We start from the raw sequence: 144,179 nt of genomic DNA on the forward strand, positions 1-144,179 counted from the left end.
AAGAACTCACTACCCCGCAGACTTGGAATAGGATATGGCGAGCCCCTAAGGCAGGCCCAAGAGCTCCTTTGCTCAAACTCATTCAAGTTTGTGCATTGGGGGGATCGGGGGGCATACTTAACCAATGAGAGTAGGGCGAAGTTTATGAAGATTTCACTGGACTGCCCGGTAGATGCCCTCCAGGCTTAGTGCAGAATTGCCTCAATGCCTCCGGTATTGCCCGGATGTGGCAAAGCTTTATGGTGAGATCGCAATTTTTTTTAAATGACCTTTGTGGTACAGATTTGTCCCCATCAATAAAGGAGACCCTCATGGGGATTAAGACTTCCCATGGCCACAAGACACCAACACTCTCCTCCAAACCTTCAATATCATAGCCATGAAGGATATTTTGACTCACTGGAAGAACCAAGAACCACCCACCTGGAAAGAATGGTACAATAATACGCTTATGGGGCATTATGGAATGGAACAATCTGTGGCCATGAACTCAAGAGAAAAAAAGGAGGAATTTGAGAGCCAGATGGATCCCCCCCCCCCCCCATTATACAACATTTGAAATAAGTTAGTAGGCTGGAGGGTTGGGAGACAGGGGCCGTAGATAGAGGGGTATAATCACCACCGGTTAAACGGGAGCGGAGGGGCGGAAGGCAAAACATGTCTGTTCAGGTCGCCTCGTAAGTTTTTATTTTCTTTGTGTCAGGCGTGTTTCAGTTATATCCCTTTCTCTTTCCCTGTCATCCTCTCCCCCTTACTTAAAAAAAACAACTATGTTTACATCTTCGGGTGGGACCCCACCTGACCCCAGCGGGGTCCGTTCCCCATCCGTCTATCCCCTGCCTTGTATAACTGGCTTAGTTTATGCTGACGGGTGTGCGTACACGTGGCGTCACACAGCGCAATGTAACAGGTCAGCGCATTGCCTCAATAATAAAAAAAAAAAACTCTCAAATACCTCATTGTGAAAGACCCAACACAGGTCAAACCCCTGTTTCACAAAGCTCATGGTCTACCCTAAATCATATCCAATGCACAAACCCATGGGAGCAGATGCGGATACTCGATGCACAAATTGAAAGTTAAACACTCTCCAGTGCGCGACTGTGGTCATCCGGAACAGACGGCGATAACGTATAGCGACGCAAGGCCCCGATCCACAAATATACGAAGGAAACTTCACAGCGATGCACTCCGCTGCTCCCGTTGTCGATCGCAGGGTCCTGATGTGATACATACCACCTTTCAAATTATTTTGCAAGCTTTATTACCCAAGTGGATGAGGACACATTTTGGCCTCACACTGCATTTCCATTTGATTAATTGGGGGGGTTATGTTATGAGTGTAGATCTCTGTTCAGGCCTATCATGGTAGCTCTATAGATGTCATCCATTTCAATGAGTCCTTTTCATCCATCAGCATGGGGCACATAGAGCCTCTCACTCCACTTGTTTTTATATACGACATGGTGAGCATACGTCCATCTCTTCATGGCCAAACTATTATGGGTGCCACGGTGGCTAGATGTATACTACCTTGTCTGGTGTGCATGAGGTCGTGGGTTTTATCCCGACCCTGACTACACCTGCTGTATAATTGGAGTTTGCGTGTCTCTCTTCCCGTGGTCGCGTGGATTTTTCTCCGGGTCCTCCGGTTTTTCCATCCACATTTAGAATCAACATCATGCGTTTTGAGTATTTGGCTGCTATACATCTCCACGTGATGATAAGCCAATTCGTTGAGCTATTTGTGGCCAGCTCGCTTCTGAAGAAAATAATTATAGCTCAGTGGGACTTTACCGCGTAAAATAAAAATAGTCTAGTTTAAGTTTAGTTAATTATTTCAATGAAATAAGTAACTACTGTAGCAGAAAACTGGTTAGTTCCTTGCAATTCATTTCGAGCTGTCGAGAGAACTGATTCACTCCTTACAGACGTCTTTCTTGAAAATCTTTGGTTGATAACTGTGCTACCTCACCTGCGGCTACGCCTGCTGTGGGTCGCCATGTGAACCTTGAGGTTCGATGGATCAGAAAAGCCCTTCGTGCACACGGAGCACTCGTGCGGCCTCTCTCCCGTGTGGGTCATCATGTGGCTCTTCAGGGCTGTCGAGTGCCTGAAGTCCTTCTCGCACAGAGGACACTTGTGCGGCCTCTCCCCCGTGTGGACCCTCATGTGATACTTCAGCGACGTCAGGTACCCGAAGCCCCTCTTGCACACGGAGCACTTGTGCGGCTTCTCCTCGTCGTGAGTGGCCATATGATGCTTGAGGTACGACGGGAGTAAGAAACGCTTCCCGCACACGGTACACCGGTGGGGCATCTCCCCCCCCATGTGCGTCATCACGTGGTTCTTCAGTTCCGATGGGCGGACGAAACCCTTCCGGCACACGGAGCACCTGTGGAGCCACTCCCCGGTGTGACTCCTCACGTGGCCCTTGAGTTGCGTCGACTTTCTGAACTCCTTTCCACACGTCGGGCACCGGTGCGGCCTCTCGCCCGCGTGGATCATCATGTGGCCCTTGAGTGTCGACGGGCGGCTGAACCCCTTCCCGCACACCGGGCACCGGTGCGCCTTCTCTCCGGCGTGCGTGGCGGCGTGGTTTTGAAGGGTGGACAGGCGGCCGAAGCCCTTGCCGCACACGGAGCACAAGTGCGGCCTCTCTCCCGTGTGGATCATCGCGTGGGTCTTCAGCGAGAAAGGGCGGCTGAACCCCTTCCCGCACACGGAGCACACGTGGGGCCTCTCTCCCGTGTGGCTCATCGCGTGGTTCTTAAGATCCGACGGGCGAACGAAGCTCTTGCCGCACACGGAGCAGCCACGCGCTCTCTCTTCGGTGTGAGCTGTTGTCGTGGTCGTCCTGGCAGTTTTTGCATGGGAGGGCGTTTTCACGCCACCGTTCGCGACCTTTCCTGTGACACAAACATTCGGACGTTAACACATTTTTTTTTTCCCCCCCGATTGGCGTCACTTCGTGAGACAAATCATCAATTTGGATGCCCTCGCAGAGTACTGCACCACTTTAATGTTCGAGAAAGGCCCACAAAAGCAAGTTGCTTCGCACCACCGTACGTAGACAACCGACCACGGTAATCAGAGGTGCGAGTGGAAGGTCAACAAACTTAACACAACAGACAGTTCTCAAGAAATAAGTTTTCAATCTCGATGGTTTAAAAGTGCATAGCTCCAGTGGCTTCCTAATATCTTACAACCCCCTTTTAGCGCCGATTAGGTTAGCGCTCACCTCTGCAGGAATGCATCTTGAGCACTAAGCATTGTCTGCCTCTACCAGGCCTATCTACAGGGCATCGCTGGGTATAATAATCTCTAGGTTACCAGTGACATCGGTGAACGTTTTTTGCGGTTAACGTTTCACCTCCCATAGAACCCCATGGTTTCGACTTCACGTTACCAATGTTGACTGACGGTACGTTTACGCTATGCACGTGGTGGCGCCAATTTTCGCCAATCCGAGTACTCCTAAGTGGGGGCTGAGCCGTGCCCTCAGCCAATCAGCGACACTCATTTATGAGCGATTTAGACCTCGACTTGGCTTTGTTTAACATTTTACGTTTTCTGTTTTGTCAGTGGAAACAGTTCTCTTGCAGACTCTTATTTTTTAACTTATAAGTGAATTCGATTAAGAGTTATTTCTGTTAACAGCAATTTTTGTGGAACTGACTAAAAACGTTAACCGAGGGACTACTGCACTGAGAATAGATGGTACCAGCTGTAAAAGGGTTAACAGGCCTCACTCCTCATAATGACCCATACACATGGAGCTCCCCTCTACTCTATCGGTTAGATCCTCCAAAACCACCTCAATCTCCACCACGTCGACAGTTTGGAGAGGCTTCTGTACCAGACCTCACCCCTCGTAATGACCAAGACCCCACGGAGTTCCATTCCTCCCTTACCATCACCATCATCGTCGGCCACCTCCACTTCAATCTCCGCCACCCTTGATGATGCCGCACAGTCCCCCCGTGAGAATCGTGACTCTCCAGATGCCACAGATGAACCATCGCCAACCAGCGGACCTTTAAGGTCGACCTCCACAATGTGCAGGTCCCGTCGATCGACCTGCCGCGTCTCTCGTTTGAGCTGAAGGTCTCGGCCATCGACACTCGGTTTCTCTTCTTTGATTTCCAGGTTACTCTTATCAGCCTGAACTTCCTCCTCTTTTATACGAATGTCCGTTCCTTCAGCTGAGAGGTAAACAGTGAACAGATTCACAAGCACAAACGCATGCTACACATTAAAAAATATATATAATCTTGCACGTAAAACAATCATCTTCACTAACCTGCTTCCGTTCCTCCCTTAAAACAATCCCCATCTCTTCTCGCTAGCCCATCCTGCTACTCCCTGCCCTTGACCCCCAGCTACGACCACACCCCAACCCAATTCACTACCCCTATCACTACCCCAACGCATATCACTACCCTAACCCCTATCACTACTACTTCTTTAATTGTTTTCTGCCTTCTTAGGCTGTCTATCGCAAACAGCGATGACTGTGTGGAGAACAGCTCAGCAGCTAGCAGAAGCTAGAAGCAGTTCGCAACAGCGGCATCATTCTCCCTACGTGCCAGTGGGACAGGAGAGGCACCAAGCCCCTTGAGCGGGAAGCGTCAGCCTCGCACTGTGGGCAGAGAGTCGCTGCTCTCATGATCATGATCCTTCGATATCAGAAATCACCCGAGACCTACACCCTAGCCGATTGAAATCGCTCTTTCTCCACGGCGTAACGTGACCACTCTCCTTCCGTTCGCTGCCATTGTGACTTTAGTCTTGACCACAAGGCCGTCATCCTGTCTAGTAACACGTCTTGCCCAAAATCCTCTTGCTTTTCTTCAATTTATAAAACTGAACTGTTTTTATTTTGACCAGGGAAGGCCCATTGAGCTATATATCTCTTTTTTTAGAAACAACCTGCCCATCACAAACGATAGCTCAACCAAATTGGCTTATCATGGGGGAAATTTATAGCAGCCAAATACTCTAAGCGAATGATTCTAAATGTGGCGGGAAAAACCGGAGGACCCAGATAAAAAAAAAATCCACGTGACCACGGGGAGAGAGAGACGAGCAAACTAAAAAAATATACAGGAGTCAGTCGAGATCGAACCCACGGCCTCCTGTATACCAGGCGAGGTCGTTACTATTTCGCCACCATGGCAAAAATATGATGCTTCAAGCGTCATGTATGTTCTCGAAGAATGTACAAAGCAGTATGCAGAGATGCATGCTTGGAATTATATTGAAAGAGTCACATCAGTCACATGCACGAATCTTTCAAAATGTATTTCCAAATGTCCGAGGTGATTGCATCTCAGATTTGCACGGTTGGCTACGTAGGGTGTGAAAGAAGTTCAACACACATACATTCAAGCATCTGGATTGAAAACGAATTTCTTTAGAACTGCTTTTTGGGTTTTAGATTGTCCTTCCCCTCAGCACCACCGATTACACTACACAATACACTACACTGCATACTACACTACACTACACCGCACCTCCAATTGGGAAATGTGGCTAAGTAAGGTGCGAAAGAAGTTCAGACCATCGCCAGTCTCTATTGCAGGGGTGGGGAACCTTTTTTCTGCCAAGGGCCATTTGGATATTTATAACATCATTCGCGGGCCATACAAAATTCTCAACTTTAAAATTAGCCCGTTATATTTGGTCAAACATTTAATTAACTCACCCCTAATGCGATGGCTGGAACTGCTTCTCTTTGGCGAGGCGTGTGATGATGTTAGCTGGTATTGATGATGTTAGCTGGTATTGATGATGTTAGCTGGTATTGATGATGTTGCTACTCGCAACTGCTTTTCCAGGTTTGCTCCTACATTGATTGAATTTCGAGTCCCGCCTGCGGTTGCCTTGGCAGGGCCACACCAAATGATCCCGCGGGCCTCATACGGCCTGCGGGCCGGACGTTCCCCACCCCTGGTCTATTCGGGGAGAATACTCACAGCCATTGCAGTCTTGCGTCTCCACTTTCACTGGCAGCCAAATCTTACTGCCAGGTTTCTCTTCGTCTTCGTCTTCTTCGAGCTTAATGCACGGCTCCATGAGCACAGAAGGCGGCTCTCCACTTCCACCACCTCCTCCACCACCCCCACCACCACCACCACCACCTCCTCGTCGTCTGCCCCAAGGAAGACGCGGCAGCGTGAGAGACTCCGGCTCCTGCAGCTGCTCCTGCTGCTGCTCACCGAGAGACGTTGCATAGTGCGGGAAGCAACAGCAAATGGCATTACCGTGTCAACCCATACGGTTTACCTGCATTCTTGTACAGGGACATTGAGTGTTTCAGGTCCGTACGGCGTACAGACGTTTAAATACGGGCAAACATGTGTTCTATTTGTGTTTCTCCCTTGTGATGGTACTTTGTGGGATGAATGTTGAGATTTATAAAGGCACGCGGTGACCAATAAGGCATTGGTCTGTAATAAGGTAGGCACTGATAGGGGGGTTAACAGGTATGAAATCACATTTGTCGTGCACGCATAACAGAGCACGACATCTTTGCGTGCAGGATAATTACAAACTATTAACTTTTTTTTAAGCAGTTCCACTGCTGGATTGTTTTTTTTCCGCCTGAGGACGACCGCTTGTGTTGCGATCAAAACGTCGTGATTTTTTATTTATACTGGTAGGAAACGTAGTGGACTGGAAGCCCAACCGGGATTAATTCACAGGAGGCAGGGGATTAAATGTGTATGTCTGTGGATGTCTGTCCACGTGGGAGGGGTGGGGCTGGGTGGAGAGGGGAGGGTAGGGAGGGGCTGGGTGGGGGGTGGGAGGAGTGGGGCTGGGTGGGGTGGGGCTGGGTGGGGAGGGGCTGGGTGGGGAGGGGCTGGGTGGGGAGGGTGGGGCTGGGTGGGGGGTAGGAGGGGTGGGGCTGGGTGGGGAAGGGCTGGTCACCCCGTGGTGCCCTTATAAAACTCAACGTTTCACCTACTCACGCCGGCTTGTGCCCGCCCTCACAGTCGGGCATATTTGCGGAATACACCACGTGGTGCCGCCGTTGACCCTGGCCATTGACCGAGCAACCCAACGTTCCTACCAGCTCCCTCCACAGGAGAATGTGTTTTTACCAGTCAAGGCCTCCTTTGTCAGAAGCGACATGCACATGCAAATGACAGCCCAACAAAGTGGCTTGTGACGTGGAAATTAATCATAGCAAAGTTCATTCTACACTCGTACTCATGTAGAACCAGAGACCCATACTCATGTAGAACCATGGAGACCCATACTCATGCAGAACCATAGAGACCCATACTCATGTAGAACCATAGAGACCCATACTCATGTAGAACCAGAGACCCATACTCATGTAGAACCATAGAGACCCTTACTCATGTAGAACCATAGATACCCACTCATGCAGAACCATAGAGACCCATACTCATGTAGAACCATAGAGACCCATACTCATGTAGAACCATAGATACCCTTACTCATGTAGAACCATAGAGACCCATACTCATGTAGAACCATAGAGACCCTTACTCATGTAGAACCAGAGACCCATACTCATGTAGAACCACATAGACCCATACTCATGTAGAACCACAGAGACCCATACTCATGCAGAACCATGGAGAACCATACTCATGTAGAACCATAGAGACCCATACTCACATAGAAACAGAGACCCATACTCATGTAGAACCAGAGACCCATACTCATGTAGAACCATAGAGACCCATACTCATGTAGAACCATAGAGACCCATACTCGTGCAGAACCAGAGACCCTTACTCATGTAGAACCATAGAGACCCATACTCATGTAGAACCATAGAGACCCATACTCATGTAGAGCCATAGAGACCCATACTCATGTAGAACCATAGATACCCACTCATGTAGAACCAGAGACCCATACTCATGTAGAACCATAGATACCCACTCATGTAGAACCAGAGACCCATACTCATGTAGAACCATAGAGACCCTTACTCATACAGAACCATAGAGACCCATACTCATGTAGAACCAGATACCCATACTCATGTAGAACCATAGAGACCCATACTCATGTAGAACCATAGAGACCCATACTCATGTAGAACCATAGAGACCCATACTCATGTAGAACCATAGAGACCCATACTCATGTAGAACCATAGAGACCCATACTCATGCAGAACCATAGAGACCCATACTCATGTAGAACCATAGAGACCCATACTCATGTAGAACCAGAGACCCATACTCATGTAGAACCATAGAGACCCATACTCATGTAGAACCATAGAGACCCATACTCATGTAGAACCACATAGACCCATACTCATGTAGAACCACAGAGACCCATACTCATGCAGAACCATGGAGAACCATACTCATGTAGAACCAGATACCCATACTCATGTAGAACCATAGAGACCCATACTCATGTAGAACCATAGAGACCCATACTCATGTAGAACCATAGAGACCCATACTCATGTAGAACCATAGAGACCCATACTCATGCAGAACCATAGAGACCCTTACTCATACAGAACCATAGAGACCCATACTCATGTAGAACCAGAGACCCATACTCATGTAGAACCAGATACCCATATTCATGCAGAACCATAGAGACCCATACTCATGTAGAACCATAGAGACCCATACTCATGTAGAACCAGAGACCCATACTCATGTAGAACCATAGAGACCCATACTCATGTAGAACCAGAGACCCATACTCATGTAGAACCATAGAGACCCATACTCATGTAGAACCATAGAGACCCATACTCATGCAGAACCATAGAGACCCTTACTCATACAGAACCATAGAGACCCATACTCATGTAGAACCAGAGACCCATACTCATGTAGAACCATAGAGACCCATACTCATGCAGAACCATAGATACCCACTCATGTAGAACCAGAGACCCATACTCATGTAGAACCATAGAGACCCTTACTCATGTAGAACCAGAGACCCATACTCATGTAGAACCATAGAGACCCATACTCATGTAGAACCATAGAGACCCATACTCATGTAGAACCATAGAGACCCATACTCATGTAGAACCATAGAGACCCATACTCATGTAGAACCATAGAGACCCATACTCATGCAGAACCAGAGACCCTTACTCATATAGAACCATAGAGACCCATACTCATGTAGAACCACAGAGACCCATACTCATGCAGAACCAGAGACCCTTACTCATGTAGAACCATAGAGACCCTTACTCATGTAGAACCATAGAGACCCATACTCATGTAGAACCATAGAGACCCATACTCATGTAGAACCAGAGACCTACAGAGATTCGTCGAGACCCAAGCTAAAATATTTTTATTTATTTTCCAGGTGCCAATTGATCTGCGTGGCTCTTTTGACAGAAGCGACCGAGCCATCACAAACGATAGCAGCTCAACCATCACCATCATCATCACCACCATCACCACCATCATCACTATCATCATCACCATCACCACCACCATCATCACCATCACCACCACCATCATCACCATCACCACCATCATCACCATCATCACCACCACCATCACCACCATCACCACCATCACCACCACCATCATCACCACCACCACCATCACCACCATCATCACCATCACCACCATCACCACCACCACCATCATCACCACCACCACCACCATCATCACCATCATCACCACCATCACCACCATCACCATCGTCACGTGGACATTCATAGCAGCAGCCAAATCCTCGAGTTTAGTGGAGCAGCAACAAGGAGCAGGGGGAGGGCGCAGCAGGAGCAGCAGGACGAACAGGAACAGGAGGAGGAGGAACAGCAGGAGGAGCAGCAGCAGCAAGAGAAGCAGGAGGAGGAGGAGGCAGCAGCAGCAGGGGGAGGAGCAGCAGCAGGAGGAGGAGCAGCAGGAGGAGGAGGCAGCAGCAGGAGGAGCAGCAGGAGCAGCAGCAGCAGGAGGAGGCAGCAGCAGGAGGAGGAGGCAGCAGCAGGCGGCAGCAGCCAGCAGCAGGTGGAGGAGGCAGCAGCAGCAGGAGGAGGCAGCAGGAGGAGGAGGCGACAGCAGGAGGAGGAGGCGACAGCAGCCAGCAGCAGCAGCAGGCAGCAGCAGGAGGCAGCAGCAGCAGCCGGCAGCAGCAGCAGGGGAAGGAGGAGCAGCAGCAGGAGGCAGCAGCCAGCAGCAGCAGGGGAAGGAGGAGCAGCAGCAGCAGGAGGCAGCAGGGGGAGGAAGCAGCAGCAGGAGGCAGCAGCCAGCCGGCAGCAGCAGCAGAGGGAGGAAGCAGCAGCCAGCAGCAGGCCGATTGTTCCCGGCCTCGTGAGCTCCACAGCGAGAAGCCCCAACCTGGAGAGACGGAGCGGCTCGTGGACGAGCGGATGGCGCCCCGGAACCAGAATAGCGGGGGGAGGTTTGGCCCTGAAACCAGCATGGGCCGTAGTCGGGGTACCCATTCGTGAACCTTGGGGGCCGTACATAAATGACGTCACGCACCTAGGGGAGGGGTCAGACATTTGTGACGATGTGTGACGATGTGTGACGGGGGGGGGTGGTTGAGAAATGTGACGTCACATCAACATGCGCAACTTTAAATAAATATGGACAACACGTCCTATTTATATTCTTGGTTCTTTCGGTAAAGTCACCACGTAGAAGGGAAACAATAAAATAATAAAAATATGAAACAATTAAATTCTCACGACGTTTCGACTGCAACACAAGCAATCATCATCAGGTGTGAAAACCACAGCAAGGCCAATTTTGTTTCAAATTTTCTTGGTGTGGTTTTCACACGTGATGATGATTGCTTGTGTTGCAGTCGAAACGTCGTGATAATTTTATTGTTTTATATTTTTATTATTTTATTGTTTCCCTTCTACGCGGTGACTTTACCGAAAGAACCAAGAATATGAATCCCTGCAGTCACGAAAGCTTTAAATCAACACGTTCTACTTAATTAAATAGACTTGTTAATAAATGTTTCCTCCTACAACATCAGAGTGCAGCGCCACATTAAATACGCACTACAATGTGACAATAGTTTAAAGCGATGTGAAGCATGTTTTATATTTTTTTTGGGGGGGGGCAGAGCTTTGTGACGTCATATTTGAGGGGGGGGGTCTGACTTTGTGTCACGACGTGTGACGAAGGGGGGGGGTCAAAAATCTTCCAAAATCACGTGACGTCATTTATGGACGGCCCCTTATAGCGTGACCCCGGGGTCCCCCATAAGCCCCCGGCTCTCGCATATAAACTGCGTTTTGCGACGTCATTTTAAGTCAAACCACGTGAAAGAAATCTAACTAAACTTGCGTCGAAGGCCCCGGGGGGACAGGCGTCCTCAGTCCGCCCCTGTTCAGGACTTAGTGACGCACTACAATTCAACGGTTTACTTAGTACTTAATGAACTAGCCCCACTGAAATCGACAAGTAGTCTCTTTCAAATGCTCTGCACCATGGTACAATGCTACTGTGCGCTCATTGAAAGCAGCAGGCCGGTGTCTAGAACGGCCTTGGAGGAAAACTGGCCTCACTATTCATGTTTAGGCTGTGGCCAGCCATCATTGTGCATACAGACCTGCACTCACCACAGATAATCACACCTACTTCAGCATTGTCATTTAGAGAGGTCACAGTAACCCAAAATTCATCTTCTCAGTTGCCAACAATCTCATTCGTTTCTCTACCATCTCCACTATTGAGGATTGCAACACACATCTAAATTTCTGCCATCAGAAAATTAAGTACATCAACAACATTCTCCCTCCTCCCATTCTGAATCTTAGCTCCCTCCCTCTTTGCCACGCCATGCTAGCACATTTCACACGAATTCCACGGCCGTTTATGATCTGATTTCTGTAATGAAACCCATTAGCCGTCGACTGAACCCAATTCCTACGACACTACTCAAATCATGCCCGGCTGTTTTCAGCCCTGCTCTTGCAACAATTTTAACACATCCCTTGACATAGCTACTGTTCCTGTTTCTCTGAAGATACCTCAGTTACCCCTTCCCCTCAATAAAGCTGGTCTTGACCCTGAACGTCCTAATAATGTCAGACCAATCTCCAAACTGCCCTATCTGCCCAAAGTACTTGAGTGTTTTGTCTCCACCCAGCGCCAAAACGATCTGGTCACTAATGACATGCCTGAACCTTTTCAATCTGGGTTCAGAGCCCGCTATAGCTGTGAAACAGCCCTCGTCCGTGTCACTAATGACCTCATAGCTGCCGATTCTGAATTTATAAGTATTCTGATCCTGCCCGATCTAAGTGCTGCGTCTCACACTGTTAATCTCATAGGTCTTCTGTCTAGAATGGTTCAAGTCGTATCTCAGCGATGAGCTTGGCTTTCGCTAAGTTATCCCCACCTGAAGAAGGACGCTTGTGTTGCGCCCGACACGTCGTGATTGAATTTATTTTAATTTTTTACCTACGTGACTTTACCGAAAAAACCAAAGAGTATGAATCCTTGCAGTCACGAAAACTTCAAATCTAGAATTCAAGCTTGTCTGAGCTTATTTTAGTTGGGACGAAGGCCCTTCTACGGAAGGTCGTCTCATTTTCACTCACCCTAGGCGACGACATCATTACAATCTCACCCACTGTCAGAAATATTGGCATCATCTTCGATTCCTCCCTCAACTATGAGTCCCACATTAACCAGATAAAAGGTGTCATTATGCCACCTCCGCATCATCTCCCACATCCGATCACTTCTCTCCCTCTCTGATGCCGAGAAGCGTATCCACTCCTTCAGTACCTTGATGACTGTAACTCATCACTTGCCGTTGCTCCCGCCAATCTCCTCTCACAGCCTCAACTCATTCAAAATGCCGCAGCCAGAGTCCTCACCCGCATCGACAGCAAAGAACACATCACCTTCTGTTTGATGCACCCTACGCTGGCTCCGCGGAAAATCTAGGATTGACTACAGTCGACCCTTCTGCATCGCGACTTTCCCCATCGCGATTTCGATATATCGCGGGGTCGGCACAAGAAATAAAATGGGAATTTTTTGGGAGTTTTGGGGAGTTTTGCGCAAGCCACAGACAACACGCGAAGGCCAGCAGATGACACACACAAAGTTTCATAACTCATAAATGCAGAAAATATATGCACAAGACTGTATAATATTATTGTATTTTATCTTTCAATACCATAAATATACACCAATTTTTTTTAAGTTACATTTTGCAAAAAGTTAAAGTTTGCTAAAAGAACGCGAAAGCCAGCAGATGACACGCAAAGGCTGGAAATATAGAGATTAACTTAAAAAGTTTAGTAATTCATAAATGCAGAAAATATACGTATTTTATTGTTTAATACCATAAATATACGCAATTTTTTTCAAGTAAAATTTTTTATACTCTTTGGTTCTTCCCTGCATCAATGTTTTCCTGCGTCAGCAGTTCTCCTGCTGTGTTTGTCTCACCTGATGACGGTTGCTTGTGTTGCGATCGAAACGTCACGTGATCTATTCATTTTCTACCCACGTGACTTCACCGAAAGAACCAAAGACCGTGGATTCCTACAGTCACGAAAGCTTCAAATAAAGTAAAATTTTGTCAAACGTTAGTTTGCTAAAAGAACTGCGGTTTTACTCGCTCACAGAGCCCCCCCCCGCCCCCCACTCCAAACCCCCCGGCTGGAGGTGCTCGCTTCGCTTGCCAAGGGGACCAAGGCGACCAAACATTTTTACGCGTTTTTTCCGGATCACGGGGGGTCTGCACCCCTACTAACCCCCGCGATGTGGAAGGGTCGACTGTACATGGGTTTGCACCTGGCTACATCCTCCCAACTCCTTAACTGTTACACCCCGGCCAACGCCCTACGATCCTCTGACACCCATAAACTTAATAATATAATAATAGGGGTTTTCCCCCTTTTTTATGGCAACAAAACTGAAACCTTTTTTTACGAGGATTCATGTTTACTGCATTAACCACAATACCTGCAGTCAAAATGCAAACAAAAGACATACTATGATAATATGATGATGCATTGTCCTTGAAACTGATTGGTCCACACCAAGGGACGGCTTTCTTTTGAGCCTCGTCATCTGGTCGAGCACCAATTGGGTCATTTTGGTACTGGCAAAGGAGGTCTAATGACCCATAAACTTGTTGTGCCTCCCACCAACCTCCGCTCCATGGGTGATAGGGGGCCTTGTTTTCAGTTGCCGCTAGGCTATGGAACACACTGCCCATTGAGATCAGATCCGCTGAGTGAATCTCCGCCTTGAAATCTCAATTAGAAACGCATCTATTTAGGTCGTATAATCTTAAATTTTGATTTAAAGCTTTCGTGACTGCAGTAATTCATATTCTTAGTTATTTCGGTAAAGTCACGTTGAAGGGAAACAACAAAATAATAAAATATAGGGAAACAACAAAATAAAATATATATTTTATTATTTTGTTGTTTCCCTTCAACGTGACTTTACCGAAAGAAATAAGAATATGAATATCTTATAATCTTGTTTGAATTCCCTCCTCTATTCACCCACCTTGTATATCCCGTCCCTTCAATGCTCTCTGTGATGCTGCTCTTATGCTCTATACGTACGCCTTTTGCTTTTTTTCATACAATAGGTTTTTTTTAGCATGTGTAATATTGAATACGGGTTACTGTTCAGTGCTTTGAGCGTGGGAAAAGCGCTACGTAAATAAAGCAATGCATTATACACACATTTTCAATTTTGAAAAACGATTTAGTCATCATCCGGCGTATTTTGAACGTCCAGTGACCCTTCCCCCCCCCCCCCCCCCCCCGAAAGTCGCCGGATAATCGATTGGTCTACCGTAATTAAAGTTGTGAACCTGCTCAATAAGGTGCGCTTTGGGGCGGCCGATCACAGCGATGCCTCGGCCAACCACGAGCGTTTTACAACCGCGGCTTCGAGTAGCCACGCGTAATATTGCAATGGCGTACCCCGTTTGGCCAATCACCGTATCCCGTTTCGCGTAAACCGCGGTTTCAAATCTCCGGCCGTGTTCAAGAACCCACGCCACCAGCGGGCGCATAAAGCGCGTGTCGTGCAGCAGTGGAGAGACCCTGGATGATGATGTCGACGGTGCATTAGATGGGGGGTGGGTGGGGGAGGGCTAGGGTAGTGAGGCATTCATCCAGCAGTGGAGAGATCTTGGATGATGATGTCGACGGTGCATTAGATGGGGGGGGGGGGGGCTAGGGTAGTGAGGCATTCATCCAGCAGTGGAGAGACCCTGGATGATGATGTCGACGGTGCATTAGATGGGGGTGGGTGGGGGGGGCTAGGGTAGTGAGGCATTCATCCAGCAGTGGAGAGACCCTGGATGATGATGTCGACAGTACATTAGATGGGGGGAGGGGGGGGGCTAGGGTAGTGAGGCATTCATCCAGCAGTGGAGAGACTCTGGATGATGATGTCGACGGTGCATTAGATGGGGGTGGGTGGGGGGCTAGGGTAGTGAGGCATTCATCCAGCAGTGGAGAGACCCAGGATGATGATGTCGACGGTGCATTAGATGGAGGTGGGTGGGTGGGGGGGGCTAGGGTAGTGAGGCATTCATCCAGCAGTGGAGAGACTCTGGATGATGATGTCGACGGTGCATTAGATGGGGGGGGGGGCTAGGGTAGTGAGGCATTCATCCAGCAGTGGAGAGATCCTGGCTGATGATGTCGACGGTGCATTAGATGGGGGGGGGGGGGGGGGGGGGCTAGGGTAGTGAGGCATTCATCCAGCAGTGGAGAGACCCTGGCTGATGGGTTGACTTGCTACCCAACCGGAAGTTGTCTCGTTACTCCACCGGAAGGTGCCCCAACCTCACCGGAAGTTGCCTCGTAACTCCACCGGAAGTTGCATCGTTACCTCACCGGAAGTTGTCTCGTTACCCCCCAACCGGAAGTCGCTCCACCGGACGTTGCCTAGTTACCCCCCACACCGGAAGTTGTCTTCACAGTTGGGCGACAGCTGCGCTACCGCCTCTCGGTGCAGAAGCGGCGGAGTGGATTCGCTTTTCTCTCTCTGTGTGGCCCTCTCCTCGCTCTCTCTCCTCTCTCCCACACACTCTCTCTCTCCCACACATCCACTCTCTCTCCTCTCTCCCACACATCCACTCTCTCTCTCCTCTCTCCCCCACACTCTCTCCCCCACACATCCACCCTCTCTGTGTGGCCCTCTCCTCGCTCTCTCTCTCCCACACACCCACACACTCTCTCTCCTCTCCCCCACACATCCACTCTCTCATCTCTCTCCTCTCTCCCACACACTCTCTCTCCTCTCGCCCACACACCCACACTCTCTCATCTCTCTCCCACACACACACACACTCTCTCATCTCTCCCACACACCCACACTCTCTCTCTCTCCCACACACCCACACACTCTCTCTCCCCACCACACACCCACTCTCTCTCCCCCACACACCCACACACTCTCTCTCCCCCACACACCCACACACTCTCTCTCCCCCACACACCCACACACTCTCTCTCCCACACACCCACACTCTCTCTCTCCCACACACCCACACTCTCTCTCTCTCTCCCACACACCCACACTCTCTCTCTCTCTCTCCCACACACCCACACACTCTCTCCCACACCCACACACTCTCTCTCCCCCACACACCCACACACTCTCTCTCCCACACACCCACACTCTCTCTCTCCCACACACCCACACTCTCTCTCATCTCTCCCACACCCACACTCTCTCTCATCTCTCCCACACACCCACACTCTCTCTCCCACACACCCACACACTCTCTCTCTCCCCCACACACTCTCTCTCCCACACACCCACACTCTCTCTCCCACACACCCACACTCTCTCTCATCTCTCCCACACCCACACTCTCTCTCATCTCTCCCACACACCCACACTCTCTCTCCCACACACCCACACACTCTCTCTCTCCCCCACACACTCTCTCTCTCTCCCACACACCCACACTCTCTCTCCTCTCGCTTCTCACCCTCTCATCTCGCTATCTAAGCTCCCTCTCTCTCTCGCTCTCCCCTCACCCACACTCTCTCCCTCTCGTCGTCTCCTCTCGCTGGCTCGCAGTTCAAAGGTTTCCACAGTCGGGAAGTTTTCTAGCTTTCGAACCGAGCACAGCAGCAACAACCACCACAACAACAACCACAACAACAACAACCACCACAACAACAACCACAACAACAACCACCACCATCCACCTCTCCCAATGGACGCGAGAAAATCGGCGATTCCCGGCAGCGTCCTCAACGATTTGTGCAGGTGAGACGTGCACACAGCAGCCACTGTATACCACACTGCATACTGTACTACACACACACATGTACCACACTGGTGACACTACACATACTGTACACACGTGCACCACACTGTATACCACACTGCATACTGTACTACACACACACATGTACCACACTGGTGACACTACACATACTGTACACACGTGTACCATACTGTATACCACGCTGCACACTGTACTATATACACACACGTGTACCACACTGGTGACACTACACATACTGTACACACGTGTACCACACTATACCACACTGCATACTGTACTATACACACACATGTACCACACTGGTGACACTACACATACTGTACACACGTGCACCACACTGTATACCACACTGCGTACTGTACTATACAAATGTACCACACTGGTGACAATACACATACTGTACACACGTGTACCACACTGTATACCACACTGCATACTGTACTACACACACACATGTACCACACTAGTGACACTACACATACTGTACACACGTGCACCATACTGTATACCACACTGCATACTGTACTATACACACACATGTACCACACTGGTGACACTACACACACTGTACACACGTGCACCACACTGTATACCACACTGCGTACTGTACTACACACAAATGTACCACACTAGTGACACTACACATACTGTACACACGTGCACCACACTGTATACCACACTGCATACTGTACTACACACATGTACTGCACTGGTGACACTACACATACTGTACACACGTGTACCACACTGTATACCACACTGCATACTGTACTACACACACATGTACCACACTGGTGACACTACACATACTGTACACACGTGCACCACACTGTATACCACACTGCATACTGTACTACACACATGTACCACACTGGTGACACTACACATACTGTACACACGTGCACCACACTGTATACCACACTATAGCCACTGTATACCACTCTGCATACTGTACTATACACACATGTACCACACTGGTGACACTACACATACTGTACACACGTGCACCACACTGTATACCACACTACAGCCACTATACCACACTGCATACTGTACTACACACACACATGTACCACACTGGTGACACTACACACACTATACACACGTGTACCATACTGTATACCACGCTGCACACTGTACTATATACACACACGTGCACCACACTATACCACACTGCATACTGTACTATACACACACATGTACCACACTGGTGACACTACACATACTATACACACGTATACCACACTGCATATGCACACTGCATACCGTACACACACGTGTACCACACTGCATACTATACACACACACACGTGTCCCACACTGCATATACACTGAATACTTTACGCACGTCTACTACACTACTGCAAATACACACTGCATACCATACACACGTATACTATACTGCATATACACGCTGCCTACTATACACACACACGTGTGCCACACTGCAGATACACGCAGCATACTATACACACACGTGTACCACACCACATGTACACACTGCATACCATACACACACGTGTACTATACTGGATATACACACTGCCTACTACACACACGTGTACCACACTGCATATACTCACTGCAGACTATACACACGCGCACGTGTACCACACTGCATATACACACTGGAGACTATACACACACGTGTACTACTGAAGACTACACACACACACATGTACCACTGCAGACTACACGTGTACCACACTGCATATACACACTGGAGACTATACACACACACACACGTGTACTACTGAAGACTATACACACACACGTGTACTACTGAAGACTATACACACACACACGTGTACTACTGAAGACTGTACACACACACACACGTACCACTGCAGACTACACGTGTACCACACTGCAGATACACACTCTCCTGACTATTTGTAAAACCAGCTACCCTTTAACAATCCTGGTTCTACATCGCCTGCACCTTGTACACACGAGCACCTATCTGACCTCCGCTGCTGCGCGTGAGCTCGTCTCTAATGTCTCGTGTGGACGTGTGTGTGCGCGTGTTTGTATGTGTGTGTGTGCGCGTGTTTGTATGTGTGTGTGTATGTGTGTGTGCGCGTGTTTGTATGTGTGTGTGTGTGCGCGCGCCGCGTTTTTCCCTGCAGCCGCTTTATCCTGCACGTGCCGAGTGAGGAGCGAGAGGCCCCGGTGCGACTCTGCTTTCAGGTCAGTGTGAATCCCTTGTGGTCGAATCCCTACGGTCGAATCCCTACGGTCGAATTCCTACGGTTGAATCCCTACGGCTAGATCCCTATGGTGGAATCCCTATGGTGGAATCCCTACAGTTGAGTCCCTACGGCTAATCCCTACGGTCGAATCCCTACGGTTGAATCCCTACGGTCGAATCCCTACGGTTGAATCCCTACGGCTAAATCCCTACGGTCGAATCTTTATGGCTAAATCCCTACGGTCGAATCTCTACGGTTGAATCCCTACGGTTGAATCCCTACGGCTAAATCCCTACGGTCGAATCTCTACGGTTGAATCCCTACGGTCGAATCCCTACGGTCGAATCCCTACGGTTGAGTCCCTACGGCTAAATCCCTACGGCTAAATCCCTACGGCTAAATCCCTACAGTCGAATCCCTACGGTCGAAGCCCTACAGTCGAATCCCTACGGTCAATTCCCTACGGTCGAATCCCTACGGTCGAAGCCCTACGGTCGAAGCCCTACGGTCGAATCCCTACGGTCGATTCCCTACGGTTGCGTGCAACCGAATATCCCCCGGGTGGTGATATTTAAGCAGCACACGAGATACTCATTTGAGGCCGAGTCGACCTTGAGGAGGCCCACGACCCGGATCACTCTTTACCATGCGGATGGCTGGGGCCTCCCTCTCGCGTGAAGTCCAAGTAAAACCAGTGGGCCAGTTCGACCTCCACACGGCTGGGTCACAGGCCTCGTGCGTGGCGTGTGGACATCTCGGCAACCGATTGCGCGCGGTTGCGCAACCGGTTGCTCGTTAGTACGTGCGTGTGTGTCTGCGTTGAACCCCTGTCGCACCGTACGTAGCGAACCGCGCTAAGTGGAGGTGCGGGGGAAGGGCAACGGACTAAACACAGCAACAAGTAGTTGTAGATAAATGAGTTCTCAATGTAGTATCATGATGTAGTGTAGAGTACTGTCATGTATAGTAGTGTAGTGTATAGTAGTGTTGTGTATAGTGTAGTGTATAGTAGTGTTGTGTATAGTGTAGTGTATAGTAGTATAGTAGTGTGGTGTATAGGAGTGTGGTGTATTGTAGTGTATCGTAGTGTAGTGTATCGTATTGTAGGATATAGTATAGTGTATAGTGGTGTAGTGTATTATATATAGTGGTGTAGTGTATATTAGTGTAGTGTATTGTTGGATATATAGGTCTTTTCCAAAATTGATATCAATAAGAATATTTGCCGATATATATTTTTTTAATAGTAACCGAAATAATAAATGAAAACACAAACCAGACTCACATCAAACAACAGATGGAGATCGTAAAAAGGCCATTAAAAATATAAATAAATAATGAACTCCGGGGCAAAGGAAGGTTAACGGTTATCTGCGAAATCTCCAGATAAACTCCGGGGTCACCAAAAGGGGAGGGGAAATTCCAAGCCGTGAGTTCACCCCCCCTCCGTCAGCGCAGACCACCGACGCATACAAGCGATTTAAACAATTTTCCTCTTGCTACTATTAAAAATCGGTTAAAAAGTTCAAAATTCAAGAATAAGCTAACATTATCGATCCTCACACTCACTCCGATTAAAAACCAAGCCACAATCTACATCAGTGAATCATTACCCATTCATTAATTCGATACGAAATGTTATTTTCACCCTTAATACTAACAATGTTACATTACAAATCTTGGTTAAACATAAAACCAAATGATATTTGAGCGACGTTAAACCGAGGGCTAGCCAGAGAGAGAAAGAGAACCTCCCGGCCGCCTTTGTCTTCCCGCAGCGCGTGAGAACAGGAATTTAACACCAGAGCGAGGAAATTGCTTGTTGTTGCAAAGAGGGAGCCATCTGTACCCCACGGATGAAGGGGATACCTTGGGGAGGGGACGGTGATCAATGGGGGGATGCAGATGTCTTAATTGGATGACACACACGGACGCGCGCACACACACACACAGGCCACGCCCCCCCCCCCCCAACTGCGCAGAGCGGAGATTTTTTTTCAATGTAACCGCTCAACCAGCATCTCGACAGACCAGTTAACCAAGGCACAGCGAGTTCAACAAGGCAGATCAGCTCAGGAGCTACCGAAGAGGGCGTTGACAACTGAGAATGGCGAGGCTCGCCGAGTAGCAATGTATCAACGAGTGCGAGTTCAGAGCTGAAAGGCAAAGTATCGCTCGGAGACTTTTATTTCTACATCGAATGTCAGCTTCCAGCTGCAGCGTGACCCTGCGCCACCAAGCAAGAGCGTCTGCTGCCAGCGGCCGAGCGTGTGCCGACTTGGCTCATCCAGCAGCGGAAAAAGCCTGACCAGCCGCCCATGAGCAAAAAGGGTCAGCGAACCAGCAAGAGCGCCTGCTGCCGGCGGGCAAGCGTGTGCCGACTTGGCTCATCCAGCAGCGGAAAGAGCCTGACCAGCCGCCCGTGATGCCGAGAGTGTCGGCGCCAGCGAGAGGCGCCGCGGGTTCGACCCACACTCACGCCGACCGGCACCGGCTGGTAACCATGACAAGAGTGAGGAACGGCGACCAGCGGACGGGCTGCTTGGGGCGCTATCTGACGACGGGATCATCGCGCACCGACGGCGAGCGTCGTGCCGACTCTTCCAGCCAGCTGTGGACAGAAACTGTGGCCGCCCGTGTGAAAGAGGGAGTGCCATGCTGTCCGTATGATACGAAAAAAAGACAAAGATCCCCCGTGTAGCCTTAACAGACTGTAGGGGCAAGTGCTGTTAGCGAGCAGCACCTATGAAGGCCAGAACGGTACACACAGTGACACACCTACACACACCTACACACATGCACTCAGACACACACCTACACACACCTACACGCAGACACACACCTACACACACCTACACACACACAAAAAACAAAGATCCCCCATATAGCCTGTAACAGACTGTAGGGGCAAGTGCTGTTAGCTAGCGAGCACCTATGAAGGCCGGTAACGGTACACGAGGGGGTGGGTGGCCAGCACCACGCCCGACCGCCTTTGTCTCCCTAGTGGCGATATTTACACACCGCACCAGGTACTCATTTGAGGCTGAGTCGACCTAGGGGAGGCCCGGGACCGGTTCAGATAATCGTCACTGGCGTTGGCCGTGAGCGGGAATCGAACCCGTATGATACACACAGCCTCACACCCCCACCGCTCCGCAGGGAACAAACACATTTTTGATACAAGGGATGCCCAACATTGGCGTCTGCTTTTCGCAAAGAATTGAACAAGTGGCAAAGAAGACACTCAACACGCATATCGGGACAAATAAGATTGTTCCAAAAAGTTATCTTTGTGTTTCAAGAAGGGTTGCCATTCCAAGGTGGTGCATTAAATATCAACTGATCCGTGAAGAACATTGCTGCCCATTGAGTTACGTGGATAAGGTCATTTAGAAGCAACTCAGTCATACGTTTTTTTTGTTTTCTTTTTAATGGCATAAGCTTGCCAACGAATCCATTGACGTATACTTTTGCCTTTGGGGAATAATAATTGTTTGATTGCCTTTTCGTATGAATATCATTGCATAATCTTAAGGACCTTTCGCTCCTAATTGTCGTACCGGCTCGGGTTACTCTGCATAATAATCAATGGTTCTGTTGCCCTGTTAACAACGTGACAAGAATTGCATTGAGGGTTGCACATGAATTCATGAATGAGCACAGTACTGTGTGGCCAATTTCAAGTATACGAATTTGCATATGATAGGGTTAAGATTTTTGTGTAGAATAGCATGCATGTTTTAACGACTCTCTCTCTCACCAACTGAGCGCGCGTTACGCGGTGGAATTAATCACATGTGCCGTCACCAAAGTAAAACAACACAATCGCTGATGGTTACTGTGTTGGTACTGTGTTGATAACTCCAAACCGAGAGTTGCATCTTCTAGAGTTAAGGTTTCGTTAGAAAATAAAATTGATTAACGCAGAAGTGGTTGCGTGTTTCTTTCATGTTCCAAGCATAATAATCTTGTTGACAAGAACTGTATTCTGCGTTGAGATCTGAATTCGGAGACCTAACATAAACACACTAATACACTCAGTAAATGTTAAAACGAGAATAATTGTATTGCCGAGTGTTAATACGAAATTAAACAACGAAGCGGAGCTTAATCTAACATACTTACAGCACACCTGCATAATTTCATACGATTAATTGCATGATCCCGATTGATAATCCGACCCTCGTCCGAGGCGGGGCCTGATTATCATAACGGCTTGCATTAGCATAATCACACACTCGCATAATTTAATCTGATTATCTCTCGAATTAGCATAATATATGCGCACAATTACATCAATTGACATTATTTCGGATCATTACGTAATTTTCCAAAAAAATCATTTTATTTTTTTATTATTTTCATCAAATTTTCTTAACTGACATATACAACAGTATAGTGTAGTGTATATCCATCCGAAAGTGCCGCGCGATGCTGGGGACAATCTTTGTGCAATGGCTGAGCCAAAAAGCCGCCGCCGCCGCTGCTGCTGCCGCGGGGATGAGTGGAGTTCGCGTGACGGTGGTTTAACGCTCCTTGGCAGGATCAGCAGCAAAGGTGTTGCTGTGGTGGTCCATTTGTGGGCGGGCGCTTTGTGTGTATCTCGAATGAGAGCGACCTTATAATGACGCCGCGTTCGTTCGGGCAAACCGGAAGCCAACGCGTCTGGGCTAACGCTGGGAAGGATGGCGGGCGTCGGAAGGGTTTGCGGACGATTTGAGTCGCACGAGACCTCGTGGCGATTTGGTGGCGGAGCCGCCTGTGCGGTGCGTCGGGGGGGCGAGCGCGGCTAACGCTAAGGCGATCCAAGACCAAAGCAGGAGCAGCGGCAGGAGGAGGATTTATCCACAATTCCGGCCGTCGCCTGACGATGCTGGTTGTTGTGGTAGTAACCGGCGAAACATCACGGTTTACTCAAATTGTAAATGTGTGCTTGGGCTCTACACCCATTTCAAACCTTTTAAAACAATCTGCCTCAGCAGCAGACCATGCTCTCCCACCTGATGACGGACGCTTGTGTTGCGCCCGAAACGTCGGGATTTCTTTTATTTTCTACCTACGTGACTTTACCGGAAGATCCAAAGAGTATGGATTCCTGCAGTCACGAAAGCTTCAAATCAAGATTGTGTGCTGTGGGTTCACTCTCCCAAAAACAAACAACCGGATTGTTCTGAACTAGTCACTAATTGGCATGTCTCAAATAACGTAACAAAAACTTGACTATTGGCTGAGTCCGGTGGTAGTGGCAGGGTTTAACGACACATTTATATTTACGCGATCTACCCAACTTAAACCTCTGTTGTGGCTAGGAGATGTTAACTGCCTCGCCTGGTATACAGGAGGGCGTGATTTCAATCCTGACCCCGCTGACGCCTGCCTGCTGTATATTTGAAATTTGCACGATCTGCCTGTGGTTGTGTGCTGATTTAAGCACTGGAGTCAATGCATTGTGAGTTACGGCTGGGTCGGGAGTTTCGTTCGTACCAGTTACAGTCGACACAATTCAAACCTGAACTGTTTTTTATTTTACCAGGTGATGCCCCCACTGAGCTTTGTAGCTCTTTTTTTGAAGCGTCAACGGAGGGCAGAGGAGCGACGCTCAAAACAATGAGCGGAGCGCCGGGCGGCTAAAACGCAGCAAGTTGGCACGGTCGGGGGCACAGCTGGTACATCTGCCGGTCGTCTCAGTCAGTCGACCCATGGCACCACATGTGATAGCCTCAAAGTGCACCTGGCCTGGCACAAGCACCTTGGTGGCGTCACCACCAGTTAGTGGCGAATGGCAGCTTTTGTTGTTGTTGTGTGTGTGTATACACTTTGTGTGTGAGTATTGTGTGTGAGTACTGTGTGTGTGTATATATACACTGTGTGTGTAAATATATACACCGTGTTTGTGTGTATGTACTGTGTGTATACACTGTATGTGTACGCTTTGTGTGTATACACTTTGTGTGTGAGTACTGTGTGTATACACTGTGTTTGTGTGTATACTGTTTGTGTATCCACCATTTTTGCTGACTGTGTATGCTACGTATGTTATCTGTGTACCTGCGTGTTCGTGCATGCTGTGTGTAGATCGAACTGGCCCACTGGTTTTACTTGGACTTCACGCGAGAGGGAGACCCCAGCCTGCCGCTGCTCAGCCTCACAGACTTCGCCCGCGCTGATATCCTCTCGCTGCCGTCACCACGCAGTCACTCACAGTCACTAGACAGAGCGAGTGTCTCACACAGTCACTCGCAGTGACTAGACAGAGCGAGTGTTTCACACTGTCACTCACAGTCACTAGACAGCGAGTGTGAGTGTGTCTCACACTGTCTCACACATTCACTAGACAGAGCGAGTGTGATTGTCTCACACAGTCACTCACAGTCACTAGACAGAGCGAGTGTCTCACACAGTCACTCGCAGTCACTAGACAGAGCGAGTGTCTGACACTGTCACAGTCACTAGACAGAGCGAGTGTTAGTGTCTCACACTGTCACTCAGTCACTAGACAGAGCGAGTGTCTCGCACTGTCACTCACAGTCACTAGACAGAGCGAGTGTGAGTGTCTCACACAGTCACTCACCTTCACTAGACAGAGCGAGTGTGAGTGTCTCTCACAGTCACTCACAGTCACTAGACAGAGCGAGTGTCTCACACAGTCACTCACAGTCACTAGACAGAGCGAGTGTGATTGTCTCACACAGTCACTCACCTTCACTAGACAGAGCGAGTGTGAGTGTCTCACACAGTCACTCACAGTCACTAGACAGAGCGAGTGTCTCACACAGTCACTCACAGTCACTAGACAGCGAGTGTGAGTGGCTCACACGGTCACTCACAGTCACTAGACAGAGCGAGTGTGAGTGTCTCACACAGTCACAGTCACTAGACAGAGCGAGTGTCTCACACAGTCACTCACAGTCACTAGACAGCGAGTGTCTCACACTGTCACTCACAGTCACTAGACAGAGCGAGTGTCTCACACTGTCACAGTCACTAGACAGAGCGAGTGTCTCACACAGTCACTCACAGTCACTAGACAGAGCGAGTGTTAGTGGCTCTCACAGTCACTAGACAGAGCGAGTGTCTCATACAGTGACACAGTCACTAGACAGAACAAGTGTGAGTGGCTCTCACAGTTACTAGACAGAGCGAGTGTGAGTGGCTCTCACAGTCATTCACAGTCACTAGACACAGCGAGTGTCTCACACAGTGACAATCACTAGACAGAGCGAGTGTCTCACACAGTCACTCACAGTCACTAGACAGAGCGAGTGTCTCACACGGTCATTCACAGTCACTAGACACAGCGAGTGTCTCACACAGTGACAGTCACTAGACAGAGCGAGTGTGAGTGTCTCACACAGTCACTCACAGTCACTAGACAGAGCGAGTGTCTCACACAGTCATTCACAGTCACTAGACACAGCGAGTGTCTCACAGTGACAGTCACTAGACAGAGCGAGTGTCTCACACAGTCACTCACAGTCACTAGACACAGCGAGTGTCTCACACAGTGACAGTCACTAGACAGAGCGAGTGTGAGTGTCTCACACAGTGACAGTCACTAGACAGAGCGAGTGTGAGTGTTTCACACAGTGACAGTCACTAGACAGAGCGAGTGTGAGTGTCTCACACGGTCGCAGTCTGTGGTGACGCGGCCCAACGACGGCTCGTTCGGCGCTCCTGGCAGCGTTCGCTGTCCAAGCCCGGCGGCCGCCCTCGTTAAGCCTCTCCCGTTAGGATGCCGTACGCTGGCGATGGCTGCTGTCCCCGATGCTGGTGTCATGTCAGTGTTGCTGTTTTTCAGTGTTGCTGATGCTGTTGCGAATGCTATTGCCGTTACGTGAGCGCTGCTCTTGCTGGTGCGTGTGTTGGCGATGATGATGATGATGCCGCTTCTGAGAGTGTCACTGATGCACCACCGTTACGTCACTGCTGCGGCTGCTGCGGCTTGCATTGATGGCGTCGCCACCGCCGTCGTCATTCCGGTTGCTGTCCGGCCACTCCTCCGTATTTCTGTCTCCGTGTCGTCGTCGTTGTCTCCTTGACGCTCCGGCCGCCCGCCGCCCCCTCCACTCTTCGCCCACTGCCCCTTCCTGCTGGGCGGCAACGAGGACGTCGCCTCGGTGCTGCAGGATTGGAAGGAGTACAAGATGGGGGTGCCCACCTACGGCGCCATCATCCTGGACCCCAGCCTGCAGCACGTGAGAGGGCGGGGCAGCAAGCAAACGCACGCACGCACACACACATACACACATACATACATATACACATACATACACACATACATACATATACACATACACACATACACACATACACACATACACGCACGCATACACACATACACACATACATACACACATACATACATACACGCATACATACATACACGCATACACACATACACATACACACAATACACACACATACACGCATACACACATACACACACACACACATACACACATACACACATACACGCATACACACATACACACACATACACACATACACACATATACGCACGCACGCATACACACATACACACATACACACACACATACACACACACATACATACACACATACACACATATACACATACACACATACACACACACATACACACATACACACATACACGCATACACGCATACACACATACACACACACATACACACATACACACAAACATACACGCATACACACATACACGCATACATACATACACACATACACACACATACACACATACACACACACACACATACACACACACACATACACACATACACACATACACACACGCATACACACATACACACGCATACACGCATACACGCATACACGCATACACGCATGCACACACGCACGCACACACGCATACACACATACACACATACGCGCACACACACATACACGCATACACACATACACGCACACACACATACACACACGCATACACACATACACACATACATACATACACGCATACACACATACACACATACACACACACACATACACACACGCATACACACATACACACATACACACACATACACACATACACGCATACACACATACACGCATACACACATACACACACGCATACACACATACACACACATACACACATACACGCATACACACATACACGCATACACACATACACACATACACGCACGCATACACACATACACACATGCACATACACACATACACACACGCACACACACACATACACGCATACACGCATACACACATACACACATACACGCACGCATACACACATACACACACGCACACACACACATACACACATACACGCATACACGCACGCATACACACATACACGCATACACGCATACACGCACGCATACACACATACACACATACACGCATACACACATGCACGCATACACGCACGCATACACACATACACGCACGCATACACGCATACACACATACACGCATACACGCATACACGCAAACACGCATGCATACACGCACGCATACACGCATGCATACACACACACGCACGCATCCACACACATACACGCACGCATACACGCACGAATACACGCACGCACACACGCACGCACACACGTACGCACGCATACACGCACACACACACGCATACACGCACGCATATACGCACACATGCACGCGCGCACTCATACCTGTGAACCCATACAGGTTTACTCCATATTCTTGTACAGGGAAATTGAGTTTTCAGGTCCACACGGCGTATGGCCATTTCAATATGGGCAAAAACATTTAGTTTTGTCTATGTGTTTGTGTTTCTCCCTTGTGATGGGACTTTATAGGATGAACGTTGAGATTTATAAGGGGCACGGGGTGACCGATGAGGTCTGAATTGGTCTGTGATAACGTAGGCACTGATAAGGGATTGACATGTATGTAGTTGTGTAGTGCATAGTGTAGTGTATAGTAGCACACCTGTCAACCCATACGTGCATACACCGTGTGTCTGTGTGTATACAGCGTTTGTGTGTGTGTATACACTGTGCGTGTGTGTGTGTATATGTACACCGTGCGTGTGTGTGTATGCACCGTGCGTGTGTGTGTGTATACACCGTGCGTGTGTGTGTATACACCGTGCGTGTGTGTGTGTATATATACACCGTGTGTGTGTGTGTATGTACACCATGCGTGTGTGTGTATGTACACCGTGCGTGTGTGTGTATGTACACCGTGCGTGTGTGTGTGTGTATATGTACACCGTGCGTGTGTGTGTATATGTACACCGTGCGTGTGTGTATATGTACACTGTGCGTGTGTGTGTATGTACACCGTGCGTGTGTGTGTGTATATGTACACCGTGCGTGTGTGTGTATGTACACCGTGCGTGTGTGTGTATGTACACCGTGCATGTGTGTGTGTGTATGTACACCGTGTGTGTGTAAATCAGGTGCTGCTGGTGCAGGGCTATCTGGCCAAGTCTACGTGGGGTTTCCCCAAGGGGAAGGTGAACGAGGATGAAGCTCCTCACGACTGCGCCGTGCGAGAGGTACCCCAGTACACATCGACGCTACTTCGGATGACCACAGTCATCATCATCATCATCGTCTTGAGCAATGATCAATTCCATAGCTGTCAACCCATACGGTTTACCCCGTATTCATGTCCGTACGGCGTACAGCCATTTCAATACGGCAAAAATAAAACGTCTATTTGTTTGTGTGTTTCCCTTTGTGATGGGACTTTGTAGGATGAACGTTGAGATTTATAAGGGGCACGGGGTGACCAATAAGGTCTGAATTGGTCTCTAATAAGGTAGGGCACTGATAAGGGATTGACAGGTATGTAGTAGTGTAGTGTAAGTAGTGTAGTGTATAGTAATGTAGTGTATAGTAGCATACTTGTCAACCCACATGGTTTTACCCCGTATTTTTGTATATGGAAATTGAGTTTTCAGGTCCATACGGCGTTACAGCCGTTTGTGATGGGACTTTGTAGAATGAACGGTGAGATTTATAAGGGGCACGGGGTGACCGATAAGGTCTGAATTGGTCTGTAATAAGGTAGGGGGCACTGTTAAGGGGTTAAGAGGTGTGAAGTCCGCTGCTGGATGAAGGCCTTCCAAAGGCGTCGCTATCTCTAAACTAAAACTAATCTTTTTTATTATTATACCAAGGTAAGGCGCCGCTGTTTTGTCAGAAGCGAACCTAGCCACCGCAAATGATGATAGCTCAACGAAGTGGGGCTCATATGATCGTCGCCGTGTGGAAATTTATAGCAGCGGCAAAATACAGGGAGGGAGGAACCGGAGGACCCGGAGACAAATTCGCACAACCACGAGTAGAGAGAGAGAGAGGGAGACACACATATACAGCCAGACGTAAAAGTTGGGTTTGAAGCCACAACCTCCTGCGTACCTGGCGAGGGAGGTAACGTCTCCTAGCCACCATGGCGCCCAGCTATAGAAAGACACACGCATCGACACTTAACCCCTTATACACTCACATCCCTTTGGTTCTTTCGGTAAAGTCACGTAGGTATAAAATAAAATAAATCACGACGTTTCGGGGCGCAACACAAGCGTCCGTCATCAGGTGGGACAACCACAGCAAGAAACAATTGCTCGAGTGGGCAAAAGGGCCGCTGTAACAAGAGGCTATGTAGGTAAGAGAGGGGGGAGGAGCCAGGGAGGAGAGATAGAGAGGAGGCTGCGGGGTAGGGGGAGTGTAGTGCTGCTCACTAGAGGGATTAAGGAGCGAGCAAGAACCCTTATACACTCACATCTCTAGATATTAATACTTTGTACACATCTCAATGTTCACGTCTACGCACACTTGCGTGGGTTGCGGTGGTGTGGCGGTTAGCGCGCTGTACTACAAACCCAGTGACCCGAGTTCGATTCCGGTTCACGGCCAACACCAGTGACGGCGATTATCTGAACCGGTCCTGGGCCTCCCCTAGGTCGACTCAACGTCAAATCAGTACCCGTTGCGGTGTGTAGTAAACAACGACAGTGGGGAGATAAAGGCGGCCGGGCGTGGTGTTGGCGACCCACCCCTTGTGTTACTAATGCTACTACTTGTGCTACCGCTGCTGCCACTACTACTTGTAGTACTGCTACTACTTGTGTTACTGCTGCCACTACTACTTCTGGTACTGCTACTACTTGTGCTACTGCTGCTACTTGTGCTACTGCTGCTGCCACTACTACTTGTGCTACTGCTGCTACTTGTGCTACTGCTGCTGCCACTACTACTTGTGGTACTGCTGCTACTTGTGCTACTGCTGCTACTTGTGCTACTACTACTACTTGTGCTACTGCTGCTGCCACTAATACTTGTAGTACTGCTGCCACTACTACTTCTGCTACTGCTGCTGCCACTACTACTTGTGGTACTGCTGCTACTTGTGCTACTGCTACTGCCACTACTACTTGTGGTACTGCTACTACTTGTGCTACTGCTACTACTTGTGCTACTGCTGCTACTGCTGCTACTTGTAGTACTGCTACTACTTGTGCTACTGCTGCTACTGCTGCTACTTGTGCTACTTCTGCTGCCACTCCTACTTGTGCTACTGCTACTACTTGTGCTACTGCTGCTACTTGTGCTACTGCTGCTGCCACTATTACTTGTGCTACTGCTGCTCCCTCAGTTGAGCGGCTGCACTCAGCCGGCCTCCGCCCTCCGTTGCGTGCTCAGGTGCTGGAGGAGACCGGCTTCGATATCCGCGACCGCATCGACCTGCGGGAGTTCATCGAACTGCGCGTCAACGAGCAGCTGGTGCGTCTCTACATCATCCCCGGGGTGCCCAGGGACACCGCCTTCACCCCGCGCACGCGCAAGGAGATCCGGGTGAGGGACCTTTGGACGAAGCCTGCGGATTGACTGACGGGGCCGGAGAGCTGTAAACTAAATCGTCACCGGCTGCTGCAGTTGTTCGATGCATCGCTGTGTGGGCTGTGATGCATTTGTTGGTTTTTTTTACTCTCTCCCAATGCACGGTTTAGTGCGCTGATTTGGGTGAACTAAGTGTGGCACGTGACAGAACCTTGACGAATTGTCCGTGTCGGGTGGTGGTGGGTTTAACGACACACGTTCATATTTTATGCGATCTAACCACACCCCCCCCCCCCCCCCCAAAGAAGTAAACCTCTATTATGGATAATATTGGTCGCGAAATGCTACCTACTACGTGTTAAACTAAAACTATATATTTGTTTACCAGGTTCAGTCCCTCCACATTTAGAATCGACATCATTCGGTTAGATTATTTTGTTATCTTGCTGCTATAAATGTCCGCACGACGATGATGATGATGATGAACCCGCTTGTGTTGAGCTATTATTTGTGATTGCTAGGCCGCTTCTGACATAAAGAAGCTACGTAGCTCAGTGGGCTTTACATGTTACGATAAAAACTAGTTTAGTTGTACAGGTAGTCCCCGAGTTACGATGGTCCGACTTGAAAAAAGTGGCGGTTATTTTTTTCAAATTTTCTTTTTGTGGTTTTCACACCTGATGACGATTGCTTGTGCTGCAGTCGAAATGTCGTGAGATTTTTATTGTTTTATATTTTTATTATTTTATTGTTTCCCTTCTACGTGACTTTACCGAAAGAACCAAGAATATGAATCCCTGCAGTCACGAAAGCTTTAAATCAAAATTTAAATTGTCACCTCCTCATGTGCCGCATTGCCGGCCTTCATAGGTGCTGCTTCTCGCTCCTATCAGCACCTGCCGCAACAGTCTGTTATGGCTACATTGGGGATCTTTGTCCACTTTCCTCGGTCTGACAAATCAGAGTAGGTTTTTACCCTTTCTGGCACTAAAACAGGAGTTGTGTTAAGATGTTCAAACACCAAATAGATTAAACCTTTTTGCAAGGAATCAAGTCTCTGCCTTAACCACACATTACTTGTAGCAAAACATGCAAACAAACATGCTCTGATAATACTCTTTGGTTCTTTCGGTAAAGTCACGTAGGTAAAAATAAAGTTAATCAAATCACGACGTTTCGGAGGCAACACAAATAGCTCTCTCTCTACTTGTCACAGGAATTTAGCTGTGACTGTTGCCGCCCGATGACGGAGCTTGTGTTGCCTCCGAAACGTCGTGATTTGATTAACTTTATGTTCTATTTTTACCCTACGTGACTTGACCGAAAGAACCAAAGAGTATGGATCACTGCAGTCACGAAAACTTCAAATCTAGAATGCTCTGATGGTGCACGCATTGTCTTTGAAACTGATTGGCCTAAGCCAGAGACAGCCTTCTTCATGGCCAGTGTTCGACCAGAGAACGAAAGAATCAAAGAGTATGGATCATTGCAGTCACGAAAACTTCAAATCTAGAATGCTCTGATGATACACGCATTGTCTTTGAAACTGATTGGCCTAAGCCAGAGACAGCCTTCTTCATGGCCAGTGTTCGACCAGAGAACGAAAGAACCAAAGAGTATGGATCACTGCAGTCACGAAAACTTCAAATCTAGAATGCTCTGATGATACACGCATTGTCTTTGAAACTGATTGGCCTAAGCCAGAGACAGCCTTCTTCATGGCCAGTGTTCGACCAGAGAACGAAAGAACCAAAGAGTATGGATCACTGCAGTCACGAAAACTTCAAATCTAGAATGCTCTGATGATACACGCATTGTCTTTGAAACTGATTGGCCTAAGCCAGAGACAGCCTTCTTCATGGCCAGTGTTCAAGTTTTCAAGTTTCATTTATTAGGTATAGCCCTGTGAGCCATGCGGCTCTTAAGTCGGGTGCAACCGCAACAAACAAAAGCAAAACAGCACAAAAACAATGCAAGTATCTGAGCGCTTATACCTCGGGTCGAGCGGTTGAAGCTATGGGATACTTTTTTTGCCAGTATAAAAAATGATGGAAAAATATGGTGAAAAACCTGTTTATATTTTTCCTCAGCAGCTAGCCACAATTACTCACGGCAGTAACGCAGCCTTGCATCTCTCGCGGCATTTGGTATGAATGAAGTCCCTGATAGACTCTTCCCCCAGAGCATTAAGGTTGTGGGGGGCAGGGGAGGAGGGGAAGCTCGCAGTCGGTTGACTCTTCGACCAGGTCCAGCGTTTGGAGCACGTCCCTCTACAACAGGGGTGGGGAACATCGGGCCCGCGGGACGTATAAAGCCCGCGAAATCATTTGGTGTGGCCCTGCCAAGGCAACCGCAGGCGGGACTCGAAATTCAATAAATCTAGGAGCAAACCTGGAAAAGCAGTTGCGAGTAGCAACATCATCAATACCGGCTAACATCACCACATGCCTCGCCGAAGAGAAGCAGTTCCAGCCATCGCATTAGGGGTGAGTTAATTAAATGTTTGACCAAATATAACGGGCTAATTTTTAAGTTGATAATTATGTATGGCCGCGAATGATGGCCCTTGGCAGAAAAAAAGTTCCCCACCCCTGCTCTAGGATCTCAAACTCGGCAGTGCGGCGGCGGCGTTTTCTCAAAACTCGCTCGGCCGATGGGAACGTTTGCGCGAGTCCACCCAGCTCACTAAAACGCATTCAGCGATCTTTCTCGCAAGCAGCAGCGCGGTGAGGTCCCCTCGGTTGAACGTTTTGTAATCCGAACCCACACGAAAAACCAACGTTAGCCGAAGCAACCTGTTCGTCGAATTTACTTATACAGTTGAAACATGAGTAAAATAAGTAACAAAACAAGGTAACAAAAACTCAATGAGGTCTGCACAACAAGAGAGAGAGAGAGATATTTCCACCACCCAAAAACAGAAAAGGTATAATGTTAAACAAAGCGAAGTCGAGGGCTAAACCCGCTCGTAAATGGGACTTCGTTGATTGGCTGAAGGCGTGGCTCAGCCCCCCACTTACGAGCACCTCTGATTGGCCGAAATTGGCGCCACCGTGTGCACGCATATAACGTTGACCCATTAACCGTTATGTCAACTTTTGTAACGTTCAGTCGAAACCACGGGCGGCGGGTCACTATGGGAGGCGAAACGTTAACCACAAAAAACTGTTAAGCGATGATGTCACTGTTAACCGTGTGACTAACTAACTTCCCTGACCCCGTGCCCCGACTGGACATCTGTGAACAAAGAGCTTCACATCTCATTGATTCCTCCCCCTGCAGTCTAAATACAGATTCTGACAAAGATTCTGATTCTGACAAAACACAGTGACTTTCCTCACTCTCTCAATAACCACCACTGCTAAATGATTCATATTAACGGACCGTTACAAAAAATGTTTTCTTTAAATGCAGCTGTAAGTTTTTTTTGTTTTTTTAGAGGCGGCATTTAGATTTTAGGGTTAGGGTAGTTTAACCCGGAGTAGTTTACCTAACATGTAGTAGGGATTTTGCGACTAATATCCATAATTGAGGTTATTTTTTGGTCTTAGATTCCGTAAATCTAAGTGCGTCGTTTAACCCGCCACCACCACCCAACACAGCCGATCAGTAAGGGGGTTTGTCACGTGAACAAAACGCGGCCAATTAGTTTACTAGTTCAGCACGAAACCCGTTGTGTGCTGGAGAGTAAACCCACAGCACACATTTACAATTCGAGTAGCCGTGACGTTTCGGCGGTAATTACAGCAACAACAACCGGCTTCATCAGGCGACAGCACCAGTTGTGGATAAATCCTCCTTCTGTTTCAGTGGAGTATGTGGGGAGCGCTGGCACAGCGGTTAGCACTGGGCTACGCTACGAACCCGGCGACGCAAGTTTGATTCCCGCTCTTGGCCACCACCATCGGTGACGATTATAAATTATTTGAATCATTCCCGGGCCTACCCTAGGCTGACTCAGCCTCAAATGAGTACCTGGTACGGTGTGTAAATTTCGCCCCTGGATAAACAAAGGTGGCTGGGCGTGGTGCTGGCTTGTCATCTGTAAAATGCGCCTGCCATTCTTCCACTCCTGTGGTGGGTGTCCATCTAGGACCCCATTCAAACCCACAGTGGCCTGGTCTCAGCTAGCTGATGAATACTCTTTGGGTCTTTCGGTAAAGTCACGTGGTTAGAAATAAAATAAAATAAACAAATCACGACGTTTCGATCGCAACACAAGCGGTCGTCAAGCGCTTGTGTTGCGATCGAAACGTCATTTGTTTATTTTATTTTATTTTCTACCTACGTGACTTTACCGAAAGAACCACAGAGTATGGATTTCTGCAGTCACGAAAGCTTCAAGTCAAGATTTAGCTTATGAAAGTTGAAAGCAAGAATTTCATCATCGCTTGCAGCTGGGGTTGGCATCGTCCCCCCCCCTCTTCCTGGTGCCGAGGGAAAATGAGCGAGGTTTAGGACTGGGGCTCATGCAGCTGCAGTGGCTGCTTTTTGGGTGCACGGTCCAAACCTCCCCTGGACCCTGGCTGATGGAGGAGTTGTTGCGGCTGGATGAGAAACAGCGACAGGCCCACTTCCACTGTCTACAGCATCCCACGTCAGAATATGATGAGGCTTACCACAGCCTTTGCTCGAAGGTTCGGAGAGGCATGCGGCGCTGCAAAGATGGGTGGTGGTCGCGGGTTGTTGTGGAGATGGAGTCTTTCTCAGTATACCGCGATCACAAATCACTCTTTAACTCCATAAAAAAGTACCTTGCAACACCACACCTATCACCATCATGAGGGGAAAGAAAGGTGATCAGATCTCCGACCCCCAGGAAGAGGTTTGCAGATCTGAGAATTTCTGTGAGGTCTTGGGGGATGGGGAAATCCCTCAGCCTGGAAGACATCATGGGGCAAAGTGGGGATGACCCTAGTGAGGCTGCTGTGCCTCAAATAATGGAGGAAGTAGTCACCCCCTGTGAGTGGCTGGTTGAAGTGCCATTTGTTGAGGAATTACAGAAGGTGATCCAGAGTCTGAGACCAGCAAAAGCAGTGGGCAGAGATTTTCTCCCAAACGAATGCTGAGGGTGGCGTTTGTGCGCAGACTGCCCTATATGACATCATAAGAACAGTCTGGACCACTCGACGGGTTCCGCAGGACTGGAAGGATGCCCTGGTTGTTCCCTTCTTTAAGAAGGGGGACCACACAGACTTTGACACCTACAGGGGCATCTCCCTCAGTGTGTTTGGAAAGGTAGTGGAAAGGATTATTCAACATCGCCTTGCCAGGCATGCTGAAGAGATGCTTGTGGAGACCCATTGTAGTTTTAGACCAGGGCGGTCCATTACAGATACCATATTTTATGCTTGTCTGCTTCAGCAGAGGTGTAGGGAATTCCCACATGACCTACATCTCTGCTTTATTGACCTGGTCCAGACCTATGATACCATCAATAGGCCTGGTATCTGGGTTGTTCTTGGTGCTTTCAGAGTGCCTGAATCTGCTCACAATCATTAAGGACTTTCATGATGGTGGGCAGACCCAGGTAAAACTACATGGCTGGGAATCCGAGCCATTCCCTGTTAACCTTGTGGTGCGACAGGGATGTCTTCTGGCTCCCACATTATTTAACATATTTTTCGACCACGTAGTTCGTGAAGCCTTCTATGGCTGTACCGGAGCAATCTCCATCTGGTACAGATACATTGGGAGGCTGATCGATGCCTGGGTGTGGTCAAGGGATGGCTCCCTCTTGGTCAACCATGTAATGTCTACATTCTTGGATAAAGTCACGTTGATAGGTTCAAAGAAAAAAACAAAACACTACTGTAGTTTTTTGTTATTTTCACGTGACTTTACATGACTTTTCCAAAAGACCCAAGAATATGAATTCCTGCAGTCACGAAAGCTTTAAGTCAACACGTAATGTCTGCTGATGATGGTGATTGCTGCTCACTAAGTGGAGGAGTTGGAGGTTCTGCTGCTGAACCTGGAACATTCCACTAAGAGGTGGGGCCTTACCATCAGCCCCTCCAAAACTGAGCGCCTGCCTGGGTATTTTGTGCCATCAAACACTCCTCCCATCAATTCCTCATTGGTGATGGGGCGGTTGTGGAGAGAGTGCAGAGTTTTCCATACCTGGGCAGTGTGCTTATGACCAGCTCCGGTTTTACAGCAGGGGTCTCACTCTGAATCAGTCGAGCGGCAATATCTTTTCTTTGGCTGCGTAACGCTGTGTAGAAGCTACCTGGTCTCTCGCTCCACACGAAGCATTGGGTCTTCTTGGCCACGGTCGTGCGGCACGGGCTAGAGAAGACATGGAGTGATGTGCTACAAGATGATGTGGAGCTGCGTGGACTTGCCGATGACTGGTACCAGCGGTGTCAAGATCGGCCTATGTGGAGGAGGCTCGTGAAGGACGCTACTGGGCAGTCAGAGGCAGCCGCCCTCCAGCAACAATGGAGGGCAGAGGAGCCCTGCTCACAACAACGAGCGAAGCGCCGGGTGGCTAAAGCACAGCAGGTTGGCACAGTAGGGGGCACAGGTGTTGCATCGGCCAGTCATCTCAGTCAGTCAACCCATGGCACCTGGGTCTGTCCCGTGACCTCCTGTCCGCGGGCGTTTGACACGTCACGTGGCCTGGAAGTGCACTTAGTCTGGCACAAGCACGGTGGTGACGTCACCGCCACTTCCTGGCGAATGGTTGTTGTTGTTGTTGTGTGCCTGTGTGTGTGTGTTTACGTTTGTCGCAGATCTCATCTCGTGCGCTGTGGTGTCGCCACATCGTGTCACTCCCCTCCCTCCCCCTGCTATCCCCTCTCTCTCCCCATACACACGCACACTTGCACGCACACCGATACACGCACACACCGATACACACACTTACACACCGATACGCGCACACACACACACACGCACCGATATACGTGTTCGCACCAATACACGCAGAGCATCGAGTGGTTCCTCATCGAGGACCTCCCCTCGCACCGGAACGACGTGACGGCCAAGACTCGCACCGGCCTGGGCCCCAACAAGTTCTTCATGACCATCCCCTTCATAAAGTCGGTGCACACGCACACACACACGCACACACACACGCGCACACACACACGCAGCGCACACACACACACACGCAGCGCACACACGCACACACACACGCACACACACACACGCACACACACACGCAGCGCACACACACACACACGCAGCGCACACACGCACACACACACGCACACACACACACGCACACACACACACGCAGTGCACGCACACACACACACGCACACACACACGCAGTGCACACACACACACACGCACACACACACGCAGCGCACACACACACACACACGCACACACACACGCAGCGCACACACACACACACACGCAGCGCACACGCACGCACGCGCACACGCACGCACGCGCACACGCACGCGCACACGCACGCGCACACACACACGCAGCGCACGCACATGCGCACACACACACGCACACACACACACACGCAGTGCACACACACACACGCAGCGCACACACACACACGCAGCGCACACACACACGCAAGCACACACGCACACACACACGCAGCGCACACGCACACACACACGCAGCGCACACACACACAGAGCGCACACACACACACACACACGCAGCACACACACGCGCACGCACACACACACACACGCAGCGCACACACACACACGCAGCGCACATGCACGCACACGTAGCACACACATATAGCGCACACACAGCCCACACCCACATACGTGACACACACGTAACACACACAGCGCACACGCACGCACACGTAGTGCACACACAGCACGCACACACGCAGCGCACACACATGCACGCACACATGTAGCACACACACGCGTAGCACACACGCAGCACACACGCACACAAAGCGCACGCGCACACACATGTAGCGCACACACATGTAGCGCACACACATGTAGCGCACACACATGTAGCGCACACACATGTAGCGCACACACACGTAGCGCACACACACGTAGCGCACACACATGTAGCGCACACACACGTAGCGCACACACACGTAGCGCACACACATGTAGCGCACACACATGTAGCGCACACACACGTAGCGCACACACATGTAGCGCACACACATGTAGCGCACACACACGTAGCGCACACACACGTAGCGCACACACATGTAGCGCACACACACGTAGCGCACACGCACGTACACGCGAAGCACACATGCGTAGCACTCGCTCGTATATCATACACGTATAGCACGCATAGCACGCATGGACGCATAGCGTGCACACACATAGCACACACACACACATAGCACACACACACATATAGCACACACGCAAGTATAGCACACATGCACGTAGCGCACATGCGTATATAGTACATATGCATACATAGCACGCACGCATAGCACACACACGCACACACATGTAGCGCACACAGACAATACATATAGCACACGCGTAGCACACACGCGCACGCACACGCGTAGCACACTCACGTGTAGCGCACACGCACGCGTGGCGCACATGCACGTACCACACGCACATGCACGCAGCACACACACACACGCACACACCACACACATTGCACACACAAAACACATAGCACACACGCGTAGGGCACACGTAGTAGCACAGACGCACGCACAAGCGTAGCACACACACAGCGCAGCACACACACAGCGTAGCACACACACAAGCGTAGCACACACACAGCGTAGCACACACACAAGCGTAGCACACACACAGCGTAGCACACACACAGCGTAGCACACACACAGCGTAGCACACACACAGCGTAGCACACACACAGCGTAGCACACACACACAGCGTAGCACACACAGCGTAGCACACACACACAGCGTAGCACACACACAGCGTAGCACACACACAAGCGTAGCACACACACAGCGTAGCACACACACACAGCGTAGCACACACACAAGCGTAGCACACACACAGCGTAGCACACACACAGCGTAGCACACACACAAGCGTAGCACACACACAGCGTAGCACACACACAGCGTAGCACACACACAAGCGTAGCACACACGCAGCGTAGCACACACACAGCGTAGCACACACACAGCGCAGCACACACACAGCGTAGCACGCACACAGCGCAGCACACACACAGCGCAGCACACACACAGCGTAGCACACACACACAGCGTAGCACACACACAGCGCAGCACACACACAGCGCAGCACACACACAGCGTAGCACACACACAGCGTAGCACACACACAGCGTAGCACACACACAGCGTAGCACACACACAGCGTAGCACACACACAGCGTAGCACACACACAAGCGTAGCACACACACAGCGCAGCACACACACAGCGTAGCACACACACACAGCGCAGCACACACACAGCGTAGCACACACACAGCGTAGCACACACACAAGCGTAGCACACACACAGCGCAGCACACACACAGCGTAGCACACACACAGCGTAGCACACACACAAGCGTAGCACGCACACAGCGCAGCACACACACAGCGTAGCACACACACAGCGTAGCACACACACAGCATAGCACACACACAGCGTAGCACACACACAGCGCAGCACACACACAGCGCAGCACACACACAGCGCAGCACACACACACAGCGCAGCACACACACAGCGTAGCACACACACAGCGCAACACACACACAGCGTAGCACACACACAGCGTAGCACACACACAGCGTAGCACACACACAGCGCAGCACACACACAGCGTAGCACACACACAAGCGTAGCACACACACACAGCGCAACACACACACAAGCGTAGCACACACACAGCGTAGCACACACACAGCATAGCACACACACACAGCGTAGCACACACACAGCGTAGCACACACACAGCGCAGCACACACACAGCGTAGCACACACACACAGCGTAGCACACACACACAGCGCAGCACACACACAGCGTAGCACACACACAAGCGTAGCACACACACACAGCGCAACACACACACAGCGCAGCACACACACAGCGCAACACACACACAGCGTAGCACACACACACAGCGTAGCACACACACAGCGTAGCACACACACAGCGCAGCACACACACAGCGTAGCACACACACAGCGTAGCACACACACAGCGTAGCACACACACAGCGTAGCACACACACAGCGTAGCACACACACAGCGTAGCACACACACAAGCGTAGCACACACACAGCGCAGCACACACACAGCGTAGCACACACACACAGCGCAGCACACACACAGCGTAGCACACACACAGCGTAGCACACACACAAGCGTAGCACACACACAGCGCAGCACACACACAGCGTAGCACACACACAGCGTAGCACACACACAAGCGTAGCACACACACAGCGTAGCACACACACAGCGTAGCACACACACAAGCGTAGCACACACACAAGCGTAGCACACACACACAGCGTAGCACACACACAGCGCAGCACACACACAGCGTAGCACACACACAGCGTAGCACACACACACAGCGTAGCACACACACAGCGCAGCACACACACACAGCGCAGCACACACACAGCGTAGCACACACACAAGCGTAGCACACACACAAGCGTAGCACACACACAGCGCAGCACACACACAGCGTAGCACACACACAGCATAGCACACACACACAGCGTAGCACACACACAAGCGCAGCACACACACAGCGCAACACACACACACAGCGTAGCACACACACAGCGTAGCACACACACAGCGCAGCACACACAAGCGTAGCACACACACAAGCGTAGCACACACACACAGCGTAGCACACACACAGCGTAGCACACACACAGCGTAGCACACACACAAGCGTAGCACACACACAAGCGTAGCACACACACACAGCGCAGCACACGCGCTGGTGTTGACGGTGAGCAGGAACCGAACTCGGGGCTGATGGGTTCACAGCGCAGCGCGCGTGCCTGTGCTCGAAGCACCGCCACCGCTCCCCACCCACACACGCGCACACCTGTTGTCAACCCCTTGCAATGCAGGAGGTCGTGGGTTCGATCCCGAATCTGACGCCTGCCGCATATTTCGAGTTTGCGCGTCTCTCTCTCTCTCTCTCTGTCTCCCCGTGCTCACGTGGATTTTTTTCCTCCGGGCCCTCCGGTTTTTCCCAGAATCAACGACACAACGCATTTAGAGCATTTGGCTGCTATGAGTATCCACCAGATGACGAGCCCACTTCGTTGAGCTATCATTACGTGGGAGAGAGGTCGCCTCTGAAAATGAGTCAGACAGCTCAGTGGGGCCTTACCTGGTCACATAAACACAGTTTAGTGATGTGTCGCGTGTCTCGCCCGTGTCTCACTGTGTCCCCGTGTCTCCCCATGTCTCACTATGTGCCGTGTCTCCACCGTGTCTCCCCCGTGTCTCCCCCGTGTCTCCCCGTGTCTCACTGTGTCCCCGTGTCTCCCCATGTCTCACTATGTCCCGTGTATCTCCCTGTGTCGCCCGTTTCTCCCCCGTTTCTCCCCCGTTCCTCCCCCATGTCTCCCCGTGTCTCCCCCGTGTCTCCCCCGTGTCTCCCCCGTGTCTCCCCCGTGTTTCCCCGTGTCTCCCCCGTGTCTCCCCCGTGTCTCCCCCGTGTCTCCCCGTGTCTCCCCCGCGTCTCCCCGTGTCTCCCCCGCGTCTCCCCGTGTCTCCCCCGCGTCTCCCCCGTGTCTCTCCCGCGTCTCTCCCGTGTCTCCCCCAAGTCTGCCCCGTTTCTCCGCGTCTGCCACGCGTCTCCCCCCTTTCTCCTCGTGTCTCCCCTGTTTCTCCCTTGTTTCTCCCCTGTTTCTCCCCCATGTCTCCCCCGTGTCTCCCCCGTGTCTCCCCGTGTCTCCCGTGTCTCCCTGTGTCTCCTGTGTCTCCCCCGTGTCTCCCCCATGTCTCCCCCATGTCTCTCCGTGTCTCCCCCGTGTCTCTCCCGTGTCTCCCCGTGTCCCCCCCGTCCCCCCCCCGTGTCTCCCCCACGTCTGCCCCGTTTCTCCGCGTCTGCCACGCGTCTCCCCCGTTTCTCCCCGTGTCTCCCCCGTGTCTCCCCCGTGTCTCCCCGTGTCTCCCCCGTGTCTCTCCCGTGTCTCCCCGTGTCTCCCGTGTCTCCCTGTGTCTCCTGTGTCTCCCCTGTGTCTCCCCGTTTCTCCCCGTTTCTCCCCGTTTCTCCCCGTTTCTCCCCGTGTCTGTATCCGTGTCTCCCTGCGTCACCCCCCGTGATTCAAGGGGCCCTTACCTGGCTGTGTCTGTTTTTGTGGTTGGGTGAATTTTGGCTGCGAGGCCGGGGCTGACCCTGTCGATGGGAATTTACAGCAGGGCAACGATAAACGGTAACTCAGCGATGATTATCGTCACAACCTTGATTCCTTGCAAAAGGTATCTAATTTGGTGTTTGAACATCCTCACAAAACTCCGGTTTTATTATTGCCAGAAAGGGTAATGAAACCCATTATTATCTTTCATACTTTGACACTGGCAAAAAATATCCCGCGACACACATGTGTCTTCAGGTGGAAGAGTCACAGCAGAATATCTGCTGTGACTGTTCCACCTGAAGACGGAAGCTTGTGTTGCCTCCGAAACGTCGTGATTTAATTGTTCTATTTTATTTTATTTTACCTACGTGACTTTACCGAAAAAAACGAAAAGTATGAATCCTTGCAGTCAAGAAAGCTTAAAATCTAGAACGTATGTGTCTATTCATAATAAAGGTTTTTGGGTTAGATCGCGTTATTTATAAATGTGTCGTAACCCTCCACCACCCGACACGGCCAAACAGTAAAAAATGTATATTCTTAGTTCTTTCGGTAAAGTCACGTTGAAGGGAAACAACAAAATAATAAAATATATATAAAACAATAAAAAATTCTCACGACGTTTCGACCATAACACAAAACCGACACACCTGAAGACGACCGTTTGTGTTACGGTCGAAACGGCGTGAGAATTTTTATTGTTTTATATATATTTTATTATTTTGTTGTTTCCCTTCAACGTGACTTTACCAAAAGAACTAAGAATATGAATTACTGCAGTCACGAAAGCTTTAAATCAAAAGTAAAAAATGTGTCACGTTTACAAAGGACAAAGTAATTCACTACTTTATCCCACCGGTGCGTTGAAGAGTGAATCAACATCATTTACAATTTGAGTACTGTGACGTTTCGCTGGTAATTACATCCAGCATCATCGGGCAATTTGCCAGAATGGTGAGGGGCTCTCCCCTTGCTCCCGGTCTTAAATAACCCAAAAACCTTTATTATCAATAATATTGGTGGCGAAAGCCTGCGTGTTAAACTGTACGTGTCGATCTATGCACGTTGAACTTCTTTCGCGCCGTACGGAGGCAGCCGCCGTCGATCAACTCGGCGGAGCCGTTCGGCTGCGCGAGCATCGAGCTCTCACCTTCACCTTCAGGATCTCGTTGAACTCATTCTGGGTTTGTTGAATGAAATATCTCTGCTGCCGCTGCTTCGACATCGGCTTGGGTTCCCACTGCCGCCTGAGAGACGTGGAGACACAATAAGACAACAGAGGCAAAGATTACCCTCCCCCCCCTCCCACCCCGCTCCGTATAGCCTGTAACAAGCTGTTGAGGCGAGTGCTGTTAGTAGTGAGGAGCAGCAGCAGCAGCAGCGCCTATGAAGGCCGGCACTGTGGTGCATGAGGGGGTGGGTGGGCGAGTGGCCAGTAACCACACCCGGCCGCCTTTGTCTCCTCTAGTGACGATGTTTACTACACACCACCGTACCAGGTCATAGTTTAAGGCTGAGCCGACCTAGGGGAGGCCCAGAACCGCTTCAGATAATCGTTATCACCGGTGTTGGCCGTGAGCGGGAATCGAACTCGGGTTGCCGGGTTCGTAGCGCGGCGTAGCGCTAACCGCTACACTACAGCTCCCCGCACAGACACACACACACACACGCGCCGCCATTCATGATTGATCGAGTGGCGGTGATCTCACCACAAGGTCTGAACTTTGGCTCATAATGTGCCAGAGACACCACCGCCTAACTCCAGACCATAGATTGATGGCCATGATAAGCACCAACTTTTCGTTGAGCTATCGTTTGCAATGGCCAGGTCACTAAATAGCTAAGTGGGATTTAAACCTGGCAAGAAATAAACAAAGTTGAATTGTTTTTGTATATTTTAGTTGTAGGTGATTTATATTCTTGGTTCTTTCGGTAAAGTCACGTGGAAGGGAAACAATAAAATAATAAAAATATAAAACAATAAAATTCTCACCACGTTTCGACTGCAACACAAGAAGCAACCATCATCAGGTGTGAAAACCACAGCAAGAAAATTTGAAAAAAGTGGCGTTTTTTTTTACGTTAGCACCACGGAGAGCGATTTGGCAGTTATTCAGATGGACGAGTCCATCTATGTTTGGAAAAGAGGAGGGGGGAGACGAAAATAATGGATGCGGTGTGGGTATGCGTAACATGGTGTGCGTGCGTGCGTGTCAATGGTTGGTTGGTAGTGTAGCGGTTAGCACGCTTCGCTACGAACCCAGCGACCCAAGTTTCGACTCCCGCTCATGGTCACCAACAGCAGTGACGATTATTTGAACTGGTCCTGGGCCTCCCCCCCCCCCCACCTAGGTCGACTCAGCCTCAATTGAGTAGCTGGTGCTGTGTGTAAGCATCACCGCTGGGGAGACAAAGGCGGTCGGGCGTGGTGCTGGCCATCCACCTCCTCGCGTACCGTTTTGGTCTTCATAGGTGCTCGTGAACAGCACTTGCCCCGATCGTCTTGTTATGGCGATACGGTGGGATATTTGTGCGTGTGTGTGTGTGCACGTGCTCCCCAGGCATCTGCGAGAATGGATCGGTTCTCACTCTCCATCTCCGGCAGACAGCGGTTGGGTCAAGCAGCCCTCACACAGCAGCAGCAGCAGCACCACGTGAGTACACACAGCAGCAGCACCACGTGGGTACACACATCAGCAGCACCACGTGGGTACACACATCAGCAGCACCACGTGGGTACACACAGCAACACCACGTGAGTACACACAGCAGCGCCACGTGGGTACACACAGCAGCAGCACCACGTGGGTACACACAGCAGCACCACGTGGGTACACACAGCAGCAGCACCACGTGGGTACACACAGCAGCACCACGTGGGTACACACATCAGCGGCACCACGTGGGTACACACAGCAGCACCACGTGGGTACACACAGCAACACCACGTGGGTACACACACAGCAGCACCACGTGGGTACACACATCAGCAGCACCACGTGGGTACACACAGCAACACCACGTGGGTACACACAGCAGCAGCACCACGTGGGTACACACAGCACCACGTGGGTACACACAGCAGCAGCACCACGTGGGTACACACAGCAGCACCACGTGGGTACACACATCAGCGGCACCACGTGGGTACACACAGCAGCACCACGTGGGTACACACAGCAACACCACGTGGGTACACACACAGCAGCACCACGTGGGTACACACACAGCAACACCACGTGAGTACACACAGCAGCAGCACCACGTGGGCACACACAGCAGCAGCACCACGTGGGTACACACATCAGCAGCACCACGTGGGTACACACAGCAACACCACGTGAGTACACACAGCAGCACCACGTGGGTACACACAGCAGCAGCACCACGTGGGTACACACAGCAGCACCACGTGGGTACACACAGCAGCAGCACCACGTGGGTACACACAGCAGCACCACGTGGGTACACACATCAGCGGCACCACGTGGGTACACACAGCAGCACCACGTGGGTACACACGGCAACACCACGTGGGTACACACACAGCAGCACCACGTGGGTACACACACAGCAACACCACGTGAGTACACACAGCAGCAGCACCACGTGGGTACACACAGCAACACCACGTGGGTACACACAGCAGCACCACGTGGGTACACACAGCAGCACCACGTGGGTACACACAGCAGCGGCGGAATCATGGCATTCAGAATGCTGTATTTATACTGCAGGAGGAGGAATCCGATGAGCTATAAAGCTCTTTGCTCACAGATGTCCAGTAGGGGATCACGGGGTCAGGACGTTACCACAACAACAAACGCAATGCTCACAATCACAATAGGAGTGCAAAGTATAGGAAACGTAAACAAATCACCTTCAACTAAAATATACAAATACAATTAAACTTTTGATTTAAAGCTTTCGTGACTGCAGTAATTCATATTCTTAGTTTTTTCGGTAAAGTCACGTTGAAGGGAAACAACAAAATAATGAAGTATATATATAAAACAATAAAAAATTCTCACGACGTTTCGACCATAACTCAAACGGTCGTCTTCAGGTGTGTTGGTTTGCATAAATTAATTTTTAAACGGCGCATTTATTTATTTATAAAAACGTTAGCGCCACGCGCAACGATTTGGCAGTTTATTTAGGACTAGTCCATCTATATTCTGAAAAGAGGAGGGGGGAGACGAAATTTTTTATAATGTATGCTGTCTGAAAGTCACTGTGAGCGTGAACAATCAATTAAGACCTGAAATGGTTTATCAAATCTTTCCAATGATTGCTAAGATATAATCCATCTTCTCGGTTGAAATTGTCTCTGTGCTTGTATATGTGGATAGCCTCATGAACGAATCTCTCATGGAAGCCATCTGGCTTCCATTTCAGGTCTTAATTGATTGTTCACGCTTACAGTGGCTTTCAGACAGCATACATTATAAAAAATTTCGTCTCCCCCCTCCTCTTTTCAGAATATAGATGGACTAGTCCTAAATAAACTGCCAAATCGTTGCGCATGGCGCTAAGGTTTTTATAAATAAATAAATGTGCCGTTTAAAAATAAATTTATGCAAACCAACACACCTGAAGACGACCGTTTGAGTTATGGTCGAAACGTCGTGAGAATTTTTTTATTGTTTTATATATTTTTTTATTATTTTGTTGTTTCCCTTCAACTTGACTTTACCGAAAAAACTAAGAATACAATTAAACTGTTTATTTCTTGCCAGGTTTAAATCCCACTTAGCTATTTAGTGACCTGGCCATCACAAACGATAGCTCAACGAAAGTTGGTGCTTATCATGGCCATCAATCTATGGTCTGGAGTTAGGCGGTGGGGTCTCTGGCGCATTATGAGCCAAAGTTCAGACCTTGTGGTGAGATCACCGCCACTCGGTCAATCATGAATGGCGGCGCGTGTGTGTGTGTGTGTGTCTGTGCGGGGAGCTGTAGTGTAGCGGTTAGCGCTACGCCGCGCTACGAACCCGGCAACACGAATTCGATTCCCGCTCACGGCCAACACCGGTGATAACGATTATCTGAAGCGGTTCTGGGCCTCCCCTAGGTCGGCTCAGCCTTAAACTATGACCTGTGTACAGTGGTGTGTAGTAAGCATCGTCACTAGAGGAGACAAAGGCGGCCGGGTGTGGTTACTGGCCACTCGCCCACCCACCCCCTCATGCACCACAGTGCCGGCCTTCATAGGCGCTGCTGCTGCTGCTGCTGCTGCTCCTCACTACTAACAGCACTCGCCTCAACAGCTTGTTACAGGCTATACGGCGCGGGGTGGGAGGGGGGGGAGGGTAATCTTTGTCTCTCTTGTCTTATTGTGTCTCCACGTCTCTCAGGCGGCAGTGGGAACCCAAGCTGATGTCGAAGCAGCGGCAGCAGAGATATTTCATTCAACAAACCCAGAATGAGTTCAACGAGATCCTGAAGGTGAAGGTGAGAGCTCGATGCTCGCGCAGCCGAACGGCTCCGCCGAGTTGATCGACGGCGGCTGCCTCCGTACGGCGCGAAAGAAGTTCAACGTGCATAGATCGACACGTACAGTTTAACACGCAGGCTTTCGCCACCAATATTATTGATAATAAAGGTTTTTGGGTTATTTAAGACCGGGAGCAAGGGGAGAGCCCCTCACCATTCTGGCAAATTTCCCGATGAAGCTGGATGTAATTACCAGCGAAACGTCACAGTACTCAAATTGTAAATGATGTTGATTCACTCTTCAACGCACCGGTGGGATAAAGTAGTGAATTACTTTGTCCTTTGTAAACGTGACACATTTTTTACTGTTTGGCCGTGTCGGGTGGTGGAGGGTTACGACACATTTATAAATAACGCGATCTAACCCAAAAACCTTTATTATGAATAGACACATACGTTCTAGATTTTAAGCTTTCTTGACTGCAAGGATTAATAATTTATGTTTTTTTCGGTAAAGTCACGTAGGTAAAATAAAATAGAACAATTAAATCACGACGTTTCGGTGGCAACACAAGCTTCCGTCTTCAGGTGGAACAGTCACAGCAGATATTCTGCTGTGACTGTTCCACCTGAAGACACATGCGTGTCGCGGGATATTTTTTGCCAGTGTCAAAGTATGAAAGATAATAATGGGTTTCATTACCCTTTCTGGCAATAATAAAACAGGAGTTTTGTGAGGATGTTCAAACACCAAATTAGATACCTTTTGCAAGGAATCAAGGTTGTGACGATAATCATCGCTGAGTTACCGTTTATCGTTGCCCTGCTGTAAATTCTCATCGACAGGGTCAGCCCCGGCCTCGCAACCAAAATTCACCCATCCACAAAAAGAGACACAGCCAGGTAAGGGCCCCTTGAATCACGGGGGGTGACGCAGGGAGACACGGATACAGACACGGGGAGACACGGGGAGACACGGCGAGACACGGGAGAGACACAGGAAGACACGGGGGAGACACGGGGGAGACACGGGGAGAAACGGGGAGACACGGGGGAGACACGGGGGAGACACGGGGAGAAACGGGGGAGACACGGGGGAGACACGGCGAGACACGGGGAGACACGGCGAGACACGGGGGAGACACGGGGAGAAACGGGGAGACACGGGGAGACACGGGGGAAACACGGGGGAGACACGGGGAGACACGGGGGAGACACGGGGGAGACACGGGGAGACACGGGGGAGACACGGGGGAGACACGGGGAGACACGGGGGAAACACGGGGGAGACACGGGGAGACACGGGGAGACACGGGGGAGACACGGGGAGACACGGGGAAACACGGGGGAGACACGGGGAGACACGGGGGAGACACGGGGGAGACACGGGGAGACACAGGGGAGCAATGGGGGAGACATGGGGGAGACACGGGGAGACACGGGGTGAAACGGGGAGACACGGGGAGACACGGGGGAGACACGGGGAGACACGGGGGAGACACGGGGGAGACACGGGGAGACACGGGGGAGCAATGGGGGAGACACGGGGAGACACGGGGTGAAACGGGGAGACACGGGGGAGACACGGGGGAGACACTGGGGAGACACGGGGGAGACACGGGGAGACACAGGGGAGCAATGGGGGAGACACGGGGGAGACACGGGGAGACACGGGGAGACACGGGGTAGACACGGGGGAGAAACGGGCGACACAGTGAGACACGGGCGAGACACGGGACACATCACAAAACTGTGTTTATTTGACCAGGTAAGGCCCCACTGAGCTGTCTGGCTCGTTTTCAGAGGCGACCTCTCTCTCACGTAATGATAGCTCAACGAAGTGGGCTTGTCAGCTGGTGGATATTCATAGCAGCCAAACGCTCTAAATGCGTTGTGTCGTTGATTCTAAACGTTGAGGGCCCAGAGAAAAAAATCCACGTTTCAGTTTCATTGATTTGGTATAGCCCTGTGAGCCATTCGGCTCTTGAATCGGGTGCAACCGCAACAAACAAAAACATGAACAAGAAAACATCTTTAAGTGACTGTGACTGTGCAAACAGAAAATCCAGGAAAAAATCCACGTGAGCACGGAGAAAGAGAGAGAGAGACGCAAACTCGAAATATGCTGCAGGCGTCAGATTTGGGATCGAACCCAGGACCTCCTGCGTACCTGGCGAGGGAGTAAAACATATCCTAGCCACGGCGCTGCCACTGCACAGTCGTAGCTCCCGCACGAAGACGGAGGACGACTCGGAGGCGTGAGGTGGATTAGAAAACATGGACACGTGGATCAGGAACTCGTGGATCAGGAACACGTGGATCAGGAACACGTGGATCAGGAACACGTGGATCAGGAACACGTGGATCAGGAACACGTGGATCAGGAACACGTGGATCAGGAACACGTGGATCAGGAACACGTGGATCAGGAACACGTGGATCAGGAACACGTGGATCAGGAACACGTGGAATAGGAACACGTGGATCAGGAACACGTGGATCTGGAACACGTGGATCAGGAACACGTGGATCAGGAACACGTGGATCAGAAACATGTGGATCAGACAAACGTTGATCAGGAACACTTGGACTATGAACATATTGATCAGTAAAACATTGATCAGGAACATGTGGATCTGGAACACATTGATCTGGAACACATTGATCAGGAACACGTGGATCTGGAACACATTGATCAGGAACACGTGGATAAGGGACACGTGGATAAGGAACACATTGATCAGGAAGACGTGGATAAGGGACACGTGGATAAGGAACACAGACACGTGGATCAGGAACACGTGGATCAGGAACACGTTGACCAGGAACACTTGGAATATGAACACGTTGATCAGGAACACGTGGATCAGGAACACATGGATCAGGAACACATTGATCAGGAAGACGTGGATAAGGGACACGTGGATAACGAACACAGACACGTGGATCAGGAACACGTGGATCAGGAACACGTTGACCAGGAACACTTGGAATATGAACACGTTGATCAGGAACACGTGGATCAGGAACACGTGGATAAGGGACACGTGGATAACGAACACAGACACGTGGATCAGGAACACGTTGATCAGGAACACGTTGATCAGGAACATGTGGATCAGGAACACATTGATCAGGAACACGTGGATAAGGGACACGTGGATAAGGGACACGTGGATAAGGAACACGTTGATCAGGAACACGTGGATCAGGAACACGTTGATCAGGAACACGTGGATCAGGAACACGTGGATCAGGAACATGTGCATAAGGAACGGGTACACGGGGCCCGCTCTCGAGACAGTGGCGGCCGGGGGAGGGGAACACGTCCATGAGGGACGGACGGCTAGAGGGAGAGGGAGCGATGGAATCCGTCTCGCACGCCATGGCATAGATGGATTGTCAAGTCACACAGATTGGTGATGGCCTTGGGCAGCCTTCATCCAGCAGTGGATAGATTATGGCTGACGATGATTGTGAAGTGATGTTGACGTTCTCTCTCTGTGTGTGTTGTATCGTTGATGTTGACGTTCTGTGTGTGTGTGTTGTATCATTGATGTTGACGTTCTGTGTGTGTGTGTGTTGTATCGTTGATGTTGACGTTCTCTGTGTGTGTGTGTTGTATCATTGATGTTGACGTTCTGTGTGTGTGTGTGTGTTGTATCGTTGATGTTGACGTTCTCTCTCTGTGTTGTATCGTTGATGTTGACGTTCTCTCTCTGTGTGTGTTGTATCATTGATGTTGACGTTCTCTCTCTCCGTGTGTTGTATCGTTGATGTTGACGTTCTCTCTCTGTGTTGTATCGTTGATGTTGATGTTCTCTCTGTGTGTCTGTTGCATCGTTTATGTTGACCTTCTCTCTCTCTCTGTGTTGTATCGTTGATGTTGACGTTCTCTGTGTGTGTGTTGTATCGTTGATGTTGACGTTCTGTCTGTGTGTGTTGTATCGTTGATGTTGATGTTCTCTGTCTGTGTGTGTTGTATCGTTGATGTTGACGTTCTCTGTGTGTGTTGTATCGTTGATGTTGACATTCTCTGTCTGTGTGTGTTGTATCGTTGATGTTGACGTTCTCTCTGTGTGTGTGTTGTTTTGTTGATGTTGACGTTCTCTCTGTGTGTGTTGTATCGTTGATGTTGACGTTCTCTCTCTGTGTTGTATCGTTGATGTTGACGTTCTCTCTGTGTGTGTTGTATCGTTGATATTGATGTTCTCTGTCTGTGTGTGTTGTATCGTTGATGTTGACGTTCTCTCTGTGTGTCTGTTGTATCGTTGATGTTGACGTTCTCTCTCTGTGTGTGTTGTTTCGTTGATGTTGACGTTCTCTCTGTGTGTGTTGTATCGTTGATATTGATGTTCTCTGTCTGTGTGTGTTGTATCGTTGATGTTGACATTCTCTCTCTGTGTGTTGTATCGTTGATGTTCTCTGTGTGTGTTATATTTTTGATGTAGACGTTCTCTGTGTGTGTGTGTTATATCGTTGATGTCGATGGTTCATTGCTCTGCTCTTGCTTAGGTTCCTCCGAGGCTTCAGGCGAAGAATTCTTCTACCGTCGCAGCCGCCTCCAGCGTTGGTGAGCCGGACATTAACGACAGCCGACCCTCGATGATTATTCGGGCTAATGACGGGGAGGACGGCCGCGGATAATTAAAAATTGCGGATAATCCAAAAATGTAACCATTTTCCGCGGACCTCTTTGCCAAAAGACAAATAGAGGTACGCATTATTTCCCCTCTTTCTGGTTTCCGAACAACAACACTTCGTTTTTCTACTGTTCATCCTACTACACGTGTGTGTGTGTCCATCCTACTACACACATGTGTGTGTCCATCCTACTACACACATGTGTGTATCCATCCTACTACACACGTGTCCATCCTACTACACACGTGTGTGTGTCCATCCTACTACACACATGTGTGTGTCCATCCTACTACACACATGTGTCCATCCTACTACACACGTGTGTGTGTGCATCCTACTACACACGCGTGTGTGTTCATCTTACTACACGCATGTGTCCATCCTACACACGCGTGTGCGTCCATCCTACTACACACGCGTGTGTGTTCATCCTACTACACGCATGTGTCCATCCTACACATGCGTGTGCGTCCATCCTACTACACACGCGTGTGTGTTCATCCTACTACACGCATGTGTCCATCCTACACACGCGTGTGCGTCCATCCTACTACACACGCGTGTGTGTTCATCTTACTACACGCATGTGTCCATCCTACACACGCGTGTGCATCCATCCTACTACACATGCGTGTGTGTTCATCCTACTACACGCGTGTGTGTCCATCCTACTACACACGTGTGTGTGTCCATCCTACTACACACGCGTGTGTGTTCATCCTACTACACGCATGTGTCCATCCTACACACGCGTGTGTGTACATCCTACTACACACGCGTGTGTATCCATCTGGATCTCTGTGGTATTCAGGAGGTCCGGTGGACCGGCTCTGGCTCCTGCCACCATGAGGGGTGGGTGGACAGTCCTCTACTGTGGGCAGGAGACTGCCAAACAACAGGGAGTGGCTCTTCTTCTGAACAAAAGAATGAAGGGGGAGTGGGAACGTGGCGGTGAGGTGTGGGAAGCTGTAAGCCCCAGGCTACTTTGGGCTCGCCTTCCCATCAACCGGAGGCGAGGAGTGGTGGTCGTGGTTGTTTATGCCTCCACCGAAGACGAACATCCGTGGAGGGATGCAGGCAAAGCCGATGAGTCAGATGCCTTCTATGACCACCTGTCACAGGTGCTGGCTAAAGTGGCCCCTCGGGATAGTCATCTTGTTGGATGACTTCAATGCCCGAGTTGGTCATGATGCTGGCACCTGGTTTGGAGTGACTGGAAGGCATGGGCCAGATCAGCTCAATAACAATGGTAGGAGGCTGCTAGAGACGTTTGTGCAGCCCATGAGCTTGTAATTACCAATACGCTCTTCCAGCATCAGCGCGTACACACAACATCACAGATGCACGCCGGGACAAAGCAAGAACATCTGCCGGAATACATAGTGACGGATCAGCGGATGCGGGCCCATGTCCTTGACACCAGCACCCACCATGGAGCTGACCTGCCTACTGACCGTCGGCTTGTCATATGTAAGATGCGCCTTCCATTCTTCCGCTCCGGTGGTGGGTGTCCATCTAGGATGCCATTCAAACCCACAGTGGCCTGGTCTCAGCTAGCTGATAAAAGTTGTCATCGCTTGCAGCTGGGATTGGCATTGCCCCCCACTCCTGATGCCAAGGGGAAATGGGCGAAGTTTAGGACTGTGGCTCATGCAGCTGCAATGGTTGCTTTGGGTACATGGTCCAGGCCTCCCTCGAGACGCTGGCTGACAGAGGAGGTGTTCAGGTTGGCTGAGAAAAAGTTACAGGCCCACTCTCATCGGCTACAGCATCCCACGTCGGAGAATGAGAAGGCTTAACGCAGCCTTCGTTCAGAGGTTGGGAGAGCCGTGAGGCGCTGCAAGGATGAGAGTTGGTCGCGGGTTTCTGAGGAGATGGAGTCTGCCTCATTAGCCCACGATCACAAATCACTTTAAAACTCCCTCAATAAAGTTACTTGCAGCACCACACCTATCACCATCATTAGGGGGAAGAAAGGTGATCTGATCTCCAACCCCCAGGAACAGGTTTGCAGATTTGCTGAGCATTTCTGTGAGGTCTTGGAGGAGGGGAAATTCCTCAGCCTGGAAAACATCATGGGAAAAATTGGAGATGACCCTGCTGAGGCTGCCATGCCTTAAATAATGGAAAAAGTAGTCACCCCCTGTGAGTGGCTGGCTGAAGTGCCATCTGTTGAAGAAGTACAGAAGGCAATCCAGAGTCTTAGATCAGGAAAACCGCCGGGCAGAGATGATCTCCCAAGAAAAATGCTGAGGGAGGGTGTCATTTCTGCTCATAATAATAGTCTGGACCACTGGATGGTTTCCACAGGATTGGAAGGATGCCCTGGTGATCCCCCTCTTTAAGAAGGGGGGACTGTACAGACTGTACCAACTACAGGGGCATCTCACTTCTCAGTGTGCCAGGAAAGGTCCTGGCAAGGATTATTAACATCGCCTTGCCAGGCACGCTGAGGAGAGGCTTGCGGAGCCCAATGTGGTTTCAGGCCAGGGCGGTCCTGCACAGATGCCATATGTTCTGTCCGTCTGCTACAGCGGAGGTGTAGGGACTTCCAACAGGAACGACACCTCTGCTTCATTGACCTGGTCAAGGCCTATGATACCATCTGTCGGCCTAAGCTCTGGGTTGTTCTTTGTGTTTTCGGAGTCCCTGACTCTATGCTCACAATCATTAAGGGCCTTCATGATGGTGAGCGAGCCCGGGTAAAACTACGTGGCAGGAAGTCGGAGTCATTTCCTGCTCACCTTGGGGTGTGACAGGGATGTCCTCTGGCTCCCACATTATTTGACCTCTATTTTGACCATGTAGTTCATGAAGCCTTTGATGGTTGTACTGGAGGAATTTCAATTATGTACAAATACAATAGGAGGGATGGCTCCATATTGGTCAAACATGTTATGTTTGCTGATCTGTTTATTGCTGCTCACTCAGAGGAGGAGTTGGAGGCACTGTTGCTGAACCTGGAGCTTGACACTAAGAGGTGTGGCCTTCCCATCAGCCTCACGAAAACTAAGCATCTGCCTGGGTATTTTGTGCCATCAAACACTCCACCACCACCACCACTCCCAATTGGTGATGGGGCAGTTGTGGAGAGAGTGGAGAGTTTTCTATACCTGTGCAGTGTGCTCATGTCTGGCGCTGGTTTGACAGCATAGGTCTCACTCTGAATCAGCCCAGAAGCATTCTATAGGGTGTTTAAAAAAGATGGACCCAATTTCAGAGCAGTACTGCTTGGAAATCAGGTCCATCTTTTTAAAAACCCTGGTATTTTCATCGGTTGCGTAATGCTGTGGAAACTAACCTGGCTTGTTGCTTCACACGAAGCTTCAGGTCTTCTCGGCCACGGTCATGCCCCCTCCCTTGTCTATACTTGCAAAACATGGACCCCCCCTAATTGAATCGTCTTCGCCAGTTAGAAAAATCTAGGCTAGCCTGCCTACGATTCATCCTGGGTTAAACCAGCCTGGATTGTGTGAGGAGCTCTCAAATCCTTGAAAGTCTCATTGGTGAGCTGCTCCGGCAGGCAAGGCTGCATTGGCTGGGTTATGCAGCCCGCATACCCGGCCACTACATGCCTAAACAGCTTTTGTTCGGCCGGATAGAGGGCGCTAAATGGGCGTGGCACAGGCAAGAGAAGAGATGGAATTATGTGGTACAGGAGGATGTGGAGCTGAGTGGACTTGCCGATGAATGGTACCAGCGGTGTCAAGATCGGCCTCTGTCGAGGAGGCTCGTGAAGGAAGGCTACTGGGCAGTTGGAGGCAGTCGCCCTCCAGCAACAACGGAGAGTAGAGGAACGACGCTCACAACAATGAGCGGAGCGCCGGGTGGCTAAAGCTCAGCAAGTTGGCACGTTAGGGGGCACAGGTGGTGCATCAGCCAGTCATCTCTGTCAGGCGGCCTGGTTCTCTGCTGTGATCTCCTGCCGGCGGGCGTTCGACACTTCACGTGGCCTCAAGGTGCACATGCCCTGGCACAAGCGCCGTGGTGACGTCACCGCCACTTAGTGGCGAATGGCGGTTGTTGTGTATGTGTCCATCCTACTACACGTGTGTCCATCCTACTACACGTGTGTGTCAAAATTAGCGGCCAGTTTCGACTTCATCACCGCCCCATCATCGGGTCATCTTCTATCTACCCACAACCCCTTTTTCTCACTGCCTACGTTTATTCACCCCTTTGGGTCTAGTGATAAAAAGTATTCCTACCGGGTAGATGTAGTCGTAGTGAAACGTTTGAAAAATAAGAATAGGTGTTCCCCTTTCTGGCAATAAAACAGGAGTTTTGTTAAGATGTGCAAACACCCAAGAGATACCTTTTGCAAGGCATAATGTCTGCATTAACCACACGCACTTGTGGCAAAATTTGCATTGTCTTTGTGCTGTTCGCCTTTTGGCATTCTCTGGTCTGACACCTGGTGGTGAGACAAGGCCAGAAAGAACGCCGTTGTCTCTGGTGTAGGCCAATCAGTTTCAAAGACAATGCGTACACTATTATCAGAGCATGTTTGTTCACCCGTTTTGCTACAAGTTACGTGTAGTTAATGCAGACTTGATGCCTTGCAAAAGGGGATCTCATTGGTGTTTTAAGCATCTTAACACAACTGCTGCTGTTTTATTGCCACGCAGGGTAATGAAGCCTATTGTTATTGTTTCATAATTATGACGCAGATAATAAAACGTTATTGCTACAGAGAAATTCAACTGAAACATGTCCGTGTGTGTGTGTGTGCGTGCGCGGGTTTCTCTCTCTCTAAAGACGCAGCTCCGGAACCGTTGCCCTCTTGGAGCTTGACACAGTCCCCGGGCGTCCCAGGGAGCCTGCCGATGGCCACCACCACCGGCACCGCCACAACCGCCACCACTGCCGTTGCCACCACCGCGGCGCCGCCACGCATCTTCTTTTCTCCTAGCATGGCGACGTTCTGCTTCGACTGGGCTCCCGTGATGCACTGCTTCGACTCCTAGCGAGCGATGAGAGGGAGGGGAGAGGGAGGGGAGAGGGAGGGGAGAGGGAGGGGAGAGAGTGGAGAGAAAGGTGAGGGAGAGTGGAGGGATGGGAGAGAGAGAGAAGAGGGGGGGAGGAGGAGGGGAGAAAGAGAGGAGATAGAGAAGGAGGGGAGAGATAGGGGGGAGAGGTTTCCAGCGATCAGCTCGCCGCAGTTTCATCGACGTTGGGGGTTCTCGTTTTTTACAGCGGCGACAGAAGACGTTTGTCGGCGAAGAGTTTTGTTTTTTTTCATTCGGCGGTGGCCGAGTCGATGGAAAAATCATCGAGCGCGACGGCGACGGTGGCTACGATCGCTGGCCGCCGGGGACCGCGGACAGCGCGGCAGACTGTGACGAGACGGAGCTTAGTGGTGTCCGGATGAAGAAGTGGACCGAGATGCAACGCTCTCCACGTTGACGTCACAGCGTCTAAATGCAACCGCATCAAGGGACGCTTCACGGGAAGAAAACAATATTCGCAGTGTGCGCGTCAGAACAAACAAGGGCAGCGGAATCTCGGCTGTGCAAAGTTCAAGAGGAGGAGAATTCCAGACCTTGCGGAGCGGAAGCCGAGAAGGAGCGAATATTATCGGCGAAATAATTTAGTGCGTGTGTACGTTGGACTTATTTTCGTGACACCGTGCGTAGCCAACCATGCTGATCGGAAGTGCGGTGTGGGGGGTGAGGGCAACAAACTGAACACAAAAATCCATTGAGAGGGTTTTTTTTTTTTGGTAAGATTGCGTAAATGTAAATGCGTCGTTTAAGCTAGAATTGTCTGCCGCCTGATGATGCTCACTGTTGTAATTGCCATCAAAACGTGACGGCACTCAAATTGTTTTACAATTACTCTCCAACACAGCGGTGTGCAGAACTATGACCTAATTGGCATGTTTTGTTTACGTGACAAACCCCTCACTAATTGGCTGTGATGGGTGGTGGTGGTGGTTTTAACGGCACATTCATGATTACGCGATTCAACTGAACAAATCTCGATTATGGACGAGGTCCGTTGTTTTGCCGAACGCGGTTTTGCCCCAACGCGGATATTTTTTTCCAGAAACGTAACCCCCCCCCCTCTCCCCCACAAGCTTTCGTCGAAGTCCGCCTGCATTTAGTCGTTCTCTTCAATCTAGTTCACCCAAGCAGTCAATAATTTAATCGACGTTCCGAGTCATCGAAAGAAAGAAAACACTGGGGTTTTTTTTTCACCTGGTGAGGGCACACGGAGCTGTGTGCAGGAGAACCCCTCTTAACGACCACCCCCTGTGGACGACTGATCGCTTAGCGGCGCGCCCCCATAGAGCCCCCATTGTGCGGCAGCTTTAACGACCCACAATTATATTTACGCGATCAACCGAAAAGCTTCAATTGTGGATAATATTGGTCGAGAAAGCCTCCCACGGGTTAAACTAAGTAATAGATCTAGCGGCGAAGCCAGGTTTGGCATTCCTGAGTCTGAAATTATCACACCCTGAATTTGTTTAACTCATACTACATGATGCCTCCACCCCCCCCTCCCCCCCTTGCCATTTTACCATCCATACGAAAGGAGAAGCATATTTTACTGGTAGGAACGAAGTTGTAAACTGAGTGTACCAGCCTGCAATAGATTAATGTGTCCGTCCGTCCGTCCCCTTTCAATACTTTAACGAAGTGAAATCTCGTGCTGTTGGGGTGTAAAATCAGCAATAGACAGCGCAGAGACTTGATATGTCTTATTGCACCCAACACAAAATGAGCAGATTTCAGTCAATAAGGATTTCACCGTTCCATTCCTCTACAGAGGTTAATTTGTCCGAAGAACCCTCAACGATTTTGAGGGCAAAAAGGTGGGAAGACGCTCTCAATTTGCACAATTTTACGTAACAATGTCATAAAATTGCGCAAAATTTCAATGTTCCTACCAGCCCACCCTGCAGGGACCTGTTTTTAATAAAACGATGCCGAGTCACTCTTCGTGTCTCGTGTGTGGACACTCGGTCGGTCAACCCATGGCACCAACTGGGTCTGTCCCGTGACCTGCCAGCGGGCGTTCGACACTTCACGTGGCCTTAAAAAGGGCTCGCAGCCTGGCACAGAAGCGCCATTGTGACATCACCGCCGCTTAGTGGCGAATGGTGGCTGCTGTTGTCGAGCGCTCCTTTTTAAGCTTGATTAGGTGCTTTCGTGACTGCAGGAATTACTCTTTGCAGTCACGAAAGCACCTAATCAAGTTAGAATCACCTCTACGGGGAGGTTATGAAGTTTGTGTCTTTGTGTTGTCTCTGCTGGTGTATCTGCCCTTGTGTCTTGACTTGGGTCTGTATCACTTTGTTGTCTCTGCCTGTGTATGTGACCACGCGTTTCCACCCGCACCGTCTGCCTGTGTATGTGACCACGCGTGTGCACCCGCACCTTGCTTTGATATGTGCTCTCATGCTAATTTGTGTCCCATTGTCTCTGAGTCCCAGCTCCGCCGTTTCTGTCTATATAAGGCTTCGGCACATAGATGCACTGTGTGCGTGTCTCTGTGTGCGTGTCTCTCTGTGTGCGTGTCTCTCAGCATATGTCTCTTTGCGATCTGTGTTCTGTCACTGCTCTTAAATTTCACACTTAACTTACAATTTCGCAATCTTTGAAATAGCGTAATCAACCAGACCATGCGTTAATTGTGTTTTAACCGACCGTCAGTGTTGCTTTATATAGTTTCATAATTGTTGCTAAACCCTGTTTGATTTAGTGTGCTCCTCCGCCTCTCTCTGTGTCCCCTGATGTGTCTGTGTTAATTCTGTACCTGATGATGATTGCTTGCGTTGCAATCGAAACGTCGTATGCTATTATATAATTTTATTTTTTATTATTTCTACGTGACTTTACCGAAAAAAACAAAGAGTCACTCCTTTTCAATTACGCTTCAACATAAATAATAATATTTTTTTAAACTTTTTTTAAAACTTTTTTTAAAAACACGCTTTTTAAAATATATTATTTTATACTTTTTAGTGTCGTCAAATATTGTAACCAAATTGTATTTTATCCAGCAGTAGATCGATTGTCACATCGTAAACATGAATGTACTGTCGTAATGGAAGAGCTCCACGACTCCAGTAAGTGGCCCCCGAAGCTTGCCACAACGTCATTTGACCGTGGACAATTAGACCCTGGCCGAAGCATAACATGAAAAATAATGTTTAAAAATAAAAAAAATGTTTTATGATAGAATGTAGCATTGTCACCATTGTGACGTAAGTAGACCAAGTTTTCAGTCGATACCACATTGGCAAGTGGGTTAACATTGAGTTTTGATTTAAAGCTTTCGTGACTGCAGTAATTCGTATTCTTAGCTCTTTCGGTAAAGTCACGTTGAAGGGACACAATAAAATAATAAAATATATATAACAATAAAAAAATATTCGTTCATGAGGCCATCCACATATACAAGCACGGAGACAATTTCAACCGAGAAGATGGAGTCTGGCTTAGCAATCATTGGAAAGATGTGATAAACCATTTCAGGTCTTAATTGATTGTTCACGCTTACGGTGGCTTTCAGACAGCATACATTCATTTTTCGTCTCCCCCCTCCTCTTTTCAGAACATAGATGGACTAGTCCTTCTAAATAAACTGCCAAATCGCTGCGCGTGGCGCTGACGGTTTTTATAAATAAATACATTTATGCAAACCGACACACCTGATGACGACCGTTTGTGTTATGGTCGAAACGTCGTGAGAATTTTTTTATTGTTTTATATATATTTTATTATTTTATTGTGTCCCTTCAACGTGACTTTACCGAAAGAGCTAAGAATATAAAATTGAGTTGTACGATTTGAGGGTACAACAACGACAAAAACAACAGACAGTGAGTTGAATAAAAGCGTGTAATACACCAGCGGTCGGGTTACTACGATACGTTCAATGCACGTTAAAAGTTGTTATAGCAGATAGGATTGTTTCCTGAAAAAAACTTTCTATTAAATTGCAGTTTCATATAGGTAGGCTCAGAATTTACCTTGTTTTTTTTACTTTCAATTTTACTCTGCAATACAGTATTGTAATTAATACATACAGTATATAGTTTATACAGTACGGTCCTGTAAATTGCTCTGTTTTGCTAAATTATCACCGTTCTTTAAGACTCCTGGGTAGGCTAGGCCATCTTCGACCTAACGATATTTTTGATTTTAAGCTTTCATGACTGCAATGATTCATCTTCTTTGGTTCTTTCGGTAAAGTCACGTAGAATGAGAATAAAATAATAAATTGATAAAATAAAATAACACTAATATTCTCACGACGTTTCGGCCACAACACAAGCGGCCTTTCTGAAGAGATGCCGTGACTCTAAGCTTAAAGGTCGTGAGCTCAGCGTGGCTTTCTCACTCCAGCGCTGTCCTCCAGACAGTCTCGTCCCCTTCACCTGATGAAGGCCGCTTGTGTTGTGGCCGAAACGTCGTGAGAATATTATTGTGTTATTTTATTTTATCAATTTATTATTTTATTCTCATTCTACGTGACTTTACCGAAAGAACCAAAGAAGATATTTTTGACTTACGATGGGGTCGTCGTAACGCATCTCCATCGTGAGTTGAGGACTACCCTGTAATAAAAAAAAAACGCGTCTACCCCTCTTCCCGCACCGCGGCACTCGCGCCCGAACCCACGGCCCCTGACGCTGTCGCCAGAACCTTTACAATTCTGACATCGAGGCATCCGAGTGATTTGACGTCCTCCCAACGGCTTGACGGCCAGATGCGCGCGGCAACGCGAAACATTTTGCGTTGTTCCATTGTGTGTGAGTGGAGATGATAATCTTAAGCTGTGGCTATCCGTGTGCAGTTAAAACATCGCCCCCTGTGTTTCTGAAAAGAGACCTCGTTCGACACAACCGTGTATAGTTGCAACACGCTTTCGTAAATTGGTATTTGTGCTGTGATTCTCGTAGCGCCATGCCTGGGACCATCATCATGAAGGTGGGCGCCACTGTGGTGAATTGACACAGGCTTAAAAACTAGTCAGGTTCCGGAGGTCTGTATGTAAGTCATCTTTACTCCTGTCGGTATGTACATTAAACACGGGGAATGGCTTTAAACAATATATCATCTCCTGTAGATACCACTTTATTCACGTTCTGGAGACGTAAATGCTGCAGATGTAGATGCCACAAATTATTCACGTTCTGCAGGTGTAGATCCCACTGCTCCTTCACGTTCTGCTGATGTAGGTGCCACTGGTTCTTCATGTTCTGTAGATGGAGATGCTACGTTCTGCAGATGTAGGTGCCACTGGTTCTTCACGTTCTGCAGATGTAGATACCACAGGTTCTTCATGTTCTGCAGATGTAGATGCCACTGGTTCTTCACGTTCTGCAGATGTAGATGCCACTGGTTCTTCACATTCTGAAGATGTAGATACCATCACCGCTGTCTGTTTGCACGGCTTTTGAACTTACGACTCTTGGTCCGAACAGGCAGCTGGACATACGGGCGACAGGTTTATTCGTGTCTTTGAAAGTTCGTAAGTCGAACATTCGTAATTAGAGGAGTCTCTCTGTACAGTCGATCATCGCGTGGGGCCCTGCGTCCACCCCACCGCCATCGCTAGGCAGGTGGGGCGTGACGTCCGCCCATTCCGCTCCCTCCACCGCGTCAGTTGTCTCCCGCCGGGCCCCCCGCCGACTGAGTGATCAGGCCCTTCCACGCTAGCGCCCTCTCATAGGGACATACTCGTGCTGCTGGCTCGTAGACACACGAAGACAAACCACACACCCGTGCACACAGCTATCGCTAACACAGGGGGCGCGAACGCGCTCGCACCTGCGGGCGATTATCTCTTAACGAGCGCACACGCTGCGGCTCCGCCTTCCCCCAACGCAGTCGCTCCACACAGAAATCACGGACACCACGCCTATGCTCTGTACTAACTTTTATTCTCGGCGCAAATCCCGCACTACCCGGGGAGAAATTTTGCGAGAAGAGCCTAGCCTACTGCTGCATCAGTCCCCAGATACTCAAATGCCCTACCACGTACCTCATAGCTGTACTCACGGCGTCGCGCGGACGCTGTGAGAGTCGGATGGAAGAGGAAGAAAGAAACCTTGCCTATCACTGCCTCGTAGCAGCACTCGCTGGCATCACACGGATGCTGCGGGTGGCTCGAGAAGGCAGGACGGCGGGGGGAAGGGGGGTCTTGGCGACCAAGATGTTGAAGAAAAGTCCTTTAAACAAACCCCAGGCTCCCCTTTTTTCCTCCTGACTTCAAAATCCTTGGGACGCGTTGTTCCGCGTGGACTATCGTTCACCTACCTGTGATTATTTGTATGTCCTTACATGGAGCATTGCCGCTGGTGCTTCTACGAGCCCTTGCCTGTTAGTCCGTACTCATTAATTTATCACTCACCCTTGTTAATCTGGAATGACGCCCGAATGGCGAATACACACCCTGGAAGTGTGTATTCGGTATGGGGATTGGGGGAGGTCGTGGCGCTGCTATCCCTTGACCTCATAGTCTGCACTTCTCGCTTAATATCCCACCCCAGCACCTCCCGATGTCGTGAATGACTCATGGCGGCTGGCCCCGGTGAACCTTTCTGCGCCCATACAATATTAAGTCAACTCAGGGGCACCGCAATGTAACCTGTCCTGCGAGGGTCGGCCAATCTCCTGGCACCAGGAAACTGTGACTTTCCTCCTCGGGACCCTTCGGATTTTCAGTTTAATTTCTTAAACTGAAAATTGAAACATGGTAGGACCAATACTTCTGCCGTGGCTGATGATCGGTGTAGACCTACTGCCGGTGTCGGAGCCCTCTCCTACATTAACATTAGCTGCCCCGCCCATCTCTGAATCTTTATAAACAGCTCTTTGATTAGTGTTGACCTACTACCGGTGTCAGAGCCCTCCCCTACATTAACATGATCTGCCCCGCCCATCTCTAAACCTTTATAAACAGCTTGCCCTCAGAGGCTAACCTCCCTGTTCCTGATGACGACTGCTTGTGTTGCGATCGAAACGTCATGATATTTTAATTCGCTTTATTTTTTACTTGATTTTATTGTTATTCTTTTTTTTTTTTTCTATCTACGTGACTTTACCGAAAGTACCATAGAATATGAAATCTGCTCATGTCTCGCACAACCCCAGAAAGGGCATCCCATGTTAAGAACCACTGCTCTTAAAGGTTCTGATTTGCCTTATTATCTCGTGGGTAGTGGGCCTCAAGGTATTCCCCTCCCCAATGCAGCGATCAGGGAGACCTGCCCTCTGTCGGTCTCCCACGTGGGAACGAATGCGTTTCGCATCTGTGCTGCTATCCCCCAGTATACATCAGTCTAATGAGCCACGTTGAGACGCGCGGCTGTGACAATTAAACTTCGATTTAAAGCTTTCGTGACTGCAAGGATTCATCTTCTTTGGTTCTTTCGGTAAAGTCACGTAGAATGAGAATAAAATAATAAATTGATAAAATAACACAATAACATTCTCACGACGTTTCGGCCACAACACAAGCGGCCTTCATCAGGTGAAGGGATTCATCTTCTTTGGTTCTTTCGATAAAGTCACGTAGAATTGGAGACTATATAGAGTTTATTGATAACATTGAGGTAATTTATATTTTAGTTTTTTTATTGGTTTACTATATAGTATTCATTATATAGTGTAGTGTATACCCAGTTACTGTGAATAGCTCAGATGTGTAGGCTTTGACTTTAACATAGCCATTTCTGTGACCAGTCACAAGCTAATCCCTCAGTTATTTCAATGCTAAATTATCCTGTTTGATTTGTACTAGGTGCCTCTGAGGATGTGTATGCTTTGACTTTAACATAGCCATTTCTGTGACCAGTCACAAGCTAATCACTCAGTTATTTCAATGCTAAATTCTATGCTAATTCCTTTGTCAAGGCGCTCTGTTTCTTCTCACACAGCTTAAAGGTCGCGATCTGAGCTCGGCTTTGTTCGCTCCAGCGCTGTCCTCCAGACAGTCTCGTCCCTTCACCTGATGAAGGCTGCTTGTGTTGTGGCCGAAACGTCGTGAGAATGTTATTGTGTTATTTTATTTTATCAATTTATTATTTTATTCTCATTCTACGTAACTTCACCGAAAGTACCAAAGAAGACAATTAAACTGTAAACTATTTTTTTATATTTTAATTTATTAGGTAAAGCCCCGTGGAGCTATGCACGTCTTTTTTCAGCAAGAGTTTTGACACCGCATTCGAAAAATAAAATGGTCTCGGATCCGTCCCGATCTAGGTTAGCGCCCGTCACCGCTATAGATACCACTGGGCAAGATACGCAGCATCAACGACAATGCAAAGACAGCATGAGGCGGGGGGGGGGGGTAGAAGCGGCAGGAATTAAGAGTGAAGTTGCCGCATTCATTGGCAGTCAGCGCAGTCGACCTTGGAGACCACTCTTAAAGCAAGCAAAGTGAAGGCTACTGCACAGGATAAATAGTTCCCTATTGTTACCCCACCCCTGAATTCTTGGAACGAAATCAATCGCCTACGCCACCCACGTTACATCAGCCTCTGGTAGCGAAGGTTTCCGATGAACGAAATTGCATCCTGCACCTCCGATTAGCCCAAATGGCTACGTACGGGTGCGAAAGAAGTTAATTGTACGTACGTACGTCCACACCTGTCAACCTCTTATCAGTGCCCTACCTTATTACAGACCAAATCAGACCTTATTGGTCACCCCGTGCTCTTATAAATTTCAACGTTCATCCTACAAGGTGCCATCACAAGGGAGAAACGCAAACAAATAGACAAACATTTTATTAAGTTTTTTGCCCGTATTGAAAACGGATGTATGCCGTATGGAACTGAAAACTCAATTTCGATGTACAAGTGTAGTGGCATCGGGGAATGCCACTGCATGTCATGTAAGGCCGGCCTGTGTGTAAAGCAGGGGACACGCTGCTCACATCACCCACAGCATGGCAGTAGCGCGGCATTGCGCTCCCGTGTGCAGTGCCAGCCCCTGAAGGCTAGGGGGCGAGAGGGCCTGGAGCGGCGCAGGGGTGACAGGGGGCCATGGCACTCCGGATAAACCTGGAGGGCTCGTGGCCGGAGGTACCGTACCGGGGGTGGGGCCCCCAAAGAGGGGGCTGGGGGACCCCGGGACCGGTTCCAGATGTTTCCGGAAGGTTCGAGAAGGGAGGCGTGCCTAGGGGCAGAGGTTGCCCTGGAACTGACTATATAAGTCGGACCCCTGAACGGGTCCGGCTGTTGTTGCCCACCTGAAGACATGAAGACGTCCTCCTAAAGAAGAAGCCCAAAGACAAGACCTGGACTCGAGTCGGGGTCCAGGCTTGACAGCTTTCCCCAGTTGTGTTAGCGCTATTTAGCCCGGAGGGATTACCTCCCTAGGTTACCTGGTGGAAGGGGCAGCTACCCCTTTGTGTTTGGGCATCTTGTAATAAACGTGTTGCCTCCAGAGACACCTCGCTGTCCATTTGTATCCACTACACAAGTATACAGGTAAACCAAATTTCGTTCAGCGAGGTACTACTACTGTACAGGAACTCCTCTACTTACAAAATTCGACTTACGAACTTTCAGAGATACGCACAAACCTGTTCTCCGTATGTCCAGTTGCAGCTGTTCAGATCGAGAGTTGTAAGTTCAACCACCGCGCAATAGATGGCGGTGTGTTTAACGAAACAAGATAAGTTGTAACTTGCATGCCCGTGCTTCATTTGTGTTTCGAGGAAATACCTTCGAAAAAAATCTGCCCATGGCTCACACACCCCCCAGGAAGGGCATCATGCACAGGGGTACGTGCACCCCGGGTTAAGAAGAACCACTGGCTTAGACGGTCATGGGTTAAAAAAAAATCGTTTTCGTCACTGCAAACAAAACAACACGGTAAATTTTACCAAAACTAAATTATATATTTTTCTTTTATCAGGTGTAAGGCCCCACTGAGATATGTATACCTAGTTTTTTTCAGAAGTCACCCCTGGCCATCACAAATGACAGCAGCTCAACGAAGTGGGCTTATCATTATCACATGGAAATGTAGAGCAGCAACATACTCTAAACGCACATAAACCTATAGAAATACAAAGACCCATAGAGATGTATAGAGACTCGTAGACTAAGCTCAACTATTTCGATTTAAAGTTTTCGTGACTGAAGGGACTCATCTTCTTGGTTTATTCGGTAAAGTCACGTAGATAGAAAACTAAAATCTAAATTAATAATACATAGTGTAATATTACAAGTATAATATTTTATAGTCTAAATTATAGGGCAGTGTATAATAACGCATTGTATATTCAAGGGCGGGGTTTGTCTATGGCAGTGTATATTACGGTGTATAGTCGTGTAATTTAGAAAAAAAGTTTAGTTGGAGGCATATCAATATAATGCATAATGTTAGAGCTTGCATTGGGCTGTGTATACGATATTATACAATGTAGTTTAGATTGGAAGGTGTAATATTGTAATGTATAGTAGTCTAGTTTATAGCATAGTTGTAACGCAACACAGGACAGAGCAGCGCATCGTGGCTGTTTCTCCCTCTCCCCCCTCCTCCGTTCCGAACATAGACGGACTCGTCCATCTGAACAAACCTCGTCGCTTTCCGTGGTGCTAATGTTGAAAAGAAAAAAGAAACCGACATGCTAATCCCTCACTAACATTCTGACTTTAACATCCTGCTAATCCAACACATTAACATAGCTATTTCAATGCTAAATTCTCTCCCCCCTCCTCCGTTCCGAACATAGATGGACTCATCCGTCTGAACAAAGCTCGTCGCTTTCCGTGGTGCTAATCTCCCAGTTACATGCTAATTTATGACTTTAACATCCTGCTAATCCAACACATTAACACAGCTATTTCAATGCTAAATCCTTCTGTTGATATGTAAACTCCTTCGTCAAGGCGCTCAGCTTAAAAGACGCTGCCAAGCTTGGCAGTGTTCACTAAAGCGCTGTCTTCTCGACAGTTCTGTTTCTTCACCTGAGGAAGGCTACTTGTGTTGTGGCCAAAACGTCGTGAGAATTTTATTTTATGTTTTATTTTTATTATTTTGTTTCCATTCAACGTGACTTTACCGAAAGAACCAAGAAGATAAACTCAACTATTTTAAATTTTACCAGGTCAGGCCCTGCTATGATTACAGCAGTGCATACTGACTGTGGTGGTATAATGGTATGACTACAGCAGTGGATAGTGACTGTGGTGGTATAATGTTATGACTACAGCAGTGCCTACTGACTGGGGTGGTATAATGCTATGACTACAGCAGTGCATACTGACTGTGGTGGTAGCACCTGTGATGATAACAGCAGTGCATACTGACTGTGGTGGTATCTGCTTTCACTACAGCAGTGCACAGTGACTGTGGTGGTCACTGCTATGATGACAGCAGTGCATACTTTGGTGGCACCTGCCTTGATTACAGCAGTGCATAATGTGGTGGTACCTGCTATGATTACAGCAGTGCATACTGACTGTGGTGGTATCTGCTATCATTACAGTAGTACATGCTAACTCTATAGCAGTATATGTGGACCGTATAGCACAAAGTACTCACCTGACAGAGTGTGTGGTCAGGCCTAGCCCCGTGCAGAGCCCCCGGCCTCGCCTAGATTGTCCAGCCGGCCGAGGTGGCACCTTGGCAGGCTGGGGGCTGGGCCGCTACCCCCCCCCACCCTCCCCACACCCGTGCTACAATAATACTATGCGCTGTAATATGAATATCTATGGACTCTATGGTAGTAACTGGATGCATTGGGCTGGGGGGGGGGGAGAGGACATCACACTCTGAAGAATTAGCCTCAGTGTTTTGTGTACTTTGGTTGCAATTTTTACGCGAATGAAATTATTTGCCGATCGTGTGTACCTTGCTAGGGGCAACCCCTGCCAGCTGAGCAAAGTGTTACTTTATAAATGCCTCTAGACAGAATCTGCGCGACTTATCTTGTAGAGTGTTGCAGGCGATTAAAAAACCCCGCACACCTCCGGCGATGGCGCGTGTATGGGCTGGCAGGGGCTAACCCTGCCAGCGTTTCGCGCAAGCGCAGCTGCGTGCCTTGTTCCGCCCCGAGTGGTGTATTAAATTAATTAAATTAAGGAAGTCGAATTATAAAAGTTAAATAAAGAAAGAAAAATCGCTAATTTAACAAATTTAAAGTTGACGGACGTGAAAAAGGAATAGCACTTGCCCAGCGCGGGGCTTACGGCCTGGTAGCTGGCAAAAAATGTTTTTACGTAAACCCCACCGTTTGAGAGCCAAATCCCGTGCAAGCACACGAACGCAGACAGACAGATAGACGGACAGACAGACAAACACATTCCTGCGGAGGGAGCTGGTAGGAACGTTGGGTTGCACGGTCAATGGCCAGGGTCAACGGCGGCACCACGTGGTGTATTCCGCAAATATGCCCGACTGTGAGGGCGGGCACAAGCCGGCGTGAGTAGGTTAAACGTTGAGTTTTATAAGGGCACCACGGGGTGACCAGCCCCTCCCCACCAAGCCCCACCCCACCCAGCCCCACCCTCCCCACCCAGCCTCTCCTAACCCTCCCCTCCCCACCCTCCCCACCCTCCCCTCCCCTCCCCACCCAGCCCCACCCTTCCCATTTTTGGATGCACGACGGACGGACGGACACAATAATCCCCTGTGGGCTGGTGGTGTAACCAGGAGGTTCCTACCAGTAAAAATGCCTTTTATAGGTAAGGTGTAATAGTGTCGTGGAAAGTAGTGGAGTGTTTCGAAAGTAATGTAGTGTGTAGTAGTGTATAGTGTAGTGTTTAGTAGTGTAGTGTATAGTAGTGTGGTGTATAGTAGTGTAGTGTATAGTAGTGTAGTGTATAGTAGGGTAGTGTATAGTTTAGTGTATAGTAGTTTAGTGCATAGTAGTGTAGTGTATAGTAGAAGTGTATAGTGTAGTGTATAGTAGGGTAGTGTATAGTAGGGTAGTGTAGTGTATAGTAGTTTAGTGTATAGTGCAGTGTATAGTAGTGTGGTGTATAGTAGTGTATAGTAGGGTAGTGTAGTGTATAGTAGTTTAGTGTATAGTAGGGTAGTGTAGTGTATAGTAGTGTAGTGTATAGTAGTGCGGTGTATAGTAGTGTAGTGTATAGTAGTGTAGTGTATAGTGTAGTGTATAATAGTGTATAGTGTATAGTAGTGTATAGTGTAGTGTATAGTATAGTGTAGTGTATAATAGTGTATAGTGTAGTGTATAGTAGTGTATAGTGTAGTGTATAGTAGTGTATAGTGTAGTGTATAGTAGTGTATAGTGTAGTGTATATAGTGTAGTGTATAGTAGTTTATAGTGTAGTGTATAGTAGTGTATAGTGTAGTATATAGTAGTGTATAGTTTAGTGTATAGTAGTTTAGTGCATAGTAGTGTAGTGTATAGTAGAAGTGTATAGTGTAGTGTATAGTAGGGTAGTGTATAGTAGGGTAGTGTAGTGTATAGTAGTTTAGTGTATAGTGCAGTGTATAGTAGTGTGGTGTATAGTAGTGTATAGTAGGGTAGTGTAGTGTATAGTAGTTTAGTGTATAGTAGGGTAGTGTAGTGTATAGTAGTGCGGTGTATAGTAGTGTAGTGTATAGTAGTGTAGTGTATAGTAGTGTATAGTGTAGTGTATAATAGTGTATAGTGTAGTGTATAGTAGTGTATAGTGTAGTGTATAGTATAGTGTAGTGTATAATAGTGTATAGTGTAGTGTATAGTAGTGTATAATGTAGTGTATAGTAGTGTATAGTGTAGTGTATAGTAGTGTATAGTGTAGTGTATAGTCGTGTATAGTGTAGTGTATAGTAGTGTATAGTGTAGTGTATAGTAGTGTATAATAGTGTATAGTGTAGTGTATAGTAGTGTATAGTGTAGTGTATAGTAGTGTATAGTGTAGTGTATAGTAGTGTATAGTGTAGTGTATAGTAGTTTATAGTGTATAGTAGTGTATAGTGTAGTGTATAATAGTGTAGTGTATAGTAGTGTATAGTGTAGTGTATAGTAGTGTATAGTGTAGTGTATATAGTGTAGTGTATAGTAGTTTATAGTGTAGTGTATAGTGTAGTATATAGTAGTGTATAGTGTAGTGTATAATAGTGTAGTGTATAGTAGTGTATAGTGTAGTGTATAGTGTAGTGTATAGTAGTGTATAGTGTAGTGTATAGTAGTGTATAGTGTAGTGTATAGTAGTTTATAGTGTAGTGTATAGTAGTGTATAGTGTAGTATATAGTAGTGTATAGTGTAGTGTATAATAGTGTAGTGTATAGTAGTGTATAGTGTAGTGTATAGTGTAGTGTATAATAGTGTATAGTGTAGTGTATAGTAGTGTATAGTGTAGTGTATAGTTTAGTGTATAGTAGTGTATAGTGTAGTGTATAGTAGTGTATACTAGTGTATAGTGTAGTGTATAATAGTATATAGTAGTGTATAGTGTAGTGTATGATAGTGTATAGTAGTGTATAGTGTAGTGTATAGTAGTGTATAGTGTAGTGTATAATAGTGTATAGTGTAGTGTATGATAGTGTATAGTGTAGTGTATATAGTGTAGTGTATAGTAGTTTATAGTGTAGTGTATAGTAGTGTATAGTGTAGTATATAGTAGTGTATAGTGTAGTGTATAATAGTGTAGTGTATAGTAGTGTATAGTGTAGTGTATATAGTGTAGTGTATAGTAGTTTATAGTGTAGTGTATAGTAGTGTATAGTGTAGTATATAGTAGTGTATAGTGTAGTGTATAATAGTGTAGTGTATAGTAGTGCATAGTGTAGTGTATAATAGTGTAGTGTATAGTAGTGCATAGTGTAGTGTATAGTGTAGTGTATAGTAGTGTATATAGTGTAGTGTATAGTAGTTTATAGTGTAGTGTATAGTAGTTTATAGTGTAGTGTATAGTAGTGTATAGTGTAGTGTATAGTGTAGTGTATAATAGTGTAGTGTATAGTAGTGTATATTGTAGTGTATAATAGTGTATAGTGTAGTGTATAGTAGTGTATAGTGTAGTGTATAGTAGTGTATAGTGTAGTGTATAGTAGTGTATAGTGTAGTGTATAATAGTGTATAGTGTAGTGTATAATAGTATATAGTAGTGTATAGTGTAGTGTATGATAGTGTATAGTAGTGTATAGTGTAGTAGTGTATAGTGTAGTGTATAATAGTGTATAGTGTAGTGTATGATAGTGTATAGTAGTGTATAGTGTAGTGTATAGTAGTGTATAGTGTAGTGTATAATAGTGTATAGTGTAGTGTATAGTGTAGTGTATAGTAGTTTATAGTGTAGTGTATAGTAGTGTATAGTGTAGTGTATAGTGTAGTGTATAGTGTAGTGTATAGTGTAGTGTATAGTAGTGTATAGTAGTATAGTGTATTGTAATGACAGAGCGTTACAAAGTGTCAAGCGTTAGGGGCCGTCCATAAATGACGTCACGCACCTGGGGGGGGGGGGGGTCAGACATTTGTGACGATCTGTGACGAGGGGGGGGGGGTTGAGAAATGTGACGTCACATAAAAATGCGCAACTTTAAATAAATATCAGAGTGCAGCGCCGCATTAAATACGCACTACAATGTGACAATAGTTTAAAGCGATTTGAAGCATGTTTTATTTGGGGGGGGGGAGGAGGGGCAGAGCTTTGTGACGTCATATTTGAGGGGGGGTCTCACTTTTTGTGACGTCGTGTGACGACGGGGGAGGGGGTTAAAAATCGCCCAAATCGCATGACGTCATTTATGGACGCCCCCTTAAGCACTCATCACCAAAACTCAACTCCACGCGTACAAAAAGTTGTCGTAAGTGCTACGTCTTGTGCTGGATGTACGTCGTCTCGTCGTCGTGTTTATCGCCGGGTATCACAGCCGCCGCCACGTTCCGACGTTCCGGGCCCCCACCACTCCACCGCCATCGCTCCGCCCGCTCGCTCCTCCTCCTGCTCCTCCAGGTTGGGGCTTCTCGCTGTGCAGCTCACGAGGTCGGGGCCACTCGGACTGCTGCTGCTGCTCCTCCTCCTGCCCCTACTGCTGCTCCTCCACCTGCTGCTGCTGCTTCTCCTCCTGCCCCTACTGCTGCTCCTCCTGCTCCTCCTCCTGCTGCTCCTGCTGCTGCTCCTCCTCCTCCTGCTGCTCCTCCACCTGTTGCTCCTTCTGCTGCTGCTCCTCCTGCTGCTGCTCCTCCACCTGCTGCTCCTCTACCTGCTGCTCCTCCTCCTTCTGCTGCTGCTCCTCCTGCTGCTGCTCCTTCTGCTCCTCCTCCTCCTGCTGCTCCTCCTCCTCCTGCTGCTGCTCCTCCTGCTGCTCCTCCTCCTGCTGCTGCTCCTCCTCCTGCTGCTGCTCCTCCTGTGGCTGCTCATTTGTTGTGGGGGATGTCCGGCATGCTGTAAATAATAAGACAATGGTAAATATAATAAATGTTTTGTGTATATACTTAGTTTATAAAGGAGATGTTAACTAACTACCTCGCCTGGTATGCAGGAGGCCGTGGGTTCGAACCCGACCCTGACGCCTGCTGTGAGTCTAGGGGCACCCCCAGTGGCAGCTGTCCCTGTGCGTTAGCCTGCTGCTAGTAGGGGTAGCGATGATCGCTGCTGATATGTAGTCTATAGTCTAGGGGGCACCCCCAGTGGCAGCTGTCCCTGTGCGTTAGCCTGCTGCTAGTAGGGGTAGCGATGATCGCTGCTGCTATGTAGTCTATAGTCTAGGGGAACCCCCAGTGGCAGCTGTCCCTGTGCGTGAGTCTACTACCTTGCCTGGTATACAGGAGAGCGTGGGTTCGATCCCAGACACGATGCCTGCGGTATATTTGGAGTTTGTGTGTCTCTCTGTCTTTCTCCGCGTGGTGAGATGTTAACTACATCGCCTCGAATACAGGAGGTCGTGGGTTCGATCCCAACCCGGACGCCTTGCTGTATATTTGGATTGTGTTTGTCTCTCTCTCTCCCCGTGGTCGCGTGGATGTTTCTCCGGCTCCTTCGGTTCACTCCCCTCCACATTTAGACTCAACGTCACCACGCGTTTGGAGTATTTTGGCTGCCGCTATGAATTTCGGGTGACGATAAGCCGGACTACGAGATCAGCAGCGAGGTAGTTGTAACGATTTAATTCGTGGCAAGCACTCTGCGCGCGTGTGTAATGAGTGTGTGTGTGTGCACGTAATGAGCGCGCGACCTTACAATGTAAAATCGTACGGCCAACCGGGAAGCCGACGGATCTAGCTCGGGCGAGCCAACGCACCGGGGGGCACGTCCGTCGAAGGTTCAAAGTCGTGACCACATCCCCTCGCGTCGGCAGGCGGGGGTCGTCCGCCGAGGCGCCCCCTTTTTGGATCGCGGAAGTTCGCCGAGAAGCCGCGGAGAAGATCCCCGGGCACGCAAGATGCCGCGCAGAGCCAGCGTGCGGTGGGAAGACATCGCCGCCGCCGCCGCCGCCGCCGCTGCTACTGCCGGGGCTGCTGCTACTGCTGCCACCGGTGAGCGGTGTCTCTTGCTTTTGCTTTCTTCTCGCCACAGAACTCTCGCTGGGGGGGAGGGGGGGTGGTGCGTCGGAGTTGGCAGCGTCGACTGGCGTGAGTTTGACGCGTTGCACGATCATCGTCGTTGTCGTCACAGCTCTGTCTCTCTCTCCCGTGGCAGAGATGAGATATCAGCAACTCCAAATGTATCGCTGTGGAAGGATGTTGCTGCTGCCACTTCTGCTGGTGCTGCTGCTGCATCTAAGCTGGAGCCAAAGGGGTGACTCAACGTGGGGGGTGAGAGAAAGGGTTTCCACGTAAATAGAAGACGACCTGATGATGCAAGCGGTAATGGAAAGGAAACTGGCCGCTAATTTGGACACACACGTTTAGTAGGATGGACATGCACACACGTGTGTAGTAGGATGGACACACATGTAGTAGGATGGACACACACACATGTAGTAGGATGGACACACACGTGTGATGTTGCATACTTTATGTATACATTAACCCCCACTCCACTGGGCTTCTCACCTGATCGGCTCACAAGTTACGACGTCACATTTATCCCCTCTGCTCTATTCAAGACCGAAACAGGAGGAGGATTTCTCCACAACTCTGTGGCTGTCTGCCTGATGATGCTACTGGTTGTTGTTGTGGGGATAAAAGAGCTGAAAGGAATGGTGATGCACAACTCCAGAGAAAGGGCTGCTCGTGCAGCCCTTTCCCCCGCCCACTCACTCTGGAGCCTTTATAAGCAGCTGCAGCAGGAGCCTTGCCTCCCCCCCCCCCCCCCTCTTTTCTCTCCACCTGAAGAAGACCGCTTGTGTTGCGATTAAAACGTCGTGGGTTTTTTTTGCTTTTAATTTAGACTTTTGTTTTCTATCTACGTGACTTTACCGAATAAACCAAGAATATGAATTCCTGCAGTCACGAAAGTTTTAAGTCTAAATTGAAAATACTGCCATCGGTCCGGAATCGGATGTAGGGGCCTTCCGTCAGACCCTTCTTTGCCTCCTGGAGCACCAGGCTGTTTAATATGGTGAAGCGTGTAGGTGCCAGCATGCAACCTTGCTTCACCGCATTGTTGATGGGGAAGGTGTCTGAGAGGCTTCCATTTTGTTTGACCCCGTGTCCTTTCTTGTTCCGACGTGGAGTTGCTGCACCATGGTACGGAGCTAGGGAGGGCAGCCCAGTTTGGACAGTATTCTTCAGAGACCATCACTACTGACTGTGTCAAAGGCCTTGTTCAGGTCAATGAATGGAGCATGGAGGCCCATGTACTGTTCCCTGCGCTCGTTCTGCTGTTCCCCTTTCCGACCTAAAGCGGCAACGGCTTTGAGGGAGGACTTCTTCAGCAATTGGGGAGCACCAATCTGTCGAGTAGGTCCCTGGCCAGAATTTTGCCTGAGATAGAGAGAAGGTGATTCCACGGTAATTGGAGTAGTCAAATTTCACCCCCTTGTCCGTGTACAGGGAGACAATCACTGCATCCCGGAGATCTTGGGGGTATTGCTCCCTTCTCCCAGCAATATGAGAAAAGGTCTGCGAGGCTGTCCGGCAGTGCATCTCCTCCCTCCTTGTACACTTTGGCTGGGATCCCATAGATACCAGGTGCCTCGTGTGATTTAAGTTTCTTGAAAGCAGATGCAATCTCTGCCCCTGTTGGTCCGCTTGTCTTCAAAGAGACTGCTAAAGTGTTCTGACCATCGATGCATGATAGCTTCCTTGTCTTTCACAAGGGTTGTGCCATTTGATGATCTTAAGGGGGCCTGTGTCTGGTGTGAGGGTCCATACATTGAGCGTCGGGCTTCATAGAATGTTCTTGTGTCCCCTATGTCTGCATACAGCTGTATCCTTTCTGCGAGGTCTGTCCACCAGTTGTCTTTGAGGACTCTCAGCTTTGGTTGCAAGGTTTTGCATGCAGCACTGTATGCAGTTTTTGTGGCTTGGTCATTGGGACAGGCAAGTAGTCTGGAATGACAGGAACATTTAGTCTCGAGGAGTAATTCAATTTCTGGATCATTCTCATCGAACCAATCTTTGTGTTTCCCTATTGAGAAGACAACCACCTCTGCAGCTGTGCCCTGAAGAGCCATTTTAGATGTTTACACCGCTCTTCAGGGTCTGCATCCGTGCCTGGGTCTTGATGTTCACTGAGCCTGGTCTTGAGCTTCTTCTGGAATTCCTCCCTTAACAGGCGGAACTTCTGTACACAGAGCTTCTTGGGGTGAAGACCTTTCTTCTTGGGTGGTGACTTTTGCTCTGATCAATCTGTGGTCTGTATAACAGTCAGCGCTGGGCATGACTCTGGTGTGTAGTATGTCCCTTGCGTCCTGTTGGTATACAAGGATGTAATCCAGTAGATGCCCATGCTTGGAGTGCGGGTGTCTTCACGTCGTCTTATATCTGCCTTTTTGATTGAACGTGTTTGTTATGCAGAGGTTGTGTTCTACGCAGAGCTCTAGTAGCATATGACTTGTTGTTGCAGTTGCCAATTCCATGCTTACCAAGAGCCTCCCGTCCTGAGGTCACGGTTCTGACCGACTCTTGCGTTGAAGTCTCCCATCACAAGAAGCTTGACTTTGCGGTCATCCCCTCGCAGAAGAGTTCCGAGGTCATGATGAAATGATTCCTTAATGTCTTCATCAGCCTGGAAAGTTGGTGCATAAGCACTAATTATGGTGGCAAATTGGTTACCATGGATGGGTAGCCGTAGGGACATCAGGCGTTCTGAATGGCCAATTGGAAAACTCAGGAGCTTGTCAGCGATGGTGTTCTTCATCATGAGGCCAACGCCTGATAGGGGTCTCTCCTCTTTGGCTTTCCCTGACCAGAACAGGGGTGTAGCCCGCCCCGTGTTAAGTGAGGTATCCCTGCTGTGCGAAGCAAACTTCGCTGAGTGCTGCGATGTCAATGTCAAGATTGGCGAGCTCCCTCGCGACGAGAGCGGATCGTCTTCGTGGTCGGTTGTTTTCGTCTGAGTCCATCGCTATGCGAACGTTCCAGCATGCAAATTTTGAGAAGTTTGATTTCTTTCTTTCTGACCACGTAAAGTGATACCCGTTGGCTGCGGTAAGCTAACCGGGTGAGTTGAGGCAAGCTTTGTTTAGGCCACTTTTTCTAGGCCTCTCTCCTTCTGGAGAAAGCAGTTGCTGTCCCTAGAAAAGGCTGCTTGGTCGCTCAGGGTGTTGTTGTTGCCTCGAGTCAACAGTCAAAAGACCAATACGGCTGAGCCGCCTACATGGAGGTTCAAAGCTGCGGCTCCCAGTGCCATCTTGCACCTACCGTTTTCGCCTTTCGCCCATCGCTGTAGAACTTTCCTTTTTCCCCGCCTGCGTTAGACTTTGTTTAAAGTGCGGATCAGCTCACGCACATTGATCCCACTCTATAGGCTCAGGGTTACGCCACAGTGGCCCACCGAGCTAAGACGGCTATGGGAACCACACAGCTGTGAGGTTTTCATTTGGAGTGGCCTTCTCCTAGCTATGGAGCACCACCACCTATTCCAGGGTGGTGGGGGGGGGGGGTACTGGGAATTCTTCGATTGTATTTAGTTTGGGACCTGCCCCTCGACTTTAACGCCATGGGTGGCCCTATCAGGAGCATAACTCCCGACGGATTCGCTCTCAGGATTATCGGAACACTCAAGCCCTTCCACCACATCCTTGGAAAGGTCACAACTATACACTAAACTATACACTACACTACTATATACTACACTATTATACACTACACTAGACACTACACCACTATGCACTACTATATACTACACTATACACTACTATACACTACACTACTATACACTACACTACCATACACTAGTGCATAGTAGTGTAGTGTCTAGTAGTGTGTTGTAGTGCAGTGTGTATTAGTGTAGTGTATAGTAGTGTAGTGTATAGTAGTGTAGTGTATAGTGTAGTATATAGTAGTGTAGTATTTATTAGTATATAGTAGTTTATATGAGTGTAATATATATAGTACTATATAATAGTATATAGTGTAGTGTATAGTAGTGTAAAGTTTAGTGTATAAGTTGTAATTGCATTTCATTCCAAACCGGAAGACCTGGAGAAAATCCACATGTCCACGGAGACAAACACAACAGGCGTCGGGTCAGGATCGAACCCACGTACTGCATACTGGGCGAGGGAGTTAACATCTCCCTAGCCACTGTGATACAATACAACCGACATCAGGTTCGGGATCTAATCAACGACCTCCTGCATGCCAGGTGAGGTTGTTAACATCTCCATAGCCACTGTGATACTTAACAACAGGTATCAGCGTTCAGATTGAACCCATGACCTCCTGTATACCAGGCGAGGTAGTCAACATCTCTTGGCCACAGCAGCGCCCCTGAGTCCCTCCTTCTGCTGCATCTTCCTTGGGACAGGCGATGAGGGGGAGGCGGTGGAGGAGAAGGTGGCCCCGTCTCTACCCGTGGAGTCGTTCGTCATCAAGCGAGAAGATGAAGAGATGCCCAGGAGTGAAATGTGGCTGCCGGTGAAGGTGGAGAGAGAAGACCGCGATGGCGGTGAGTTCTCCACCCCCGGCAGAGGCTGCCGTTGGCCTAGAGCTTTCTGTTGACGCGTGATGTGCTTTGTGAAATTTCAGCGTGTGTGTGTGTGTCTGTATGTGTGTATGTTCAAATTATTTCACACCGTACGTAGCCATCCGTGCTAATCGGAGGTGTGGGGGAAGGACAGCAAACTACAATACACTACAACAACAACATCCGCCATTCGCCACTAAGTGACAGTGACGTCACCACGGCGCTTGTGCCAGGCTATGTGCACGTTAAGGCCACGTGAAGTGTCGAACGCCCGCCGGCAGGAGGTCACGGGGCAGACTCAGGTGCCATGGCTCGACTGACTGAGATGACTGACCGATGCACCGCCTGTACCCCCTACTATGCCAACTATACACTACACACTACTAAAACTACACTATGATACACTACACTACTACCCTATACACTACTACACACGACACTACTAAACACGAAACTACTACCCTATACACGACTATACACTGCACTACTATACACTACACTGCTACACTACTATACACTACATGACTGCACTATACACTACACTACTATACACTACTAGGGGTTGTTCGGGGGCGCCTATGGCGCCCCATCACAACCATTTACGGCCTTCGGCCAGGAAAGTACGAAAAAAATTGCACACGAACGACGCATTCACGCAAGCACCCGATGCTCCGTTTTTAAGTTTTAAAATGAAACATCTTTGAATTGTATTATGGTTTGAATTAGATCATTTTGTTTCTTCATTAAAAGCTTATATCATTTTACATCTGGAAGACTTAATTGAAAAGTACATTTCGTGTTAATTTTCTCTCGTCGTTAAGTAGATGGCCTTGCTGGGGGTTCGGCTCGATGCGGACTTTCACCTGTTTGGGATTGCGGGATCGAGATAAGGCGACATGGAGCTGCTGGCCGTGCGAGAAGACCGCCGTCTGCAGATCGATTCCAACGTAATTGAACGTCTGTCCCTACGCCTCCGTCGTTCATGCAGGGGGCACGTAGGTTTGCAGCGCCCCCTGCATGAAAACGATGGAAAGTGCAGCATTCATCACGGATAAAGTTGTGCACTTATATGAGTATAATATACACTACATACTGCAATATACATTACACTGCTATACACGACACTACTACACTGCTATACACTGCACTATACACTATACCACTATCCCAACCCTGACAATGCCTGCCGCTGTATTTTTGGAGTTTGCGTGCCTCTCTCTCCTCATGGTGAGATGTTAACTACCTCGCCTGGTATACAGCAGATCGTGGGTTTGATCTCGACCCTGACGATGCTTGCTGCTGTATATTTGGAGTTTGCGTCTCTCTCTCTCTATCCCCGTGGTGGTTGCTTGGATTTTTTTTCTCCGGGTTCCTCCGGTGTGTGTGTTTTATTCCCCCCCCCCCCCTTCCACGTTCAGAATCAACGTCACGGGTGTTCCAGCCTCCGAGTCGAAATCGTCACAGGGCACAGCCGTGACGAGGTGCGCTCGTCAGCTACGCCTCCCTCCGTTCGGATTGACGTTGCCAAATGTTTTCACCCTCTTTGAGTTGAAGGTGTCAACGTTCGCATCAAAGAGGAGGTGGAGGAGGACGAGGAGGAGGAGGACTACGTCGGTGAGGACGGAAGAGAGAACAACCGGAACGTCACGGAAGAGGGCCCTTGCGTCGATGCCAGAGAGTGTCGCGTCAAGCGAGAGAAGCCGTGGGTCGAGCGGAGGAGGCACCTCAGAGTGGTGGATCTCCAGAAGCTGATCAACAGTGGTGGCGACGGTGGCGACCGTAGTGACCGTGGCGACGGTGGTGATGGTGGTGACGGTCGCTCCGTGAGCCCGCGGGGAGGAGACCGGGACGCCTCGTCAGGCGTGGCGGAGATCGAGGTGGTGCTGGAGGACGACAGAGATGGTAGGGGACACGGCGGCTGAGGGGAGATGTTAACTACCCTTGCCGGGTACACAGGAAGTCGTGTTGGATCACGACCCTGATGAGATGTTAACTACCCTTGCCGGGTACACAGGAAGTCATGTGTTGGATCACGACCCTGATGAGATGTTAATCTACCCTCGCCGGGTACACAGGAGGGCATGGGTTCGATCACAACCCTGATTCGATGTTAACTTCCCTCGCCAGGTATGCAGGAGGTCGTGGGTCGGATCACAACCCTGATGACATGTTAACTACCTCACCTGGTACGCTGGATGTTGTGGGTTTGATCCTGACCCTGACGCCTGTTGTATCGTATCACGTAGGCTAGGAGATGTTAACCATGGGTTCTATGCCGGATCCTGACGCCTGCTGTATATTTGGAGTTTACGTCTCTCTCTCTCCCCGTGGTGGCGTGGATTTTTATCTAGGTCCCCCGATTTTTTCCCTCCACATTTATAAACGTGTGATTAAAGTATTTGGCTGTTGCTATACACACAATGGTGATATCAGCCACTTCGCTGAGCTATCATGTGTGATAGCCAGGTCGTGACTGACAAAAGAGCTACACAGCTCAGTGGGTCTGACCTCGTAAAATAAAACCTAGTTTTTATTTTTTATATATATAGTTTAACCCTTTACCATTCTGATGACGTACGTGTACGTGCCCAATTTTCGAAACACAACCGTGACGAAACCAACCGGTAATATGTACCGCATGTTTCCAGGTTAACACAATCCATTCTAACGTGTATGATTACATTAAGCCCCCCTCTGATCTTTGCACCCGATAGTCTCACAGTGATGACATCGCCATTGCTCTATTTGAGGCAGGTAACAGGAAGACTTCTTCACAATTCTGGCAAATCGCCTGATGAAGCTTGTTTGTTGTAGTAATCACCAGCAAAATGTCACGGTACCCGAATTATGATTGTCGTGGGTTTACTCTCCAACACACAACCGGTTAGTGCGGAACTATTTGGCATATTTTGTTTACGTGACAAACCCTTTCTAATTAGCTGTGTTGGGTGGTGGTGGTGGTGGTCGGTTAACCCCTTTCCCGTTCTGAGACATCTGGCAGGTCGCAGGGTCAGGGTTAGCGGTGGTGTCCGGTTCACCGCCAAATCTCGGAACGTCGCAAGCGGTTCAGCGTTAATTGTAGGCAAAGTAGTGGCAGTAGCACCCTTGTGTGTTTATGAAGACGTTGTTGTTTACTCACCGCTGAGAACCGTAGCAACGTGACCACAGCCACGACTCTACGATAGCTGGCGCCAAAAACTGTGCCACACCACAACCCTCCCTCATAGCCTCGTAGGGAGCCTCGGTACCGATTAGGTAGAAAAAACGATGATGTACATGCATGTCTCCTTCCCCCGCACCTCTGATTCGCACGGTGGGTTATATACAGTGTGATAGAAGTTCACTTTGCACTACACACTACATTACTATATACTACACTTCACCACTATACTACATTAAGAACTGTTTTTGTTGTTGTCCTTCCCCCCCCCCCGCATCTCCGATTCGCACGGTTGGCTATGCTGAGTGTGATTGAAGTTAAATACACCAATACCAGCCATTCGCCACTAAGTGACGGTGATGTAACCACGACACCTATGCCAGGCCAGGTGCCCTTTGAGGCCATGTGAAGTGTCGGAGGCTCGCTGACAGGACGTCACAGGACAGACCCAGGTGCCATGGGTTGGCTGACTGAGATGTCTGGCAGATGCACCACCAGCTGTACCCGGCGCTCCACTCGCTTTTGTGAGTGTTGCTTCTCCGCCCTCCGTTGCTGTTGGAGGGCGACTGCCTCCAACTGCCCAGTAGCGTCCTTCACGAGCCTCCTCCACTGAGGCCGATCTTGACACCGCTGGTACCAGTCATCGGCACTCACACCACCACGGCCCACACACACAGAGCCTGCACCACCTACACACACAGCCTCACCAAACGCACACCACCCGCACGGCACTGTAGACACTTTACACATTGTAGTACACCACACACTACGCTATGCAAGCCACAATGCACCACATATTACAGCACACCACACTATACGGTGCATGCACGCTACACCTCACTACAGTACACCACACATGCTACAGTACACCACACGCTAAAGTACACCACGCGACTGAACGCTATACAGTAATCCACACTAGGCTGAACCGCACACTACATACAATACGATACACACGTAAAACATACACAGACACGAACACAGGCACACAGGCACACAAACACCACAGAGACGCAGATACAAAACAACACATACTGCACACACACGTACGTGTTTCGCTCACAAGCAGCACGCGGGCGAAATAAAAAAAATAAAAAAAACGGGACGGGGGTGAAACTTTAAAAGACCGCTCCTTCCAATCCCCCAACGCAGGAGTAGCGTGCCCCGCGTGCGGCAAGCGCTTCGCCCGCGACCACCTCCTGCGGGCGCACGCGAAGAGCCACAGCCGGGAGAGGTCACACGTTTTGCCCGGTGTGCGGCCGCGGCTTCGCTTGCCCCTCGAGCCTGCGGGTGCCACGCGAGGACGCGCACGGGCGAGAGGCCCCACCGGTGCGCCCAGTGCGGCAAGGGGTGGGGTGCGTGCGTGCGTGCGCCCGTCCGACCTCAGGGTGCACATGCGGAGGCACTCGGACGAGAGGCCATACGCGTGCGCGCTGTGCAGTGCCCGCCTTCAAGTGCTCGACGTCGCCCAGGTACCACGCGATGGTGCACGGCGGGGAGAGGCCTGTACCGGTGCCAGCTGCACGCCAAGGCCTTCGTGCAGTCGTCGGTCCTTCAAGGCGCACGTGGCGGCTAGGCACGGTGGGCGAGAAGGGGCCGTGGGGACGCTGGGCACGAGCGTCGGAAGAGGGGGGACGGGGTAGTTTTTTTCCGCAGGTCGGGAAAGGGAATGGCTCAGGGGGGCGGTGACGAACGGATGTTCGCAGTAGAGGGGTTGTAATAATGTGTGGTTGCTTTTGTTGTTGGGCCGTTGGATTGCGGCAATGTGTGTCAGAGCTATAATGGAGGTTTTTGGGTTGGATTACGTAAATGTGTCGTTAAATCTGCCGCCACCTGGCGCAGCCAATTAGTTAAGGTTTTCGATTTAAAGCTTTCGTGACTGCAATGATTCATCTTCTTTGGTTCTTTCGGTAAAGTCACCACGTAGAATGAGAATAAAATAATAAATTGATAAAATAAAATAACACGATAATATTCTCACGACGTTTCGGCCACAACAAATGTCCTACCAGACAGTCTCGTCCCTTCACCTGATGAAGGCCGCTTGTGTTGTGGCCGAAACGTCGTGAGAATATTATTGTGTTATTTTATTTTATCAATTTATTATTTTATTCTCATTCTACGTGACTTTACCGAAAGAACCAAAGAAGAGTTAAGGTTTTGTTACGAAAACAAAAAAAACGTGGCCAATTAATAATAATACAACTCATAACGTGCGCAATGTTGCAGACTTACGAGGCAATTCTAAGGCGCGGAGCCAAGCTCAGTGTCAGATCGTGTCACGGGGTTCCAGGGAGACTGTTAAATGTCGAGCTGAAGAGATATGCTTTTAGATTTTTTTTTGAACGGAGAAAATTATTGATTGTTATGGATGTGAATAGGGATGACATTCCAGGTGATGGGGGCTGTGACAGAGAAACGACGAGATGCAATTACAGTCCTTGTCCTAGGAGTTTCAAGGAGGTTATGTGATGGACTGTGAAGGTTTCAATGGTTAATTGAAGTGTAAGGCATCAGCAGAGAATTTAGGTACACGGTTTCTCGGGGACAGTAGCAGTTTCACTTCCATTTCATTTTCATTTATTAGGTGTAGCCCTGTGAGCCATGAGGCTCTTGACTCGGGTGCAACCGCAACAAACAAAAACATGAACAAGAAACATCTTAATGTGACTACACGCAATAGAAACATCCAGGAAAAACAAGTAAAATCTTCCAGAAAAAAGCACCGTATATCAGCGCTGTGTGCAAAAATCCCAGTGGGATGCAAGTCGAACAATAACAACCATAAGACAATTTAGATTAAAGTTCTCAGGCTAACTCCGTACTTCAACAAACAAACATGGCTTAACCATACGTTTTCGAAATCACCAAAATATAGCTATAAAAACAATGTAACAGTGATCGTAGAAACTGTGATTCAAATTTAACAATAAACGATATCTACGTAACATGTACGACCAAACTTTGCAGCCACAGCTGGCAGCATGAGTCACTCCGTAACAGCAGGAGTATCAAAAATTTCAATGCACCTTTAAAGATCAGCACACTACAATCAAAACCCTAGATCATACTTTGCAGTGGACATCCGGAGCGGTGCATTTGATTTCAGGCCACTCTTAATAGCAGTGGCAGCGGGGGGTGTACAACTCCTCAAGAGCAGTTTTGAGTGCAGATCTCACAGGTAATGATCCAAGTTGCAGTTTATTGGTGATAGCATTCCAGACCTTGGGGGCATCAACAGCAAAGGACCTTCCAGTATTTTTACAGCAATAAGGAATGTGAAGCTGGTGCATGAGCGAAGACCTTAGGTCACATTTGTTCTTCGAAACAGGGAGAAGATCCGGCAGGTAGTCTGCTGATTTTTTTGTAAGTACATCGTGAATAAATAAGATCTGATGCACAAGCCGTCGATCATTAAGAGATGTTAAGTTTGACCCAATGTAGAGATCGCAGTGGTGAGTCCTATATGGGCAGTTCAATGCAAATCTTAAGGCCGAGTGATAAATTGGGTCAAGCTTCTTCAGTACAGTACTGGGGGCTGATTAATATACGATGTCACAGTAACCAAGTAGAGGCAGTATGGTAGCTTTTATCAATTCCAAACGAAACAGGGGGGAAGCAATGCTTGTGTCGATACAGAAAACCAATTTTTTTATTTTATCTTTTTAGCAATATAATCAATGTGATCTTCAAAATTCAGTTTTGAATCAAAGATGACCCCAAGATAGTTATACATCTTGACTTGCTCTATTTGATCATTATTAAAGGAATGTAATTGGGAAAAAAATAACTTCCTGCTTTAGTCCTGGTGAGAAGCATAGCACCTTGGTTTTGGAGGTGTTCAGGACTAATTTAGGCAGAGGTAAGCGATCTTGAAGGTAATTCTGGTTGAAATGGGCAGCCAATAAAGGGCACAAAGGATGGACAGGGAGTCGGGGCGAAGGTTGCGGGGGCCGTGGACAACTCGGGAAATGTGATTTTGGAGGCATTGCAGCTTATTTAGGTTGCTTAGAGTGGACCGGATGAGGAATGAGTTACAAGTCAACCCACCACCCAACGATGCTGCAGGTGACAGTATTTGCGATGTTGGAGGTGATGAGCGGACGTAGATGGCGGAGGGCTCTGAGACGGTAGTTGCAGGACTTGAGAACGAGGTTGACATAGGTGTCAAAGGATAGAGTTGGATCCAGAGTGACGCCGAAGGAACCAGCGATTGAGATTCCCGAGGGGAGTGGGAGTGAAGCCAGTCTTTGCCGAGTGCCAGTTAAAATGGCCTCGGATTTGGTAGGGTTTAGGGAGAGGACGTGATCTTGAAACCAGTAATGTAATGCGGCCGAGCAAGCGGAAAGACAGTGGATATCCGAGTTGCTGGGAGAATTAATGGAGGCGCTGAGAAGTGTCGTTAGCGTAGGAGTGGTAGCGGATGTCAAAGCTGTTGATCAGTCGGCCAATGGGAGATGAATAGTAATAAAACAGCAGGGGGTCCAGGACTGAGCCCAGAGGTACTCCGCATGTTAACGCAATTGCGCTAGAATAAGTGGCTCTCACTTTGACGGTGAAACATCTGCCGGAGAGAAATGAGGAAATCCACTTTGGTGCAGTCCCGCTGACCCCGGACTCAAGACGATTGATGAGGCATCTGTGGTTCACAGGGTGTGGAAGGCTGACCAAATGTCAAGGCTGACGAGTAAAGCAATGGAACCGGAATCGATAATGGCAAGGATGTCGTCCAGGATCCTAGTCAGAGCGGTCTCTGTTGAATAATACTTGAGATAAGCCGATTGAAAGGGGGCAGAAATTCGGCGAGGATGCAATCCGAGGCTTGAGTTGGGCGAGGGCGAGACGCTCGAGAAGTTTGGAGGGAGTAGTGAGGTTGGTGATTGGATGAAGGTTAGGCGGGTCAGCAGGGTCCAAGCCAGGTTTTTTGAGCAGCAGGAAAACTTGGCCGACCTTTAAGGCAGGGGGAAAACAACCAGTGGAAAATGAGGCATGCGCAATGTTGGTAATAATGTTTGCAAGTTCCGTGATGCAGCAGTCGAACAGACGGCCAGGGAGAATATCCAGAGAAGATGTCTTGATGTGAAATGAACGGATTAGGGCCAATACATTATTTGAAGAAACTGGTGTGAATGAGGACAAGATAAGAGTCGGGGTAGGGGGGGGGGTGTTGACGTATGAACAGCGAACGGTGAGGGATGACTTGATGGAGTTCGCAATAGTGGCCAGCTTGTTAGTGAAGTGAAGGCTGAAGGAAGTTGCAAGGTTGAGTGACGCCAATTCGTTACTAGTTCAGCACTAACTGGTTGAGTGTTGGAGAGTAAACCCACAACATTTACCATTCGAGTACCATGCGTCAGAGATGCCTTGCAAAAGGTATCTACAGTAGACTCTTGATTATCCACGATAGTGATGGGGAGGACGGGCGCGGATAATTCAGAATCACAGATTATCCAAGGATATAAATTTTCCGCGGATCTCTATGCCAAAAACTAAGGGTCGACCGAATGATAATGTGCGTGCTCAGTGATGACACTTTCCTTCTCCCGCCCAGCAGAAGACTCGGCCCACTAAGTGGATGATAGCAGAGCCACAGCCAATCAACAGCAATCAAACTTCACCCACTTGTAAATACATTGCAACTACTGTACTGTAGTGGCGATCACGCGGATTTCGGATTAAAACCAGAGCAACATGGTTTTTTTTCGGTTTAAGAACGTGACGTGTAATACACGTTTCCAAGAATAACGATATATAGCTGTTTTTAGATTATTAATTTGGGATTAATGTAAAATCCATGAGTTATTAATTCACATCAACATCACAGGTACGCGGTTAATCCACAAATCGGATAAACTCCACGCGGATAATCGAGTTTCCCGTTATTGGTGTTTGAACATCTTAACACCTCTTTTATTTATAGAAAGGGTAAAAACCTATTCTTATTTTTAAATATCGTTAAAGCCGCCACCATCCTCCTCCCAGGAAGGTCTAACGATACGTGTTTACGCTATCTAACCCAAAATTAAAACCACCTCTATTGTTGATATTTGTTGAGAAAAACCCTACTACGTGTTAAACTGACAAACGCAGTGCTTGACCATTCTATAATAACTCGAAAATAAAAGTGCAAAGGCTTAACCAATTGCCCATTCCAGCACCAGCATTAGCTTATGTGTCTCTAACTAAAAACTAAACTATTTCGCCAGGCATAAGGCCCCACAGAGCTATGTAGCTATGTGTTTTTATCAGAACCGACCGGGCTATAAAAAAATGATAGCCCAACAAAGTGGGCTTATCACGTGGGAATGTATAGCAGAATCCAAATACTCTTAAGTGCATGTCGATTCTAAATGTCAAAAAATCAACCGGAAGACCTGGAAAAAAATCCACGCGACCATGGGGAGAGAGAGAGACACGCAAACTCCAAATATACAACAGGCGTCAGGGTCGGGATTGAACCCGTGCACGACCTCCTGCATACGAGGCGAGGCAGATAGTTGCTCTGGGATAATGGCATATGAATATCGACATTTTACATTGTGATGTTACATTTCGTTAGCCAGTCAAGAGCACAGATCCGGATGACGGATTGATGTAACAGACCAATTAACAGGAATCCCTCTCCAAACTGTGGACTTGTCGAACGCGGTTTTTTGCACGCACGGTTTCATTATCTCTACCAATTTACCAAAATTCGGCCTGTAAATTTGAGTATCCGCGGGTCAACACAGTGTTAAGGAAGAAGTCAACATGCCATTTGTATTGTTATACATCATTGCATCACCGCGGCACGACATCATTGTTTTGCGTGCCGCCATGAATTAAGTGATGTCCCGACGAAGTTTATCTGTGGGACCTTTTGATCAGAGCCATGTTTGTTTGCATGTTTTTTGCACAAGTACTGCGTGTGGTCAATGCAGACTTGATGCCTCGCAAAAGGTGTCAACTCCCGTTGTAGTATTGCCAGAAAGGTTCAAAACCTATTCTTAATTTTCAAAGATATTACATTTTTTGCTCCCGGTTTCCAGAAACAGATACATTTGTCACCCTTAATCGTGGGCCCGCAAGCGTGGTAGTGAGTGGGTGAGGGTGGGCTGAGCCTCCCTCCTCTCTTCTCCTTCTAACCAGGCTTTCCCACCATCATCATCTCATCACCATCATCGTTAATATTAAAGGTATGTAAATGTAATGTTTTTTACTTATTATGTTGTTATGTTATGTTTGTGTGTGCATTTTATTCGGTGTTTAGTGAAGAAAAAGGCAACTTAATTACGAATTGTAAATGTTGTGGGTTTACTCTCCAACACACAACAACCGGTTAGTGCTGTACTAGTAACTAATTGGCCACGTTTTGTTTACGTGACAAACCCCTTAACTAATTGGCCGTGTCGGGTGGTGGTGGGTTTAAAGACGCGTTTATAATTTACGTGATCCAACCCAAATAAAATGGATGTTGGTCGCGAAAGCCCGACAACTACTAGTGCGTGTTAAACTAACTCAGTTCAGCTACGAAGAGTCAGACCCACGACTGTGGTTCCCCTAACCCCCCCCCCCCCGTACCCCCTTACTTCCCATCAGTGCCCTGTAACTTTGGCAACCACGAATTTGCCTACCCGCGGCATTTTCCCAGGAGCCTAACGACAATTCCCGGTTCCCGCGTGGTGTGGCGAGCGATTGCCAGATCGGGATTATGGATTGATAGAAAAGACCGGACATGAAAAGGCAATCGCTCCAACGTCCACGCAAGAAAACTAGCACATTTCCACCTGAGTGTAAGGCCCCCCCTCCCACTGGGCTGCATAGTTATTTTTGAGAAGCGACCCTGGCCACACGTGATGATAGCTCAATGAAATGGGGCTTATCAACATCATCATATGGAAATGTAAGCAGCCAAATACTCTCCAAACGCGTGGTGACGTTGATTCTAAATGTGGAGGGGAAAAAAAAAACAGAGGACCCGGAGAAAAATCCACACGGCCACGGGGAGAGAGAGACACAAAGTCCAAATATACCACAGGCATCGCCAGGGTCGGGATCAAACTCACTTAGTTTCAACGCCCATGCCCATTTTAAATGTTGTGAGATTCGCTGTCACAACAGCATACCACTGAGTGTGGCTGGCTGAAGCGGCGCGTCAGTTTGACTCACATTGGCTGTGTCGGGTGGAGGAGGGCTTTTGCGACGCAACATTCTTTGACATGACCCCGAAACCCAAAAGAAGCCAAATCTATTAATCATGTTGATTGTGCCTTTTTATTTTTCATTTTCTCCTTTTTTCTGAGCCGTTATGGGTAAGAGCATATATACGCATGAGGGGCAATTTATTAAATGCAGTCAAACAAAACTTTTCCCAGAGCCAAAATAATGTTCTGGGCCGAGGGGCCATTCGCTGTGGCTGCACCACTACGGTTGTGGAATTCCCTACCGTTGGCAATTCGTTTATCCGAAAATGTGGATACTTTTACATACCTGTCAACCCCTTAACAGTGCCTACTTTATTACAGGCCAATTCAGACCTTATTGGTCACCCCGTGCCCTTCTAAATCTCAACGATCATCCTACAACGTCCCATCACAAGGGAGAAACACAAACAAATAGCATTTTAAATTTCGATTTAAAGCTTTCGTGACTGCAATGATTCATCTTCTCCAGCGCTGTCCTACCAGACAGTCTCGCCCCCTTCACCTGATGAAGGCCGCTTGTGTTGTGGCCGAAACGTCGTGAGAATATTATTGTGTTATTTTATTTTATCAATTTATTATTTTATTATCATTCTACGTGACTTTACCGAAAGAACCAATGAAAATAGCATTTTTTTTGGCCGTATTGAAATGGCTGTATGCCGTATGCACCTGAAAACTCAATTTCCCTGTACAAGAATACGGGGTAAACTGTATGGTTTGACAGGTATGCTACTATACACTACACTTATACACTACACTACTATACACTACATTACTATACACTACACCACACTATACACTACACCACTATACACTACACTACTATACACTACACTACTATACACTACACTACTACATACCTGTCAACGCCTTATCAGTGTCTACCTTATTACAGACCCGTACCCTTAATCTCAACGTTCATCCTACAAAGTCCAATCGCAAGGGAGAAACACAAATATACAAAACAAAGTTTTGCTTGTATTGAAATGGATGTACACCGTATGGACCTTAAAACTCAATTTCCCTGTACAAGAATACGGGGTAAACTGTATGCGTTTACAGGTATGCTGTTAAGTAGTCTTAAAACCACATCTTCTTAAGTCAGTTTATTCCACGTAGATAGAAAAAATAACAATAAAATAATAAAAAATAAAGTGAATATTCGCTTTATTTTCATTATTTTATTGTTATTTTAACAATAAAAGAAAAATAAAGAATATGAATTCCTGCAGTAGCGAAAGTTTAAAGTCAGTTTATTCCATTTAGCTTCTTCGTGTCTCTGTTAGCCTTTTCTTTATCCTCATTCTTACAAGGGCACCTTGAGACATTCATGAAAGGTGCCCTACAGATAAATGTAAATAATTATTATTACCATATTGAGACAGCATGAAGACAGTGTTGCATTACAAATCAGAAGCGTTGACGACCCTGGGAAACGATGAGATTACATACGTGGACGTTAGAACGTTACTATTTCTGAAGAATGCAACTTTCAGAAATAGTAGGCGAGAATACGCGAGTGGGGGCAAAGTATAATAATAGGTTTTACCCTTTCTGACAATAAAACAGTTGTGTTAAGATGTTCAAACACCAACCAGAACCCTTTTGCAAGGAATCATGTCTGCATTAACCACATATACTTGTGGTGAACATGCAAAAAAAAATGCTCTGGTAGTATATGATGCATTGTCTTTGAAACTGATTGGTCCACACCAGAGACAGCCTTCTTAAGAGCCCAGTCTCAAACAGCGTTAGACCAGAGGACGCCAAAAGGTGTCCTAAAGGCGAGCAGCTACATCATGGAACCTCCCTTGCCAGTATCAAAGAATACGAATAGGTTTTACCCTTTATGACAATAAAACAGTTGTGTTAAGATGTTAAAACACCAAACATAAACCTTTTGCAAGAAATCATGTCTGCATTAACCACATATACTTGTGGTGAATATGCAAACAAAGGAGGTCCCTTGATGGGGGCAAGTGTTTTCCTACGGCTAACGCTTTGCACACAAAACAGCCTTGTGACCTTGTGCCATCCACGACCAGACTCCGCCATGCACACCGCACGTCTCTCACTGCCTCTCGTAGCTTGGTTAGTGTGCAGGGCCAGCGGTGTTCTTGATGTCGTCCATTCACCTCCTCCGAGGTCGACTTCTGCCCCTGCTACCTTCTCCATTTCCAAGAAAGACCGATTCCTGTAGTCCAGAGGTCCTCATAACGCGCCCAAAGTACGTCAAGAAGGCTGTAAACACATCTATATTTCGCCATAATATAGGTTTTTTTTAGTTAGATCATGTAAATAAAATGTGTCGTTAAACCCGCCACCACCCGACACAGCCAATGTGTAAGCTTTGTCACACAAACAGAACATGCCAGTTTAACACGTAGGCTTCCGCGATCAATATCATCCGTAAGAGGTTTTCTTTGGGTTAGATCGCGTAAATATATAAATGCGTCGTTAAACCCGCCACCACCCGACACAGCCAACTAGTAAGGGTTGTCACGCAAACATAACATGCCAATTCGTCACTAGTACAGCACACCGGTGTGTTGGAGAGCCAAGCCACAACATTTACAATCCGAGTACAACGTTTCGCCAGTAATTACAAATAGCCTCATCAGGTGACAGCCAGGTTTGTGGAGAAGTCTTAACTGTTTCGTTCTTTATATAGAGGCGTAGATGTGGTGACCACGCTTCTCCCAAATACAACTGTCAGCAGTAGCAGAACACGCATGCCAACAAGCACACTCAATTGATTTTTATAATGTTGAAGTTCTGTACAAAACTAGCTACTACTGGCCAAGACTAATTAGATCATTTATCGAAATTGAAAAGAATAAAAACAATTTTAACTGTTGGGATAGCTACCGACTTAGTGCTGCATGGAAGCGAAAGCGAATCATCAAATAATGCATCATTTAAATGCGTGCCTATAAAGGGCAGCATACTTCAATAGGGATGACCATTGGTACGGCTATTTTAATACACAAAATAGACAGGAAGGACAAGATCAAAGATGTTGTGGCTTGGCTCTCCAACACACCGGTTAGTGCTGTACTAGTGACGAATTGCCACGTTCTGTTTGCGTGACAATCCTTACTAGTTGGCTGTGTCGGGTGGTGGCGGGTTTTAACGACACATTTATATATTTACGCGATCTAAACCAAAAAAAAACATTTAAAATCTGAGTACGACGTTTCACCAGTATTTACAACTAGCTTCATCAGGCGACAGCCAGCCTTATTTATATTTACACAACCTAACAAAAAAACCCTGTATTATGGATGATATTGTTCGCGAAAGCCTACGTGTTAAACTGACAAACCTGCCAGAGACGTCTCGGATACGGCGTAAGGGGTGGGGGGGTTGGCAAGGTGCCACGTCAAGTTTGACCGACGAAGTTCAGGCGGTGAACATCGCAGCGGCGGTATGAAGCCTCTGCCCCCCTCCCTCGCCTCCCTCCCCGTGAATCGACGAAGAGCAATCCTGTGGTGAAGGTGTGACGCCAAGAGGCGATTAGCTCAGTGGGCTTTAGCCGGTGGAGTAAAACATGGTTTGGATTTTCCATTTTTCTTGTGTTCGCGATTTGCTCACGTTTCCTTTCCTGTAGTTTCTCACTACGATCGTGTTGCGAGTTCGGGGACCCCCTCTACTTAGTGAACGTTCAACTTATGAACTTGCAGAGATTTTAACAAACCTGTCCCCCGTATGGTCCAGTTGCAGCTGTTGGGACCGAGAGTTGTAAGTTCAACCGCCGCACAATAGATGGTGGTGGTTGTTCGTGTATCAAGCACTGGCTTACTTTGAGTCTCAGGACCCAAACAATGAAAGGTTTACTAAGGTGTCGGCAGCTGTTCATGATGACAGTGCCTGTTAAGTTTTTCATGAAAGTAGAGAGGAAACAAGAGCACCAAAAGGAATTAGCATCTACATCTGCAGAATACGAAGAACATGAAGAACCAGTGGCGTCTGCATCTGCAGAGCGTTAAGAACCAGTGGCATCTACATCTGCAGAACATGAAGAACCAGTGACTGGATAAAGAGGGCTCAACGGGTGCGGCACGGGCTAGAGAAGAGATGGAGTGATGTGGTACAAGAGGACGTGTAGCTGAGTGGACTTGCCGATGACTGGTACCAGCGGTGTCAAGATCGGCCTCTGTGGAGGAGGCTCGTGATGGACGCTGCTACTGGGCAGTTGGAGGCGGCTGTCCTCCGGCAATAATGGAGGGCAGAGGAGCAATGCTCAAAACAACGAGCGGAGCGACGGTTGGCTAAAACGCAGCAAGTTGGCACAGTAGGGGGCACAGGTGGTGCATCCGCCAGTCGTCTCAGTCACTCGACCCATGGCACCTGCTGGGTCTGTCCCATGAGCTCCATGCCAGTGGGCGTTCGACACTTCACGTGGCCTTAAAGTGCACACGGCCTGGCACAGGCGCTGTGGTGATGCCGCCACCACTTAGGGGGTAATTGGCGGTTGTTGTGGTTTAACATTTACAGATTTGTAACTTTTCTGAACCCCGTGCCCATAGTGGACACAAGTGAAAAAAAGCGCTTCGATGCTCGTCAGATTCTTCCGCACCCTCCTCCTCCCCGTCAGTCTAAACAAAAGGTTCCCGATTGCAACGATTCTTGATGCGAGGCTCAACAACCGGGGGGCGTCCCGGCGCTCCCTCCGCCGTGGATCCCCACGTGCAACCCCGAGGTGCGCGATGCGCTCGAGAGCCCTCTGCCGCGCACGGAGCGCCCGAGCGACGGGCGCCGTCCGCCAGCGTGCGCCAGCAGGTGGCTCTTGAGAACCGACGGGCGCCTGAAGCTCCGGTCGCACACGGCGCACCGGAACGGCCGGTCGTCGGTGTGCGTGATCGCGTGGCTCTTGAGCGTCGACGACTGCATGAAGCCCTTGCCGCACACGGCGCAGACGTGCGGCCGCTCGCCCGTGTGGATTCTCGCGTGGCTCTTGAGGTTCGACGACTGCAGGAAGCCCTTGCCGCACACGCCGCAGACGTGCGGCCGCTCTCCCGTGTGCGTCCGCGCGTGGCTCCTGAGCTCCGACGGGTGGATGTAGCGCTTGCCGCACGCGTGGCAGGCGTGCGGCCGCTCGCCCGTGTGGATCCTCATGTGGCTCCTGAGGTTGGAGGACTGCACGAAGACCTTGGAGCAGTCGGGGCAGGCGTGCGGCCGCTCGCCCGTGTGGATCCTCGCGTGGATCCTCAGGTCGGAGGGGTGGGCGAAGCGCTTGGCGCACACGGGGCAACCGTGCGGCCGCTCGCCCGTGTGCGTCATCGCGTGGCTCTTGAGGGCCGATGGGCGCACGAAGCTCCTGCCGCACAGCGAGCAAGCGTGCCGGGTCGCCGGAGCGCCGCCGCCTCGGCCGCCGCCGACGTCCCTCGAACGTCGGCCCAGCGCGGCGTCCGGCGCTACCGGGAGGGAGGGGAGGGGACCGATGCGGTGGAGTGAATTCGTTACATCCTCACTGTTGCGCAGAAAAACGACTGAAGACCGAACTATTAAGCTATTTTGTGCTATTATTTGTGATAGTTGGCCAGGTCGCTTCTGGTAAGATAAAATTATAGTTTAGTTTTAGCATGGGTCTCGATGAGTACGATTCTCTATGGATCTCTGTGGGTCTCTGATTCTACATGAGACTCTGGGAGTGTAGAATGAAGATCATGCGTTTAGAGTATTTGGCTGCTGCTATAAATCTCGACACGATGATGATATCGGCCACTTCGCTGAGCCATCATTTGTGATGGCCGGGTTGCTTTTGAAAAATAAATAGCTTTACCTGGTAAGATAAAAAAACACACTGTACTTTTATTTGCATATTGTTTTTAAGTGATTGGTTTACCTTTCCTATACTTTGCACTCCTATTGCGTTTATGAATATTGTGTTTATTGTTGTTGTAACGTTCTGACCCCCGTGCGCCTGCTGGGCATCTGTGAAAAAGAGCTTTATAGCTCATTGGATTCCTCCTCCTGCAGTCTAAATAAATAGGGGCAATCCTGAGACCCGGTACGTAAGTCAGGACGGTTCGTAAGTCAGAGCGGTTCGTGAGTCGGGACGGTTCGCAAGTCGGAGCGGTTTGTGAGTCGCAGCACAATAATTTACCTATTTAAATGCCCATACAGTCAGTGTTATGAAATGTGTTACGGTTCAACACAGGAGAAGCCTTGTTAAACTCATTATAGAAAGCAATATTGTACATTTGCATGTAGTACTGTAAGAAACACTGTATAGTAAATCAACTGTAAAAAAAATAACATGAATAGAAAAAATAATCTGTTTTAAATTCACTTACCTTGAGTCCTGATGCTGGCTTGCTTGTTGAAAGGGGCGCAATTAGTCACCACAGACATACACACAGACACATACACACACAGACACGCACACAAACACACACACAGACAACAACAACCGCCATTCGCCACTAAGTGGCGGTGACGTCACCACGACGCTTGTGCCAGGCCATGTGCACCTTGAGGCCACGTGAAGTGTCGAACGCCCGCTGGCAGGAGGTCACGGGGCAGACCCAGGTGCCACGGGCCGACTGACTGAGATGACTGAGATGACTGGCTGATGCACCACCTGTGCCCCCTACTGTGCCGACTTGCTGTGCTTTAGCCACCCGGCGCTCTGCTCGTTGTTGTGAGCGTCGCTCCTCCGCCCTCCGTTGTTGTTGAAGGGCGACTGCCTCCAACTGCCCAGTAGCGTCCTTCACGAGCCTCCTCCACTGAGGCAGAGCTTGACACTGCTGGTACCAGTTATCGGCAAGTCCACTCAGCTCCACGTCCTCCTGTACCACATCACTCCATCTCTTCTCTAGCCCGTGCCGCGCCCGTTTAGCCCCCTCGATCCGGCCGAACAAAAGCTATTTAGGCATGCGGTGGCTGGGCATGCGGGCTACATGACCCAGCCAACGCAGCCTTGCTTGCCGGAGGAGCTCACCGATGGGACTTTGCCCAGATCTTTCAAGGATTTGTGAGTTCCTCACACAATCCAGCCTGGTTAAACCCAGGATGGATCGTAGGCAGGCCAGCCTAAATGTTTCTAACCGGCAAAGATGTTCCATTAGGGGGGTCCACGTTTCGCAAGCGTAGAGAAGGGAGGGAATGACCGTGGCCGAGAAGACCAGAAGCTTCGTGCGGAGCGACAGACCAGGTCGCTTCCACACTACGCAACCGATGATAAGATATTACCACTCGACTGATTCGGAGTGAGACCTCCGCAGTCAAAACCGGAGGCGGTCATAAGCACACTGCCCAGGTATGGGAAACTCTCCACTCTCTCCACAATTGCCCCATCACTGATTGAGAGTTGTGGGGGTTGAGTGTTCGATGGTACAAAATACCCAGGCAGGTGCTTAGTTTTGGTGGGGCTGATGGTAAGGCCCCACCTCTTAGTGGCACGCTCCAGTTTCAGCAGAAGTGTCTCCAACTCCTCCTCTGAATGAGCAGCAATTACCAAACCATGACAAAAATACACACACACACGCAGACATACACACAGACACAAAAGACAAAGACAGACTGTAGGGGCAAGTGCTGTTAGCGAGCACCTATAAGGACCGGCACGGCACACGGGGTGGGTGGCCAACACCACGCCCGGCTGCCTTTGTCTCCCCAGCGGCGATGTTTATACACCGTACCGGGTACTCTTTTGAGGCAGGGTAGATTAGGGGAGTCCAAGGACTGGTTCAGTTAATCGTCACTGGTTTTGGCCGTGAGCGGGAATTTAACTCTGATCGGTGCTTTAGCTGCGCAGCTTAGTGCTAATCTAGATTTGAAGTTTTCGCGACTTGAAGGGATCCATACTCTTTGATTCTTTCGGTAAAGTCACGTAGGTATAAAATAAAATAAATTAAATCACGACGTTTCGGGCGCAACACAAGCGCCCGTCATCAGGTGGGACAACCACAGCAAGAAACAACAGCTGAAGTGGGCAAACGGGCTGCCGTGACAAGAAGCTATATCAGGGGGAAGAGCAAGGGAGGAGAGATAGAGAGGGGGGTGTGGGGTAGGGGGAGTGACGCGCTGCTAGAGGGAAGTGGGCGGGGCTGGGAGTGGGAGGCACGCGGATGCACTACACACACATGCACAGCTTCGTGCTAACCACTACAACTACCGCTCCTGCACACACACACTCACACACACGTGCACGCGGATGCACTACACACACATGCAGCACGGTGCTGACCCGTTACATCTTGCGGAGGAGGATTGCTGAACAAAATAGTTCCGCAGTTCAGTTTGCAAATGCCAGTTCTCGTTTTCAGTCGAAGCTGGTTTGTAAGTGCTGGTGTTCGTAAGTGGGGGTATTTGTGAGTGTGGGTGTTTGTGAGTGCGGGTGTTTGAGTGGGGGTGTTCGTGAGTGCGGGTGTTCATAAGTGCGGGGTGTTCGTGAGTGTGGGTGTTCGTGAGTGTGGGTGTTTGAGTGTGGGTGTTTGTGAGTGCGGGTGTTTGAGTGTGGGTGTTTGTGAATGAGGGTGTTCGTGAGTGCGGGTGTTTGTGAGTGCGGGTGTTCGTGAGTGCGGGTGTTAAGGTGTATTCTGATTCTGATGGCTGAACCAGTTCCAAGTGGTGCAATGTTTGAGAATGAACAGCGGCTAATAGAGTAGCAGAGGTCATCTGGGCCAGAATCATTTCCAAATGGAAATAATGTTTGAAAAACATGAGCAGTGGTCAAAGTAGAGTCGACTCACGAGTATCCGCCATGCGGTTTTATCCAATTTGCAGATTAACCATGGCACCTGAGATTTTTACATGAATTAATAACTCGTGGATTTCCCCTTAAGCCCAAATTAATCATCTAAAAACAGCTATACATTGATATTCTTGGAAATGTTTATTACCAAGTCACACGGTGCTTAAACCGAACAAATATGTTGCTCCGGTGAATCCGAAATCCACGCGATCTGCCCTACAGTACAGTAGTTGCAATATCTTTACAACAGTGGGCTCAGTTTGATCGATGTTAATTGGCTGTGGCTCTGCTGTCATCCACTTAGTGGGCCGAGTCTTCTGCTGGACGGGAGCAGGAAAGTGTTATGATCACTGAGCACACGCATCATCGATCGATCTATTGTTAGCATATTAGTGGTTTTTGGTATAGAGATCTTTTGGAAATTGGATGCTTTTTGGATTATTTGCAATTGTGAATTATCCGCGGCCGTCCTCCCTGTCACTAGCGCGAATAATCGAGGGTCTACTGTATTTACAATTTTTACTATTTTTTATTTTACCAGTTAAGGCCCCACCTGAGCTATATATCTCGTTTTCAGGTGCAACCCGGCCATCACAAATAATAGCTCAACGATGTGGGCTTATCATCATCATCACGTGGAAATTTATAGCAGCAGCCAAATGCTCGTATAAACGCGTGACGCCGATTATAAATGTGCGTGGAAAAACCGGAGGACCCTGAGAAAAATCGATGCGACCACGGGGTGAGAGAGACACGCAAACTCCAAATATACAGCAGGCATCAGGGTTAGAATGGAACCCACGACCTCCTGCATACCTGGCGAGGTAGTTAATATCTCTGACCCGAATATCAATTATGAATCGCGTGCTACTCGGAACGGAGTCTTCTACCGCCAGCGCCAACAGACCACTTGCTGCAACGACCTGGAGTCAAACCCATGCCGGTCCCCTCCCACCACCGCGTACCCTCAATGTCGTCCTCCAAGGTCACCTCGATCTCCGCCACGCTCGGGGAAGCGCCGGCCCAGTCCTGTCGCGGTGCCCGGGACTCTCCATGTCTGACCGCGGCGGCGGTGGTGGCGGTGGTGGCGGGGGTGACGATGGCGAAACTATCACCAACGGTCGCCTCGCTCCCAACTCCCCCTTCAGCCTGGACGTCATATCCATTGACGCTGAGCTCCCTTCGTCCAGCTTTGCATTCCTCCATTTTAATCCGGAAGGTGTCTTCGTCGTCGTCGTTGTCATCGTCATCTCCATCTTTTGCTTCTTCTTTGACGCAGAGTCCCACTTCTTCAGCCTCAACGTCCTCTTCTTTAATCGTCGCGTCGGCTTCCTGAACTGAGGGGATCATTTTTGTTAGACCTTTTGAGTGTGCCAACGTGCCACGAAATCCACATGGGCATACGGAATAATGCATTTATTTCCCACCCAGGGCAATGACCTAAACTATTTTTTATTTTACCAGTTAAGTACCCATTGAGCGATGTGGCTCTTTTTCAGGAGCGACCTGGCCATCACTAATGATAGCTCAACGAAGTGGGTTTATCATCATTATCATCGTCACGAAATGTATAGCGGCAGCCTAATTAATCGAAACGTGTGACGTCGATTCTAAATGTGGAGGGAAAAACCGGAGGACCCAGAGAAAAATCCACACGACCACAGGGAGGGCGAGATGCAAACTACAAATATACAGCAGAAGGCGTCAGGTTCGGGATGGAACCCATGACCTCCTGTATACTCGGGAGGGTGGTTAACTTCTCCTAGCTACCGTGATACTATACAACAGGCGTCAGGGTCGGGTCCGAACCCACCACCTCCTGTGTATCAGGCGAGGGAGTTAACATCTCCCTAGCCACCGTGGCGTCCCATTTGGCACCAGTTACGGTACCACTCCATCCTTCTTCAATATGTTCAAAACTAAGTATGCCAAAAAATCTCCGATATCCAGCATCTGTGGGGGAATGCAGGCAGCCGGTTAATGAGGTGTGGCAGTTATCCGACAGTTCCGCTTGGGGTCCGCCGAATGTTCCAAGTGCATGAAACGTGTTGTGGAAGAAACGAAGCCCACGCCATAACTACGAAACAAAGAAGTAACCTACCAAGTTTAACATGTAGGGGGCTCTTGCTACCAATACTATTCATGCTAAAGGTTTTTGGGTTAGATGGGGTATATGTCGTAGCCCTCCACCACCTGCCACAGCCAGCAAGCTTTGTCACGTAAACAAAATGGGCAAATTAGTTACTACTTCAGCCCACTACACTACTATACACTACACTATACACTACACAGCACTATACACTACTATACACTACACTATACACTACTATACACTACCATACATTACACTATACACTACTATACACTACACTATACACTACACTATACACTACTATACACTACCATACACTACACTATACACTACCATACACTACACTATACACTACTATACACTACACTACACACTACTACACACTACACTATACACTACTATACACTACACCAGGGGTCGGGAACCTATGGCTCGCGAGCCAGATGTGGCTCTTTTGATGATTGCATATGGCTCGCAGATAAAACAAAATATTCTCACTTGTTTTAATCCATCCATCGATTTTTCACTGCGCATGTCCTGTTGAGGGCTGCAGGAGCAATTGTCCATTATTTTAATTGGATGATACTGGCCTACGTTTGCCGTTGCTGGGTAAAACAGGTAAACGCCCCCTTTTGAATCAGTCTGAGACTGCGTCTGCTCGGTCATTAGCTCAAAGCTAACCCTTCGACGAAGAAGATGGCGAAAAGAAAAAAAGACGACGAGTATCGTACATTTCAGGACGAATGGACCGAAGAATTCGCCTTTGTGGAGAGAGCGGGTTCTGCGGTGTGTCTAATTTGCAATGACAAAATTACATCGTTGAAACGGTCGAATGTAAAGCGGCACTTCGACACGCGCCACGCTACCTTTGCATCAAAATACCCTGCGGGAGACAGCAGAAAGAAAGCGTGCCAAGAGCTTCTGAGCAGGGTGCAAGCTAGCCAGCAGCAACTCCGCGTATGGACCCGGCAAGGTGACTATAATTCGGCTAGCTTTGCTGGTTCTTTAGCAATAGTGAGGAACGGAAAACCATTCACAGATGGCGAGTATGCTAAAACGTTCATGCTGGATGTAGCCAATGAACTTTTTGATGATCTTCCGAACAAAGACAAGATAATCAAACGGATACAAGACATGCCTCTGTCGGCAAGAACTGTTCATGATCGTACCATCGTGATGGCAAACAAAGTGGAGGAAACGCAAGTGAAGGACATAAATGCAGCGCCGTTCTTTTCTCTGGCTTTGGATGAGTCAACAGACGTGAGCCATTTGTCGCAGTTCAGCGTGATTGCAAGATATGCTGTTGGTGACACACTGTGCGAAGAAAGTCTTGCTGTTCTGCCATTAAAAGGGTCCACAAGAGGTGAGGATTTATTCAAGTCTTTCATGGAGTTTGCTCAAGAAAAAAGTCTACCTATGGATAAACTTCTCTCAGTGTTACTGATGGTGCTCCGTGTATGGTGGGGAAAAACAAAGGATTTGTGGCGCTTCTCCGTGAACATGAAAATAGACCCATCCTAAGTTTCCATTGCATTATACACCAGGAGGCACTTTGTGCTCAGATGTGTGACAGGCAGTTTGGCGAAGTGATGTCGCTGGTCATTCGTGTGATCAATTTTATTGTTGCCCGAGCCTTAAATGATCGCCAGTTTAAAACACTGCTGGATGAAGTTGTAAATAACTATCCTGGTCTGCTTTTGCACAGCAATGTGCGTTGGTTGTCAAGAGGGAAGGTGCTTAGCCGTTTTGCGGCTTGCCTGAACGAAATCCGGACTTTCCTTGAAATGAAAGGCGTCGGGCATCCTGAGCTAGCCGACACCGAGTGGCTCCTCAAGTTTTACTATCTCGTAGATCTGACTGAACATCTGAACCAGCTCAACGTGAAAATGCAAGGCATTGGAAATACATTGTTATCCCTTCAACAAGCTGTATTTGCTTTTGAAAACAAGCTGGAGCTTTTCATCACGGATCTTGAAACAGGTCGTTTACTACATTTTGAAAAACTGAGCCAATTTAAAGATGCATGCACAGCAAGTGAGCCCATTCAAAACCTTGATCTCCACCAGCTAGCTGGCTGCACATCCAGTCTCCTACAGTCCTTCAAAGCACGCTTTGGAGAATTTCGTAAGCACACTCGTCTTTTTAAGTTCATCACCCATCCAAACGAGTGTTCACTGAACACAGCCGACCTGAATTACATCCCTGGTGTCTCCGTCAGAGATTTTGAAGCAGAAGTGGCTGACCTGAAGGCCTCAGACATGTGGGTGAATAAGTTCAAGTCACTGAATGAAGATTTGAAAAGAATCACACGACAGAAAGCGGAGTTGGCGGGCAAGCACATGTGGACAGAAATGAAAAAACTCCAACCCGAAGACCAGCTGATTCTCAAAACTTGGAACGCGCTTCCTGTCACATACCACACACTGCAGCGTGTGAGTATTGCTGTATTGACCATGTTTGGATCTACGTATGCATGTGAGCAGTCATTCTCACATCTTAAAAACATCAAGTCCAACCTACGATCACGTTTAACGGATGAAAGCCTCAACGCTTGCATGAAGCTTAACCTCACCAAGTACCAACCCGACTACAAAGACATCAGCAAATCCATGCAGCACCAGAAGTCGCATTAATGGTGAGTGTTATAACAACATTATTTAAAAGAATAAATTCAGAGGCTTATTATACTGACATTTAGTTGAATTCACTTTTAAAATATATTATATGGCTCTCACTGAAATAAATTTCCAAATTTTTTGCTTTCATGGCTCTCTTAGTCAAAAAGGTTCCCGACCCCTGCACTACACTATACACTACTATACACTACCATACACTACACTATACACTACTATACACTACACTATACACTACTATACACTACCATACACTACACTATACACTACTATACACTACACTACACACTACTACACACTACACTATACACTACTATACATTCCACTATACAGTACACTACCATACACTACACTATACACTACTATACACTATATGTATCTTTAGCGTACCACCAGCGCTTCAATATCCGCAATTCTCTATGCAGGGTTCAGGCGAATCGGCGGGCACTTAAGAGACGCGAGAGGCAGAGAGAGACCACACTCACGGTCACCGGCGTCTTCTCTCTCCACCTTCACCCTGAGCCACATCTCGCCACTGCCAGGCTCCTCTCCATCCTCTCGCTTAACGATGAGCGGCTCCATGGGCAAGAGATGGGGCCCACCGCCACCACCACCACCACCACCCTCCACCGCCAAAGATCTCCACGCCACCCCGTGCAGCCTGCAGCAGACTGTTGGGGGCAAGCGGTGTTAGTAGCGAGCAGCGCCTATGAAGGCCGGCACTGCGGCGTACGAGGGGGTGGGTGGCCGGCAGAACCATCACCACCGCCATCACCCGGCAAAATAAATAATTAAATGAAGGCCGTAATTGTAATATTCAAATATGCTCAAAATGTCCCCCCCCCCCTCCAATATATTGTTATAAAATAGATTGCTGTTTATATGATTGTGGTTATGGTTGTACTTTATTAATCCCTAATCTCTGCCATTACATACAACGAAACAAGAAAAGATAAAAACAAAGCAATGTAATACAATACACTATTAGACATTATTGTAAAAAAAAACAAAAGAAAAGTCCATCCTATGTGTTAGTGAATTTTTTTATATTTTCGGCAGGAAATTCGTTTTTAAATTTAGATTTTTATTTTTTTCTGGGGGGGATCACTTTTGAAGATTTGGTCCCCCCAAATGTTGACTCCTTGGCTACGGCCTTGATTAAAATACCTCGACGGCCACGTGCATGATCCACCAACCCTCAACACTGCCGCCGCTGCTTCCACCATAGTCCACGCACAGTGGCATTGTTAATGAGCACGCACCGGATTTACTGGTCGTGCGGTCCACAAAGAGATTTGCAGACCATCAGCTTTCTTCCTGCAGTATAAAGATACCGATTATGATTCGCTCCTTCTCAGCAAGGCACGGCCCAGACAATGATGTTGTCTCTCTCTCTCTCTCTTGCCGAGGTGTTAAAGAGCTTCGTAGATCATCAGATGTCCTCCTCCTGCGGTCTAAATAAAGATTCTATCGCACAATAAGGAGGAGCAGTGAACAATCTGCCGCCTCTAAATAGCCAGCCAGGGCTGGAGCCGTAGAGGACTGAGCTCCGGAAAATACTTCCCCTACGATTTAAAGCTTTCGTGACTGCAAGGATTCATCTTCTTTGGTTCTTTCGGTAAAGTCACCTAGAATGAGAATAAAATAATAAATTGATAAAATAAAATAACACAATAAAATTCTCACGACGTTTTGGCCACAACACAAGCGGCCTTCATCAGGTGAAGGGACGAGACTGTCTGGAGGACAGCGCTGGAGCGAACACAGCCAAGCTCAGAAGTTGTTGAATGATCTTAAGGTTGTGTGGAATCCCTCCCCGTAGAGGCGGCTAAATTTCGATTTAAAGCTTTCGTGACTGCAAGGATTCATCTTCTTTGGTTCTTTCGGTAAAGTCACGTAGAATGAGAATAAAATAATAAATTGATAAAATGCTAAAGTTCAGGGTAAGAATCCACCCATTTTTTTTCGCCATATAGCATTGTGATATATAACGACTTATTGTTGGTAGCTTAGCTGATTGGAAAATATATAGAGTTTATTGATAACATTGAGATAATTTATATTTTAGTTTTTTATTGGTTCACTATATAGTATTCATTATATAGTGTAGTGTATACCCAGTTACTGTGAATAGCTCAGATGTGTAGGCTTTGACTTTAACATAGCCATTTCTATGACCAGTCACAAGCTAATCACTCAGTTATTTCAATGCTAAATTCGCCTAGTTATTTAAATGCTAAATTCTCCTGTTTGATTTGTACTAGGTGCCTCGGTGAATGTGTATGCTCTGACTTTAACATAGCTATTTCTGTGACCAGTCACAAGCTAATCACTCAGCTATTTCAATGCTAAATTCTATGCTAATTCCTTTGTCAAGGGGTGCCTCTGCGGATGTGTATGCTTTAACTTTAACATAGCCATTTCTGTGACCAGTCACAAGCTAATCACTCAGCTATTTCAATGCTAAATTATATGCTAATTCCTTTGTCAAGGGGTGTCTCTGCGGATGTGTATACTTTAACATAGCTATTTCAATGCTAAATTCTATGCTAATTCCTTTGTCAAGGCACTTTGTTTCTTCTCACACAGCTTAAAGGTCGTGATCTGAACGTGGCTTTTTCACTCCAGCGCTGTCCTCCAGACAGTTTCGTCCCTTCACCTGATGAAGGCCGCTTGTGTTGTGGCCGAAACGTCGTGGGAATATTGTGTTATTTTATTTTATCAATTTATTATTTTATTCTCATTCTACGTGACTTTACCGAAAGAACCAAAGAAGATGAATCCTTGCAGTCACGAAAGCTTTAAATCGAAATACTTCCCCTACTTCAACCCCTCCTCAACTCCAACACTCACCCCACCTCAACCCCAACACTCACTCACCCCACCTCAACCCCAACACTCACTCACCCCACCTCAACCCACCTTAACCCCAACACTCACTCACCCCACCTCAACCCCCCTCAACCCCAACACTCACTCACCCCACCTTAACCCCAACACTCACTCACCCCACCTCACCCCACCTCAACCCCAACACTCACTCACCCCACCTTAACCCCAACACTCACTCACCCCACCTCAACCCACCTTAACCCCAACACTCACTCACCCCACCTCAACCCCCCTCAACCCCAACACTCACTCACCCCACCTCAACCCCACCTTAACCCCAGCACTCACTCACCCCACCTCAACCCCACCACAACCCCAACACTCACTCACCCCACCTTAACCCCCCTCAACCTCAACACTCACTCACCCCACCTCACCTCCCCCGCCGGAGCAGAGGAGCAGCAGAATGAACAACAGCAGCAGCAGCAGGAGGAGGAGCAGCAGGAGGAGGAGCAGCAGGAGGAGGAGCAGCAGGATGAGCAGCAGCAGGATGAGCTGTAGCAGCAGAACGAGGTGTACCCAGCCGAGTGGTCCCGGCCTCGTGAGCTCCACAGCGCGAGGTGGTGGTGACCGAGATAGTGGTGGTAGAGGTAGTGGTGGTAGAGGTAGTGGTGGTAGAGGTAGTGGAGGTGGTGGAGGTGGTGAAGGTGGTGCTGGTGGTGGATGTGGTGGTGAATGTGGTGATGGTGGTGGAGGTGGTGATGATGGTGGTGGTGGTGGTGGATGTGGTGAAGGTGGTGATGGTGGTGAATGTGGTGGTGATGGTGGTGAATGTGGTGGTGGATGTGGTGATGGTGGTGATGGTGGTGAAGGTGGTGGTGGTAGTGGTGGTAGTGGTGGAGGTGGTGGATGGAGGTGGTGATGGTGAAGGTGGTGGAGTTGGTAGTGGTAGTGGTGGAGGTGGTGATGGTGGTGATGGTGGTGAAGGTGGTGATGGTGGTGGTGGAGGTGGAGGTGGTGGTAGTGGTGGAGGTGGTGGATGGAGGTGGTGATGGTGAAGGTGGTGGAGGTGGTGGATGGAGGTGGTGATGGTGAAGGTGGTGATGGTGGAGGTGGTGCTGGCCACCCACCCAGTCGTGTGCAGGAGGAAGAGGCGGTGGCAGGGAGCTGATCTCCGAGCAGGGGAACCTCCCTGCAGGAGGAGACGGAGCGATGAGGAGGAGGCGGCAGGGGAGGGAGGCTAGAGGGAGGAGTGGAGTAGTTGTCAGAACGATCCACAAGGAATATCAACAACAATAAACCCGATACGCCGACGACTCCATCCAACCACGCAGAGGAGGCGGGCCAGCGAGAGAGGAGCAATGGGAGCGGTGCGAGGGCGGGTGGGTGATTGCGTGGGCGGGTGAGTGAGTGGGTGCGTGAGTGGGTGGGTGGGTGCATGAGTGGGTGGGTGGGTGCGTGGGTGGGTGAGTGAGTGGATTAGTGGGTGGGTGGGTGAGTGGGTGGGTGGATGAGTGGGTCGGTGGTTTCGTGAGCGGGTGGATGAGTGGGTGCGTGGGTGGGTGGGTGCGTGCGTGGGTGGGTGGATGGGTGGGTGGGTGAGTGGATGAGCGAGTGGGTGGGTGCGTGAGTGGGTGCGTGAGTGGATGCGTGGGTGGGTGAGTGGATGGGTGGGTGGTTGAGTGGATGAGTGGGTGGGTGGGTGCGTGGATGAGTGGGTGGGTGCGTCGGTGGGTGAGTGGATGGGTGGGTGAGTGGATGAGTGGGTGGGAAGGTGCGTGGGTGGGTGAGTGGATGGGTGGGTGGTTGGATGAATGGGTGGGTGGATGAGTGGGTGGGTGAGTGGGTGGGTGGGTGAGTGGGTGGATGAGTGAGTGGATGAGTGGGTGGATGAGTGGGTGGGTGAGTGGGTGGGTGAGTGGATGAGTGGGTGGGTGGATGAGTGGGTGGGTGAGTGGATGAGTGGGTGGGTGAGTGGGTGGGTGAGTGAATGAGTGGGTGGATGAGTGGGTGGATGAGTGGGCGTGTAAACATCGCCACTGGGGGGACAGAAGCCGACCGGGCGTGGCCCACCCACCCCCTCGTGCGTCCACAGTTCCGGCTTTTAAATAGGCTGCTGCTCGCTAACAGCACTTGCCCCTCCAGCCTGTCTCAGGCTACACGGGGGGCCTTTGTCTCTGTAGTAGCTGTGTAAGTAGCGCGTTGCGCGCCGCGTTTAGCCGCCCCACGCTCCCCTCTCACTCCGAGGAAACGAGAAGATGCCAGGTGTAGTCGGCACTTGGCTTCGTTCGTCAATTCGCTTTTTTTTTCAATGCTTTGCTTGATGTGCCATGCCCCCCCCCCCTTTTTTAAATGAATGATTTCACAAAAGACTTCACGCTCTGCTCTCCTCCTTCTCGTGCCGGGCGCTGGACGCGGGGCGGTGAGTCCGCTCCTCCCCCCTGTGCCAGGTTTGCCCTCTCGCCGTGGAGCTCACGAGGTCGCGAGCTGCTGCTGCTGCTGCTGCTCCGGTTCCTCCTCCTGTTCCTGCTCCTGTTCCTCTTGTCCCTCCCTCGTGTTCCTCCTCCTGTTCCTGCTCCTGTTCCTCTTGTCCCTCCCTCGTGTTCCTCCTCCTGTTCCTCCTCCTGTTCCTCTTGTCCCTCCCTCGTGTTCCTCCTCCTGTTCTTCCTCCTGCTCTCCTGCACCTCATCCTGTCCCTCCTCCTCCTGTTCCTCATCCCCTCCTGTTCCTCCTTCTGTTCCTCCTCCTGTTCCTCCTCCTGTTCCTCCTCCTGTTCCTCCCTCGTGTTCCTGCTCCTCTCCTGTTCCTCATCCCATCCTGATCCTCCTCCTTCTGTTCCTCCTGCTCTCCTCCTGTTCTTCCTCCTGCTCTCCTGCACCTCATCCTGTCCCTCCTCCTCCTGTTCCTCATCCCCTCCTGTTCCTCCTTCTGTTCCTCCTCCTGTTCCTCCTCCTGTTCCTCTTGTCCCTCCCTCGTGTTCCTGCTCCTCTCCTGTTCCTCATCCCATCCTGATCCTCCTCCTTCTGTTCCTCCTGCTCTCCTCCTGTTCTTCCTCCTGCTCTCCTGCACCTCATCCTGTCCCTCCTCCTCCTGTTCCTCATCCCCTCCTGTTCCTCCTTCTGTTCCTCCTCCTGTTCCTCCTCCTGCTCTCCTGCACCTCATCCTGTTCTCCTCCTCCTGTTCCTCATCCCCTCCTGTTCCTCCTCCTGTTCCTCCTTCTGTTCCTCCTGTTCCTTCCTCCTGTTCCTTCTGTTCCTGCTCCTCTCCTGTTCCTCATCCCCTCCTGTTCCTCCTCCTGTTCCTCCTCCTGTTCCTTCCTCCTCCTCCTGTTCCTCCTCCTGCTCTCCTGCACCTCATCCTGTTCCTCATCCCCTTCTGATCCTCCTCCTTCTGTTCCTCCTCCTGCTCTCCTGCACCTCATCCTGTTCCTCCTCCTCCTGCCCCTCCTGTTCCTCCTGTCCCTCCTCCTCCTCCTGCCCCTCCTCCTTCTGTTGCTCCTGTTCCTTCCTCCTGTTCCTCCTCCTGCCCCTCCTGTTCCTCCTCCTGCCCCTCCTGTTCTAATCCTGTCCCTCCCTCCTGTTCCTCCTCCCGTCCCTCCCTCCCGTTCCTCCTCCTCCTGCTGTTCCTGCTACTCGCAGTTGGCCATTGTGAACCCTGGGCCAGAGTGGAACCCCTAGTTCCTGCGTTCGGTCTCCCTTAGACGGTTCACTTCACAATCGGAACGTCGTATTTGTACTGCAGGAGGAGGTAATCCGATGAGCTATGAAGCTCTTTGGCCACAGATGTCCATTGGGGGCACGGGGGTCAGAACGTTGCTACAACAACAAACACACACTATAGGAGTGCAAAGTATAGCAAATGTAAACAAATCACTTGCAACAAATACAACTGAACTGTTATACTGGTAGGAACCTCCTGGTTGCACCAGCCCACAGGGGATTATTGTGTCCGTCCGTCCGTCGTTCATCCAAAAATGGGAGGGGTGGGGCTGGGTGGAGAGGGGAGGGTGGGGAGGGGAGGGAGGGGAGGGTGGGGAGGGGCTGGGTGGGGAGGGGAGGATGGGGAGGGGCTGGGTGGGGAGGGGCTGGGTGGGGAGGGGAGGGGCTGGTCACCCCGTGGTGGCCTTATAAAACTCAACGTTTAACCTACTCACGCCGGCTTGTGCCCGCCCTCACAGTCGGGCATATTTGCGTAATACACCACGTGGTGCTGCCGTTGACCCTGGCCATTGACCGAGCAACCCAACGTTCCTACCAGCTCCCTCTGCAGGAATGTGTTTTATTTTACCAGGTAAAGCCCACTGAGCTGGACGCTTTTTTTACACGCTTTCATTTAACTCACTCTGTTGTATCCTCAAATCTTGTAGCTCAATTTTAACCCACTTCCCAATGTGGTATCGACCGCAAACTTGATATACTTATGTCATACTGATGACAATACTATATTCTATCATGTTTCGGCTTGGGTCTAATTGTCCATAGTCAACTGACGTTGGCTGTAATTGGCCACGGTCCCTTATGTTATGGCAAGCTTCGGGGCCGCTTCCTGGAGTGGTGGAGTTCTTCCATTACTAGTACATTTCGCAAAAGCGTGTTTTAAAAAAGTCTTGAAAAATATTACTAATTTTTCATAAGCGATCCTGGCCATCACGTAATGAGAGCAGCTCAACGAAGTGGGCTCATCATCATCGTCTTCGTCATCATCGTCGTCGCCGTGTGGAAATTTGGTAGCAGCAGCCAAATAATCAAAATACAGGGTGTTTAAAAAAGATGGACCCGATTTGTAATCGCGAAATCTCTGCAACCACAAACCGCCCATGAATGAAACTCTTACCACTTGAAAGTGTGGGGCATAGAGTTTCAAATGATTACCGCTAAATGCCTCTCCCAGCGCACAAACAGCCCCTAGCCTCAGTCATTCGCAAGACGGTGACCCCAGCGCAACACAAGGGGCGTTTTGCGTTCTGCAGTTCAGCAAGACTGAATCCGTAATTGCGGTGCAGCGTGCGTTTCAACGGCATCTTGGCATTGATCCGCCGATGTCAAAGAGCATTCGTCGTTGGTACCGAGAATTTGATGAAGCAGGCTGCTGTTTATGTAAGGGGAAGAGCACAGGGCGACCACGCACCTCAGATGAAAACGTGAGCAGAGAGGCGTTTGGGACTAATTCAACTATCGTCTCGACGTTGTCCGTACAGCAGGTGGAGGGCACAGAGCATTTATAAAATGGTTAGTAAAACTTGATAACTCATTAAACCGTTTTTTACTTTTTGTGTAATTGTAACATGTTGCCATCCTCAACTGTACTGCTTTGGAATTGGATCCAATTTTTGAAACACCATGTAGTCTCATGGAGAGACGCAGACTCCAAATATAGGCGTCAGGGTCAGGATCGAACCCAGAACCTACCAGGTGAGGTAGTTAATATCTAGTATCCTGGTTGCTATGAGATGTTAACTACCTCGCCTGGTATACAGGAGGTCGTGGGTTCGACCCCGACCCTGACAATGCCTGCTGCTGTATATTTTAAGTGGTGGGGCCGTGGATTTTTCTCCGGGTCCTTCCGGTTGTTCCCTCGTTTAGAATCAACATCATCACGCATTTTCTTTGGAATCTGGCTGCAATACATTTCCACGTGACGATGATGATAAGCCCAACTTCGTTCAGCTGCTCTCATTATGTGATGGCCAGGGGCGCTTCTGAGAAATTATTTAAAATAAAATCCCAACGGAATGTGCATCGAGTCTCTCCTCCTGTTGTTCCCTCCTCCTGTTCCCCCCTCCTCCCGTTCCTCCTCTCTCCTCTTCCTCCCCCTCTTATTCCTCCTCCCCCTCCTGTTCCTCTTCCTGTTCCTCCTCCCACCGAACGTTGTCATTCCGCTGCCACGGGAAGGCTCCGGATTTTTGTCTCTGCGCCCGATGGAGGCGTTCGTCAAGCGAGAGAACGAAGAGGAGAGGCCGCCCCGGGCGGAGCTGCGGGCTGAAGTGACGGCACGCGGCAGCGATGAGGGTGAGCGGGGGTCCTGCCTTGCCGTCAGGGACGGGGACGTGTTTTTAGATATGTCAAGAGGAAACCTGAGACGAGACTTGCTCGCAAAACTCGCAGAAGTAAAAAAAACGCTAAACTAATGGCTCCACGGTGGCTAGGGATATGTTAACTCCCTCGGCTGGCACGCAGGAGGTCGTGGGTTCGATCCCGACCCTGACGCCACAGTGGCTAAGGAGATGTTAACTACCTCGCCTGGTACGCAGGAGGTCGTGGGTTCGATCCCGACCGTGACGCCACGGTGGCTAGGGAGATGTTAACTCCCTCGCCTGGTACGTAGGAGGTCGTGGGTTTGATCCCGACCCTGACGCCACAGTGGCTAGGGAGATGTTAACTCTCTCGGCTGGTACGCAGGAGGTCGTGGGTTCGATCCCGACCCTGACGCCACAGTGGCTAGGGAGATGTTAACTCCCTCGGCTGGTACGCAGGAGGTCGTGGATTCGATCCCGACCCTGACGCCACAGTGGCTAGGGAGATGTTAACTCCCTCGGCTGGTACGCAGGAGGTCGTGGGTTCGATCCCGACCCTGACGCCACAGTGGCTAGGGAGATGTTAACTACCTCGCCTGGTACGCAGGAGGTCGTGGGTTCGATCCCAACCCTGACGCCACAGTGGCTAGGGAGATGTTAACTACCTCGGCTGGTACGCAGGAGGTCGTGGGTTCGATCCCGACCCTGACGCCACAGTGGCTAGGGAGATGTTAACTCCCTCGCCTGGCACACAGGAGGTCGTGGGTTCGATCCTGACCCTGACGCCACAGTGGCTAGGGAGATGTTAACTCCCTCGGCTGGTACGCAGGAGGCCGTGGGTTCGATCCTGAAGGGAAAGGGGCAACGGCAGCTGTGTTAGTGAGACAGTTTGCCCGTTTATGTAAAGACATTTCACCTGGTGATGTACTCAGAGAGTCGGAAATAACAGCTGACATAGGCAGGTAGGATGGAAACATCACAGTCAGTTAAGACTTTACTTGGTTAATAACGTCCTTCCATAGATTGCTCAGTTTGTACCCATCTTCTCGGTTGAAGTTGTGTCTGTTTATATATTTGGATGGCTTCATGATGGTAATGCCTCCGCTAGACGTGTTTCCACGGGCCCTGCACCGCGTCTCGCTCCCAACGTGACGTCCGCCCGTCTCTCCATCTCTCTCCCTTTGTCTCTCGCACTTCGCTCAGCTCCCATTCGGATCAAAGAGGAAGATGACCGGTGCCCACCGACTGCTGCTGCTGCTGGCGCTGGTGGTGGTACTGTTGGAGAGGACAACCCGACCGTCAAAGAGGAGGACCTTCACATCATCGAGGTGGACTTCCAGACCGAGGGAGAAGTCGCCCAGCACCTGATGGTGGCCGACGGCTCCTCCTCCTCCGTGGCGGTGGTGGAGCCAGGGGGAGGGTCGTGGCTCTCGCCGGAAAGACGCCGGGTGGATTCGGCGCGCGTGGCGGAGATCGAGGTGGTGCTGGAGGGGGACGACGACGATGGTAGGGGATGGTGGAGGATGGCAGGGGGTGGCAGGGGATGGCAGGGGGTGGCAGGGGGTGGCAGGAGATGGCAGGGGGTGGCAGGGGTGGCAGGGGATGGCAGGGGGTGGCAGGAGGTGGCAGGAGATGGCAGGAGGTGGCAGGAGATGGCAGGGGGTGGCAGGGGATGGCAGGAGGTGGCAGGGGAAGGCAGGGGAGGCAGGGGATGGCAGGGGGTTGCAGGGGATGTGAGCAGCTGGGTATTCGCACATGTACGTACAGTGAGGGAAAAAAGCATTTGATCCCCTGCTGATTTTGTACGTTTGCCCACTGACAAAGAAAGGATCGGTCTATAATTTTAATGGTAGGTTTATTTGAACAGTGAGAGACAGAATAACAACAACAAAATCCAGAAAAACGCATGTCAAAAATGTTATAAATTGATTTGCATTTTAATGAGGGAAAGAAGTATTTGACCCCCTCTCAATCAGAAAGATTTCTGGCTCCCAGGTGTCTTTTATACGGGTAATGAGCTGAGATTAGGAGCACACTCTTAAAGGGAGTGCTCCTAATCTCAGCTTGTTACCTGTATAAAAGACACCTGTCCACAGAAGCAATCAATCAATCAGATTCCAAACTCTCCACCATGGCCAAGACCAAAGAGCTCACCAAGGATGTCAGGGACAAGATTGTAGACCTACACAAGGCTGGAATGGGCTACAAGACCATTGCCAAGCAGCTTGGTGAGAAGGTGACAACAGTTGGTGCGATTATTCGCAAATGGAAGAAACACAAAAGAACTGTCAATCTCCCTCGGCCTGGGGCTCCATGCAAGATCTCACCTCGTGGAGTTGCAATGATCATGAGAACGGTGAGGAATCAGCCCAGAACTACACGGGAGGATCTGGTCAATGATCTCAAGGCAGCTGGGACCATAGTCACCAAGAAAACAATTGGTAACACACTACACCGTGAAGGGCTGAAATCCTGCAGCGCCCGCAAGGTCCCCCTGCTCAAGGAAGCACATATACATGCCCGTCTGAAGTTTGCCAATGAACATCTGCATGATTCAGAGGACAACCGGGCAAAAGTGTTGTGGTCAGATGAGACCAAAATGGAGCTCTTTGGCATCAACTCAACTCGCCGTGTTTGGAGGAGGAGGAATGCTGCCTATGACCCCAAGCACACCAACCCCACCGTCAAACATGGAGGTGGAAACATAATGCATTGGGGGTGTTTTTCTGCTAAGGGGACAGGACAACTTCACCGCATCAAAGGGACGATGGACGGGGCCATGTACCATCAAATCTTGGGTGAGAACCTCCTTCCCTCAGCCAGGGCATTGAAAATGGGTCGTGGATGGGTATTCCAGCATGACAATGACCCAAAACACACGACCAAGGCAACAAAGGAGTGGCTCAAGAAGAAGCACATTAAGGTCCTGGAGTGGCCTAGCCAGTCTCCAGACCTTAATCCCATAGAAAATCTGTGGAGGGAACTGAAGGTTCGAGTTGCCAAACGTCAGCCTCGAAACCTTAATGACTTGGAGAAGATCTGCAAAGAGGAGTGGGACAAAATCCCTCCTGAGATGTGTGCAAACCTGGTGGCCAACTACAAGAAACGTCTAGACCTCTGCGATTGCCAACAAGGGTTTTGGCACCAAGTAATAATTCATGTTTTGCAGAGGGGTCAAATACTTATTTCCTCATTAAAATGCAAATCAATTTATAACATTTTTGACATGCGTTTTTCTGGATTTTGTTGTTGTTATTCTGTCTCTCACTGTTCAAATAAACCTACCATTAAAATTATAGACTGATCATTTCTTTGTCAGTGGGCAAACGTACAAAATCAGCAGGGGATCAAATACTTTTTTCCCTCACTGTACGTACGTGCGGATTATGTGTGTGTGTACTTTGAACTTGGTTGTGGTGATTATGATGGTGGTGGTTGTGATGATGGTTTTGATGCTGATGGTTATATGTATGTACTTTGAACTTCTTTCCAACCGTGCTAATCAGAGGTGATGGTGGGTGGTGATGACGATGGTGGTTGGGATGGTGGTTGTGATGGTGATTGTTGTGATGATGATGCTTGTACGTTGAACATCTTTCCCACTGTACGTAGCCAACCGTGATAATCAGAGGTGATGGTGGTGGTGATGATGATCAGTATCAAAGACAACTCTTGTACATTATTTCCAGAGCATGTTTCTTTGCATGTTTTGCCACAAGTCATGATGCCTTGCAATAACAGGGATCTATTTGGTGTTGAACATCATAAAACAAATCCTGTTTTATTGTTGCCAGAAAGGATTCAATCGTATTTTATAATTTTGATGGTACTGGCTAAATAAAGGTGCCACAGATAAATAAAATTGAATAAACGCCTCTTCCGTTTCTGACGCACCAACAGAAGAGGCTGACGATGACGACGACGATGCCACGCCCCGAAGTCGCTCGACTAAGACGGCCAGGAAGGGGTTTGTGGGAACGTTCGGCCTGCGGGCGCCACCGCTCCACCGCTCGACACTCCGCGGCGACCTCTGGGCTCACCAGGGCAACCTCCAGATTCTCCCGGGGGGCAACCTTCGGACCTACCAGGGCGACCTCCGGGGTCGCCAAGGCAACCTCTGGGGTCGCCAGGGCAACCTCCGGATTCACCGGGGCGACCTTCGGATTCACGAAGGCGACCTCCGGGCTCGCTGGGGCGACCTCCGGGCCCCGGTCTCCGTTCCGAGCCACGGCCGAGACGCGGCAGGGAGCCGCCGCTCGGCGAGGATCAGGAGGCGCCGCGTCGTTGCGCTTCCGCCGCGGACTCTGGGGAGAGCCCACGAGGTGTCCGGCGACGAACGGGCGGACGGGCGCTTCAACGACGACGCCGCCGCCAGTGGTGGTGGTGGTGCTGCTGGTGCCAAGGAGGAGGTGAAGAAGGAGGCGGAGGAGCGAGTTGTCGCGCCCAGCACCTTGAGAATCTCGGACCCGGAGGTGGCGCTCGTGTTTTTCCTGGCGCTCGTCCTGCGCGCGCTGCTGGGCGCGGCGGAGATGCGACGGAGGGCCGACCGCGCGCGGACGAGGAGGGCGGCGGCGGCGGACGCGGCCGTGGCGTTCCGCGGAGGAGATGGCGGCGGCGGCGGCGGCGGCTTGGATCGGCTGAACGAGATACTCGGCAGGCGGCGAGCGTCCAGAAGGGTGAGGGGCATCCTCCGCTTTGTCGGCCGTCGCAGAGACATCGCCTGGTGAGGTTGTGGGTTTTATCCCGACCCTAATGCCACGGTGAACTAGGAGACGTTAACTTCTCCGCCTGGTATACAGGAGGCCGTGGGATCGGTCCAGACGCTAACGCTTGCTGTGTATTTGCATGTCTTTCCCCCCCCCCGTGGCCGCGTGAATTTTTCTCCAGGTCCTCCAGTTTTTCCCTCCACATTTAGAAAATCGAATAAACCGAACGCGGACAATCAAATATTTGCCGTCATTAAATGTTGTTTGTGTTATCCCTCCCTCCTCCCGTGCCCGCTCCCGCCCCACCTCCGCCCCACCCCCAGAGAATCCTTCACTATCTGTTCCAGCGCAAGCGCAGGGCTTCCGTGTGGACGCACGTCCGCTCCTCCGACTGGTGGGAGCGGGAGGCGAGCTCCTTCACGGACGCCCAGTGGCTCCGGAGCTTCGGCTTGTCACGCGACGCCTTCGCCGGGGTCTGCAGCGCCCTGGGGCCCGCGCTGCAGAGGCGCGACACGACCTTCCGCCTGTGCGTGCCCGTCGACAAGAGGGTGGCCATGGCCCTGTGGAAGCTGGCGAACGGCGGCGGCGGTGGCGGCGGTGCTGGCTACAAGGGCGCGGCGCAGCTGTTCGGCGTGAGCGTCACCACGGTGTGGCGCTGCGTGCAGGAGTTTTGCAGCGCCGTCTCCCAATCGCCGAGCGCAGAGCGGCTGGCACAAATGACCCAAGGATTCCACCGGCGATGAGAGGGCAGGGGCGGAGCCGAAGCCAGGGGCGGAGCCAGAGGCAGGGGCGGAGCCAGAGGCAGGGGCGGAGCCAGGGACGGGGCCAGAGCACACTCCGTCCACCACGCGACCAAGTCATTTACATCCGTGGGACATGCGCGGTCAATAATTATTACGTTTGAGGGTCAGAAGTGTTTTTCGACACCCCAGGTGCAGCAACAGACACCAAAGTGAGACGAATTTTTGGGAGTTTGACGCGGACAGTTTGGCCTTCACTTGGCGGCGCGAGGGTGGCACGCTCGCGTCGTCGGCGTGTAGCCGACCCCATGCCGTATAGGTCAGTCCCAACGCATAGCCCCTGCACGGTTCCCTTGCTGGTAACTCCGTGGGCTGAACCGCTGCCGTCGTCGCTGGCGTTCCCGGGACAGTTGGCTTACAACGGGCCGCACCCGATGGGGTCCTTTTGAGGTAGCCTTGACAATGCGTCGGCGTTTCCGTGTTTTGAGGCCCTTCCGATGTGTAAATCTGATACGAGTCCTCCTGCAATTCTCATGGCCAAGCGCGCCAGCTGAACCCGACGGCTGTTCTGTGCGCAAGGAGTACTGGAACGCGGTGTGATCGGTGCATATAGGTAGGGTCTGTACAGCTGAACGAAGTGCACAACCGCCAGCAGTTCTCTGAGAGTTACGCAATAACACTGCTCCACCGGCAATAGGACGCGACGACCGGAAGCAATCACTTCAACCCCAACCTACAGCTGAGAGAGGACAGCCCCTATCCCCAGATCACAGGTGTCCGTGTCCAAGATGAAGGGCAGGGAGAAGTCTTGGGTATGCTAGGGGTGGAGCATCTGCGAGCCGTTCGCGCAGCGTGACAAAGGCCGTTTCTTCCTCTACCCCCCAATCAAACAATGGAACCCACCAACTCACACACGCACCCACCCACACATTAATCCAGCCACTCACACAATCACCCACCCACACATTCATCCAGCCACTCACACAATCACCCACCCACACATTCATCCACCCACTCACACAATCACCCACCCACACATTCATCCACCCACCCACTCACACACGCACCCACCTACACATTCATCCAGCCACTCACACAATCACCCACCCACACATTCATCCAGCCACTCACACAATCACCCACCCACACATTCATCCAGCTACTCACACAATCACCTACCCACACATTCATCCACCCACCCACACATTCCTCCAGCCACTCACACAATCACCCACCCACACATTCATCCACCCACTCACACAATCACCCACCCACACATTCATCCACCCACCCACTCACACACGCACCCACCCACATTCATCCAGCCACTCACACCATCACCCACCCACACATTCATCCACCCACTCGCACAATCACCCACCCACACATTCATCCACCCACTCACACACGCACCCACCCACACATTCATCCAGCCACTCACACAATCACCCACCCACACATTCATCCACCCACTCACACAATCACCCACCCACACATTCATCCAGCCACTCACACAATCACCCACCCACACATTCATCCAGCCACTCACACAATCACCCACCCACACATTCATCCAGCTACTCACACAATCACCTACCCACACATTCATCCACCCACCCACACATTCCTCCAGCCACTCACACAATCACCCACCCACACATTCATCCACCCACTCACACAATCACCCACCCACACATTCATCCACCCACTCACACACGCACCCACCCACATTCATCCAGCCACTCACACCATCACCCACCCACACATTCATCCACCCACTCGCACAATCACCCACCCACACATTCATCCACCCACTCACACACGCACCCACCCACACATTCATCCAGCCACTCACACAATCACCCACCCACACATTCATCCACCCACTCACACAATCACCCACCCACACATTCATCCACCCACCCACTCACACACGCACCCACCCACACATTCATTCAGCCACTCACACAATCATCCACCCACACATTCATCCAACCACCCACTCGCACACGCATCCACCCACTCGCACACGCACCCACCCACACATTCATCCAGCCACCCACCCACACATCCACCCACCCACCCACCCACAAACTCACACTCACCCACACACACTCACCCACAAACTCACACTCACCCACAAGCTCACACTCACCCACACACACTTATCCACTCACCCTGCCACCCACACACTCACCCACTCCAAGGCCGTAGACATGGAGTCAACATTGGGGGGGGACCAAATCTTCCAGGAGGTCCCCCCCCCCCAGAAAAAAAAATCTAAATTTGAAAACTCATTTCCTGTTTAAAATATAAAAAAAATTCACTAGCATTGGACTTTTTATTTATTTTGTACAATAATGTCTAATTACATTGCTCTGTTTTTTCTTGTTTACATTTTCTTGTTTCATTGTATGTAATAGCAGAGATTATGGATTAATAAAGTACAACCATAACCACAATAATATCAACAGAAATCTATTTTATAGCAATATATTGGGGGTATATTTTAATATTGGGGGGGATGTGTCCCCCTCGATGTATATTATAATTACAGCCTTCACCCACCCACACACTCACCCTGCCACCCACACACTCATAACATTAATATAACATAAAAAAATATTAATGTTATGATGGCGCTTCGAGTGGCAGATTCGTGCCAGAAAGAAAATTTACAGTTGAAACAGATTTTATTTGTTTAATAAAACAAAATAATGTTTAAATACGTTTTAAAATCAAGTGTTTAAATGTTTAAATGGCTTCATAGTTATCAAAACTCGACTAGCCTCAAGTGCCGGATTATCCTAGTAGCAAAAGTAGCTACATATGCTACGGGCCCCTCACTCCATGGTGTGGACCAATCCGTTTCAAGGACAATGCATATATTATCATAGTATTTTTTTGTTTGCATTTTGACTGCAGGTATTGTGGTTAATGCAGTGACATGAATCCTTTAAAAGGTTTCAGTTTTGTTGCCAGAAACAAGGGGAAAAAACCCTATTATTATATTTTGGGCCCCTCGCTTTCAAGGGCCCCGTGCTAAATGCTTTCAAGCTATCGATTCCGGTTCAGTAATTCTGCACTTGCTCTATCACTATAGTACTATACCGCCTTGAAGTTTTAAGAACGACTCTGTGTTTAATGTTAGCGATTTGTCTTATCTGGTTGTATGGGGCCGTCCATAAATGACGTCACGCGATTTTGGAGGATTTTTAACCCCCCCCCCCCTTAGTCACACGGCGTCACAAAAAGTCAGACCCCCCCCCCTCAAATATGACGTCACAAAGCTCTGCCGCCCCCCCCCCCCCCAAATAAAACATGCTTCAAATCGCTTTAAACTATTGTCATTGTAGTGCATATTTAATGCGGCGCTGGACTCTGATGTTGTAGGAGAAAACATTTATTAACAAGTCTATTTAATTAAGTAGAACGTGTTGATTGAAAGCTTTCGTGACTGCAAGGATTAATCTTCTTTGGTTCTTTCGGCAAAGTCACGTAGAATGAGAATAAAATAATGAATTGATAAAATAACAACATTCTCACGACGTTTCGGCCACAACACAAGTGGCCTTCATCAGGTGAAGGGACGAGACTGTCTGGAGGACAGCGCTGGAGTGAAAAAGCCACCCTCAGATCGCGACCTTTAAGCTGTGTGAGAAGAAACATAGCGCCTTGACAAAGGAATTAGCATAGAATTTAGCATTGAAATGGCTGAGTGATTAGCTTGTGACTGGTCACAGAAATAGCTATGTTAAAGTCAGAGCATACACATTCACAGAGGCACCTAGTACAAATCAAACAGGAGAATTTAGCATTGAAATAACTAGCAGAATTTAGCATTGAAATAACTGAGTGATTAGCTTGTGACTGGTCACAGAAATGGCCATGTTGAAGTCAAGGCCTACACATCTGAGCTATTCACAGTAACTGGGTATACACTACAATATATAATGAATACTACATAGTGAACCAATAAAAAACTAAAATATAAATTACCTCAATGTTATCAATAAACGCTATATATTCTCCAATCAGCTAAGCTACCAACAATAAGTCATTATATATCACATTTCTGTGACCAGTCACAAGCTAATCACTCAGTTATTTCAATGCTAAATTCTGCTAGTTATTTCAATGCTAAATTCTCCTGTTTGATTTGTACTAGGTGCCTCTGTGAATGTGTATGCTCTGACTTTAACATAGCTATTTCTGTGACCAGTTACAAGCTAATCACTCAGCCATTTCAATGCTAAATTCTATGCTAATTCCTTTGTCAAGGCGCTTTGTTTCTTCTCACACAGCTTAAAGGTCGCGATCTCAGCGTGGCTTTTTCACTCCAGCGCTGTCCTCCAGACAGTCTCGTCCCTTCACCTGATGAAGGCCGCTTGTGTTGTGGCCGAAACGTCGTGAGAATTTTATTGTTATTTTATCAATTTATTATTTCATTCTACGTGACTTTACCGAAAGAACCAAAGAAGATAAGTAGAACGTGTTGTCTATATTTATTTAAAGTTGCGCATTTTGATGTGACGTCACATTTCTCACCTCCCCCTCTCTCCCCCCTTCGTCACACATCGTCACAAATGTCTGACCCCTCCTCCCCCAGGTGCGTGACGTCATTTATGGACGGCCCCCCCATAGCAAATAAAAAAAATTACAATGACTTTACTATGCAAGATAAACATTTTATGAGTTTTAATATTTACGTGGTTTTTTTTGTTTGTGTTAAATTAGGGCCCCCCCTTTCTAACACTTGTTACAGCCCCCCTCCCCCCCCATTAGACGACAACCACCCGCTATCGACAGCGGCTTCCTCCTCCAAAGCCTCAGTGCCGCGTCTTGTACGTGGATTTAGTCGTCCCCTTGGAAGTTCTGTTCTTTACATATATATTTTTTTTAAACAAAAAATTCATTTACACTTCATCAACATCATTGGGTGGATCGGTCTTTCCCGCTTCGTTCGCTTTCTTCACATTAAACATCAATCATCATTAATCAATCATCATCGTCGTCGGCTCCGTCTCCTGCACTGAGGGCCCTGCTAAGCCGCTGCCGGTGTTGATGCACGGTGCCGTATTCGCCCGCACATAAAGCCCGCAAGAATAGCGTCTTGTTTTAAAACAAATTTCAGATAGCGCGCACTTCCAGCTGTAATTCCACAATGTTCACGCACGAAAAGTTTACGTTTGCAATGCATTCCACCGGCAATTTGCTAACGTGAAAAAAAATAATCATAACGCGGCACAAGGAAAGCGAGCTGACCTGGAACCGAGTGAACTTAAAACGGGAATAAGTAACAACAGCGAATAGCCAATAAATAAGTGACGCGTGACTCGGTGGGTAAAGTACGTAAGCGTACTGCTAAACTTGCCAGAATTCGACCGCAGGTTTTACCCCTTACGCAGTTTTAGCGCTGGAATATTGCGCGCTGCGCACGCAAAAGCCATTTGGAAGTTTGAAACAATGCCCATGGCCGCGACTGGCAATAGTGCTCGGGCAATAGCGGCGTCCTAAAGGGGCTCAGCAATTGTGATTTCCACGTCTGGTAGACGCTTCTTTAAGGCCCTTCCCGTTGTGCAATAGCATAGCCTCAGCTGAAACTTTTGAGCAATTGAAAGTCGCCGTACCGCGGTTAATTTCGATCGCTTAAACGTTTACGGCAATGCCGCCGAAACGTAAGTCGTACACCGCCGCCTTCAAGCTTCAAGTTTGTAAATTTGCGGAAGATCGAGGCAACAGAGCTGCGGGAAAAGCGTTTTCGGTCGACGAAAAGTCTGTTCGTGAATGGCGGAAAAATATTGCCGAACTGAAAGCGATGAATCCACGAAAACGCGCGAGAAGAGGACCGAAGGCCAAGTGGCCAAAGTTGGAAGACAGCTTGGCCAAGTGGGTGAGGCCGCAACATGATAATAACCGGGACGTTTCAACAAGTAGCCGTCAATGATAACGATAGTGTGTTTGCTACTGAGCAAAATTACGCTGATATTGAAATTAACATTGAATTTTAATGTTGGCTATTTTTTTTGTTATATTTTGTTACATGTAACGTTGACGGTTTTTTTTTTAGCAAACAGGCTGCCTCGGCATCATATTCATTTATAATAAGATAAAGTTTGTTTGAATTTACCGTCTTTTCATTATTAGACTTGCTATGCTTTTTGCAGGCCATTACGTTTGCTCTATTCATATCTAGGGTTTGGCCGCTCTATGTTTAGTTTACGGGCAAATGTTAAATTTGTATTGTTTCCCTTCTACGTGACTTTCCCGAAAGAACCAAGAATATATATTGTACAAACAATTCGAATAATTTAAAACGTGATAACATGCGCTATTTTAGTGTTAGTATGGTTTATTCAGCAAGTGCTTTAAGTCAAAGGTAAGTGTTGCATAGTCCTACCATAAAAACATTTAACGAGTTACAACATGTCACACGTGTAAAATATTTTTGGGATAGCCCGCACATCCATATACCCCGCAGGGTCTTGTTTTGTTTGTAAAAAGTGGTATACCCCGCGGGTTATATGCGGGAAAATACGTTACTATGTATGTTGTATGTGATTTGAATGTTTGGTGTATGGTTCGTGTATATATATTGTATGTATGGTGTATGTTGCACGTTGTACATGTGTTTTATGTATGTTGTATGCATGATGTATGTGTAGTGTATGCATGTTGTGTTTAGGTTGTATGTTGTATGTATGGACGTTATATGTACATTGCCTGTTTTGTGTATGTTGTATGTATGCATGTTTGTATATACTGTATGTTGAACAACAGCACATGCTCCTACAGTCTGTTCAGGCGATATGAGGGATTTTTGTTAAACTTATTTCGCACCGTACGTAGCCAACCGAGCTAATCAACATGAAGCAGTTCTCTATAAATTAGTTCTCAATGTTGTATAGTGGTGTAGTGTATAATAGTATAGTGTATAGTAGTGTAGTGAATGGTAGTGTAGTGTGTAGAGTATGTATGTTGAACTTCTTTCGCACCACCGTACGTAGCCAACCACGATAATCGGAGGTGCGGGGAGAAAGGACAACTAACTAAACACAACAAGCTGTTTCAAAGAAATTAGTTTGTCAATCTAGATGATTCAAACGTTGCATAAGCTCCCAAGTGGCTTCCTAACATCGGAAGGAAGAGCTTTCGGAAGGAAGAGCTTTCCATACGGTTTTTGAAGAACTGGCCCGGAGGAGTCGAAAGGAAGTGGAGGCTCTGTTGACGCGAGTGTGGATGTTGTCATCAAGGGAGCACGTTGGGGAGAGGGCAGAGTGAAATGGGGTACAAATTTGAGGTGAACACCACCGATGTTGAAGGTAGGAAGTGAGGGGGACACGGATGAGAGTTGAGCAATTATTTCTATCTTTTGGGTATTGACTTGGAGGCCGACAGAGCGGTACAATGAGGAGACCAGGTTGAGGGCGTGTTGTATGGATTCTGGGGTGTGAGCCAGGAGTACGCACAGTCGTCTGCATGTTGCAGTTCAGATATCTGTTGGGTTCTGGTTTTTGTCTGGTTAAGGAGGCGTCTTAGGTTGAAGGGATTTCCATTCAGACGTTACTGTAGCTGGATTCCGCCGATTGAGTTGAGGGAGTTGTGTGCAAGGCCGGTGATGGCAGCAAGAAGCCGTGTTGAATATGACTGGAGCCAGAACACAGCCTTGCTTGATCCCGACCTCCACGTTGAAGGACTCTGATTTAACCCCACCAAGCACTACTCTGGCACGCATTCCTTCATGGGACTGTTTTAGAATGCTCAGAAACTTGGAAGGCACCCCAAGTTTGCTGGGCTGCTGCCAGAGTATCTTGCGGTTGATGGTGTCGAATGCTTTGGTGAGGTCGATAAAAGCTATGAAGAGTCCTTTGTTTTGCTCCTGGCATTGCTCCTGCAGTTAACGTCGTGATTTTTGTTGTTTTATTTTTTTACCTACGTGACTTTACCGAATAGAACCAAAGAGTATGGATCCTTGCAGTCACGAAAGCTTTAAATCTAGAATACAATGATCATGTTGGTGGTGCTCCTGCCCGCACTGGAATTCTGGGAGGATATTTTCAGATAGGTGCTCTGTGAGCCGTGAAAGCATTTTCCTGGTGAGGACCTTCCCGGCAACTGAAAGGAGGGAGGTACCTCTGCTGTTGCCGCAAGCTGCTTTGTCACCCTTATTGTAGATAACTACAACATTTGCATCCTTCCATCCCTTTGGGATGGTTTCAGACAGCCAGGTGGACTTGATGAGATGGTACAAGCGGCCTAGGAGGAAGTATCCCCCATGCTTCAGGATCTCATCTGGGATGCCATCAGATCCAGCACTTTTGTTGTTTTTCAGGCCTCTGACAACCTGGTGGGCCTCCGAAGACTGTGGTGGGGTGTCGAGTTCATGAATGTGCGGGATATCTGGGGGTGTGTCGAGGATGAGCGGGTCTGTGGGGTTGGTGTGGTTGAGAAGGTTATCAAAGTGCTCCGGCCATTTGTCCAAGATCTTTTAGCAGTCCTTGAAAATAGTGTTGCCATCAGCAGACCTGACTCGGGTGAGGGCTTGTTTTTGGGGGCCATAGAGGGTTTTTATGGCATAATAAAACCCTTGGGGTGTTTTTTGTGTCCGCAAGGCTTTGGATCTCATCCGCATTTGGACCCACCAGGTGTCCTCCATGGCATGGAGAGCACATTTGGACTCTGCTTTGGCCTTGGAGAGGGAGGATTGGAGAGTGGGGGAGTCTAGGTTAGACAGAACGGCTTTGTGGGCTTGGCATTTGTTCTGTAGTAGTGTGCGGATGTTGGCAGCCTTTTCGTCAAATCAGTCTTGGTGACGCTTTTTAGTGCACCCGACTGGTTCGGAGGCCGCCTCGAGGATGGCTGTGCGCAACTTAGTCCATATGGTGTTGGGGGCGGAATCCGGGGGGGAGGGGGGTTGAGGGGAGTTGGGTAGAGAGGAGACACTGCAGGTTGCTAGTGACAGCTGGACTTTTGAGGGCATCGCAGTTGAGTCTCTATTTGGGGCCTTGCTCTGATGGCGTGAATGGATCTCAATGCGGAGTTTGGCTTTGATCGTACGGTGATCAGTCCGGCATTCCGCCCGATACATGACTTGGGTCATGAGCATCTCCTTTTCGTCGCACTGATGGACGACGATGTAATCTAGGAGGTGCCAGTGTTTAGAGCGGGGGTGTTGCCATGAGTTATTGTGTTTGTCCTTCAACTGGAACAGGGTGTTGGTGATCACCATGTGGTGTTCGGAGCATAGTTAGAGTAGCCGAAGTCCGTTGCTGTTCTATTTACCCACCCCATGCCGGCCTAGTACACAGTTTCAGATGTGGTGGTCAGAACCCACCCGAGTGTTGAAGTCTCTCTCGAGGAGTAGCTTGTCAGTATGTGGTGTGTTTTTAATGTCAGTGTCGAGAGCTTTATAGAAGGCCTCCTTGGCATCATTGTCTGCGTCAAGTATAGGCCCATAAGCACTGATGAGCGTGGCAGAGCGCCTCCCAACCCAAGAAGATGCGCCACATCATCAGCCGCTCACCAATGCCAACAGGGGATTTAGGGACGCGCTGGAGGAGTGGAGTTTTCACAGCAAAACCCACTGCATGGAGGTGGCGAGCATCTTCCGGAACTCCCTTCCAGAGGAAGGTATAGCCTTCACCAACCTCTGTGCCTCTGTGAGAGGCTTCTCCAAGGAAGCGCGTTTCACCGAGCGCTGCAATGTGAGATGTTGTATTTCCTGGGTTCATGGGCCACGAGGGCTGTCCTACTGTGCGGTCTGTCGGCTTTTTCGTTAGAGTCCAGGAGGGTACGGACGTTCCATGGACTAACTTGAAGGAGTAAACAAATCTTGGGTTTCCTTCAGTTTCGGCCGCTGATTGGGATGCTCTGGTGGTAGTGGCTAACCACCCGGAGACAATTTTTAGACCACCTTTTCTCGGTCCTTCCCCATCAGGGGTGAGCAGTGCGGGGCTGCTCAGACGCGATGGAAGCTGCCGAGGAGACACAATGCTGTCCCATCCCGTATCTCGGCAATCTACACTCCATCGCCACCTACGTGCTGAGTTTGGCTAGATGTTCACATTCAGAGACTCACACTCGCATAGAGACTCATATACTCACACGGAGACCCATAGACACACACACCCACATGAGACTCATAAACTCACATGCACTCACGGAGAGTTTCATAGACTCGCACAGAGATACATTGACTTGCACAAAGACCCATTGACTCACACGGTGGTGCATTTCAGTTGTAAGTAAGCAGGATGTGATTATTCGATGTAATAAATAATTATTACATCGCCTGGTATGCAGAAGGTCGTGAGTTCGATCCCGACCCTGACGCTTGCTGTATATTTGGACTCTGCGTGTCTCTCTCCCCGTGGTCGTGTGGATTTGTCTCCGGGTTCCCTGGCTTTCTCCTCCACATCTCGAATCAACATCATGCGTTTAGGGTGTTTATTTGGCTGCTTCTAACACATGATTATAAACCACTTAATTGAGCTATCATGCTTAATGTTGATGTAAATACAATGGCAGTAACATTTCCCCACAGTGCATTTTTTCGCAACTGAAACTGCTTGAAGTGAAATAACTTGAAGTTACAAAGGTGTGAAAATTGAAGCTACGTGTGAGCTCCACAAATCTATAATGACCCGTCGTTGATATGATTGTTTTCAAATTTAAAATAAATCTGCTACGTTCCGCTTTTTTTAACCGTGCACTAAACAATGGAAAATGTCACGTCATAGCATCCAAGATCTCAAGCCTGATGGATCCTAGCAAAACGTTAACCAGTTGGACCTAAACAAGTAACTCACACAGTTTAGTGCTTTTAGCCACTCTGTCCCCTTCATTTTGGCAAGCTGCCTGACAGCTCCGTGGGGCCTTACACCTTGAAAAAGAAAATTGTTTCGTAGTTTAATATCTGCCCAGGGCTTTTTGTCCCCGGTGTATTGATATCTGGCCAGGTGCCCACTGAATCTCTAACAGAAGTGGAGTGGGGAGTGATTATTTGATTTAAAAGTCTTTACTATTGAAAAATATTTTACCAAATCTTGACTTAAAGCTTTCGTGACTGCAGGAATTCATATTCTTTGGGTCTTTCGGTAAAGTCACGTAGATAGGTTCAAATGAATAAAAATAAAATAAACAAAAAACTACGACATTTCGATCACAACACAAGCGATCGTCATCCAGAGGAAAAAGAAGGGGGAAAGCTGCTGAGGCAGACTGTTTTAAAGGTTTAAAATGGGTGTAGCCCAAGGGGCATAAACGATGTTGGCGGGGCTAGTTATGTTAATGTGATAAATTAGCATATTAATGTAAGGTCGCAGAGCCGCCGCCACGTCGAGGTCGGCGCACGGAGGTGGCTATGTTGGTGTGAAAAGATGTAACCTGTTAATGTAAAATCGGAGAGCCGGAGCCACTGGGAAAATAAAAGCTAACATCGGAAGGTGGCAGGATGGGAACATCTCAGCCAGTTATGACTTCAACTGGTTGATGACGTCCATCCGATGATTGATGAGTTTGTACCCATCCTCTCGGTTGAAATTGTGTCTGTCTGTATACGTGGATGGCTTCATGAACGAATCTTTGTTGATAGTCAGTGGGCTAACAAAATTCCTTCGTCTTAGAGAAATCAATTTTGCATGAGCCAACCGCATTAAAACAATAATCAGCCACAGCCGACATGTTGGTCCTATTAATTTTAACCTATCTACGTGACTTTATCGAAATACTTTACCGAAAGACCCCAAAAAATATAAATATTTTACCAGGTAAGGCCCCACTGAACAATGTCGGTTTTTTTCATAAGCAACCTGGCCATCACAAGTGATAGCTCAACGAAGTGGGTTTCATCATCATCATGTGGACATTTTCATAGCAGTCGTCAAATACTCTAAACGCACGATTCTCAATGTGGAGGGGAAAACCGGAGGGACCCGGGGAAAAAGTCCACGCGACCTCGGGGAGAGAGACCTGCAATCTCCAAATATACAGCAGGCATCAGGGTTGGGGTAGAACCCACGACCTCCTGCAAACCAGGCGAGGTAGTTAACATCTCCTAGCCACCATGGCGCTCAAGTCATTGTTAAACCTCGTCAGTAAGTTGGGTCACATAATCAAGTAGGAGCTTGTATTTTTGTATTCTCCGTGACCATGAGGGAGCCTTCTGTGTGTTGACAGGCGAGGAGTGAGGAAGTCTGGACGGTTGGTGAGCAAACAGGAAGCCGAAGAACACCCAGGATGGGAGACAGCACTTGGAGGGGGTGAGCCATAAACTCACCATACAGAGACCCGTAGACTCGGCGCACTGAGACCTGTAGACTCATCACACAAATGGGCCATAGACTCATCACACAGAGATCTATAGACTGACTGCAAAGACTCATCAGAGAGGCCCATGAACTCGCTCAGAGGCCCATAGGCTCATCATACAGATACTATTCGCTGTACTAGACACAAAAACAAAGATCTCCCCTGTAGCCTTAACAGAGTCAGACCGTTGGGGGCAAGTGTTGTTAGTAGCAAGTAGGAGTGCCTATGAAGACCGGTACTGTGGAACAGGAGGGAGTGGGTAACCAGCAACCACCACCGCCACCATTACCACCTCCTCCACCACAACCACCTCCACTACCACCCCAATACCTCCACCACCATCCCCACCACCACCATTACCACCACCTCCTCCACCACCTCTACCAAAGACAAAGATCCCCGTGTATCCTATAACAGACTGTTGGGGGCAAGTGCTTTTAGTCACGAGTAGCAGCACCTATGAAGGCCGGGACTGTGGCACACAAGGGGGTGGGTGGCCAGCACCACGCCCCGGCCGCCTTTGTCTCCCCCCAGTGGCGATGTTCACTATACACCGTCACTGCCCCAGGTAACTCATTTGAGGCTGAGTTGACGTAGGGGAAGCACAGGACTGGTTCAGATAATCATTATCACCGGTGTTGGCCTCAAATGATAGCTCAACGAAGGGGATTATCACGTGCAAATTTATAGCAGCCAAATAATCTAAACACATGTAGGCTTTTGCGACCATATTTTCCATATTTTTTTCCATAATTGTAAATGTTGTGGGTTCACTCCCCAACACACCGGTGTGATGAACTAGTGAATAATTCTCACGTTTTGTTTACTTGACAAACCCCTATTAATTGGCTGTCGGGTGATGGCAGGTTTAACGACACATTTATATGCACACGATCTAACACCAAAAAAAGTTTTTTTTTTTTAAATCTAAACACGTGACATCAATTCTAAATGTGGAGGCAAAAACTGGAGGACCCGGAGAAAATCCACGCAACCACCACGGGGTTGGGATCGAACCCACAACCTCCATCATATCGGGCAAGGTAGTTAATATCTCCTAGCCACCGTGTTGGTCCATACCTGATTAATGTTTTATCATTCACGCGGTGCTCAATGGCAGTGTTTCATTTCCCAGGTCAGAGAGCCAAGATTGATATGAAGGAAGAGGATGATGAGACTACTGAAAAAATTATAAAAATTATAATAGAGGACTTACAGGCTGGCAGAGAAGATCCGATCGTTAAAGAGGAAGATCTTAATATCGATTGCAAAAGATGTCAGATTAAAACGGAGGTCCTACTGCCTTGCAGAGAAGATCAGATCATTAAAGAGGAGGAATATCTTAATATTCATTGCAAAATACATCGGATTAAAACGGAAGATGTGCAGGCTTGCAGAGAAGATCCCATCATTAAAGAGGAAGATGTCACTATTGACTGCAAACAACAGCAGATTAAAATGGAGGACCTGCAGGCTTGTAGAGAGGACACGATCACGATACACAAAGACTTTAATATCAATTGCAAACAACCACAGATTAAAACGGGGAAAATGCAGCCCCAACTGAATGACTTTGGCATGCTGTCCGAGGTGGATCTTTATCCTGACGGAGTCCTCCGGAGCACCGCGGCCAACCGCAGTTCCACTGTGGTGGCGTCGTCGGGCTTGGCGGAGATCGAAGTGGTCTTGGAAGATGATAATGGTGAGGAGCCGGCGGGGGAGGGGGTACACGCAGATACTTACAAAAACAACGGCAGAATGTGTATGTGTAATATACGTGCATAATTAACATTCATAATGAGCATGCGTAATGCACAATGCAAATGCATAATACACATGCTTAACGCACATATATGGTACACATTATGACGTATATACATTATGTTTGTTGATTAGCTGTGAATATCACAACCAATAACAAGAGGTCCATTGTAATTTATATACGGTATTTTCCCACATATAACCCGCGGGGTATACCACTTTTTACAAACAAAACAAGACCCTGCGGGGTATATGGAGGTGCGGGCTATCCCAAAAATATTTTACACGTGTGACATGTCATAACTCATATTCTTAGTTTTTTCGGTAAAGTCACGTTGAAGGGAAACAACAAAACAATAAAATATATATAAAACAATAAAAAATTCTCACGACGTTTCGACCATAACTCAAACGGTCATCTTCAGGTGTGTTGGTTTGCATAAATGTATTTTTAAACGGCGCATTTATTTATTTATATATAAAAAACGTTAGCGCCACGCGCAACGATTTGGCAATTTATTTAGGACTAGTCCATCTATATTCTGAAAAGAGGAGGGGGGAGACGATTTTTTTTAATATATATAATGTATGCTGTCTGAAAGCCACTGTAAGCGTGAACAATCAATTAAGACCTGAAATGGTTTATCAAATCTTTCCAATGATTGCTAAGATAGAATCCATCTTCTCGGTTGAAATTTTCTCTGACTTTTCCAAGACAGAGGTTCTTTGTAAGCCATCTGGCTTCCATGAGAGATTCGTTCATGAGGCTATCCACATATACAAGCACAGAGACAATTATACCCATCTACTGTGCATGCCATTATCCAAGTTTACAATACAGGTAGTCCCTCAGTTACGAGGGTCCGACTTACGATATTTCGATCTTACGATGGCGATAGCGATACGACAAAATTGTAAAATAATTTAAATTTCGCGCGGCAGGCAAACGCAGCAGCGTACGAGGTACGAGACTGTACTTTGGGACGTTGCCGGGATGTACGCGTCTCCCGCCTTGTGTGATGGCTCATTCTCACCAGCGGTCGACGGAGTTAAGTTGTCTCGGTGTTAGCGCGTGTACTTACCTTGTTTTTTTACTTTCCATTTTACTGTGCAATACAGTATTGCAATTAATAAATACATACAGTATATAGTTTATACAGTACGGTACTGTAAATTGCTCTATTTGGATAAATTATCACCATTCTTTAAGACTCCTGGGTAGGCTAGGCCATCTTCGACTTAGGATATTTTTGACTTACGATGGGGTCGGCGTAACGCATCACCATCGTAAGTAGAGGACTACCCTGTACTATATTAACCAGTATATTGGATAGTTTGACCCCCCTGAAATAACGCTGGATCTCGGTGGTGAAATCATCACCCTGGTATAACGACGAGCTTCATGCGCTGAAGGCAACTGTCCGCAAGTCAGAGAGATCTTAGAGAACATCTATCTGGTCTTACTACCCACTTACAAATCTTCAAGCAACACCTTACAATTTACATAAAGCACTCCACCATGCTCACACCGGCTATTTTTCTGCTACTCTAGCCAATGCCTGGAATAACCCTAGGATTATACTGGTAGGAACCTCCTGGTTACACCAGCCCACAGGGGATTATTGTGTCCGTCCGTCGTGCATCCAAAAATGGGAGGGCTGGGGCTGGGTGGAGAGGGGGGGGTGGGGAGGGGCTGGGCGGGGAGGGTGGGGAGGGGCTGGGTGGGGAGGGTGGGATTGGGTGGGGAGGGGGGCTGGGGAGGGGCTGGGCGGGGAGGGTGGGACTGGGTGGGGAGGGTGGGACTGGGTGGGGAGGGGGGCTGGGGAGGGGCTGGGCGGGGAGGGTGGGGAGGGGCTAGGTGGGGAGGGTGGGACTGGGTGGGGAGGGTGGGACTGGGTGGGGAGGGGGGGTGGGGAGGGGGGGCTGGGTGGGGAGGGCCTGGGTGGGGTGGGGTTGGGTGGAGAGGGGAGGGTGGGGAGGGGCTGGGTGGAGAGGGTGGGGAGGGGCTGGGTGGGGAGGGTGGGATTGGGTGGGGAGGGGGGGAAGAGGCTGGGTGGAGAGGGGCTGGGTGGGGAGGGTGGGGCTGGGTGGGGGGTGGGAGGGGTGGGGATGGGTGGGGAGGGGCTGGTCACCCTGTGGTGCCCTTATAAAACTCAACGTTTACCCTACTCACGCCGGCTTGTGCCCGCCCTCACAGTCGGGCATATTTGCGGATTACATCACGCCGCTGTTGACCCTGGCCATTGACCGAGCAACCCAACGTTCCTACCAGCAACCTCCGCAGGAATGTGTTTGTTTCTACCGTTCGTAGGCTCCTTCATTCATCACTGTGCTACTCCTTTATCTTGTACAAAAGCAAATGCTGACCAGTTCCTTCAATTATTTAACAAAATCAATACAATTCGCCTTTCTATTAAATCTCTCCATCTTCCTACCATTCTACCCACTGTTCCAGCACCACTGCTTATATCCAATTTCTCTGTATTCTCCGAGCTCTCATAATCAGATGTTGCTTCATTGATTGTTAGTTCCAAACCAAGATGTTGTTCTCTTGATCCTTTTCTTTCTAAATTTTGTAATGCAAAATTTCCATCTCTTGCAGTCCTTATTACCAATCTTCTTAAGAACTCAGTTCAATCTGGTACCGTCCGTTCTATTTTTAAATGTGCTGCTGTGATTCTGGTACTTAAGAAGGCTGGCCTCGATTCAGAACTCCTCAGTAATTATAGTCCAATTTCCATCCTGTCATATCGCTCCTAGATCATTGAGCATTCAGTAGGCTTACAGCTTAAACATAATTTGCTCGTAAATTATATTTTCGATCCTTTTCAGTCCGGTTTTAGGTCTGGCCACAGCACGGAAACGGCTCTGGTTAGGGTTGTCAGTGACTGGTTGCTGCTGATGCAGGCATTCCTAGTATTCTTGTCCTTTTGGACCTGAGTGCTGCCTTTGACACCATCGATCATTCCATTTTTCTCGAGCGTTTGGAAGGCTATACGGAGGTTTTTGGCACTGTTTTGCGCTGGTTTACTTCCGACCTATTTGAGCATAAACAGTTTTGTCAGCCTGGGAGGGAGAAATTCAGACACATGTTCAGTTCCTTTTGGTGTTCCCCAGGGTTTATTCCTTGGCCCACATTTGTTCTGGGTATATTTGGCCCCACTTGTCCATATCATACGCCAACTTGGACTTTTTTTCATTGTTACGCTGATGACACTCAAATTTACATTAATGTTGAATCCTCCTTCAATGCAGCAGCATCTTGCGTGTTATTTGCTCTTGTGACCATTAAGGCTTGGATGCAGTCTAACTTTCTTCAGTTAAAAGTTGACAAGTCAGAGGTACTGTTTGTTGTGTCCCATCATCAATTGTCTAAGGCTGGCTCGGTCAGTGTGTTAATTTATTACCACACTGTTGGTGCTGCTCAGACAGTTTGCAACCTTGGTGTTGTCGTTGACCCCCCACTAACCTTCAAAGTGCAAATTAACAAGGTCATTAAGGCTGCCTTCTTTCACCTCAGAAATAAAGCTGCATTGCACCCCATTCTCTCGTTATCCGACCTTGTTAACGGACCTTAAGAAGCTAGTTCACGCATTTCTCTTTTCACACATCGATTTTTGCATCACATTATTAGCTGCCATCCCTCTCAATCTGTTAAACCGCCTCCAGCACATGCAGAATGCAGCTGCCAGAGTTCGCACTAGAACACCAGTTGCTGAGCATATTTACCCATGTACTTAAGTCTCTCCAATTGGTTACCGGTCAAGTTCCGAGTGGAGTTGAAGATCCTTCTCACCTACAAGGCCCTCAATAATGCCTCCCTCTCTGACATCCGTGACCTCCACCTGTATGTCCCAACACGAGTTCTTCGGTCGTCCGAGTGTGGGCTACTACTGTGTGTGCCGAGGTCGCGCCTCCATTCAATGGGTGACCTGTGCCCTTTTCCCATGTGGCCTCCAAGCTGTGGAATTCACTCTCCGCCCGATATCCAATCCGCTGAGTTCCTTGGTGTTTTTTAAATCCTCGCCTTAAGACATTTTTTTTTCTTGAAGGCCTTTTCTCCTTGTTAATTTTGTTACGTGTTTTGGGAGCATGGGGGGTGGGGGGTATTTGTATCCGTGGTTAAATCATGAGCCTGCGTGCTTATATTAGGTATTACAATTGTGTTAAGTTATTCACTTACTTGCTTTTAGCTCTGTGGAGCTCCTTGCGACCTCTGGGTGAGACGCGCTTTATAAGTGTAAATTAATATTATACGGACATTACGCAAAGGTTGATGTGACTTGAGAATTCATCAGTGATTGTGAACGTTGCAAGAAGTTTTCAGAGCAAGTTGAATCATTCCTTCCGGTTATTTTGTCCCCCCCCCCCCCCACTACCCGCACAGGAGTAGCGCTGGACAACGACCCGGGAAGGCGACCGATCGCAGATAGCAGGAGCAGGAAGAAAAAGCGGCAACAGCAGAAGCTGCGGACTAAAACGTTTGCTTCCCAGAGCCAGATACGCTGTCGGCCAATCCAGCCCAGGACCCACTTCCGCGGAATGGAAGAAGCGGGGGACATGGGGGGTTGTGGGGGCGACATGGAGCCATGCCCGCGAGTGCTCGGCCACCTGGGGCCTGGCAAGGAGTTCGCGGCCACCGCCGGCGGCGGCGGCGGCGCCGGCGCCGGCGGCAAAAAGTTTCGCAGGAGTAGACCGTACAAGTGCCTCTGGTGTCCAGAGGCATTCACGCTGCGGTCGGCCCTCGTGACCCACGCGCGGTCGCACACGGGCGAGCGGCCGCACACGTGCGCCGTGTGCGGCAAGGGCTTCGAGAAGCCGTCGAAGCTGAGGAGCCACGCCCGCTCGCACACGGGCGAGAGGCCGCACACGTGCGCCGTGTGCGGCAAGCGGTTCGCGTGGCCGTCGGACGCGAGGCGCCACAACGCGCTGCACGCCGGCCGCAACTCGCTTTGCTGCTCCGTGTGCGGGAAGAGCTTCGTGCGCTCGTCGGATCTCTACGTGCACGTGGCCGGCCACGTAGAGGAGCGGCTGGGTTGACCGATACTCACTCAGCACTGCCACCCATAGACTCAGCACTGCCACCCATAGACTCAGCACTGCCACCCATAGACTCAACACTGTTACCCATAGACTCAACACTGCACCATAGACTCAACACTTTCACCCATAGACTCAACACTGTCACCCATAGACTCAACACTGCATCATAGACTCAACACTGCACCATAGACTCAACACTGCATCATAGACTCAACACTGCCCATAGACTCAACACTGCCCTATAGACTCGACACTGTCATAGACTCAACACTGCACCATAGACTCAACACTGCACCATAGACTCAGCACTGCACCATAGACTCAACACTGCACCATAGACTCAACACTGCATCATAGACTCAACACTGCATCATAGACTCAACACTGCCCATAGACTCAACACTGCCCTATAGACTCGACACTGTCATAGACTCAACACTGCACCATAGACTCAACACTGCACCATAGACTCAGCACTGCACCATAGACTCAACACTGCACCATAGACTCAACACTGCATCATAGACTCAACACTGCACCATAGACTCAACACTGCCCATAGACTCAACACTGCATCATAGACTCAACACTACCCATAGACTCAACACTGCACCATAGACTCAACACTGCACCATAGACTCAACACTGCATCATAGACTCAACACTGCACCATAGACTCAACACTGCACCATAGACTCAACACTGCACCATAGACTCAACACTGCATCATAGACTCAACACTGCATCATAGACTTAACACTGCATCATAGAGCGGTTCTCAGTCATTAATTTTATTGTAGAGAGAGGCGTAGTGGTAGTAGTAGCAGCAGCCTCATTGTGTTTATAAAGACGACGTTACCGCAGAGAACCGTAGAGGCACGATTGGCGTCACTCTACGATAGCTGGCTCCAAAAATATGGGGCAGGCATTGTATTGATAAAAGTTATTTTATTTTTTCTTCTGGTTCTGTTTCGATGACGTACGTACGTGTATGTTATAGGAATTGAACCGGAATCGAAACTTATGACGTACATGCACGTCGCCCGAATGGGAAAGGTTTTAATGGAATACAAAAAGGATTTACTGAAAAATAATCATCACAATATTAGAAACAAAGGCATTGTTTAAATCTATATTTGAAGTTTTCGTGACTGCAATGATCCATACTCTTTGGTTCTTTCGGTGAAGTCACGCAGGTAAAAATAAAGTTAATCAAATCACGACGTTTCGGAGGCAACACATGACGGAAGCTTGTGTTGCCTCCGAAATGTCGTGATTTGATTAACTTTATTTTTATTTTTACCCTCGTGATTTTACTGAAAGAACAAAAGAGCATTGTTTAATGTACGCAAACGCAGGGGAGAGGTTGCGATACAGTAATGCCTTGCCGACCGTTAATTTGACCAAACCGCGAGATTTGACTGTTTACGCAGATTTGACTTCTGTACACCCGTTTAACAAACCTCGAGATATGAGTATTGTGCGGCTGTACTTCTGACACCCGTTTACCAACCGAGCGATGCACGCGAACCGCGAATCCTCGTGCCGAGTCGTGAAATGAAACATTTCCGCTTCCGCTAAGCGGTCCGGCCCGCGATGTCGCGTGGGACTCCCGCTCGCTTCTGCAAGGCAAAAACCCCCTGTGGGGTCCGTAGCTACCACACCAATCCCTCCCTCTCTATTCTTCTGCACCTCTGCCATTGGTCTGATTCACTCCTCACGCCTCACGAAGTAATTATTGCAAGGGGTTTTGCCACGTGGGTAAGCACGGGTGTGGTAAAGAAATCACATGACGTGGTTATGACGTCATTGCATCGCCAAAGCGTGACGTCGTTACAAATATTGCGGGGCGGGGCGTGGCCCTGCTTAGCCAATCAGCTGCCTGTGTGTTTTGTTGCACTGCACAGTACTGTAAATACCTACAGTACTTACAGCACCGCACGTACTGTAGAGTACAGTGCTGTTCATCGGTGTAGAGTGCTTACAGTGTTGTACAGTGCTGTCCGGTACACGTTAATTTTGCCCCTTGATAGTGGACTCGCAAGCATGGTAGCGAGTGAGCGACGATGAGAGTGGCTTGTCTCGGTTAGTACCGGAGGAGGAAGAAGAGGGGGAGCGTTGGCTTATCCCCTCCTCCTCCTCCTAACCAGAACTACGCCCCCCCCGCCCCCCCACCATCGTTATCGTAAATATTAAAGGTATGGAGGCCGTCCATAAATGACGTCACGCACCTGGGAGGGGGGGGGGGTCAGACATTTTGTGACGATGTGTGACGAAGGGGAGGGAGGGGTTTGAGAAATGTGATGTCACATCAAAATGCGCAACTTGAAATAAATGTAGACAACACGTTCTAGTTAATTAAATAGACTTGTTAATAAATGTTTTCTCCTACAACATCAGAGTGCAGCGGCACATTAAATACGCACTACAATGACAATCGTTGAAAGCGAGTTGAAGCATTTTTTGGGGGGGGGGGGGCAGAACTTTGTGACGTCATATTTGAGGGGGGGTCTGACTGTGTGATGGGGGGGGTCAACAATTGATCGCGTGACGTCATTTATGGACGGCCCCTATGTAAACCTAACGTAACGTTTATGTTTCGTGATGGTCAAGATACGACGAGTCTGACCCACCGCCGTGCTTCCCCTAACCCCCCCTACGGCCAGTAGGCGCTCTGTAACTTCACCAAGCGCGTATTTACCAACCGCGAGGCCTTTTCATGAACCTAACCCCCCGCGGTCGGCGAGGGATTGCTGTACTTGGAAGTAAAGGGACTCCTCTACTTAGGAACGCGTTAGGTTCCAGAGGCCTGTTTGTAAGTCGATTTGTTCCTGGACTCCTGTCGATTCCAAACATGGTGTACAGCGTGTACACTAAACACAGGGAATTGCTTTAAAAGTTGTATTACACTGGTATACAGCCAAAATTCTTCTGAAATAAATGTAGTCCAGCTTTACTAATTCTGGGTCACTGAGAATGTAAATGATGCTTGAAATTGTTGATTGGCTCTAGTTTTCAATAGATGTTACTGGGTCAGTATATACGACCCTTGACTTGGGAATGGCGGAGGATGAGCGAGTTATGAAGGGAAGGGATCTCAATTTAAACCAGAAATTACTTAAGTACATATTTGACTGGATCCATGAAACACATTCCTGCGGAGGGAGCTGGTAGGAACGTTGGGTTGCTCGGTCAATGGCCAGGGTCAACGGCGGCACCACGTGGTGTATTCCGCAAATATGCCCGACTGTGAGGGTGGGCACAAGCCGACGTGAGTAGGTTAAGTGTTGAGTTTTATAAGGGCACCACGGGGTGACCAGCCCCTCCCCACCCAGCCCCACCCAGCCCCACCCCTCCCACCCCCCACCCAGCCCCACCCTCCCCACCCAGTCCCTCCCTCCCCAACCTCCCCTCCCCACCCAGCCCCTCCCCACCCAGCCCCTCCCTACCCTCCCCTCTCCACCCAGCCCCACTCCTCCCACGTGGACAGACATCCACAGACATCCACAATTAATCCCCTGCCTCCTGTTAATTAATCCCGGTTGGGCTTCCAGTCCACTACGTTTCCTACCAGTATAAATGTATGGCTGGGTTTGAGCGGTGGCTCTGAGGTCTTACATTAACATGCTAATTAACATCACTAGCCCCGCCCACTTCGTTTATGACGCTAGGACTACACCCTATAAAACAGTCGGCATTCAGAAGCTTTCCCCCTCTTTCCTCCTGATGATGATCGCTTGTGTTGTGATCGAAACGGCGTAGTTTCTTGTTTATTTTATATATTTTTTAAATTAATTTGTACCTATCTACGTGACTTTACCGAAAGACCCAAAGAATATTTAATTCCTGCAGTCACGAAAACTTTAAGTCAAGTGATATAACGGTCTTATCTACCAATGGTAGGTATTTATAAATACGAAACAAAACAACAAAGCCCTCAAATGCTGTCCCAATGCCCCTCAAGTCAACACTACACAACTCTCGTTTTAAAGCTTTCGTGACTGCAGGGATTCATATTCTAGGGTTCTTTCGGTAAAGTCACGTAGAAGGGAAATAATAAAATAATAACAATAAAATTCTCACCACGTTTCGATTGCAACACCAAGCAATCGTCATTCCCTTCTCCGTGACTTTACTGAAAGAACCAAGGATACTACACAACTCCTTTGACACTGCCAAAAGCCTAGATAACAATTAAAGATCAGCTGACACGACTCAACAAATTAGCCAAGGCAACCAAGACACCGCAGACTGTACAATAACAGCCACACGCCTTTGTAGACCCACCTACACAAAAAGCTTTGATCTGTATTCACTGGCGACAAGACAATGTACACAGGCCTACTATTTACTTCACTTAGAGCTTGTTTCGTTGTGCGGTCACTGTTTGTCTCACTGTTATCTGTGGCAACTGTAACATCACTTTACACTGACTACATTGTCGAATGGAAAGCCAGGCCTATACTGA

At 48.9% G+C, this 144,179-nt stretch overlaps 6 protein-coding genes across 11 annotated transcripts; 4 read left to right on the plus strand and 2 right to left on the minus strand.

Annotated features, from left to right (window-relative positions):
* Nucleotides 1-660: 660 nt before the first annotated feature.
* Nucleotides 661-6,133, minus strand: LOC116957631 (uncharacterized). Its single transcript, XM_076057152.1, has 3 exons — nt 5,979-6,133; nt 3,915-4,205; nt 661-2,909 (listed from the first exon to the last, which is right to left on the minus strand). Exons 1-3 carry the CDS (start codon nt 6,076-6,078, stop codon nt 1,972-1,974), a joined length of 1,329 nt encoding a protein of 442 aa, XP_075913267.1. The 5' UTR covers nt 6,079-6,133; the 3' UTR covers nt 661-1,971.
* Nucleotides 6,134-17,169: 11,036 nt separating this feature from the next.
* Nucleotides 17,170-61,526, plus strand: DCP2 (decapping mRNA 2). 2 transcript variants are annotated; one of them, XM_076057153.1, is made up of 13 exons: nt 17,170-17,222; nt 19,374-19,434; nt 25,512-25,602; nt 27,504-27,631; nt 29,865-29,963; nt 32,116-32,268; nt 39,187-39,299; nt 47,066-47,158; nt 49,862-49,958; nt 50,787-50,843; nt 54,456-54,513; nt 57,516-57,609; nt 59,343-61,526. In XM_076057153.1, the coding sequence occupies exons 1-13, from the start codon at nt 17,170-17,172 to the stop codon at nt 59,494-59,496; spliced, it is 1,251 nt and encodes a 416-aa protein (XP_075913268.1). In that variant the 3' UTR covers nt 59,497-61,526. The 2 variants fall into 2 exon arrangements, with proteins under 2 accessions (XP_075913268.1, XP_032835791.2); XM_032979900.2 differs by lacking the exon at nt 57,516-57,609.
* Nucleotides 61,527-75,288: 13,762 nt separating this feature from the next.
* On the plus strand, nt 75,289-84,159 carry LOC116957640 (uncharacterized). Its single transcript, XM_076057154.1, has 5 exons — nt 75,289-75,505; nt 76,821-76,998; nt 81,380-81,520; nt 82,363-82,485; nt 83,087-84,159. Exons 1-5 carry the CDS (start codon nt 75,350-75,352, stop codon nt 83,458-83,460), a joined length of 972 nt encoding a protein of 323 aa, XP_075913269.1. The 5' UTR covers nt 75,289-75,349; the 3' UTR covers nt 83,461-84,159.
* Nucleotides 84,160-94,117: 9,958 nt separating this feature from the next.
* LOC116957635 (uncharacterized) lies at nt 94,118-110,524 on the minus strand. The gene is made up of 4 exons (XM_076057149.1): nt 110,270-110,524; nt 106,793-106,978; nt 102,548-102,919; nt 94,118-98,298 (listed from the first exon to the last, which is right to left on the minus strand). Exons 2-4 carry the CDS (start codon nt 106,887-106,889, stop codon nt 97,523-97,525), a joined length of 1,245 nt encoding a protein of 414 aa, XP_075913264.1. The 5' UTR covers nt 106,890-106,978; nt 110,270-110,524; the 3' UTR covers nt 94,118-97,522.
* A 576-nt stretch (nt 110,525-111,100) lies between these two features.
* On the plus strand, nt 111,101-123,063 carry LOC116957628 (uncharacterized). Of its 5 annotated transcripts, none has more exons than XM_032979886.2 (5): nt 111,101-111,589; nt 115,031-115,147; nt 116,356-116,658; nt 119,053-119,828; nt 120,182-123,063. In XM_032979886.2, exons 1-5 carry the CDS (start codon nt 111,496-111,498, stop codon nt 120,599-120,601), a joined length of 1,710 nt encoding a protein of 569 aa, XP_032835777.2. In that variant the 5' UTR covers nt 111,101-111,495; the 3' UTR covers nt 120,602-123,063. The 5 variants fall into 5 exon arrangements, with proteins under 5 accessions (XP_032835777.2, XP_075913261.1, XP_075913260.1 ...); XM_076057146.1 differs by having other exon boundaries at nt 120,206-123,063; XM_076057145.1 differs by having other exon boundaries at nt 111,101-111,561.
* Nucleotides 123,064-125,418: 2,355 nt separating this feature from the next.
* On the plus strand, nt 125,419-141,186 carry LOC116957632 (uncharacterized). The gene is made up of 4 exons (XM_032979893.2): nt 125,419-126,487; nt 132,776-132,858; nt 134,043-134,609; nt 139,056-141,186. The coding sequence occupies exons 1-4, from the start codon at nt 126,264-126,266 to the stop codon at nt 139,706-139,708; spliced, it is 1,527 nt and encodes a 508-aa protein (XP_032835784.2). The 5' UTR covers nt 125,419-126,263; the 3' UTR covers nt 139,709-141,186.
* Nucleotides 141,187-144,179: the final 2,993 nt, after the last annotated feature.

The sequence above is a fragment of the Petromyzon marinus genome, chromosome 79, assembly GCF_048934315.1.
Source record: "Petromyzon marinus isolate PM22_M1 ecotype Great Lakes invasive population chromosome 79, UKy_Petmar_22M1.pri1.0, whole genome shotgun sequence".
NCBI lineage: Eukaryota > Metazoa > Chordata > Hyperoartia > Petromyzontiformes > Petromyzontidae > Petromyzon > Petromyzon marinus.

Bases quoted from the DNA above. Each gene is read 5' to 3' on its own strand.
- LOC116957631 (XM_076057152.1), bottom strand. From the start codon at position 6,078: ATGGAGCCGTGCATTAAGCTCGAAGAAGACGAAGACGAAGAGAAACCT. The intron at 4,206-5,978 runs GTGAGTATTCTC...TTTACCTCTCAG, and splicing joins GACGCAAGACTGCAATGGCT to CTGAAGGAACGGACATTCGT. The intron at 2,910-3,914 runs GTAAGGGAGGAA...TTTGTGTCACAG, and splicing joins GGCCGACGATGATGGTGATG to GAAAGGTCGCGAACGGTGGC.
- DCP2 (XM_076057153.1), top strand. From the start codon at position 17,170: ATGGACGCGAGAAAATCGGCGATTCCCGGCAGCGTCCTCAACGATTTG. The intron at 29,964-32,115 runs GTACCCCAGTAC...TTGCGTGCTCAG, and splicing joins ACGACTGCGCCGTGCGAGAG to GTGCTGGAGGAGACCGGCTT. The intron at 47,159-49,861 runs GTGAGTACACAC...CACGTCTCTCAG, and splicing joins AGCAGCAGCAGCAGCACCAC to GCGGCAGTGGGAACCCAAGC.
- LOC116957640 (XM_076057154.1), top strand. From the start codon at position 75,350: ATGTACGTCGTCTCGTCGTCGTGTTTATCGCCGGGTATCACAGCCGCC. The intron at 81,521-82,362 runs GTGAGTTCTCCA...GTCGTTAAGTAG, and splicing joins GAGAGAAGACCGCGATGGCG to ATGGCCTTGCTGGGGGTTCG. The intron at 82,486-83,086 runs GTAATTGAACGT...ACCCTCTTTGAG, and splicing joins GTCTGCAGATCGATTCCAAC to TTGAAGGTGTCAACGTTCGC.
- LOC116957635 (XM_076057149.1), bottom strand. From the start codon at position 106,889: ATGGAGCCGCTCATCGTTAAGCGAGAGGATGGAGAGGAGCCTGGCAGT. The intron at 102,920-106,792 runs GTGAGTGTGGTC...TGATCCCCTCAG, and splicing joins GAGAGAAGACGCCGGTGACC to TTCAGGAAGCCGACGCGACG. The intron at 98,299-102,547 runs GTACGCGGTGGT...CCCTCCCGGTAG, and splicing joins CTTGGAGGACGACATTGAGG to CGCCGGACGCCGCGCTGGGC.
- LOC116957628 (XM_032979886.2), top strand. From the start codon at position 111,496: ATGATTTCACAAAAGACTTCACGCTCTGCTCTCCTCCTTCTCGTGCCG. The intron at 115,148-116,355 runs GTGAGCGGGGGT...CACTTCGCTCAG, and splicing joins GGCACGCGGCAGCGATGAGG to CTCCCATTCGGATCAAAGAG. The intron at 119,829-120,181 runs GTGAGGGGCATC...CCCCACCCCCAG, and splicing joins GGCGGCGAGCGTCCAGAAGG to AGAATCCTTCACTATCTGTT.
- LOC116957632 (XM_032979893.2), top strand. From the start codon at position 126,264: ATGCCGCCGAAACGTAAGTCGTACACCGCCGCCTTCAAGCTTCAAGTT. The intron at 132,859-134,042 runs GTGAGCCATAAA...TTCATTTCCCAG, and splicing joins GGAGACAGCACTTGGAGGGG to GTCAGAGAGCCAAGATTGAT. The intron at 134,610-139,055 runs GTGAGGAGCCGG...CTACCCGCACAG, and splicing joins GGTCTTGGAAGATGATAATG to GAGTAGCGCTGGACAACGAC.